At 40.9% G+C, this 144,179-nt stretch overlaps 3 protein-coding genes across 5 annotated transcripts in view; 1 reads left to right on the forward strand and 2 right to left on the reverse strand.

The window, feature by feature from the left end:
- Window positions 1-11,015: 11,015 nt before the first annotated feature.
- Window positions 11,016-38,760, forward strand: SLC18A2 (solute carrier family 18 member A2). 2 transcript variants are annotated; one of them, XM_083866530.1, is made up of 15 exons: window positions 11,016-11,287; window positions 13,040-13,391; window positions 20,410-20,468; window positions 22,516-22,599; window positions 24,954-25,046; window positions 25,452-25,541; window positions 25,646-25,689; window positions 25,764-25,824; window positions 29,133-29,228; window positions 32,064-32,142; window positions 32,404-32,455; window positions 32,868-32,931; window positions 33,998-34,117; window positions 34,687-34,820; window positions 36,631-38,760. In XM_083866530.1, exons 1-15 carry the CDS (start codon window positions 11,167-11,169, stop codon window positions 36,739-36,741), a joined length of 1,560 nt encoding a protein of 519 aa, XP_083722656.1. In that variant the 5' UTR covers window positions 11,016-11,166; the 3' UTR covers window positions 36,742-38,760. The 2 variants fall into 2 exon arrangements, with proteins under 2 accessions (XP_083722656.1, XP_083722657.1); XM_083866531.1 differs by lacking the exon at window positions 11,016-11,287 and adding an exon at window positions 12,129-12,167 and having other exon boundaries at window positions 36,631-38,759.
- Window positions 38,761-39,284: 524 nt separating this feature from the next.
- On the reverse strand, window positions 39,285-91,955 carry PDZD8 (PDZ domain containing 8; the record flags this gene model as incomplete). Its single annotated transcript, XM_083866529.1, has 5 exons — window positions 39,285-43,905; window positions 44,942-45,104; window positions 70,753-70,855; window positions 74,994-75,116; window positions 91,063-91,955. 5 exons carry the CDS (start codon window positions 91,953-91,955, stop codon window positions 41,711-41,713), a joined length of 3,477 nt encoding a protein of 1,158 aa, XP_083722655.1. The 3' UTR covers window positions 39,285-41,710.
- A 7,237-nt stretch (window positions 91,956-99,192) lies between these two features.
- Window positions 99,193-144,179, reverse strand: part of LOC310912314 (uncharacterized protein) — a gene marked incomplete at its 5' end in the record, with an annotated part of 70,842 nt that continues 25,855 nt past the window's right edge. The window contains 3 exons of one of the 2 annotated variants that reach the window (XR_014590646.1): window positions 99,193-104,920; window positions 106,278-106,451; window positions 114,574-114,742. Of the gene's footprint in view, window positions 104,921-106,277; window positions 106,452-114,573; window positions 114,743-127,488; window positions 129,554-144,179 lie in introns of those variants that run through there. The other variant, XR_014590647.1, reaches the window with a different exon arrangement.

The following is a 144,179-nucleotide window of genomic DNA, read 5'->3' on the forward strand; positions in this document are numbered from 1 at the left end:
GGCTTTGGAAAGGCTGTCCCTAAATATTTCATGTATGACTGGTTTTGTTGACACAGGAAAATGGAAGGAAAAATGGTATAAAACTATTTGGGTACACAGGACATTGAGCAGTATAGATTTAATTAGCATAACCAGCTTGATAACCAAGATGCCTTGGCAAGAACAAACAGACTACATGAAGATTGGATCAAGTCTGTCAGACACTAAAAAAAGATTGAATCAAACTTCTACAAACAAGAGATGTTGTAAAATCATTGCAGTAAAAAATTTACTAGCCTTCCTAGAATAGTATATAAGCATTTGGAAATCTCAGTAAAAATGAATTGTGATCATCGAATCAGTCTTCCCGTCTTCTCTCTCAATCATCCATATAAAACTATATAGGTTAAAAAAAGTTATATAAAGCCAGGATTGTATGACAAAGAAGATATCCCATGTCACAGAATCCTGATTTTATGTAAGTTCTCTTCCCTTTTCAGAAAGGCAAAAATGTTATATAGTGAAAATTTAAGACCTTTGAAGTCATGCAGAGAGGAATCCCTTCACACCCTTTGCAGAAATACTCTTCTGCTCAAGGGCTGGTCCCTGGATAAAGATGGAAAGGTTTGAAAGTGTACTGAAGGTTTTTTAATGCATTGTTCAGTAAATTGCATTTTTCGATTTCATGGCTTCTGTGGTTTTATCCATTGTGTTACAATCTGTAACATTAAAGAAAAAAAAAAAAAAACTGTTGCCAAACTAAGCCTTTTTAATGCTTTCAGGGAAAGCTCTGGCTTCAGCTTAGTTTTTACAGTTCATGGCATTTCAGTTTGAGCAAATGCATCTTTTGATTCAGCACTGGCTCTGTCATTTGTAGTTAACTTTTCAACACCAAAGGTGTGAATCGCTCCCTCCCTGGACCCTGTGAGGAGGATTGGTGCTGGTCAGGGGCTCTCAGTGACTGAGCAGAGTCTCACCTGAGAGCTGCTCCAAACTCCAACCTCCAGAAGGGCCCTTGCTGGTCTCTTTTCTCACCTGTGTGAAGGCTGATGGTATTTTGCTCCTTGAGACCACATGCTTCACACCTACACACCTCCCTTTCCACATGCCAGACACAACCAGTGGAGATTCCTTCCCATTGTGTCTGTGAATTCCTGGGGTTTAACCATCTGACACCAAGCCAGCTTTGCTCCTCTGTTGCATTACTTGGATAAAATGGCAAAAATAAAAGCATCTGAGAAAGTACAGGTGTAAAGAGGAATTCTATTGAACTGCTTCCCTCTGGAAGAGCCATGGAAATCCTCTAGCCCATGTACCATTGAGGGCTCCTCTAGGGCTCCTGTGGCTCTGAGAAGCTGTCACTGCCAGCAGGCCTAACGCACCAGGAAAGTTTTGAGCCTTAAAAGTGGAATCTCACATGAAAATATGCAGCAAATTCACTGATGGCAAGAACTTTCTTCACTGCTTGGAGCTTTCTGGCTCATATTTGATCCTCTTTTTCTGAATGCATTTAACGCCGCTCCATGCTCTTACTCGTTGTGTTCCCTTGGAAAATGTCCATAAAGATATAAGGAAAAGCTCAATCAAATATGCTGCAATATAAATGTCCAGTTGCAATGCATACATTACATAGTTTAAGTAGGATTGAAAACAAAACTGCAGAGCTCAGTTTATTAATATATTGAAAACTGCAGAGCTCAGTTTATTATTATATTGTATTCACACCTACGTATAAATACGTGTGTTTATACATCAATGTGACATTACATGTCTGTGCTCATGAACTCCTCCACACACTACACAAAATTATCTATCACATTAAGACTATACAAGACTCACAAAAGCTTGAAACACTGACAGAAAACAGGAGGGAGCAGAGCTAGTTTTGATGGTTTCTGACAACAAATAGTAACCTTTATTTTTCACTTCCATAGCACAGGCCATGCAGCACATCTATGGGCAAGCCCTGCTATAGCTAATGGAAATATATCCATTAACAGCATCAATTTATTCTCCTTTCATTTCAGGGTTCTACAAAGCAAAATAAAATATGAAATAAAGCAGGTTTTATGCTAAGGGAAATGTAATTTTGAATTTGAATGCATTGATCAGGAAAGAATAATTTACTCTATGTTTTGGGGTCATTAGTGTGAGAGATAGTGCAGTGTAGTCCAGCAGAGTCTAAGTTTAGCAGTGATATTTCTCATAGAGCATGAAGCTAATTAGTCCCTCTGAAAATTCCTTTTCAATCCCTTGTGGATTTCTTTCTGAAAAACCTCAGAAAGCCAATACAGACGTTCCTCTTAATGCTATGCATCTCTAGTTAACTCTTTATTTTTCAGTGTAGGACCAGGAGGAGTGTGGCAGTCTTGAGAGTTGTTCACAGTTGTTACACTTATAAATACACTCACTTTCTGGGCTTTAGTACTGCAGCCATTAATAAGGGGGGGGAAAGGGGGGTGGGATGGGGGGGGGGTGGGGGTGTTGTCCTGCTTTGATTTTCTGTTGCTAAAGCCAATGCTGAAGAAAACAGGGTGTGTAAGAACCCCAGGATTTGCACCTTCAGGCTGCAGGCACCACAAGCACATGAACACTGGTGATAAATGCACCACGGATTTCAGTGGATCCTCAGGGAAACCAACAGCTCTACTCACAAAAAAAGTGAATTGCTGTGCACCAGAGTCCTGTTTTCTGCTGCTTCCTTCACTTATGATCCTTCCCTTACCCTGTTTGCTCTCTATCCTGCCCTGCTTCCCGTGTCCATCTCTTACTTCTGCCACCTCAAAGGCTTTTGGAGAACAAACAATATGAAGACATTTCTGCCAAGGGCAGCCCAGACCAGGACTTACCCTCCTGTTGTAAACTCGGTCCCTCACAATGATTTCCTTAGCACTGAGTTGTTTTCCCTTCAGCTGAGCAGCTGCAAAAAATTAGAGGCTCTGAAATCTCTGTGTATTGTTCCCTCTGTGAGTGGTAGGGATCTGCTGGAGCCAAGTTCCCCTCCATATGTGGAAACTGTCCTCCCCAGGAATACTCTTGCTAACTCTGCTTTAGCCAGCCACTGCCAGATTATTTCTAGGCATTAAAAAGATTTTCTTCAACCAAACACATTTAGGATTTTCTAATAGCAATTTAAACCTAATCTGAGAATGTCTGGAAGTGGAAAATGACTTCTACATGCTGAGGATAGTGTTCCATTACCAGTAATTTATTGTCTTTAAGAGCATCACTGGAACATTTATTGACACAACAAAACACAGACATTTCTGGTTTATTGTAAAATCTCATTGTGCTCAGCCATTTGTGACTAAGCACAGCAGTGCAATTTATACTCCCAGGCAGGGCTTCCTATTTTCCCAAGTGTGTTTAGACTCATATGAAGATTGCATGGTCCAAGGGACAACAAAAATCTCCTGTTGAAAACCAGTGTAAAACCACAAGCACTATTGGTGGAAGAAAATCAATTTAGATCTTCAGAAAGGAATTTGGCTGAAGAAATTTACTGCAGCATTTCCAGCTGTCTATGCTGGTATCTAAGAGATTAAGACTGGTTTGTTGAAGCAAAGGGTCTCAGTCATTTTAGACTGTAAATCATGTTGTTCTGTGTTAAAAATTCAACAAGCTCATGTAAGATATAAACTTAATATTTGTCTCTTCATTGACTCTAGAACACATATTTCAGAGAAGTATAGCTTCTAATTAAAAGTTACACAAAAGAGAACTGTTCAAAAAGTTTGGGATTTTTTTAATACTTAAATATTTATAATTATTGCTAAGACATTTTAGATCCAGTCCTGCAAAGTCACATCTTGAAGTCTGGAATTTAGCATGTGGATAACTGTTAGGTCTGTCAGAGGACTAGAGCACAAATCTTCTTTGAATTTCATCCATTAGCAGTGGGTGAGGGAGCAAGTCCATGGATGGTTCTGGGTGTCTAAGGAGGTCCTGACTGAGTCACACATGGCTGAGAGGTACAGCTCATGCACCCCACATTTCACTGACGTTCTACTGCATTATTCAGAACCACCTCAGAACTGAATTTTGCAAGGATTCAGAACTGTTCAATGTCAATTTTAACCTTCAAATATTTTAGAGGCTCTTGTGCATTTTTATTTTGAATATATTTATTTCTTGGCACATTTCACCAATCAACTTGACCTTTATCACCTACCAAATGAAAAATCCATTGATTTCTTAGGTTTGTCTGGGATTGCTCCTACTTGCAGATGTAAGTAGGTGGCAGAAACCTCTTCTTCTGCCTTCCCATCTTTCCTGTAAGACCAGGGTATTTCATGTAAGGCCTTGTCCTGTAAAACTAATGTGATTTTCTCCAGACAAAGCAGTTAACATTTCTCATTGACTGCACTTACATCTAACATATTGCATAAAGGTCTGAAGAGATTTCATTTATGCCAGCAATATAAATAAGGCCATAGAAAAGCTTTTTGTCCCCCAGCTGATATAGTATCTTTGTTCCTGCATTACAGTTGTTTATTTTCTTGCAAGCTCTGAATGTTTCTTTGTGCTCTTATCCCATCATTATTTCATTAGGACCCATGAGGCTGCTGCATCAGCACAGCACATTCAGCCCAGGTGTTGCTAAAATTATAATCTATGGGAAGCAATCACAGCAGCCTGCAGGTCACACCTGCCCAGGGTGGTTGGCTTGTTTTCCATTAAGAATTTTCCACAGGGTTTATTCCAGGATAATACATTTAGATGTAGGTCTGGCAGGCAATTCAAGGATTTTAGAGTGGATTCACTTTTCATGATGGATGGGATTGGCACTTAAATGTTAATTAAGTAAGGCAACTTTTTGAAGCCCCTTGCACTGATGGTTTTATATTTGAGGGACACTACTGTGACATCCTAATTCTTTAAAATGGCATTATTCTTTAAAATACTAAATATTTTATTTTATTGACACTTAACTTGCCCTTTAAAAAGACAAAGTTACAGCTTAGTTTAACATTCTTAAAGCCAACTGCATTAAAACTGTGTTAAAGACCAAGGAACGACCCCATAAGAATTCCCAGGGTGAGTGGGTTGTGCACCATTACCTGAATAACTGATCTTAGACACACCCCTCCCTTTATGTACATGTGTCTGTAAACACAAACTCATACTGCGTGCTTATTGCTAAACATTTTTCTTAATAAAAGGAGTTCAATTTGTGCCTGGAGGGGACTGTGCTTTCTTGCAGAGCCACCTAGAAGACACCAGTCTCAAAAGACATGTAAGCAGTCAATATAAACACAATTCACATGCAATGACTGAATTCCTCTGAGCTCCTGGGATAAGATTTTTCTTGCCAGATGCTTTTTAGTTTCAGACAGATTTCTGAAGAAAATAATTAGGTTTGTAAAACTGAGACTAGCATTTCTTCCCATTGATCATGGAGCTAAGAGTGACCTCAGGGCTGTGTTCACTCCAAAAGGAAAACCAGTTTGGAAAGAAAAGACACAACAAGGTGTTATTAAGCCTAGTTATTTTCCAGCTTTTAATGTGCTTGGCTGAGCCTCTTTTCTTGTCAGATGAAGCATGTCAGAGCCAGATCTCTCCATCACTAACCTGTGGTCAGTAATACCAGAGTACTCAGACAAAGCCTGCCATGGAGAGGCTGGAATAGCTTCCCTGGCCATGGTGCACTCTGATGGTTCTCCTGGACAGCTCATGAGGACATTGAACACACATTAAATCCTCTGCCCCATGCAGCTCTTGGCAGTGTTTGCTCTCAGGAATGAAAAATATTCTGGGTGCTAAAAGCCAGCAGAGAAATGATGATGTTTTGGGGTGTGGGATGGGAGGGCACTGCCTCACCTTCCTCTCATGTCTCCTGGTTCTTGAGGTTAAATTTTCAAGCAAGTCCAAAAGGCGAGGATATACCTGGGATACCAGGAAATTATTGCCATTGATGAAGCATTCATGGTGTCTATTCTGTCATTACTTTAGCTATATGTATATTTGTAGACAAATATTTCCCCATGTATTCCTAAATGCTCTTTTCATGCTGTAACTTCTTTAAGTACTGCAGGTGATGTGTTTTATTCAGGGGGTTTGGAGAAGGAGCAAAGTGGTGTTTTTCTACTCAAACAGGTCCCCAAGTCCAGAACTGTCAAATGTTTTTTTTCTAATATGGATAGCAAAATAGTTAAAATAAAATAAATTAAAATAAAAAAATAATAATAAAATAGAGATTTCTGCTGTAGAATACAATTTCCTAAATTTATTTCTGAAAATTTCAGACCTTCACTGATACCCTCACAATATTGCATTTTTTGATTTGTTTTCAGTGTGAATTGTACAAAGCAAACCTGAAGGAACACCTTCTCACACTGGTACTACTATTTTGGGTCAAGACTAAAATTGTGTGAACAATATTTTAGAATAAGTGCCCTAACTTGAAAAACTTTACTTTTCAACAGGTTAAATTATTTAGTGCATATAGATAGCCTATGCCATTATGTGTAGAGGTCCAGGATTTTGTCCATGACACATAAATATACATATATGGTCTTCCAAAAGCATCCCAACAAAGCATCACTTATTTATGTTCATATTTTCATCTACTCTTCCACCACAGCCTTCCTACCTCTGGAAGAACCTCCAGCATAGTTTCGTGGTGGATGGGAAAGTGTCTGCCCTGTATTCTGACATTAAAATTAATGTTGTGGTTTCTATTCAAAGGGGAACAAGTGATATTTTTCTCCTTTTTAGCAGAGACACAGGAGCTGTTCAATTTCTCTTCTTCTCCCACACCCCTGTTCTCCACCCTGAGCATTTCCAGCTTTAAAAATTACCCCTTCAGAGCATGTCAGACCTGGTTATCACACACACAGTTGCTCAGCCAACTAAATGTTTAGCGTTATTGATGATTTTGTCATTAATTCTCTTAAAACAAAATTTCTGCTTTTTTTCTGTCTCCTCTGAGCATTGCATGCCATAGTGAATAGTTGTGTATATAGAAATACACATTCACACTTTCTGTAGGTTATAATTTCTGCAGATTAAAATATAATGCATACTCTCTGTGCCTGGAGAAGAGGAGATGCATTATTCAGTGGAACTAACTACCACAGTCTCAGTGCAGAGTAATTAGCAGCATGACTGTCGGGCACAGAAGGGGAAAAAAAAGTCTGGAAAGAGCTGCAAAGGATGAAAAAGCTGACTAAGTGTCTTACTTGCTATTAGTAAAGCATAAGCTGCCAGCTATGACTTCCAACTTAAATTGTAAGAATTATTTATAGCAGGAATTTACCCCAGCAGCAATAACTGCAAATGATTAATTCATACAGAAAGCTAAGTTAATTATGAAGTATTGCAAATTAAAACCCTAAGCAGTAAAAATAAATGTAAATCTTAAAAAGAGACAGCTTTAAAAGGGATTGCTTTTCCCAAAGAAGCCAGCAAGGTAGTGCATTTCTCAGACTGGACTGTGAGGACCAGGAGTGTTTCTTTATAAATTTCAACATTTAAGGAACCTGTAGACAAATGACCAAAATTCCACTTCTCCCTGGTGATTACAATGGAATCATAGAATGCTTTTTGTTGGAAAGGATCTTAAAGATCATCTAATTCCAAAGTCCCTGCAATGGGCAGGGACACCTTTCACTTGACCAGATTCCTCCAAGCCTCATCCAACCTGGCCTTTAACACTTACAAGGATGGGAAGTATTTATAAGTCCTGAAAATCTTTATTTCTAAATAAATATATGCTTTTGGAACTAATTTCAGAGTTCATTTATTTTAAAAAAATGTATTAGAAGTTTATTTCATATTAATTTCTTATTAAAATTTAAAAAGTGATGATATTATTAAATATGGATCTAATAAGTCTGTGTATAGCTAAAGAAGCCAAAGGAAATAAAAAGTAGAGGCTTAGCAAAAGAGATGGAGCTGACCAGCATTTTTCAAAGCATGAAAGCATTTTTGAGCATTTTTGCTCCACTGTTGTGTTGAAAGCTAAAATAACAACCGGAAGAAAATACTCCCTGGCTTTTCTTCACTCTTTTGACCAACCTCAATTAAAAATTACAGAATAGTAAAGACTCAAAATCATCAACAGCCGATTTGGCTGCAGTCCTGTTCTTTTTCTGCTTGTTCTTCAGCAGACACAGAGATGACTGATTAAAGACAAATGGGTACTAGTGAAGGAATCATTATTTACCTGAATGCAGCTCACACCTGCAGAGCAGCAAACCTGCCCTGCTCCCTGCCTGGGGGTAACCACAATTCCATCAGCTGGATGGGTAAAGCGAAAGTGTCCATGCATCCACAGGCATCTTCACATGCAAATGAGTGTTTTTGAGTGCTCTTCTGTCTACCCATGCTGATAGCACAGGCATGATCCTGCATTTGTATTGCAGCATAATTTATCAAACAATCAATTAGCTGAAGGCAAGAGAAGCCAGGGCAGTAGGAGAGGGGAGAGATGTAAAACCCCAGCAAAGTGAGCAGATATTGTCAGTGTGTTGTAGCACCACAGCAAGAGAGGGATGAGGAGGAGAGATATGCCAGAAGAAAGGGCTGAGAGAGGAAGCACAGGAGGAAAGGAAGGTCCCCCCTGTCATGTCATTGATGTCAAGAGATAGAAACAAATTTCTTCTTCAGTCATGTCCTTCTTCAGGAATGGTTAGAGAAACTTCTTATTTCTCTCCACATCTGCTTTTTGACAGGTGGCAAAACAACACCATTGCTGTTGATTCTCTCCCCAGTGAACTGTTGGGAATAAAAAATACCCAGGCCCACATTTTCCTGGTAAAATATTGCTATTGACATTCCACTGACGTGCATTCCATATTAATGCTGCTTCTGCTGCTGACCAGAGCTGGTGCTCCCCTCCTCCTACTGCAATCCATGCAAGTTGTCAACTAAATAATGTCAGTTTTTTACTAAGTGCCTTCAGTATCTGACACTCAAAAGGTGAAACATTTCTCCTCAGTTCAGTCCAGTTGATTGTATTTTTCTATTTCCTCTGAATACGGAAGTCCTGTTTTGAAAATTCAGCTTCAAACGTGAATGTGTCCAACTTCTGAAGCTGCTGGTTAAAAAGTTTAAAAACCCCAAACCAATTATAAGCCATCATTCAAGAATCAATAACCTATTAATAGCCTTGTGTGATATTTGTCATGTGCTGGCACAATAGGCTCTGCATAGAAATAATTCATGGTGGACATGTCAAATAAAATCAAAGCTACCTGCATGCAAACAAAAGAGAGCTGAGCTGCCAGCAGATCCTCCCCCACTTTTCATTCTTTTTAGAAAAAAATCAGTGTATAGCAAATAACCCACTGTTCTGAAAATTTACTCCCATTCCCAAGACCTCTTAAACCTCACCCAGAGATGGGTTAAGACCTAAGAGAGCAATTTAGACCATAAACATTTATCTCCTACTATATCAGACATTGGCAAGATTCCAGTGTCTTTTGTTCTCAGTCTGGGTGTTTACAGCACTGAAGGGTTGCTGCCACAGAGGCACCAGCAGAAGTGTGAGCACTTTCCTACAAAACCTGCATCAGCAGTGAGATCACATCACCCCAGAGATGGAAACCACTAAATGGATTAAAATACACAGCAGACAATGGAGCTACAGAAATAAATGTCCTGTGTAGTGATGATGTCATTCTCCTCAGCATGACGTTTGGATCTGGGGCCACTGAGCTCCTGAAGAGACTTCTCTCCCATTCAGTGGGTGAGGCTCTGTGAAGCAAAGATCTGTTCAGAAAGTTCAGCATTTGGTGACCAAAAGAAAGTAGTGTACGTGATATGAAAGACGAGGGTTTTACAAAGGTGGAAACCTTTGCTAGAATGTGTTTTTTGGTCAGTTCAATGTGATTAACCTCTTTTCTTAACATAAATTGAGAAGAAATTGATAAGGCTGAGTCAAACACTTGGAATGCCACAAAGAGAAGACAAAAAAAGAAATTGAGGGGAGATGTTGTCGTGGTCTTCGACAACCTCATAAGGGGAAGCTGAGGGGCAATAATGATCTCCTGTCTCTCATGAGTCACAGGACTCAAGGAAAAGTTTGAAGCTGAGTTAGAGGAGGTTTAGGCTGGATATCAGGAGGAAGTTTTTCTCCAGTGGTTGGGCACTCAGGCTCCCCAGGACAGTGGGCACAGCACTGAGCCTGCCTGAGCTCAAGAAATGTTTGGACAAGGCTCTCGGGCACATGGTGGGATCCTTCGGGTTTCCTGCACAGGCTGGGAGTTGGACTCGATGATCCTGGTGGTCCCTTCCTATGTCCTATGATTCTATGAGATTCCATATTCTAGGCAGTTGTTCCGCGTGGCTCAGCAAAGGCTGGGCTGCTGTGCCCCGGTGTCTGAGCAGCGGCTTTTCCCTGCCCTGCCCTGCTTGGCACATCCCCCTGGGCACACAGAGCTTCCCTGGGCACACAGAGCTTCCCTGGGCACACAGAGCTTCCCTGGGCACACAGCGGTTCCCTGGGCACACAGCGGTTCTGGCACACCCCCTGGGCACACAGAGCTTCCCTGGGCACACAGAGCTTCCCTGGGCACACAGAGGTTCTGGCACACCCCCTGGGCACACAGAGCTTCCCTGGGCACACAGAGCTTCCCTGGGCACACAGAGGTCCCCTGGGCACACAGAGGTTCTGGCACACCCCCTGGGCACACAGAGCTTCCCTGGGCACACAGAGCTTCCCTGGGCACACAGAGGTTCCCTGGGCACACAGAGGTCCCCTGGGCACACAGAGGTTCTGGCACACCCCCTGGGCACACAGAGGTTCCCTGGGCGCACAGTGGTTCCCTGGGCACACAGAGGTTCTGGCACACCCCCTGGGCACACAGAGGTTCCCTGGGCACACAGAGGTCCCCCGGGCACACAGAGGTTCTGGCACACCCCCTGGGCACACAGAGCCGCCCCGGCTGTCCCGGAGCATCCCTGCCTGGGTGGGGCCAGGGAGCGGAGGGCAGAGCAGGGGAGTGCCCCCCTCGCCCCGCGGCGCCGCCCAGCGCTCCCCGGGCTGCCAGGGGCCCAGAGGTGCCGCCCCTCTCCTCTCCTCTCCTCCTCCTCTCTCCGCTCCTCCTCTCCCGCCGGTGCGGTGCCGGTGCCAGCAGCGGCGGCCGGGGAGCGCAGCGCGGAGCGGGGCTGCCGGAGCCGCCCGTGTCCCCGCCTGTCCCCGCTGTCCCCGCTGTCCCCGCGTGTCCGCAGCCGGGCCGGAGCATGGCTTGGGGCGAGCTGGGGCTGCTCCGCTGGCTGCGGGAGAGCCGCCAGTCCCGCAAACTGATCCTGCTGATCGTGTTCATCGCCCTGCTGCTGGACAACATGCTGCTCACCGTGGTCGGTAGGTAACGCGGGCTCGGGCTCCCCTCCCGCCTCTGCCAGGGATATCTCCGGAATGCCCGATTGATGCTCTCAAACCAGCGTTTGCAAACACCGGTTCATTTATTTTCGTTTTTAACCATGAATTGTGTTCCAGGCATTGCAAACGCGCCGCCGTGGACATCAAAGTCTTGCTTTATTTCCATGTTAATTGCAAGATAAGGGATGGTATAAAAAGGTCTTAATAGCTCGGTTTTCCCCTCTTTTTCTTTTTTCCATTTTTCTCCTCCCCCCTTTTTTCTTCTAAAGGCCACTAATGTTTCATAGAATGACAGATAACAGTATTTTTAGCTCATCACAGTTTTTTTCTCCTGTGGTCACACAACTGAAACAAGAGGCTAGATAACATTGGAGATGCCTGTTTCCTTGTGATAGCTCCTGTTTCCCCCACATTGGTCATAAAATGATAGCTTAATAAGAAAACTATCTAAGTCACTTTTGAGAGAAGAACTTCCATGAGTTAGTTTAATAAAATAAGACAAGTTTTGATCAAAGTCTACGATGCAACTTTTAATGGCTTTGGTGGCACGGTGTCAAGGCTCAGAAATCTACTCAAATAAAACAATTGAGTATTTTTCAGTGGTAGACTTAGAACTCTTCACATTCAAATGTTTTTATTAATTGAAAGAAAATGGTCCAGAGAAACCAATGGTTCATGGGTGTGCACAGGGGCACAAATGAATGCACATGGCTCTCCTGGAAGTGATGGGTCTGTGCAGAGCCAGCTCTCAGGTGAGGCTGCAGACTCAGCTTCTCAATCAGACTCCTGAATTTCTTGAAGGAGTTTCAGCTTAGAAGTTGATTCCATGGGATAGACCTTAGTTAAAAAAACTCCATTTTTAGTAAGTTGATTTTGGATTTTTTTTTACATTAATATATTTATTGATTACTTAATCCTTGTAAAATTATGAATATTCTATTTTAATATAGAAGCCCTAGAAATTATGACAGTTTGCAGACTTGAGAGGCTGGGCTTTTTCAGGACGAAATGCAGGATGGGAAAGGGTGATTCTGTCACTTGTATTAAAATGAATGAACCTGACATCTGTTTTTACAAACTCTGAAATCCTAATGTCTGAGATACATATTAATGCAATTAAATTGCAGCTAAGATCCTAAAACATGTAAACACAGTTCCTTCTGGATGAACTTTTCAATGAAAAATTTAAAATAATGAGATATGCAAACATAAGCATATTAGTTCTGATTCCTTGCTACAGGTCTGTTAGCTTTTTGCCTTCTTATGGTTGGTACTTATGAATATTTTTGTGGTTTATTTTAGAAATATTTTTATTGCATTCTTTATATTTTGGTTTGATAATCATTCCAATGTTCTTCTTATTATTCATGCTTTTGCAGCCTAATAAAAGGACTTGTGCAGCCACATGCAACAAAGAGGCTTCAGACATGGGTTTTGATAATTCTAATATTTTGCTTAATAATGTATGTGTAGAGAACCTTATGGAAATCTTATGACAACTGGCAAAAAATAAAGAATAATATAAAGGAACTTTTAGTTTTAAACTGCACTTTTGAGTTATGGGTGTGTTTTTTCCCATGAGCAAACTTCTTTTTCAGTTCTGTGTTTCCACATGTGCTCTGTAGGAAAGCCTTGCATTCCCTGATCAATGGCAAAGCAAGCAAGAGAACTTGGTGACTCCATTTACAAATAACCTGCTAGTAAGATGCCAATGTATTCTATTTGTTTTTCCAGTGCCAATAATTCCCAGTTACCTTTACAGCATCGAACACGAGAGAAATGCCACAGAAATCCAGACCACTAAGCCTAACCTCCCCTCAGCAACCATGGACAGTTTTCAGAGCATCTTTTCCTACTACGACAACTCCACCATGGTCACTGGGAACGAGTCTGACAGGACACAATCAGCAGAGCTGCACCAGACCCCGACAGAGCAGATGGTTGTCAGTGTGACTCCTCCCCCCTCTGACTGCCCCAAGGATGACAAGGAGCTGCTGAATGAAAACGTCAGAGTGGGTCTCTTGTTTGCTTCAAAAGCAACAGTGCAGCTGATGACCAACCCCTTCATAGGGCCTCTGACAAACAGGTATGTTACTGCTGCTGCACCATCACTGAGGATTTCACACTGATGTTTTAGTATTTCAAACATTATTAATTCTCTTTTGGCCCTGGCTTACTGCCTTCTTGCTTTTTCTGGAGGAATATTTTAGTGAAATGCATTTGGTGGACACCTCTAAACACTTACACCCTTTCCAAAGTAGCTACACATCAGCCATCAGTATCACACACTTCTCTTCCAGCTCCTGAGACCTTGGGTCTTGTAGAAACCTTTGCTGAGATGGTGTTGAAATATTTTCCATATAGGAGATATTACAGGAGGCCAAAAGACACTGCAATGTAGTATTCACAAAGATTGGGAATTGTCAATATTCCTGTAGCACCCACATTAGGCAAAGATGGTATTGGAACTGCAGGCAGAGTTCAGATCCCTTCCCTGCTCTCACTGAGGTGAGTAGCCCATGGTGTGATTTGGTGTGTGATGGTTTGGAGTTGTCTGAGGAGAGAATCGGTGGGAAATTTGTGTGGACTTCAGTGAAAGGTGAACAAATGTCCAGCTTTGCTGATGCCATGTTCATCATCAGGTTCAGTGGGTCCCACATCCCCATCAGTACATGACTCTGCCCAGCCTTCTAATTGCCCCCTCCAAATTCTTGCAAATATATGATGCCTTGAACCAAATATGTTTAAATGGGACTTCACAGAAAATTTATTTGAGCCAGGATCAAGCTTATAAACACTGATGTCAATGACTTAAAGCCCCTCTCTAAATCCAAGTACTGCTGATGTTTACATGAAGATTAAAAAGTATATATAATATAATTTAAATTTTTGATGTTAATAATTAATTTGATTTAATAGTTAGCATTTTGTGTAACAGTTCCCCCCAGCTTCAGCCCTCCCAAACAGACTATGAGATCAATCTCTGCAGGAAATAAACTCCAGACTGTATTTAGTTGGGCCACTGATCTGCATATTTCTTATGTAAGCTGCTTTCATAGAGAATTATTCCTTTCAGAAAATAATAGGCAGCAGAAATTTGTACCTGTAGAACACATTTGTTTAAGCAGTCAATGTCCATTCCTAGGTGACAATGTTTGAAATAACCAACACACTCCAATGCCAGACACTTCAGATTTTGAAGCCAAAACTACCTTGTTTAGGTTTTACAGCATATACATATACATATACATATACATATACATACACATATACAGTCTGAGTCTTTCCTTTCAATCTAATAAAAAGTATCCAGCTGAGGGCTAAGCAGCATTTGGACTCACAGTGTTATGTATTCAAAACCTGTGTTTGATCTGTGGAACTGATCTAAACACAAAAGCTTTAAATGAGAGAGACAGTTTCATTTCTTTCTCATTTCTCCTTATCAGCAATACATATCACCTACACAGATACAAGTATGCCTCCACAAAATTACTTTTGCACAAATATTGCTGCAAGTTGAGAAGGATTTTTCTTACCTGTATTGTTTAGTGAAGATGTCACAGCTCCTCCACAGGTAAAGTAACATAACACCAAATAACATTTTTATAGTATTTCTTCAGATGTGCTTCTAGATTTTCCTAGCTGCCTAAATTGTTGCCCTATTGATACTTGCTCTTTTGCTGTTAGCATCACCATTTCCAGAGCCTGCCAAAGCAGGAGAAAGCTGTGTGGTCACATCTCTGCCCTGGGACGTGTGTGATGCATCCCTGGGGTTGGCAATGAGGCAGGAGATGTTCTTGTAGCATCTTCCTTTCCTGTTAGGGGCAGGGTTGGCACCACACCAGTGTGAACTTTAGTGTTGGGAGCTGAGGTTTCCTCCTGGAGTCACCCTACAGGTTTTTTGCTGGGGCAGGGTGTGTGAGTGCAGGCACAGGGGCAGGTTTGCTCACATGCCCGATGAGTGTGAGAAGGAACAAGGAGCACGTTATCCCATCATCCCAATGACAAACTCTTCCCTCACACAGCTGAATTGAGAGCCTTAATGGCAAAGTGGCCCTAAATTAGATTTAGGGCTCGCTGGTTTTCTTTCATGCATTATTTGTATCTTGGTACTGGTATCTGCCTTTCTTCTGAGAAATGTTTAGAGGGAAATATCAGTTAACACATTTATCAATTGACTGTAGAAGTGATTGGATACCTTCCCCCTCTTAAGCTGACAATACAACAACAGTATATATGATCAGCTAAAATTTGTGATTGTATAAATCAAACAGAAATCATCTGGGTTATCATTAGAAAGACTCTTCTTCACCACTGATAAGCTGTTGGGTTACTGTTCAGCTTTTTGCCTTTATTACTTCTACAAAATTCTAGGAAAACATCAAAGCTGAAGGAGAAATGGTTACTTGTTTCAAGATCAGTGTGCGCAGTTGGTTAAGATGCCCCAGTAAGTTTCTTTTTCAAATGAGTACCACACTGAGTACAGTGATTTTTATATTTCAATCGAATATAGCTGTTCAAGAGTAGTTTAGAATTTTAGTCAAGTGCTGGTTTTCACTAGGCACTGGCTTTGGTGCCTGAGTTTGTACAGTCAGCAACAGGATGTTCTACTCATATGAATCTGTGCAAATAATCACTATTTTTTAGGTTTTCTGAAAGTTTTGGGGGCCTGTTTTCCCTTATTTTATAATTACTGAAGTTGCAGATTTTCAAAAACAAATTTCAGAATTGGTTTCATTCAAGGAGTGTGTTCTGCAAAAGAAACATTTCTTATTTGAAGCCCAGCTCTTTTCATGGAACACCAGACACACCTGGCTCAGAGAACAGGTTTGCTATTCCTGGAACAATACAAGTTCCCTCTGCCCTAACAAAGTCCTAGCAGAGCAAACACTGGTGATAGTTTTGCCATAGGAAGTCAACAACACACTTCCCACCGTGGCAGTTTCAGAGCAGAGCTGATAAGATTTTGTGGGTCGGAAGCACATTATGTTTTTCCTGGTGGTGAAATTTGTAAGAAACTATAGACAAAGCACAGCATTTGGCACAAGGCTCTTTGTGAGGAGGATGCACTGTCAGGGGGAGAGTGAAGGCTCTGCCTAAAGCTGTCCAGTGAAGAGATTGGGCAAAAGGCTGTCCTTTACAATTAACTGGTTTATCCAACTGCACTGGAACAGAGCCCAGAGAAGCTGTGGCTGTCCCATCCCTGGAAGTGTCCAAGGCAGGTTGGATGGGGCTCTGAGTATCCTGATCCAGTGGAAGGTGTCCCTGGAAGGATCATCACCATCATTTTGACACCACTCTGGCTACAGCTTTGAACTCCTTTGCATGAGAGAGAAAGAGAGCAGCTGGGAGCACAATGTGTTTGTGCCCAAGAGACACACAGAGAAGGAAGCAGAGGAATAAATAACATTTGTAACTACATATTTACAGTTCAGTTCCTATGTGAGCTTTCATTTCAGGTTTTGGCAGGAGGCTGAAGTGACCAGTTCTGCGGGTCACTCTGTCCCTCTGCCTTCCCCATGCTCCAGCATGGGACCACACTGTCCTGTGGTCCCCACTGACCCTACATTGTTCTTTTTTAACTGCACACATATTAAATGGTTCATTGGTTCAGAAGCTCAAGGAACACATTCTTGCCATAAATCCTCCCCAGTCTTCACTGCCAGTGAAGAAGAGAGCCAGAGTTCCAGCCAGGACACAGCTAGCAAGGGGTGCTCACAGGGGCACCATGGAGCTGTGTAACAGCAAGGTTGGAATCAGTGGATTTGCAGCACTGTAATTGGTAATTAGGCTCTAATAATCCACAGCTGCTCACCTGGTCAATGTAACCTTTACTGTGCTGTTGCACAGAACCAACAATCTGTTGTCTTATTCTGGAGTAATCTTGTTAATGGGTATAAATAATTTCCTGAGAGTCCTACAATCTGGAACCACAGTGACTGAAGTGGAGTTGATTTTCCATTCTCCATCAGTGGCAGCCTTTCCTTTCCCTCCTTCAGGTAGGGAGTCAGACTTTTTCAGGGATCAGAAATACTCATAATAAGCACTTTTAGCTGCGAGTGGCTTTGGTGAGACATGCTGGACTCTGCTTCAAAATTTCTTGAAGGATTTTGACAGGAGTGCCCAAGAAAATTATATGCTTGGCCATAGTAACAAGAAAAAAATAAGAGAGAAGACAGGCTGTAATATTCTTTGGTGTTGCATACATCCAGAGGAACAAAATGCAGAGGTGATTGTGATGGAGGGTGCTATGTCATGGCTGAGGAAAAACTGCATATTCACTGTTTCCACATGGCAAGAACATGAATGGCCCAGGACCAAGGGACAGAATCACTGAATTGGCTGTTACAGGTGGTGCCTCTCCTTTTTATGATTATTTATGTTGTATAGTGAACTTGTTCAGCAAACCCTCCTAGTCTGTGCTCTCTAACATCTGTAGAACAGACCAGGGAATGCAGCTGCAGATGAGACATTTGTGGTAGAACAACTGCCAACTAATTAGTGCTGCAATTTTAGGAGGAGCAGGGTTTGCTAAGAGGCAGGGTTTGTTGAGGTTGCCCAGGAATGGACAACCTGCATATCTAATTAAATGTCGGCTGGATGTGGGCAAGACTGTCCCCTGAGAAAGCCCAACCACAGCTTCTAGAGGTCCAGCAATCCTATGCAGGGGCAGCACTCCAGAATTGTGCATCTTCACATTGTGGGGGATGCTCTGGGCAATATTATCCTCCCAGATAAGATAAGGACTTGTTTAACTCCACCCTCTGCTGTGGCCCCATTTGGCCAAGGAAAACAGAGAATAATATCTGCAACTGCAAAAATTCAGAGCAATGCTTGAACAGTACTAAACTGAGCAATTAGAAGTGACTTCCAAAATGCTTGTTTTCTTCCTGCCTTCAACCACCAGAAAGTTTCCAGGTGTAGGAAGCCTATTGGAAGGGTTGAAATCTCCTTTATTTAGTATGATATCACTGCTCTCTGTTTAACTCATGAATGTTTATGGGAGATCTCACAGCTCATGTGTCTGATGTAAAAATGGAAATGTGAATGTGGGAGCCAATTTGGATGGCATTTCTCTTCATCCAAATAACTGAATATTGTTTCAATGTACTTGTAGCAGAAGCAAATTGCTGTCTCATAGGCCCTGCGTCAAGTCTATGGGTTGCTTGATTTCTGTACTGGAAGCAGAATTCTCCCTCTCAGTGTCCATCCTAGCTATGTCTGGGATGGCCTTGACAGACCCAACCCTACTTTACTTGACAGTGGGAAAAGGCATAAGGACATTCACCTTCTGCTTTTATAACCCATAAAATCTGGTAATGCCCACCACCAGCAGTATCCATACCTGCAGGGATTTTTGTTAGGTTTTTTTTTTTTTTTTCTGTACTCCTATCAGTGCTTTCTTTAATTGAAAAACTCAAATTCAAAGCAATTATGATCAATAATTGCCTGTTCTACCTGGGCCCACTGAGAAGGGAAGTGCTCACTTGGGCTCTGAGGCAGGTGAGAAGTTGGCAAGAGGTAATTTTTTATTTCCTCATGTACATAGAAACACCAGTGGAGACCAGCATCCCATTGTGTAATACCTATTACACATGCAGCAAAGGAAAGGCTGGCTTAGAACAATTCATTCACTTTAAATAAAACAGACAAAAAACGTACTGCTCTTTTATATCTCATGTATGAAGGTGCTGGGAGAATAAAGTTATTATCCTAAGGACACAGGGGAAGTTTGTGATAGGGATTTAATTTGCTTTGGACACACCAATTCAGGTAAGTAGCACGAGTGTCCAGTCTCTGCTGGATACTTACAACATCCACTTACAGATTTCAACTAGGAGAATCTGTGCACTATGCTTTTATCATATTGTAATACAGTGATGATTTAAGGCAAAATACCACATGAAAGCTCAATTTATTTCATTCACAAGAATGAGACAAACAATGAACATTGAGCTCTGCACTTTAAGGAGTTTTCCATTATTGAAGGTCCTTGATTGTAAAAAATAATACAAAAAAAGAGCTTGGAATAATTGTTTTGGTTTGTCTATGTCATGATTATTGTTATTAAAAGGGCCATTATCGGCCCTTCCATTATTTGATTGATCTGCTTTAGCCAATACTGCCCATTTAAATGTACAACACTGTCAAATCATTGGACACTGAAATCATTTGAAAGTACTCCTCTGAAAAACATGATTCATTGTTGAAGAATTTGGCCATTAAATGATATCCTGGCAAATCCGTTTGAGATGAACAATCCTACAAAAAATGAAGCTGTGAACAAAGTGTGCTGGATAGAATATGCACACTGTCTTCAGAGCTACCTAGGTTTTGACTCTAGGGTAGATTTTTAATGGTGTGAAAAATAATACACTGTGATTTTTTTTGTGTGGAATTTTCAGTTTTGTCTGCTCAAAAAATGTATTCACTTCCCAGCCAGGAAGTTCTTTATTTCCTGGAAACTTGAAAATACTTGGAGCAACCAGGCATTTCTACAGGCTGTTTAGAGTCCTAATGAAGAAATGGTCTGATGAAGAAAGCTTTGATCAGCTCCATTCCTACTCCTAAACCCATGGAAAGCAAAAGTATTATTCTCAGGCTCTTTGGGACTCTTCCAGTGCTCCTGAGGCAAAACTCCCAGAAAAGCTGATGACAAATTTTTCCAGTAAAAAAGCCACTGGCTTGACTATGTCTCATTATAATCATTGTCTCATGAGGACGGAAACAGATGAGCATTGAAACACGACTGGAGTATTTCAAAGTTCAGCACACTCAGGGAAATCTTCCCTTGGCATATCTTTGGCAACCTTGTGGAGGCCCAGAGGGGTTTTATTGGGAACAATTAAGGCAGAATGAGAAAAGGGCAATCAGGGCAATCATGAGAAGGATTTCTTCCAGGGATTTCAGATGCAAAGTCTGTTGTGTCAGCTGAAAAGAAATTTGTAATGTAGACAAATATGGCCATGTGGTCCACAACAAATAATTCAAAGCCTACCAAGAAACTACAGGTTGGGTTTGTGTGCTGTGTGAAGTCGTGTAAGACTAACTCAAACCCTCAGTGGGACAACCTCAGAAATGTGAATATTCTTTTTGTTTTCCAGAATAGGCTACCAGATTCCACTGTTTGCTGGCTTCTGCATCATGTTTGTTTCAACAATCAGTAAGTGTCCACATCTGATTTGGTCTGGCCCAGGCACAACTTTTAAATAAATGGTCCATAAAAATTATCTCTAGGAATTCTTCTTGTTGATGTATGGGGACTAATTTCCAATGAAAATTTAAGGGATCAGCTTAAACATCAGCTCCGTGTGGATGGTGGTACTGATGAGATTGAACAAGTGCTCTCTTGGGACTTTGCTCTAAGGAATCTCTTCATTCCACCTCACATCCTTAGCTGGATCTTTCAGGTTTTTCTGATCTGGAGCAGTGCTCAGCCAGTTTTAAATAGCCATGGGAGAGCTGTCTTGCAGGGCCCTGAACAAAGAGATGTCATGGAGGTTTATCAGAAAGATCGTGAGGCTGCAGTAGCTCATGAGCAGGGTATGAGTCAACAGGATCACAACGTTTCCAAACATCTCCGTGGGATGTGCAAACAGGAGCACAGCCTGCAAGTCAGCTGAGATAATTTGTCTGCTCTAATGGCATTGATAAGGCTTCAGCTGCTGTTTTATGTTTGGTTTTGGCCTGACATTTAAAGCTGTGGCCCAGACAGAAAGAGCACAGAGAACATCAAGGTTCTTTAGAAGCCTGTGAGGGGAAAGAACCATTTTTGCCTCAGAAGGCAGATGTAAGACGTATTAGAGCCTATGACAAAGGGGACAAGCAGTTTTCTATTAAAAGAAAGAATAATGAGAGGTCCCCCAGAGGAGATATGGATGCCCCATCCCTGGAAGTGCTCAAGGCCAGGTTGGACAGGGCTTGGAGCAACATGGGATAATGGAAAGTGTCCATGGTCATGGCAGGGGATTGAGCCAGGTGATCTTCAAGGCCTCTTCTAACCCAAAATATTCTGTGATTCTATGATCTTAAAACTGTATCATCAAGGGGACTGAAGAACTAGAGAATATGACCTGGTCCTAGAGCCACTGACAGCTCTGTGTTTTAGGAACATGTTAGATAAATTCTGGTTGAGATATAGATAAAAGTAGTGAGACTAATTCATGGCAGAGGAGAGAACTGCTGATCTGCTGAAATCCCTTTTTGCCTTTATTTTTCTTGATTTTTATGTGTCCACACTGTAGGGATTTTTGTAAGATGTGGTGAAAAGCCCCAAGAGGCACAATCCCACAGGGCACGTGGGAGGAGTGCACATGGATTCCATGCTCAGTTGGTGCATTACACCTTCCTGCAGCTGTAACCTGCCCAGCAAAATTCCTTAGGTGGCCAACAGATGGGAGCTTTATAAAGCTGTTTTATTATATCACTGTAGATTTAATGACACTGACAACAACATGGGCTCTACAAGCAGAGATGCGGTTGGGTTTCTGAGCAACTCCTATTTTCCAGTGTTGTGGATGAGGAATTTAGCCAGGCAGGGGCTCTGTCCCAAAAGTGACTGAGGGAGGGAGTGGCTGAAGGGGAAGCCTTGGGTTAAATCTCTTGGGGAAAGAAAGAGTTGGCACGTCCTCTGGTGCAGTTTCTCTGCTAGCGGGAGGAGAAGGAACTTGCTGGAGGTTTTTGATGGGGGGATCTGGCTTCCCTGCACCTTCAGCCAGCTGTGCTCCACACATCTGGCACAGGGCTGGCAACACAAGGGGAAAACCTCTCTCCACCCACTGATTATTGGAGGAAACATTGGTGAGTGTGTGTTACACCCTGCCTTCCCCAAGTGCCTGGAGCTCCAGACTGGGCAGCCTTAAATGAAGCAGCGTGGAGAGGTGAGGCTGGAAGAAAAAGTCTTATTACTCCTCTTGTGTGCAGCTGAACCAGAGCAGATGTAATCAAATCCTAAGTAATTAGTTAAAACTGCTTGGGCTCTTGCATTCTGTGTTACCTGGAGGCTTAGACACCTGGGATCAATTCAACACTGACACATCTAAATGCAATAAGAGAAAATAATGCAGTTAGCATTGAAAGTGGCACAAGTCACTGTAAACACTTGACTGAATTGTAGGAAGTTTTTGTGATAGTTTCAAGAAATCTAACTTTTTAACCTAGTTAGAGTTAACCTAATTTTAAAAATTACCTCTGTTTTTATTTTTCTGCAGTGTTTGCCTTCTCTGGAAGCTATGCACTACTATTTATTGCCAGGTCCCTTCAAGGAGTGGGTTCCTCATGTTCTTCTGTGGCAGGTAAGAGAAGATATGATAGAGAAAAAGGCAGATCACTTCCAGTCATTTTTTAAATTGAATTTTGTCAGATTCAGTAATTAATACAAAAATATTCAATTGAATCAATTTCATATTTGGTTGGGGTTTTTTTTTCTGTCTCTTTCATATGAAGTAGCTCAAAAGCAAATGTCTTTTAAGACTTCCTTGGTATTTGGGTTGCAGTAAGGTAGAGCACTAAATGAACTGCACTCTCACTGGGATTTCTGCACCTGTGTCTTCAACATTTTAAATTCATTTTTAGCCATTTTAAAGGTCACTGGGAACTTATGTTGGTACTTATTACAGTTAGAACAGCAGCTCTGTCTGTTACGGAAATTTCTGTTACAAAATGTTTTTAAGGGCTTACCATGCTGGCTGCCACTTTGGGCTCAGTGTATCTGTACCACATTTCAAAAAAAAAGTGCCTCATTTTTAAATAGAGTAGGTAAAATGGAGTATGAATTTTCAGCCCAAATTATTTGAGCATTCTTGAGGCTGAGGCTGGAGAAAACATGTTTTGTTCATGCTGAATATTTCAATCTTGGAAAAATTTCCTGCAATGGCAGCAACTGACATTGGTGAAGATTGCAGGCCAAGCTTTCCCAAGGGAAGACGTGCCAGAGTCAGAATTATTGTTCAGCTGTAACTCAGTCCCTGTGCAAGGGGGCACCTTGAGCTACAGGCTCTTAGGTAAGCACAAGACTTTCTGTTTTGTTCTCAGCCAATGTGCACAAAAGAGCAGAAGAGGCCAAGGGACCATCTAGTCCTCTCCTTCCTGAAGGCAGGATCAACTTAATATCAGTCATTCCTCATGCACACTTGACAGGCACGACCTCAGAAGCCTCCAGAACTGCCCTCAGCATCCAGCTCGGTGCTTAAGTACCTTTATGGTCAGGAAGGTTTTTTTTCCTGATGTCTCATCTAAAGGCTCTTTACTGCCATGTGAACTTATTTCTGCTTCCCATCCTTCAGAGAACACAAAGAACAGTTTCCTTTCTTTATCTTCCTGGCTCGCTTTCATATTGCAAGACTGTTATCACCTCTCACATCAGTTTTATCCTCTCTGGTTTTAAGCTGGAAGTCCTGCAGTTGTCCCTCACAGATATAATTCTGAGCCCCTGCTCACCCTCATTGCCACTCTCTGCGTGGTCTCCAGGCAGCTCCAGATTTCTCCCTGTGCTGCACCAAAAGCAGACCCAGCTCTGGGAAGAAGATTTGATTCCTCACAGGGCCACCAGCAGTGAGAGTCTCATCCTGTATCGCACAGGCAAAGGAAGTTTTGGGTACCATTGCTGCCAGTTCTTCACTGCCCTGCATTGGTGTGTGCAATCATTCCTATCTGTGTGTAGAGCTTTTATTGTCTTTGCACTGCCCCCTCCTTCTTTTTTTCCAGAATATTTCCCCAAATCCCACATTCATTGTGAATTCTAGTGCAGTTGCCTAACAGCCCTCCAGCTGTTCATGCAAACAATTTGATGTCATCCACTCTTTTCAATAAACATGGTAATCCACACAGGACCTCTGCTCTTTTGATGCACACGATGGATGGTGTTTACTGAGTGATCAGCCATGCAATGCATTGTTTTCCTTCTCTGTGTAGCTGCAGACCTTATTTACTGAGTCCTATGTAAATCTTGATTTGAAACCAGAATTATTAATTTCTACAAGGACTCTTCTGCAGCATTTACGTCTACAGTGTCTGAGTGCTCCACAAAAAGACAAGCAAATTAGGCTTCATGTTTCCTTTTGTGAAATGAGGGTTCATAATCAAGTGCAGAAATAAGGCATGTGAAGATAAAGGTCAAAAAGATCCTTTAATTTTTTGATGCTGAACTTGAAATACTCATTTACAAAGCAATCAGCTCTGCATAATACCTCATGCCCAGAGCACTGGATACAATTGGAGCTAAGTAGGCACCAGACCTTTGTGCACTCTGAGGATAAATAAATGATGGTGAATATTGTCAAAGCTTTGTTTCTGCTCATTGGAAAACAATCTAAAAACTCTGTGACAAAGAGACTAATAAAGAATCTAACAAATGAGGGCATCACTAAATTACCTGACTAATATTGCACAATAGAACATGGTCTTAGGGACCATGGATGTTACCAAAAACATTTTTGCTTGGAAGTCAATTCTATGGGGAGGGACTATATATATATATATATATTTATATATTAAAGAACTCTTGGTTGTTTCTGTATGTTTAGTTGGTGTGGCAGATGGTGACCATAAACTGTAGCACACAGATGCCTAATTTTGTGATGAGCATTTTTTTTCTTTTCTTTGTCTCCCTTTTCTTTTTTTTTTTTTTTTTTTTTTTTTTTAATTGTAGGGATGGGTTTGCTTGCCACTGTTTATACAGATGATGAAGAGAGAGGCAACGCAATGGGAATTGCACTTGGAGGCCTGGCTATGGGAGTATTAGGTCAGTGAACTGGAGGTTTTGCTGGCAAAAGAAACCATCCCCCAACCATCCCAAAGGATGCTCTTGGGACCCCTGAGAGCAGCAGAAGGGTCTCATTGTGTGTAGTTGGTGTTGTGCAGTCTCCAGACTGGGTTCATGGTGCATGTGAAGAACAGCTTTTCCCACAGCACACATTCCCTGTGTGGGTACACATGTCACACAACAATCTCTGAGATGTTTGGAGTTTATTTACACTGCAGAGTGTTTTGGGGAATGAAGAACATGGTTATTGCCATGACAAACAAACTTTGTGGGGGTTTTCAAACTGGACTTTTGGTCTCTGTGTGCCAGGGTGCCCGAATGCTCACAGGGGCGTTTGTTCAGGGTCAGAGTCTTCACAGCTGTGTCCTTTCCTTTCCTTGGCAGTGGGCCCCCCTTTTGGGAGTGTCATGTACGAGTTTGTGGGGAAGAGTTCTCCTTTCCTGGTGCTGGCAGCCCTGGCTCTGTTTGATGGAGGTCAGTAGATACCCTGAGTCAGTATCGCCCTGAAGGGTGTCCTTTCCTGTTCCTGCCATCCCCCCTCCCTGGAGGAGTGTTACAGCATTGATTTCTTTTCACAGCTGTTCAGTTACTTGTTCTGCAGCCCTCCAGAACACAGGCAGAAGTGAGTATTCAGGTAAAACACTGCAGGAATGGGTGTCACTTTGCCTTTCCTAATCCCAAGCTTTTGTTTTGCAGAGTCAGAAGGGAACACCTTTACTGACCCTTTTGAAGGACCCGTATATCATTATTGCAGCAGGTACCAGACCTTTTTTTTCCTTCTTTAAACCAGCCATTGATGTCATTCCTGGCCTCTTGGCATGCCTTGGGCTGAGCTGCTTTAACAGTGTTGTCCTTTGCTGCTTTACTTTACATAAAGATCTAAGGATGTGTTGGTAATACAGGATGACTGTACCAGTAGAAGCACAATAGGCAGAAAATTTGAAATAAATGTGTCTTCCCTACTGAGAGGCAACTAATGACTTGCAGGTGCTTCCTGAGGCAATGAGATGTGGCCAGGAAACATCCTGTGGGGCAAGTGACTTGGGCCAAGGCTTTCAGAGTGAGGGATTGCCAGCACATCACAGGCAGGCACAGGGAATAACACTGATCTTTGCTTCTGTTTGAAGAGGGCGTGAGTTTGGTCTCTTGAGCATGAATTGTGTTTCAGAAAAGGTCTGGGTGGAATGGTGAATGGTGTTTGGAATTATGTGTATCTTTTTTCTAATGAGCCTTTCTGTCTCAAGAGAAGCTTGCCTTTTTTGCATTGCACATTGTTAAATGTTTATTCTGAAGTCTGTAATTAAGCCTGGCCCTTTTGAATGTTGATAAAATACCTGGAAACACATAATTATATTCAGAGTTCTGTTTCTTTATCCTAACTTGCTTGTTCCAGGCACTTCTGGGAGTTTCCTAATTCTTGCTGATCTTAGGGAATTATCATAACCTTAACTCTGTGACTTGGTCGAGCTGTGACTTAAGTTACACAAATCCTTTTGCTTGAGAAGTTCTTGGAGCATGAAAAAAACACTGAATAGAAGTATTTGAGGGAAAAGTATAGCACAGACAGTACTTGTCATAAGAGATGAGATTTGTCATTCAGCTGATTCAGTAACTTCTCTTACAGCAGGTAAAGCATATAAAGTATGAGCAAGCCCCTCCCATGGATTCTCAATGGGATTTAGGGGAGCACTTGCGGTTTATGCCTCTCAGGACAAAGATTTCCCAGTGCTTTGACAGCAGAAATCATGCTGATGTTCTCCAACCTCACCCTCCTACTGCTTTATTTCCCTCACAGACCAAATTTGGTTTTGTCAGAGCTTAATGCCAAATGCCCTGGTTTGTGTCAGAGGTGATGCTTCACAGTCTGTGCCATCAGTACCCACTGAAATGTCACTGACATCTTTTGTCACTGCTGGTGGGAGCTCAGGGAGTGAAATCAGTGACATTGCTGAAGCCAAACCTCACTGACATGGATTACAGGAAACTCAGTGCTACTGCCTCACAATGTTAGTTTCAAAGATCAGATTCAAAAAGCAGAGCTGAGACAGATGTCATCAGGAGCACACAGGTCCTTGAGAAGGCATGGGACAGCTTTTCACTGAGTGCCTGCTCTTTCACAGGAAAAGCCAGGGATGTCTGTGGCACTCTGCCAAAAGCTGAGGGGGCTCTTGGCTGTGAGAATGGGATTCAGCTGGAGGCTGCAATTTCACACCTTCTGGCCAACACAGGACATTTAATCTAATTCAAGGAAGAAAAGATGTAGGATTCATGCCCTTGACACATGGCACTTTAAAGAAAGTCAGCTCCATGCAAGACTGAGGCAAAAAATAATTTATTTTCTTTTGGGAAAGCTTTGCTGAGGTAGCAGGCTCTTGGACTTGGCCCTGAGATTGCAGAATAGCAGCTCAGGCTCTCACTTTTCTCTTGGGGCACGTTCTACAGATCTGAAGCACCTCTATCACCATATCCCTGAGTACTTTGGTAAAACTCTGCTGATGCTTCCTAGCATAAGGAGGAGTAGGTGTCACAACTGTTGGCAAGCACACCTCTTTCTCCTTCCTTTGTGAGGTTTGTCCAGAATAGAATAAATCCTTTGCTATTTAAGCTCAGTTTAGAATGGTCCTGCTTCTTCTGGCTGCACTTTGTGCAGCCTGAAATGGTTTTTTCCAACATCAAGGAAGCTGTTTGAGCATGGCTGATTTTGGCTTGGAAGAGCCCCAAGGTTTTTAACTGGGGTTCCTTACAGGCACTCTCTGGGAGCTTGCACCCAAGTGGAAAGGTTGGCTTTTGTCTTTAGGGCAAAGCAGTGCTGAACTGTTGCTCCTTGCCTGGGGAAGGGAGTGAGCCAGCTAGCCAGCAAGTTCATTTTAGGAATTGTGGATACACAGTCTAATATATTCTGACAGGTTTGAGCAAAGAATGACATCAGTGCTCATTTGGTTTTGAACCTTATGATGAGGAACTCCTTCTGAGAGAAATAATATTTCTCTGACCTCTGAAAAATTCAGCTTTTTTAAAAAAAGAAAAAAGTAACATTTGTATAGTAAATGACTGAAAAAAGTCTAAAATATTTTCCTGAAATTCATAGATTGTAAATATTAGGAAGAAAGATGGGAACACAAGTTTGAGGCTGTCACTTCCAGCAGGGACTTCCAAAACCCATTTTGTAAGGAATTAGCAGAGGGGACATGTCCTGTTGCCCTGCATTAAGCTTTGAGTGCCTGAGGGTCTTTTGAGTAAGTGTGAAAGGCATCCTGAACCCACAGAAATACCGTGAGGTGTCATAATCCCTCCACTAAAGCTGAAGTGCAGAACTGAGGAGAGATGAACATGACACAAACCCACTGGAGCCTGGGTCTGCAGGCAGTGGTGTAGGGCAGAGCTGAGCTGGCAGCCAAGACTGAATCAGCACTTCCACCACTTGTTATCCTTTGTGTCTGGGTTATTAGAGGTCCAGGAATTCAAAAGGGATCCGTAAGTGTTTGAAATTCATAGGGCTGTGCAAGCTCAAAGCCAAACCCATGTTTGCTGCACAGGCTGGCTGGCTGTAGGATCTCGAGAGAAAATTCCCATTTGTGGGGAACAGACATCCCTGTGGCTGTATCTTGGTATTTTTAGGATCGAGACCTCCACATCCTGTCATGTGATGTAGGCATGAGCTCTCAGATGAGGCACAGGGTCAGAGCCTGAGCCTCTTACACAACAGGGCTCTGGTATTGCCCCAGGAGATCAGGTAAAGACCAAGTGATTGTAGTTTTAGCTAATCATTTGTACAACAGACATCATGAACTTTCCAAATGTCATCAAGCTCACTGCAAACTCTCACATTATGAAATAGCTTAACCTTTATTGTAGAATTTCTGGAGAATAGAAACATATAAAAAGTTAGAGTTCAGTGATTTTACACTGTGTTCTATTTAATGTTAATCATCATCTGACACATGACAAATAGGGCTGTAAAAAGTGCAATATGTTATGTAAAAGCATCCATTCTTTGCATGGTGTTCTGTTTATAGTCAAAAGAAACAATTATCACTATTTTTCCCCTCCTCTTCTTTCTCTAAGGATCAATCTGTTTTGCAAACATGGCTATTGCTATGCTTGAACCTGCTTTACCCATCTGGATGATGGAGACCATGTGTTCAAAGAAATGGCAGCTTGGTAAAGTACAGTATATTGTTTGCATCTCTATATTTTTTTTTCTATTGAATGTCTGGGTTCTGGTCCTATTAAAGGTTATTTGCTTCAGGGGGGTAATTTTGTTTTTTTACAGTCTGTAAAGTGTCAGTGTTAAACCAGCACAGTTACAAACACTGCTATGTAAGAAAAATACAATGGGGTGATGTTATTGCAGTAGATACTCCTGTAATGGGCTACAACTCACATTTCAAGGAAAAATATTGCAGGCAGCCTCAGGACTAAGGTTGATCCAGCTCCACTAGGAATCCCAGCACTACTTTGGCAGTGAATGTTGGCCAGGGCAGCTGCAAGGTGCCTGCTGAGCTACAGAGCCAGCCCTGCAGAGCAAAACCATTTGTTTGGGTTTCCCCTGTAGGGAATCCCTCCTCAGTTCCTAGTCTGAATTTCCCTGAGCAGGCAGGCACAGAGACCTGCAGCAGGTGCACTGTGCTTGGTGCAGAGCATGTTTGTGGCAGCACACCCTCCTTCCAGACTGTTCCTGGTGACATGTGGAAGAAAGATGGGCTTCTGCTTAAAATGTGGCCACAAGGACACCAGGAGCACTTTCCCTTGGTATTTGGCATCCCTTAGTGGTTACTTAATCATCCCTTTCAACAGAAAGCAACGGGGAGCCCCACCTTAGATCTTGTTATGGCTTTTAGCAGGGACACAGTCTTGGGAAATTAAGTCCACAGGCAAGCACAGAACATGCCCCATGTATCCATTTCCACTGCAGAGTAAAGCTGGGGCAGTTACTTTCTCCTTGAGGTGGACAAGAGTAGGAAAAAACCACCAGAAAGTGGATTAAACTGTGTGTGAGAGGTTGATGTGAATCTTCTTAAGTGGGGGATGCTCAGCCTTCATACATCTCTGATTAATTTATTAGTTTGTTCATGAGGGTATTTTTTCATATCAGTGCCTAGTTTGAAAGAAAAATCCTTCATGAAAATGATGTTCAGCTGATATCCCTGCTCTGTGTTAATGCAGGTGTCCCTACACCCTATAGAAAGCACAAACCTTAGTTCTAATTAATGTAATTGAGATCTAGAGTGGCCACAGATGCAGTTCTTAATGTACTGCTCAGCCTGGCAATAACTTCTAGCCTGTAATACAACAGAATGATCATGCAAACTTAGGCATTTTAAACCTCAAAAAGGAAAAAAAACATTGCCTATCTACCTCTCTCACCAATTCCATATTACTGGTGCAATAGAAATGAGATTTACAAATCTCTTTGTTGAACAGAGTTTACAAGATGGAAAATACCCATTTTAAATTAAGACTAATTTAACCCCTTAATGATACAAGTAATTGACTCCATTTCACTTTGTCTGATTTGGCAGCATTAATTAAAATTTTTAAGCCTCTTAAACTGTAAATTGAACTGCAGGGTTTTAAGCAAATTATCTTATGCAATTGGAAATCCAGCTGTTTGAAGCATGATCTGAAGAAGGTATAAAGAACCTTAATTTGACCAATGAATATTACTGTGCATAAACCCTATTTAGAAAATTATGGTTCTGCCTCAGTATACCACAGCTTACAGGCCAACCTGTGCAAGTCTTATTTAACAGGCCTTTGCAGTACTTTTACAGCTGTCAAGGCCTGCTCTGTGTGACCATTTGTTATAACCAGATAGCTCCAAGCACTACTGAAGTAGCTGTGGTTACACAGGCTAAAATTAAATCTTTCCCCAGCACCACTACTGTAACCCACAAGGTTTTTAATCACAGGATATTGCTGTGTTAAAAACTTCCCCTTGATTTTTTTTTTTTCTTATGAATGTATCAGAGAGCTGGGAAGGAAGATGGATAGGCAGGAAATGAGAAAACCTATGTTGCCTTGGTGAGAGATGAGGAGCGCACACACACACAGTTGGATTGTGTACCTGATGCCACGGCTGCTTTCTAAATCTCTGGCTGGGTCCTGCCCTGGGACTTCAGCATAGGGAGAGGATGAATCCTCCAATACAAACTGTAATAACTGCCTTTTAAACCAGAGATGTCACCACACAACAGCATCTACTCCAGATATAGCCACTGCTGTGGGAACCTCAGGGATAGAAAAACACTGTTGTGCCAACAGTGTGCTTTTCCAAGTAGAGGTGGGAAATGAGAGAGACAGAATTTACTCAGGTGTCCTCATCTGCAAGCTATCACAGTTTCTGTTAACTTTATTTTATTTAAACCAACATGTGTTTTTAAAAAGAAAAATTAAAAATATATTGGCTAAATCGTTTCAGTACAATTTTTAAAGGTTTTTCACCCTTACTTTATTGATTCATGCTTGACCAAGGGCCACATCACAGCACTTTAGGCTTGCCTGTAACAGGAAGCTTCATGGCATTCTCAGGCTTAGAGGAGGATTGTCACTTGCAAAGCCACAGCAGCCCTGCTGTCCCCCCTGCTGTCCCCTCCTGCAGGGGGAGTCACCCCTGCCCTGAGCACCCTGGGCTGGCTGCATGTGCTGAGCATATGCTCCATAAGCCCTGCACCTGCAGAGAGTTCTCTCCTTGACTCATCCCAAAGCTTATTGTAGTCAGATATAAACTTTTTGCTCTTTGTTGTTCTGTCCCCTCTCCCAGACCAGTTCTTGTATCTAATGCTGAAAAACTCTTTTCAAAGGCATCATGCTGTTCCTGCATTTCACAGATGACGTCCTTAGATTTCATAGGAAAGCTGCAACAAACCGGATATTTGATTCTTTGGGCTCTATTAGATGTGTCCAGATCAAAATTGCAGTGTCTGGGATTTATTAGTTTCTTCTAACACCTCACTAAAATCCTTGCTGATAAAACATCTCATTCATATTTTTCAGGCGTTGCTTTTCTTCCAGCCAGCATCTCTTATCTCATTGGGACAAATCTTTTTGGGATACTTGCACACAAAATTGGAAGGTATGCTTAATTTAAAACCACTAATCATCTTCCAGTCTCTTCATGTCCCATTTCCAGTGTTTCCCAGGGTATTTTATTGATAGTGGAAATTATTAAGGCTTGTTCTTTAGGAGCAAAAATGCTCTTTTTTTTTAACAATAGCAACAAAAGTTGCTACTTTTGCTGTTTAACTCAGCGCTCCAGACGTGGCTTTGAAACATTCAGGATCAGCTCTAATATCTCATTATCACCCATCTCTGAGTGATGTTTCTTCCTTGATAGGTGGCTTTGTGCTTTGCTGGGGATGCTAATCGTGGGAATAAGTATTTTATGTGTAAGTAGACAATCATGCATCTTTTATATCATGTGAATGTTTGTGTGCTCATCCTCAAACGTGTGCTTCTCCCATGAGAGTTCTATGACATGTTATTAAATAATGGGTGGTTAATAGGTTCCAGATCAGAGTTTTGAGTGCTTTCCAATTTCAGAACTTCAATTATTTTTAGAAATGATGACTCTGAGAGGTGCATGCCCCTCTGTTGAGCTGTCACTCAGCAGTTTTTATAATAGTGTGTCAGTGGTTTAAGGGCACAGTTGTCTGAAATGACAGCTCAGAACAAGAATCAAACTCTCAGATCTGTACAAAGTGGACCATAACTACTTGGAGAATTTATCTCCGAAAAAGAAACTAACCTCATTAGCATGTGCAGTGTGATGTGATTAACTGCCTGAAATTTCCTTTATAGGTACCATTTGCTAAAAACATTTATGGGCTCATAGCACCAACTTTTGGAGTTGGATTTGCCATAGGTAAGAAATTTTGCAATGAGTTCTTAGAATCTGTTGTGCCTGTAAAAGTTATTTGATATGAAATTAGACAGAAAATCAGGTTTGTTGCCATTCTGATCTAATGATGGTGCAGCTGTGGCCCAAAGTGACAGGCAGAGCAAGCAGGATTAAAGGACAGTGCTTTAGGGAGCTTCATCTTGGCTGCTTTAGACAAGCTGGACCCCCCAAGCCTGTCCAGAATTGTTCCATCAACCTAAACAGGCCTTTAAGCCTGTCCTCGAGTGTAAAGGTTGTTTCCAGAAATGAAGCTGTGCACTGCCCCAAACCCACAGTCTTTCCTGTAGTGGAAAAGGATTTTTATAGACATTCCCACGGGAGAAAAAAAAAGGCTTAATTTTTTTTGTACATGAAGAGGAATTCCCAAGCTCACACACAGGTACTCTCAAGTAACATGTGTGAACTTTCCTTACTCTGGGCCATGCAGGCAAGCTGCAGTGGGGACCCTGCCTTGCTTTTCAGCTTGGCTGCTCAGCAAATGTCCTGGGGCATCTTCACACCAGGGATTTGTAGTGGGGAAAGAAGCTTACAACACAAATTCAGATCTCAAGTATCTCAGCAGTTTTGTGAGCTGTCTGTGCTGTTTCTTGCCAGAACTGAGGGTGTGTATCAAAAGACATGATAAAAACACCATTAATAATTTGATTGACTGGGGGCTAATGCTGTCTTTTAGGCCTTCAGTTGGGGTAAGTTCACACCAGATAACTTTCCCCTAATTACTTGGCAGGAAATGTGAGGTGGGAGCTTCGCAGAGACAGCTGGTGGGAGGTGTGGATACACCCTAAGCTCACATCTCTCTTGTCCTCTGGCAGGTGCCACCTGTGCACTGTTTAATGTCCACACACGACCCCAGACATTGCAAAGACCATAAAAAGCAAAGCCCATGCAGACTATTTTTACACAAATCTTTTACTTATTTATGAGCCAGCATCCTTTAGCTGCTTCTGCAGCCCTTCTCAGCACATGGTTCAGCAAGATGTTAAAAGAAGGGGTAGAAAAAGGCAGCATTGTCCTGAAATGTGTTTTGCAGGAATGGTGGACTCCTCCATGATGCCAATCATGGGCTACCTGGTGGATCTGCGCCACGTGTCAGTCTATGGCAGTGTGTACGCAATAGCTGATGTTGCCTTTTGCATGGGGTTTGCCATAGGTAAGTCCAGCCCTTCCCTGCCTGAGAAGCATAGGGATTCAGAAAAGGGGGATCTGCTCCAGTGCCAGGTGTGAATCCCAGTGGTATTTGCAGATTTTATGGGAAGAGGTTCTTATTTTCTGCAAGAAATCGGAGCAGGGGGAATTGTGTTTGGCGTCTGTTCCCCTCCTCTGCAGCAGTGTTGTGCTCTCTCCATTAGCTGTAAGAGGCTTGAAGGTGTCTGAAGGCACTGAACACAGATGGGATGTGCCAGGAAAGAGGTTTAGAACATTGAAAACTAACACCACAGCTGTGTTCCAAGGGTCTGTGAGGGGAGTAACTCCCCACTGACCCCTCTGCCTCATTCAGAGCATGACACAGATGCCCTTAGGAACATCTCTAGTCTCCTCAAGGAATTTGGAGTATGGAGCCAGGAAACTTTTATGATATAATTACAAACATGTATTTACATTCCTCACATCCATTTGTTAGATGGGGGGAGTTTGTATACAAAATTACTGTTGTTTAAAGTGACTGCTGCAAATTTTGTGTCTGAGCAATCTCCAGAAAAGGGTTTTTATCTGTACAAGGTCCCTCTGCTGGTGGTGCCATTGCCAAGGCCATTGGATTCCCATGGCTCATGACAATTATAGGAATTGTGGATATCCTCTTTGCTCCCCTGTGTTTTTTCCTTCGAAGTCCACCTGCCAAAGAGGAGAAAATGGTAAGTGTAACTTGGTTTCTTTTTTTTTATTATTTCTTTTGGTTTTTTTCAGTGAAGCAAATGATAACTTACATTTGCATCTTTGCCTCTAACTTCCTCAAAATGGGACCAGCACAGTCAGGCATCAACTTTGGAATGAACCTTCTTTTTATGTCCAAGATGTATAAAGGCAAACCCTTTATTAGTTAGATGTTGCAAAATCACAAATCTGATTTTTATGAAACAGGGTCCTGCAGACATTCCTCTGCAACAGAATAGACTGTGGTGGAGTCAGGATAAAACTCATTTCTCTTTTCCTTGAAGAGCCAGAACTCTACTGGCCAATTGATCAAATTATTCCTTGGTGTGCCTCAACCTGTTTTGTTTCCATGGTCCTCTACAGTACATTTTGAATCATCTTTTTTCCTCCTTCTCCTTCCTTCATATAGTTCACCTATCCCTACAAACTAGTGGCTTCTCTTTTTTTTTTTTTTTTTTTTTTTTTTTTTTTTTTTTAATATAAATTTGCCAAAGACTTAATGCTCTAGAGCACTCAGTGTTCCCCAGCCACTGTAGGGTGTGTAAGAACAGTGTCACCATCTGTGGGTTTAGACCACCCAGCACTCCATCCTTGCTGTTCCTGAAAAAGCCTGACCTGTGCCCAAACCGTAGCTGCTGGTGGTTTATTTGGGTGAAAAGAAGCTAATTTTGCATGGTCATGGTCTCATTCTGTAGTGGCACATCTCTGGAAGGTAAGGACAGCACCTGCTGCTTGTGCTGCTCCCTTTGTACTGGCAGAAGGTGGAAAATTGAATCTTGCTGAAATAATGGTGTGTGAGGTCAGAGACTTTCTGTTTTGCTTGTATTTGGACTGTAGAATCCCAGAGATCCCAGTTAATCCCTTGTCATGACCTTTGCTGTCTGCACTGGTTTTGTTTGTTTTGGTTTTCTTACATTAAATAAGGCTGAGGAACAAAAGGGGGAAAAAAAGCAGCTGCTGTTTCCTGGCAATATAAAATTTATCACATACTTCCACGGTCCCTGAGTTTCATTTGTAACATCACAACCCCCGAAGGGACAGGATCTCTCCCCATGGCTCCAACACCCTCCAGCATCTGCCACCTCTAATACACCTTTTAAATGCAAAATAACTCCTATTCCTAAAGTGGCTCATGGCTGAAAAATCATGCACCAATTCTTTCAGGTTGGAGGAGAGGCAAAAGGAGTGTCCCAAAATTGTGGTCTTTGCCTAACTATTAACCCCCAAACTTAGCATACACTCAGTGTGAAGAACACTACACAGCTGCTCCAAAACTCCTTGGGAAATTCCAGCCCAGGGAATGCAGTATTTTATCTGGCCCTGACCATGACCACCACTTCTAGCTTGCTGTGGGTGTGAAGGCACAGTATTGGGACCACCACTCTTGGCATTATTCTCAGTTCTGCTGTTCTGGATCTCCATGGAAAGGGGACAAAAGCAGCAAAAGAGAATTGGCTTGTAGCAGTATGATTCCTCTTGACCATTCATCCAGGTCTTTAATAGATGGAAATTAATTATGGGAGGGCTCAACTACTGTATCTGGAGAGCAGGTAGAGTCTTTCAATAATACCTGGGCTGAAACACTGGAAATAGAATTTTTCTAGAGCTGTCTTTAGCACCAAAACTCTGCTCACAGAGACCTGTGGACTCAATTTACTCTAATTGCAATCAGTTTGGGCTCTACCTCGAGGGAGGAGAGGTGAATCCCTGAGTGGTGCATGCAGCATGCTGGATCAGCCCCAGCCTCAGCTGGATGCTAAGCAGAAATACTCACACTCTGTTTTCTTCCAGGCAATACTCATGGATCACAACTGCCCTGTGAAAACAAAAATGTACACCCAGAACAACATCCAATCCTACCCCATAGGTGAAGAAGAGGAGGAATATGAAAGTGATGAATAACAGAAAAGCCATATCACATATTTAGGTGTACAAAAATGCTGTGGTTCATGTGAAACATCTCATCCAGAAATAGGTTTTAGTTGTACTGTACATTTAATAGTGAAATGGTCAGAAAAACCAAAGGTATATTATTTATTGCCCGTGACTATAAAACAGACTGCAAACCGCCTTACAGGGGGGAAAGAGCTTTTATAGACCATTTGTATAGTGTTACTCTGTGTATTTAATTTTATTGAATATTACACTCTATTTTTTATTAAATGTGTAGTATAAATCTGTATAAAATGTGAATTTTAACTATTTGGTTTTTAACGTCACTTCCTTGACAGTATTTCATATTTCATTTGAAGTCATAGGTTACTGTCAAACTTGAGTCTTTCTGATATAATTGGAAATTTTAAAAAGCAACCCTCAAAGAAAACCTATCCAATTTGCATCCTTTTAAGTGACACCCTTGTAAGTGCATTGAGAGGAGCTAGAGGTCAGAGTGTGGACAGCACTATCACTTTTTTCATCAACTTCAGGTCATAATAATGTATTTAGTAAGAGGCACAACTTTTCTGCCAGTTTAAAGTGAGTCCTCCCTGAACCACCAATGTTGAGGAAAATGTTGTTAAACAAATGAATGTATTGCTATTATTGGTATTTAACAAAGTTTTAATCAAACACTTGTGCAATATGACAAACACCACCAGGTAAACAAGCTGGTACGAACATGCACTGTTCCTTTCCCTTAGCAGGGAATGTCACAGCGCGAGGATACCTTTTATATTTTGTATTTTTTGGATCTTTTAACATATTTCAACTTTATTTTGGTTGCCTCTTCAGTGACCAGTTGGGAAAAGCTGCAGTATTACAGTATTTAGTCTTAGCATATACTGAAGGTCAGCTGCTAATGGGAGCAGTTCAAACTACTCTTTTACATGCATTTACATATACATCTAAAAATTCAATTTATTTATTTTTTAAATGAGTTCAAATATACTCTTTGCTTTAAAAAAAAAATGGAAGAAACAGACAGTTGGTTGCCAATCTTTTCTTAGCATTTGGGGACATAGTCCAATACAGGTGGAGTATTGTATTAAGCAGTCCCTGTCTGCACTTAAAAGCATTTTAAAAACAATCCCAATGTCCTTCTCAACCATGGTGTATCATTTCATTTGTAAAATGAAAATCTTTATGTGCCTTCTCTCATGTAATTGCAGATGTTTTATGTACTACAGCATAGATACTATGTTTACATATAGTTTTGTAAAGCATATATACTATGGTCAAAAAATATGAAAAAATATAGTGGATCAAACTTCAAGTATTGCTCTGTCAATAATTACGCATTCAGAACGCATCAAAATAAAGTTATCTGACAGAAGTTCATGCTCTATTGTAATAAAGTGAAAAGAAGAATTAAAAAAGAATGCCCTCCCCTCATGATTTGCCCTATGCAGTGTGCTTTACCAGTGTGGGGAAAGCTGTCAGGTGTCTCAGCTGGTGGGAAAGTGTTTCTCAGAGCTCCTTCAGAAACCAAAATTCTGTTATATGATGAATTCTTCACTGTGACTAAGTAATAATTGTGCAGGTCAGTGACTATTTACATTAGGCTCATTTTTTACTGATTTGCACACTTGAAACTTTGCCTCAAGCGACGTTATTCTACTTAACTTCACTGAAGTCTTTTGATCAACATCAAATTGTTAATATGATCAAATTTCAGACTGAAATACCAATGCAAGAATTCTAAATTATTACAGGACGTGTTCGTTTTTTTGCCAGCTGATCAACCAGTGTATTTCTCGAATTCAAACACAGCAACTGACTTTTTTTTTTAAAGCACAGAAAGGCTTTCTTCATGGCTTGGTTTCGTATTTTTTTGAGCACATCAAAACTAAGGAGGAGTTTGCATTAATCTGCAACATGAGTATGAGAAGACCCAAGGAGAGATTAATGGACCACATTCCTCTTCTGCAGCTGGAGCCAGGTTTCTGCTGGGCCTTAGGGAGCAGCATCTTCCCATGATTTGCTGAGCAGATCAATGCAGTGCAGTGGTTCCCCTGCTCTTGCTCCACTCCTGTTTCACCAGAAGATTAATTAAAATCCACACGGAATTCCACATATTTGGAATCTCTGTCCCAACTTTCCCCTCACTCCCAAATAAAAACTTAGCAGTTGTTTTGGATTTTTTGAGTAACGAGTAACCAAACCTTTTTCAGTGACAGTCAGGAAGAAATTTTACTCAGAAAGTACACAAAAATCTCCCTTCTGTCTTAGACAAATATGGATTTTTATTTTGTATATTTTGATCTCTGTCGATTTGATTGTTATAAAGACACTTTAATCATTTGCTCCCACTACTTATTCCTCCTCTGCAGCTGTAAACTTCCACAGATGCTTTATTTCAAATTTCTCAGCCCAATTGTTCCAGTTATCAGTAGTTTTATATAATGCAAAATGTGTTTTTCCCCTGAAGATCCTTTTAAGTGGTGGCTTTAGATGATAAGCTACTGCAATAAAAGTATTTAAAAAAACATTGACGCAATGCAAGAAAGTTGATAATTTAGCAAAACTATTTTATTAAAGCTTATTCTCATGATAAAATAGTAGCCAACAAAATCATATTAGGCAGGTCTTCTGCAAATGTGTGTAGCTGCCACCTATTCAGATATCATTAAGTCAAGATATTCTTGTTTTCTGTGGTATTCTTTATTTTCAGCTATTTACAGTCAAGCATGAAGCAAAGATTACATCAGGAATGTAGTATTACAATTTCTCCCTCAAGATTCACTGCTTATTGTAAATAATGCCAGATAGGAATTCGTGTTTTCCTTCTTATCACTAAAATACAACTATTTTGCCCTTTTTCCATTCGGTATATTTAAAAATATTGCACTACATTTAATTTACCTCTTACAATCATCATCATTAGCAACATTATGCGAGGAAAACGATATCCAGCTTTTCTTACCCACTGCATTACACGAGTCAATTTAAAACCATGAATCTGTTTTTGAAATCAGTATTTGCATTGTTTTCACAGCTCCTTCATGTGCACCAGGGCTTAAATGAAGCACTTGGATATATTTGAAAACCACTGTAGTAGTCTGTAAGAGCAAACACTGATGGGATTGAATGCAGATCACCACCAATGGTAAGCCGCTGAGAAAATGGAGTGGGGAAGTCTTAATATGCATCTCAAGCAAGTATAGGTTAAATAACTTTTAGACAAGAAGGGAAGCTAATTTTGTGCGATTATTTGCTGAAGCTTAATTTCAGAAGTGTGTCACATGCCTGTTTTAGCATGGATAGTGTTTTCCATACATCAGCTAAGTAGTATCAACTGCCCAGAACTCACAAAAAAGTGCAAGTAGTTGCATGACTGGCAGTAACCTTTTTGTTTAGAAGCACAAGCACGCTGTTCCATGGTAAAAACCTCTGCTTCTTAATTTTGCCCATCACAAACTAAACCAAGGAGCAAGTTTAAAGGAGAGGTACATTACAGATTACCTCAAAAACCAAAGGAGTTATTTTTACCATCTCAAACTCCACTCCCACAAAGGCTTTTTTTTTCTACTACCAGCAATACCAGTGATAATGATACGAGTACCTAGCACAGTACCTAAAATAAAGATGATATTTTACACAAGATTTTTATACACAGAAGATGAAACAAGGACATGTCTACAGGAAATAAATAAGAACGGTGGCCTCAGCCATCACCAGCCTCAGGTGATGGTAAGATCCACAGTTTAAACATAGCACAAGACCAGACAGTTCTTTTCAAAAGCAGCTGACTGAATTTCTTCCTCATCTCTACTGGACTCACAAATTGACTCAAATAAAACATGTTATATACAATATAGGACATTTTGCTGACAAAGGTGATCCTTCTGCTCAGACTCTATTTTCTGTCTGAGAAGCGGAATGCAACTTACCACTACTCTATGATTACTCAAAAGCGTTGAGACAACATTAGTTACTTTGTGTTTTGCACCTTAAGCTTTCCAAAATGATAGTCTGCAGCAAAATATTAATTTCTTTATATTACTTACACCATCATTATACATGCTTTTTCACAGAAGGCAATGAAACCTCCAACTCTTGTGAAGAACAACTTTCCTTTACGAGGCTATCAGATAAAACAACATCAAAAACGTACGATTTTGTTCTGGAAGGCAACAAGCCTCTTACCTTGAATATATTCCCAATAAATTATTATGAGATACCAGTTTATACTTTGATATCTAACAATACTCAGAAGTTCTAAGGAGGATTTTTTAGCATAGCATTACTGTATTTTGTGTTAAATAAAAACTACAAAAAGTTCTTCTATTTAACAAAAACATGGAAAACAAGTGATATGCAACGGTAACTTCAGTAAGTATTAATAACAGACAGAAGGAAAGACCTTTTGTTTGCTTTCATGATATGTTTGGCAAAAAAATACACAACTACCTAGAAGACGTACAATAAAACTGTGATCAACACTTAAAGCCTGGCCCCTCAGTGACTTCTGTGTCAGTCCTCAGCTTAGGCATGCAACAAGCTTATAATGTTTTCATCATACACTGGAAACTGAACATTTTGAATACCCTGCCTGTTTCCCATTGAAAACACTAGCTTAAAAAAAAAAAAAAAAAAAAAAAAAAAAAAAAAAAAAAAGAGAAGGGAAGTGGGGGCAAGTAACACATTAAGGAAACCACACACATTGATGTGAAATGGTAAGGTTACATAATTAGAAAAAATAAAAATAAGTTATTAAAAATAAATTTCCAATATAAACCCCAAAGTGTAGTTTTAACCAGCTAATTTAAGAAAATGATGGTGTCGTAGCTGGAGAAGAACCACTATGAGCAATTAACTGTGGAGAAGCAGGACACGCACATTATACCAGTGTTTTAATTTAATTTGTGTGTGTTTGGAGTTAAGTGCAAAGTATTCTTTTAGTCCATTCCTTCAAAGACTAAATATGTAAATATCAGTCTACTGATTGAGGTGGATCAACTGGTTCTTCTGATATGATGTTCAATGTTGGAGCCTCTGTCAGACTGGCATCTTCACTATCCACTTCTTCTGCTATACTGGATTCCTCGAAATCTTTAGTCACTTTTTTGGATTGCCTCTCAATGAACATGTTCTCCAGGGACTCTATATCCTCAATGCCTGCCCTGTAGTGGATCATCAGCAGCGTGAGGGCTTGCAGTCTCTCACCCGACTTAGCCAGCGCAGCAGAAATCAGGGCTTTTTTCCTCGCGTCGGTCGTCTCCTTTTCTTCCTTAACGAGCGAATTATTGTTTTCCAGCTCTTGGTCTATTTCATTCTGCAGCTTATCCAACATGAACTCCAATTTCTGGAAACGCTCCTCCGTGGGTAAACTTCTGTAGAGATCCCTCCCGATCTCTTTGACGGCGATGAAGACGCTGTCGTCGAGGCCGCCCTCCTTGCGCACCAGCTTGATGCCGGCGCCCGCGGCGCGCTTGGAGGGGCTGCTGGGCCCGCTGAGCTCCGTGTCGCTGCTCTCGTTGTCGGACGTGTTGGGGGTGTGCTTTGGCGACGGCTCGGCCACGTCCGGCCCCTGCTCGGCCAGACGGGTCTTGGGCACTTGCCGCAGGTTCAGCAGGCGGGTGCTCGTGTTGATGATATGCCTGGTCAGACCTGTAGTTCTGTTAACAGACTTGGCCTCGGAATCGACCCGAGAGGAGGAGGCTGCAGGAGCCTCCTGCCCCTCCGCTCTGCTGCTGCCTGCAGTTCGATCGAGCCGCTTTTCAGCTCCTACACAAAAGGGCATCTCAGTTAAACATTTTTCTTGACATTTTTTATGGCAAACGTAAGCACAGAACATGCACTGTGAAGCTGCTTTAGTCCATACTTTCTTTTTGCAGTAATCGCACCATGTTGGATTCTGAAATTGAGTATCTTGAAAGTTATGCTTGTTGTCTGTGAGAACTTGTCCCAAGCAAGGATCGTCTTTCTGAAGGGCACGAGCTTCTTCTTCTAAGTGAGACTCCCTCTCTTTATCCAGATACATGCTTGAATCATCCACTTCACCTTCTTTTAAATACTTGAATTGTAAAGTTACATCACCGTAACAAAATTTTTCATTGAAACCTTTATGGGTTGTCAAACTCCGCAGCGCCGTTCTGGTGACTGCCGCTTTAGGTGTAGGAGCACCCAGTGGAAATCTTCTAACAAATTCCATCGAGGATGTAGCTAGACAATTTAAAGCAATTTCTTCAAGTTTTATGCTTGCATATCCTAAGCAGATAAAACCACCTGCTTTGAAAGGGTCTCTGCACCACAGTGCAACATTAAGGTACTTGTGGTATTTTTCTACTTCAAATAGACAGGAGGATGTTCTCGTCATTGGCCACCGGCCCTGACGGAGTTTATAAGGAATTTCTGGTGACTCCCATGTTCGATGATCATCACTATCTTTGCAGCTACGTGCATTTTCTGTAAGTCCATCTTTTAATGGATCTTGCTTTGGTGCAGTTACTACTTTTGATACTACTGGGTCTTCTATCTGATCACTAACTTTATTTATCTTCTCTGTAGATTTTTCTCCATTATTTGCAGGTGGAGGTGGCCTCTCTGGTTTATCAGAACATACACTTGCAGTTTCTAATGAAGCTTGGCTATCACTAGTAGGCAAAACAGGCTTAATTTGTGGCCTAGGTGGCACAGGAGGCTTAGTACCAGATCCTTGTGACTGTTTACTTGATGGCTGTGATGCATCTGAAACCTCAACAGTTTTAGGTGCTGCCACTTTAGTCCCATCTTTTTGTTGCGTTTTGGATGCGGCCTGATGACTTCCTAAATGCAGTTTTCTATTCAGGATGGGTGATATAGTTCCAAGAGGTTTAGCAGCAGCAAGAATTACTACAGACCGTTTGGGACTCGGAGTTGTTGGCAGATCTTCTTTTTGGTCAGTTGCATCACAAGTTAACTCTTCAAATTCTGAATCAAAATCTCTGGTATCAATATCAGCTGCTAAACTATTCTGGTCATCTTCTGCCTGTGGCAACAAAGCTGTGTCCTCCAATTGTCCAAATCCATCCTGCAGTGTTGAGCCATGCTGATTACACCCAACAGGCCTTTCATAAAAGACTAAAACTCTGTCTCCAGCTTGTCTAATAAGCTTCAACACTTGGACAGTTGATGTGATTTTAACACCTATTAAAAAAAAAAAAGACAAACATTAAGTTCTAATTATGCTAATAATTTAAGTGACCAAAAATAGTCAACAAACACATTGTTGCTCAGTAACAAAGAAAGTCAATTATGACAGAAGAGCTAAACTGAAATGAAACAGATGGATTCTCTCCTTTTTATTAATACAAAATATGGAGCTGGGGAAAAAAATTACATAAATACTCCAGTTTGCTGCTCATAATAATATTGTAATCTTACACAGTAATGTTGATTTGATATGGAAACAGTTTTAAACTTGCTCTTAGTGTAAGTTTGGACTTTTCAGTAGTAGGCATTAAACAAAGGACTCAAAAAAGATGGGTATCTTTAAACACAGTTATAATTGTAACAGAAGCAGGCTAAAATGAAAACAGTTCCAGTATGTTAACGAAATGTGGGCATAATGCTGCATTATCAGTGTGGCTGGAGGGAGCTGAACCATCTTCCTGAGCAGAACTTTCAGAGCCATTTGATGTATCTCCAAATTACATCCAAGCCAAAATATCTTAATGAGTGCACAGTCCAAATACTGTCATGCAGAGGATCACGTAAAAATGACTTTTCCTTTGTTCTAAAGCAATCACTAGTTATCTGTTCAAAGGACCTGAAAACACTTTAAAATTACTGGAGTATTGCAATGGGGATCTATTTAGGCAATACCTTAGCAAAATAACTCATTGTAGATTTTAAGCTCTGGTCTGTAAAACGTCTGTAAAAGGTTAAACTTCCTGCTAGCCAGTCACATTAATGTTTTGGCTGTTTTGTTTTGTTGTTTGTTTGTTCTGTTTTTAATGTTGTTGCCATATGTTTATTCAAGCTTCTTTTGCCTTTTACCTAAGAAGGAGTAAATAAACACGCAAGAAAATAAATCAAGCAATCAAAGACCTTAAGTGACCATAAATAGATAAATGTTAGCTTTTGAGTGCCAAGCACAACTGTAATTATTAAGAAAGGGAGGTTAGCTGAACTGCATACACGACAAGACAACCCTTATCGTGAAAGCTGACATATCACTCACTGCCAATTGCCAGCAGTCTGTCTCCTCTCTGTAGATCAGCAGCTGCAGCAGGTGAGTTTGGAGTCACAGTTTCAATGACAACGTGCCCTGCGTCCTCCTCCTTGGACTGCACAAGGCGCAGCGTGAGCCCGACGCTTTGCAGATTCCCTTTCACAAGTTCTGCCTGCAGAGAAAGAAGTCAAAAGTATCTCAGCTGACTGCAGGGATTCGTGGCTACTAACAGTAATTTAAATAAAAATTAAACAAAATTATACTATTTTAATATTAAAAGCAAGTTATTATTTAAAAACACATTAGGACAACCATTGACTTCACCTAATTGATTAACTGTCTGCCAACTAAGTTTACACCTTTGGAGATAAGTCCTAGTCCTAAATAAAATACTACTATTAAAACCAACTTCATTATCCATTTTATTAGGAGCGCTGTACCATCATTCAAGGTATCACTTTGAAAGTAGCCCATCTGTGTTATAAAACGTAACACTATGAGCAGCTCTCCAGTAGTCTGTGCAAAAGGGTGTTTGGAGTGACAAATCTCTTCTGTTCTTACACATTGCATAAGTATATTCAGAACAAATCTCAATTAACAATAGTCTAAAAAGTTTCTGCAAAGAAGCAAACCCTTTCCCCATACTTATCTTGCAAAATAAATGCAATTTAAATTTTAACTCAAATAACCGCAAATACCCTTTTCAAAACAAAACAAAAAAACCCAAAAGGACAGCTGAGGTGCTAACTCTGCAGCTGACTTTCATATGACAGACCTAGATAGTGATCAATTATTTACAGACCTCAGTGTCTCAGATCTTTGGCAACTTTTTTCCTAATAAAAGCAGTCCTTAATGAATTTAACAATACCATTTTTTCCCCTAAAGCACATTCCTTTTAGATTGTTTCAAGTGACTGTCTACCATCATTCCATCAACACATATTCTATTTGAAAGGAGAACTCGTATGTTTCAGCTTCAAGGATAGAAATTTAATTTGTTTTTTTGATTCCCAAGAAGAGAGAGGCAGACAGTGTAGAAACCTCCACAGGAAATTTTATATTTGGTTTCAGTTTACTGAATTCAGGTAGACAGCGTTCTCCTCTGGCCTTCTGCATTTGCTTTGTTGCTATTCAGATGTGGATGTTTGAACTGTCTGGAGTTGAGCCTCCTCTTTGGAGGATGTGTTCATTTATTTCCAATGGCTTTCCACAGATGGAAGTGGATTGCTTGGCTCAGTCCACGGCTCTTTCCTTGGCTGCACGGGTGTCATTCCTCTCCTATAATCCTAATAGTATTGCATCATGTTTCTTTTTTTAATTGTAGTTCAGTTCTTTATAGAAATAGAAATGCTGTGCTGTTTGGCAGTTTGCTATAGAACAGCACTGAGTTTGAAGAAGCAGATTTGTATTAACTTTCTAAGCTTTCTCACTATTTTCTGCATTTTCCACAGGCACCTACTCTTTTTTCTCAAACTTCTATTGTTAATACCCAGTAATGTATGCAAGAATAACGAGTCTAATATAAGCTTAATTGCAGCTCCAAGACTAAAATGTTATTCCAGGATGAAACAAGTAAATAGTTGCCTACAGAAACAACCCTGATGGAGTTCTCAAGTTGATTTTTGTTCATTTGTTTGTTTAAATGCCATCCTCATTTACACCAAAACTACTGATACATAATTAAATTTCAAAAAATTTAAATAATAAAATATTAAGTGTCAAGAAACAAAGAAGTATTAGAAATGCCTGTGGAAGAAGACAAACTTTTTTTTTTTTAAAGAACTGATTTTCTACTTTAGTCCTTTATTTATATGTAATATAGCTTTAAGCTAGCAATTCACAAATGTTGCAATGTGCTGTAGGGAAACAACATGAACAATTACTGCAATTTCAAACAACACTAATTGAATATTTTAACTGTCAAAAACACAAATGACATGAATTTGCTTTGGCAGCAGGCAAAGCTGCAACAAAAACAACATCCAAAGATCACAATAATATAACTGCACATTCTTATCAAACAATGAGAAAACCATTATTTCTGAGCTTTGCTCAGAGTCCAAGTACTTAAATCTCAGTTTTCCTATGATGGTTCCTTTCTAAGTCTCGCTCTAAGTGATTAAGCTCAAAAAGATATTTCCAAATCATTGTGTTTGAATAGAAGAGGAACCATCATAATGAAGATCAGGAAGTAAACTCGCATTTAAGGAATGCTGACAAACATGAAAATTACAAAGGGCTGAAAAACAAATTATAACCACTTTTCCCCCTAATTTCTGTTAGTGCACTGAAGTAGAAAGCTGTTTAGTGAGAGAATTCCAGGAAAGAAATGGATGCTTAGAAAAAAAATACAAACAACAAAAACCTCAATCTGGTTTTCCTTTTAACACCCTGTTATTCTGGCCATTTAATTATACTGCTTTAGGAAGTCATCTATTTTGACTGCATATAGTTTCTTCTGAAATCGTACATTAGTTCTGTATCTCAAAGGCCAGAACTGGAGTTCATTAGTAAGACAAGATGTTTGAGAGTCACGGACTGTCGAGGGTGGACATCCTGTTAGCTCTGCAGGGCAGCAGAAGAGATGCTGCTGTGAGTTTGTTCACAACATGAGTCAACTCTTGCCCACTCAGGCTCTGAGCAGAGCAGAAAAACACCCAACTACTGAAGGAAGGTGGCCACCACAACCCTGTCACAGGAGTTACCTCAGGCAAACCTACTCCTTTTTTTTTTACAGTTGTTATTTTCTCATCCATTCAAAGAACAGCCCAAAGTGATTGAATTTCTCCAGAAAGTCACAAGTCTTGTCTGAAATAGAATGTCAGAGGAAATAGAATAGGAGGAAGAGCTGGTGTTGCAACATCTGACTTTTTGAAGAAAGGCAGCAATGACCTCTAACCACTGTTGGTACTTGCAATCATGGCAAAGTCCATGATAAACAGATATGGAGAAAGGGCATTATTAGACAGTAAAAAAGAAAAAAATAGTTACCAGAAGTTTTTTTTTTTTAAAGTTTTTGTCGGAACAGACTCTGATGCTCTTGAGTTTCCTTTGAATCCAAGAACTTCTTTGAGCAGAACTACATAGTGGATGACTTAACAGTGAAAATATTCTGTAGTGCAAAGACCAGAAACCCCTGAGGTGAATCCCAGCATTTCACCCTTCCCTCCTCCTTCAGGGAGAGACCACATGAAAGAAATGAGGGACAGCTGGGACCCAAGATATGTAGGTATCTCTGAACATTTGGCTCCCATGCAGGGACACAGCCTGCAGATTACAACAAGTATGACTCACTGATGGCAAGGAGACTTCCAATATTCCAGCAGTATCTGATGGAAAGCTGCTTTTGGAAGGAGAGTGCCTTTGAACGTAACAAGCAAAGTTCATCTTTTTTATTAACTTTGGCACAGTCACAATCTTTCTCATGAAGTAAAGTGGTTTTATTTATCAACCCAAACCAGATGAATAGTTTCCTTATTATTCCTTCTGGAAACTGCAAGGAACACCACGCTATCTCAGGCTAAGATGAATGCAGGTGAAGACCATTTGGAGCCCTCAAACACCTTCCACCCCGACAAGTTCACTCACAAACCCAAACATCTTTGTACACTCAGCACAGCTACTTTATGCCTTTCTGTCTCCCCCTCAAATTAAGACTTGATAATAAATGTGAAGAGCCAAAGACCTATTGGAACAAAAAACCACAAAGAAGATGAAAGTCAGCTAAATGACACAGAGGTTAGAAGAAAATTGCTGATAATGAAAGGACATTTATTATCCAGAAACCTTGCTGCAAGGGAGAAAAACTAACAGCTGTACCCAGGAGAAAGGGAAATTTTAACCAATTAGCTATATCATATTGAAGCACGTTTATTTTAATTTGATCTAATTAATAGGTCTGTTTTACTAGTTATTGCAAGCCTTAGTAGTTATTTAAATAAGGAGCAAGATGAAGCAGATATTAGTACTTCATTGGCAGTGACCGGTGCACATTCAGCGTATTTTACATTGAAATAGTTAAACTATATCACAGAGTTTAGAAAATGTGCCTTTTTTAAAAAAAAGCAAGCAATCCTCAGACTATTTATTTAATACTTGTTGAGATTAAGACACAACAAAACAGAAATTACTATCCTGGAGAGAAAAGAAAAAAAGAAGTAATTTCCTCAGTGTTTTATTATTAAGAACCCCCAAAACCCAACAATAAAACAAGAGGACACAAGACGTCCATTAACTTTAAAATTAATAGAACATTTTGATGTGGAGCTGTGAACACTTGACTTTTACAGGACAAAGTCCACAAGCATTGATTCCACAACACAGGCTTTAGTTTGTTTATATGCAACCAGTGTATGAGGCACTGCAGAGCACAACCCCACTGCTACTTTCAGTTCAATATTGGATGTATGTTCTGGAAACAACACGCAGGAGAAAATTATCTTGTGTCTCACAGCCTTTCCTTGCCTCAGCCTAGCTGTTCTGAAAGCCCAGCAGTTGAATGTCAGTGAAAATCAATTTTTCCAAACCTTTTCAAACATACCAGTACTGAACTCCACCACTCCACAGTGATTAATCAGAAGTTTATAGCTTGCTAGTATCATTTAAATGGCCAATTATTTACACCAGTGTCAAAACACAATGCAGTTTTAATCTTCAAATGCTTCATGAAATTATTACTCTGAAATAATTTACAAATATAATGGGATGATAAATAAACATCCCTTTTACAGGCAACAGACAAATGTGATGCCATCTCACCCCCTATTCATTCCAAATCTGTATATATGAAGGTAGATTATTATAGAGGTAAGAATGGGTAAGAATCCCACCAGTAACATTGTAATCTCATAAACAGAGTCTAAGTAAACATTAGATACAGCACTTCCATTCAGAATTTCTAAGACAAGACAATAATAAATTATGTCCATTAATAAATGCAGAGATTCTAACATCTAGGAAAATGTATATGACAATCTCTTACTCTTAGGTGCATACAAAAACAGAAAATCACAAAATTAAGCCATAGCAGGATAATGAGAGCATAAGATTTTTGCTTTTAAACCAAACTGCTTATTTTCAGGAACTAAAAAAGAAGTTGTTGTTTCTGTAAGCTTAATTTTACACTGTAAAATAATTTCTAATATTCTAATTTTGCTTAACTATTTGCAAGTATTAACATCATAAATCTTTACTAGAATTTAGTAAGCATGTCACATTCTTTTGAATAAATGCTAAGAAAAGCTTGCTCACCCACGCACAAATAAGCAATTTTACTTACTTTACATCAACTAGAAGAATACTGTTTTTCCAAATTGTTCATATTCCCCAGCAGAGGGATGGAACACACTCTATGTAGCAGAAACTGAACCCATGTCAGTGCTGTATGACAGATAAAAATTATTTTTTTTGGCCAAACCATCAGAGTTGCCAAAGGGGATCTTAGATATTCTTGCAAGGTATAGCCTAATGTGTTTTGAGGAAAAAGAAGTGAAAATGTCTGTGAATATGTAAAGTATTACATTCTCCCACACAATCCTGCCCACTGAGAGGAGAGGAAGGAATATTTCACGTCAAACCCCCCCAAAACATTAAAGCCCAAAACTGGGAAGCAGTTTCTTCTCTTCGGAAGACTCAGTTATTTGTATTATTGAAAAAAGGTTTTTTGGCAAACATCCTGAAAACATTGACTTTAGTATTATAGCTTTTTTCAACCTTATTACTGAATACATTATTATATATGACCTGCACGGCAAAGAGACTGTGAGATTATTTACGGGGGAGAGGAGGCAGTAAAAGAAAATGAGTATCACCAAACTCATGATTTACTCCCTAGAAATACTGGACACAAAGGAAATAAAATAATTTTCTTTTAATGTTCTGAGAGGATTTCAATCTATGCTTTAGAAAAGGAGTAGATGCTTTGCTTCTCCTTGTGACACAGCCCTGAAACTTGAAGAGAGAGCTTGTGCCACTGTAGCACAAGTCTTTTCCAAACCTCTTCTCCAGCCCTCCTGTCCAGGGCCAGGACGTGTTCTGATGTAAACCTTGACTAAGGAATCCATGATGACAGAAACACTTTCATTTCCCAGGCATAGAGAAAATTCACAATTACAGAAAGAGAAACGTTTTCTGAGCATTCAAGAGCTAACCCTGTTCTTGGGATGCTTAAATAGCTCAGTAATCAATAAAGTATGCCCTAATTATCAGTTATACACTGTGTTCACTCTCATGTCTTACACATGCACAGGTACAATGCTGCAGATTTGTGGATGTGCCTCCGTCTCCAGATTTAACCTGTGCATTTCCTTTAGAAGGTTCAGAAATGTTGAAACATGCTGATAGAAGGTTTAAGTAAAATAAAAAAAACTGCAGTAATATTTCTAGAATAACTAGACTATACAGTTCAACAAACAGTAAAAAGGAAGGAAATAATCTCTGCAATCAAATTAAGTCTGCACAGAAAATTGACTTAAGTTATTTTCCTCCCTACTAGAAATAGGCATTAATTACAAATCGCTCATTAGAAAAAGACTGATGGTAATTTAATGTAAAAGATAATACACTGGCTACTTAAAACATCAGTGTACATTACAGCTAGAAGCAATATGCCATTCTAAGAAACCAACATATACTAGAAAACACATTTACAAACTTGGAAATTAATTTACTGATCTGTGATTTTTTATTTCAAATAATTAATAAAAGACTGCTTGAATAAAAATCTGATTTAATTTTTTCCATAATTTAATCTAAATCCTAAATCTAAAATTGCTACTGTTCCACAAATTGTATACTTCTATGACAATAACTAACATACTCTTCCTTGCTATGTGCTCCTTCCTCCATACCAAAGATCTTTACACTTCTTTAGCATCGTTCAAGTGGAAATTTTAATGTATTTTTCTATCGTTCCCAGATTTACATTGATTCAGTGAATTTCAACAAACATTTGAATTTGTCCCCCCCATTTTTTTAATATTTTGACAAAACATATTAGACAAATATGTTGAATGAATATGCATTTCTTCCAGATATACAGAATGGTAGGTGAAGGGGGGACTGGACTAGAACTTTCAAAAAGTAATCAAAAGGAAACTATCTGCAGCTTATAAAAAAAAATCCTGTTGACCAGCAATCCCAATTATTGTTTTTGCACCATCCCTTTCACAGTCATAACTGAGCAATGGCCAAAAAGATATTCTTATGCCCATTATGTCTTAAAGACGAAATTTGATAATACTATTAAAAACTTAACATGCAAAACCAAAACAAGTTTGGAAAAGCTACTAAAATGGACTTTTACTGTAAGGAGATATCACCAGAAAAAATAAAATTTCGAACACATTTTCCTAATTTCTCTTTCTCTTCTGTGCCACTTATTGGATAGTTAAACCTTTCTTACTTCTATCCAATGTTCACTGTAGTATTTATGATGGATTTCTCAACCAGGCTGATCCCTCAAATTTTAGACAGTTTTAACTAATTTTTTTTTTTTTTTTTTTTTTTGCTTAACCTGGTGTTCTACTTTACTGCAGCTCTTACTCTGTGCTGAAACCCCGTGAGCCAGGAGGGCTTTTCTGTACTCACAGCTGTCCTGAGCAGACCTTGCTTAATCCCCTAAGAAAAGTCAACTTTTCACACTGCACACCTTTCTCTCCAAAACCTCTGGACAACACACTCTGTCCTGAAAACAATTTTCATCAGTAAAACAAAGCAATCAGCCAACAGTCAAAATCATCTTGAGACTAAATATTCACACAATTCTTCTAGTACAAATATCAGAAAATTTCCAGGGCAATATCAGAAAATAAGTTCTTCAGCTTCTTTCCTTTGATTGAACATTGTCCATTGTCCATTGTCCATTTTGCAATTTCTGCATTTTTGCCATATATTTGTATTCCATACCCTATCAGCTGGAGCAGCTTTACAGGGCTGGCTACACCTTGGTGTCTCATTGAATGTCACTGAATGAATAGTCACCAGCTGTTTTGTGGAATATAAGGAAAAACAGATTTTTGATGCTATAAAACAGTGAAAAAAAGGAAGTGGGATGCTCTATCTTTCACTGTTATAATCTTTGCAGCCTTGTGGAACTGTGGTCTGTGCATGGGGAGACAGAACGATCTCAGATGAAAACAGCATTTTTCCCATTTGGTTTGTTTTACTTTTAGGATGAAGTGTATTTATGGAAAAAGGTCTTGATATTTTCTTACTAGTCATCTTAAATAGCGAGCCAGTGGGACTCATTTTCTGTTCTACACGGTAACTTGTAAAACCCCAAAAAATACAAGTTACAAAATATGACGGTAATTTCATTCTGAAATGAGTTACACATTAGACCTAGATCATATTTATAAGTAATTCATTAAGGTCACAATACTGCAAATGTTATGCACATGTCTAACTTCACCATCATGAGCTATTTGTCTGAAAATAAATGCAACAATTCATCATAGGAAAATTAAACATCTGCATATCTCCCTGATGAGCACTGAAAACATTTGACATCAGCAAAATCCAGAAGAGGCTTGTTACTGAACAGAATGAGGAGCTGTATCTAATTTTTCCAAATATGTCTGACACATTGCAGGTACTCTTTGGCTAAGCCACCCCTAAAAACACGCACGGTGAAGCAGGTTACACGACATGCAAAAAGCAAACTGTTTAGCAATTATCGTGAATTGCTGGGGCATTCTTACAGCAATTACAGGACTTGAATGGAGGAGTTAAGACAAACAAGGCAGCAGAAAACCTGCATTTAACTCTGAAGTGTCAAAAGCAGGTAAAATAAAGGCCTTCAGTTTTAGGTGGAACTCTTCTTTGCAGAGCAATTTAGCACAAACACCAGCGTAGCTCTTCTCTTAGTGCTCTTACTCACTGACATCCTTTTAGTGTTTATTAAACCCAACTTTGATGATTTCCTTTGGCTCTGAAGAAATGGAAAAGATAATTATTTTTTTTCCTAATGTTATTCCACCATAGCAGCCTTTGATAGAGAAAAGGCTTTCTCCAATATTGCTTAAACATTACTTGGTTATCATATAAATATTTTGTGCAAAACTCAGGTAGTCTAATAAGAAATACTGAAATAAGGTAACTAAGCTCATTAATAATACCTGCGTGACATCAAACCAATAAAAACGTTACCTTGTTATGAATCACTGCATTGCAAATAACAGATAAAGGAGATTGATGAGAGTCTGTGAGTTTATGCCCTGTGAATACGTGCACATGAGAGAGGTCAACCTAGGGGTTTGTTCATTTCCGAGATGGAAGCAAAAGAACTGGTAAAAACATTCAAGTGTATGCATTAAAAGTAAACACTCTAAACCAGTAATTACCTATATATATCTTGGAAGTATCTAATCAGTGGTGATAAGACAGCTAGTATTAATCTTCCTGCAAGAAACTCAAAATATTGGACTATCAGGTAAAGTTTTTTATGATGGAAATAACACAGTGAAGAGTTTTCTCCACACAGAGAAACTGCTTGGCAATTTTGACTATCAGACCCAGCAGCACTAACTACCTGAATTCTTACATGGATATTGCCACCAAAACTAAAAATATGAAAAGTTATTATCCACTGTGATTACAATAATACCCATCACAGATGCTAGTCTCCATGGAAATAAGATATACAATATAATTTCTATGCACTAAAAAGTAGTGACTCTTAAATATCAATAATGGACTTAAAAGTCACATTTTAAAGGGCTTAGAAGTTACTTTTCTGACAGAAAAGCTACACTCTTACAAGCAAAGCTTTAAGACTGCAAGTAATACAAATTACACTCTTATCAGTAACACAGCCAAAGCAACAGACCTCACACACACCTAGAACCTCCATAATTATACAATTTGAAATATCATAGAACTTTAAAGAACAATTTGTTATTTCTGCAAAAACTGCAGAACCACACTATTTTCTTGGCAAGTGGTACATTTCTCATCAACATTAATAGCTAGATGGCTATTAAAGCAAAGCACAAGCCTGAACAATATCCTCTGTGACCCACTGAGTGTTCAGACTCCCACATTCCCACTGAACTAGCTAAAGTCCAAAGGAACTAAAGCAGATGTAGTAAAATGACTCGTGATCTTAACAGCTCTTCAGAGATTAAATAGAAGACCCATCTGTATCAAAATGAAGTTCCTGTTGCATACAAGACCCAGCCCCACCCTTTGCCCAGTAAAACCAGACCAACATTTCTCTGAAATTCTACTTTACCATGGCCAGAAGAAATGAGGATTTATATTTAACTTATTCCAAATAATTGCTGCAAGAAGGCCAAGGTTTTGTATATAATAATCTTTCTGTACCTAGAAAGGCAGCCAAACCACACTGAGCTGTTTTCAATTAAATTCTGGACAAAACACTGCAGTATAAACACACAACTATACAACCAGTAAAGGTTTCCATGACCATACATCTATTTCTGGTTATTTTGTTGAACACATCACATCAAATCAATTTATTTATGGTTATAGGGCACAAGTCGCTGGCAGGCAGTGAAACAGCAGCTCAATGTCATACCTAATTAGTAGCACCAAGACAACAGCACACCTAGAAAACAGATTTTCCTTCTGTTACCCTCGACCACCACTTGTAAAAATTGCCACAACTATTAAACTGAAAATATCTTTACATCAACTCAAATACCAACAATTCGCTTTGCAAAAGAAATCAATACCCAGCTCTATCTCCTCTGCACTTGAAAAATAATCCAGACTTTTTTTTAATACACATTAAGATCAATTCCCAATAGATTGAAAGAATGATTTAGAAACAGAACATTAGCTGTAAATTGGAATCCACATACCCGCCAGCTTTGCAACTGAGCTTCTAAAAACGCTTCATGAAAATCCAAACATCTGAACTTTTCACAAAAGGGATCTTTGTCTGCCGTGTTCTCCCACGCAATCGACGTGACCATAACTGCCTAATAAAAAGTAGATTTCCTTTCCCTATAGTCAGCTATATGAATGACAAGGAAACAATTTGTGTAACTATGTCTTCTCCAGAAATGAATTTTTAGATCTCAAACCACTAACACTAAAGCACGTAAAAGAGCTAAAAAGAAATATTCTTCCAGAAACAGCATACTAGGAGTAAACCCAAAAAAAGTTACAAGAGAAGCAGAACACTACCCATAGTGGAAGTAAAAGTTCATTCCATTTGACCTTTTTTTTTTTTTTCAGTATCTTCTGGCTCAGGGAAGTAATATATACCAGGTCCTCATCTCCCTTTTGTAAGGTAAGTGAAAGAATGAATAGGAAATTATGTCAAGCTTAAAAACTTCTTTTACTTCAGCACTCACTATAACTTCATACATTCTGGCTTTATGCTCTATTATTTTTAAATTAGCAACATATTTTATTGATAGTTGGTGAAATATATATATGAAAAATACCCATAGGATTTCATAAAGCAGTATCTTTCTACTTCCCTTTTTCCCTTCTCTCTTCTGTCACCAGAAACATAGCTTGCTTGGGACTGTGACCAATTACCTCTTCCAAAAAATTCAGAACTCACTCATTAAATTAAAAATTGAACAAAGGATTAGTCAATACCATACAAGGGTTGAGAAATAAATCTAACTTTAAAAAAACCCTCATACTGAAGAAGGTAGGAATACTTCAGCTTTACTTAATAATTCCAATGACTTTTATTATAAAAGAAGAAGAAAATTGCATCCAAAAAGTTGATGAAAATCTGTGAAGTAATTTGAATCCCTGGTTCAGACCATGGTAATACACTTTTTTGATCATCACTGTAAGGGCATAGGTGAAACAGCCTGAAAAAGGCATTGTTCATAAATGGCACATTCTATACTAAGTATTCAACAGTCCGAGGTTTCTCTTTTCAAGTGATACTTTTAAAAATACTTCTTTTGAAAACCTACAGGCTTAAGACATTAGGACTCTAGAAAAAAACAATGTGCAAAGTGATGAATGATGAAATACCTCACAATAAAAAGAAGAGCAAACCCAACAAAATTCCCCGTAGCAAAGCTTCAGGATACAAAATTACAAATTTAATCATCAGCCTTGCTCCCAATGTTATACAGCCACTTTCCTCACACCAGAGTCCAATATTTTTATAACTTCTACAACACACTAAAAAAAATCTACCAGCAAAATTATATTCAGTCAGGGTTTAGGGCGAAAAAATAAAGGGATAAAAAGACTGTGGGAAGGGAAAGGAGATTGGAGATTGAAAAAAAAAAAAAAATCAGATCTGGACTGGAAAATTGCAGTTTGTAAATCCACGGCTGCACTATGATGGTAAAACACTTCTAATTTTCTGATTCCCATGACCTCTGATTAATAAAACTTAATTAATTCACATCAACTACCAAGAAACCAAAGGATTTAACTTAAAATTGATAATTTTCAATTATTTGTATTCAGTGTTACATTTTGGCAAGACATCCATGCATATATTACAATATATTAAGAAATGAATTGTCTTTTTTGCATGAAAAAGGAAAAGAAAAAAAAAAGACAACTTGGGAGCTAAGAAAGTAAAACTATCAATGCTTCATTTTTTTACTTAGGTGTTATGCCAAAAGAAAATCATAATGAATAAATATGTGCGTTCATCATGCACAGCTTGCCTGTTTTCATGAACTCCTGAAATCCACAAAACCAGCCTCTGACTTACATACTTTCATTCATTTGACCAAGAGCATTGCAAAGTCATTAAACCTCAGGTAAATCCACACTATTAAGTCAGACAAACATCAAAATTAACTGTAATTTAGATGCTTTCAGCAGAAGCATAATTGATTTTTTGCCATTTTCATACAAGGACACACGCCTAAGTTGAAACAGTATTTTGCACAGAAAGCATTCCAAAGTTAAAAATGGCATGCAAGGATCATAATCTGAATATAATGATAACATCAACTAATGAATTGTTAATAATTATTGAAAGAGCTATGGTTTTATTACACAGAGACGGAAGTGCTTGCTACCATGGAGAATATCAGCTTTCTTTGCAGGCCCTCCTCCAGGGCAGCTGCCAGGGCTGTGGTCACAGGAGTGAACCCAGCCCTGCTGGGGACAAGTGGCAATGGTGGCAAGATGCACCACCCCAAAGGTGAGTGGAGAGGGACAGGGTGGTCCCACAGCAGCACCCTTGGACACCCACGGCAGCAGGAGCCTCCTGACAGCCAGGCTGCCCTGCTGAGGAGGTGTCCCTGCTGTGGGGGGACCTGACAGCCAGGCTGCCCTGCTGGGGAGGTGTCCCTGCTGTGGGGGGACCTGACAGCCAGGCTGCCCTGCTGGGAAGGTGTCCCTGCTGTGGGGGGACCTGACAGCCAGGCTGCCCTGCTGGGGAGGTGTCCCTGCTGTGGGGGGACCCGACAGCTCACTCACCCTATAGAAACCCTGAACTTTTCACCTGGGCTTGCTGCAGCTCTCTGCAGAGCACCCATCAGGTTTCATGCCCCAACATCCTTTCATTTTCCTTTCCTGCTTCTTCCTCCGCCACCAGAAACACAGCTTGCCTGGGACTGTGGCCAATTACCTTCCCCAAAGAATTCACAACTCACTAATTTAATTGAAAATTGAATAAAGAATTTGTCAGCACCATAAAATGCCTGAGAAATAAATACAACTTATAAAAACTCATACTAATAGCAAAGCTCTGAGGACACAGGGCAAAGGAGCCTAATGAAGACAAGAGCCAAGCTAGGCCAACTTCTTGGTTTAAGTCTCTGCCTGGGTAAACAACTTTTTTTCCAACAGAAGTTCAAGCTCTATTTTACAAATAACTGTGCTTTCTTAGAAAAAAAACAAACAAAACAAACCCAAAACATTATACAGACACTCAGAAGTATCAAAAACTGAGACATAGCTAAATTAATACAAAGATGAGACTTTTCTAATAAGCACTGAGACACTTCAAAAAAGTCATGCCTGCAGATTTCAGTGACACTCACTGAGTTGACATACCAATCTTAAAGCAGCATGGCTAAAATATGATTTTCTGAAATTCTTAAATAACAAAAAATTGCACTACTAACAATAACCAAATAAAAATAAATCTGTATACTAGATAAGACCCCTAGCCAAAATTCACACATTACAGAGTATTCAAGATAAATGGGAGCAATACTCAAAAAATGGAACTGAAGATATGCTGGGAAAGAAGTGAAGGGACAGAAACTCAAAAAAGCTTATCTGCATCTACAGTGCAATTCTGCACATTTTGCATATCAGCTACATTCTCTCTCTTACAGAAGGCATTGCTTTAAAGTATTTCTGACCAACTGATAGTCACTGGCTGCCTGCTCATTCAGAACTCTCAAGTGCTATTCCTTAATAAATGCAAGATACCTACAGATTCATAAAAAGAAGACTGTACACTTCAAGTTCATGACTTATTTGCAAAATTTTCACTTTTCGGTAATGACAAATTAACCACTGCTCTCCTATTCTGGGTTTATGCTGCTGCCTCAAGAGAAATTCCACTTAAAAAAAAAAATCAGTCTGTTCTATTGACAGTAGAAATTTATACTCCTGCACTTTGCATCTGTCAATATATAATACTTTAAGCTTACCTAGTAATCTGTAGAACTGCTAGACACCAGTCATCAGGAAAGCACAGAGCAAGAAAAAAAGAATCCAGCTTTGAAAAGGAAGGAGAATCTCTTTCAAAAGCTGGTTGGTAACATTAGTACCCAGTAAAACGCAAAAATAAAAAATAAGAAAGAGTGCCAAGTTTCAATGTCAAAGATTTATTTTGGATATAGACAGAAGAGAAGAAAAAGAAAGGAATTTGCTCACATCTCTCCCATTCTACCTCAGCTTTGCTGAAAAGGAGGCCCAGGAAAAAAATCTGTCAAGACCCACACAGCATTTTTCCCTACACTGTTCCTCCTGCAGCCACAGCAGCATTCCTTGAGTCCTTTCTATTGCAGATTTAAAATATGTACCTCAGCATTTGAAGAGTTATACACCAGGTTGAGGATTTGGCAAAAATCAAAAAAGAACCCTTTGCTCCACTAAATTATTTCTGAATGTGCAGAGAAGTTTGTATTGTGTCCAGGACACATTTCCAGTGCCTTTATAGGTTACTACTTCCATCTGTTAGAACAAATTCAGAAATAAAATTAATCTATACAGAAGTAATTTTTTTCTTTTTAGTGAGAATGAGGTTCTTAATTTTTTCGTAAATCTCAATTTATTTTCACTACAATTACTAGATATGAGAAAATATTGCTTTAATGACCCATCATAAAATCTGTTCCTCCTAGCAGCTATTTTTAAAGCTCGAGAATTAATTAAAACTCTTGGTTACCTCAGTCATATCCAACCAAGACTTTTGGTTCCTCATCCACTTCTACACATCAGTTGGCAAGAATCTGAATGCCTCTGCTCACAACAGCAGCAATAGTTTGCAACATTTTTAGAATAGTTCCTATTTCAGATTCTCTTCCAAAAGCGAAAGCTTCAAGAACTCCAGTGGAAATACAAATGTTTATCAAGATTGGCAAAAAATTTGTTTAAGAAAATGAAATTATTTTCTCAAATATTGTTTTGCACTGAATAAAAATCCAACATAAGATGTTCCCATGTTTTGGCTAAACACCCATTGTAGTCAAAATGAAGAAGTTTAATGTTACTTTCTCCAGCATGTCTGTACCTCAGATGTAATCTTGATGCAATTTAATTAAGAGTTTTTAGGCTGTCTCCAGCCTGGACTGCCTGGACACAAAGCAAGTTTATTCCATCTGAAGCCATCTCTACAGATATATTCTCAGGCTAGTCTGAAGATTAGTCTTTTTGTGAATTATTTTTATTTAACTAGTTGAAATCATATAGCTCTGCTGCCCTCCCCTACCTGCATAACAGCACAGTCTGTCACGTACTATTTAGCCAAAGTGAAAATACAATTTGAAGAAAAAAGACTTTTTTATCAATGAGTCTGGCTGTGCTCAGGAAGAGGGTCTGAGCAGGGACCAGATTACTTCCAGAGGTCCTTTCCTCTCTAAATTACTGACTTGACTCAAACAGATACCTTGTCCAAATACCATTTTAATCTTTTAGATTGCACACATATATATTTATAAAGAAATGCTTAGAATCAAGCCAAATTTTCTGCTGAACGTTTCTGATAGTACAATCACATATTTCCTGGTTGTTTCTGCCAATAATATACATTAATCAGGCACTTTAAAAGTTCCACATTAGCCAAATATTCACAGCTACTCTGCTCCCATGAGCTGACTTTGCTGGTTGTGTTACTCTTCTCCTACTTCCTCTGCTCTCTGTTTATGCGGCAGACCTGGTGCAGGTATTATCACTGCACATGGTATCTTGCACCAAGCTGACAGTCACTGTTTGCCCTTCCTTACTGCTGTGCACAGCCACAGCTCTTCAGTTCAGCCGTGTGCTCTTGAGGCAGAGCTCCCTCCCCATGGTCCCCACCTCCCGTGCTTTGATTTGCATTAGGAAGTGCTGGTGCTCCCGGGACACACCAAGTGCATTCCCTGCAGAGGAAGCTGCACCAGTGTGTCAGCAGTGCTAATCCCGATGTGAGTATTCCAGGAGGACAGAGCAGAAGCAGAGCCCAGCAAGACCTCCAGGACTGTGGTATGGAAGTGCTGCCCTCAGCCCTGAGGCTGCAGTGGCTCTACCAGGGGCAGCCTAAGCACCCACTGTCCACTCTGCTTGCAAAATGCACATTTGTTTTCCAAACTTTAATTTATATGTACATGTCCATAGAGAGAACTCGATCTAGAGTCTATACATCAGTCTTGAATCCAAAAGTAGAGTAATTGCCATATTGGTGTGTTTCACAGTCCTCAAGAACAGACTATAGAGCTCAAACAGAATTGGACTCCACATTTCACAGAAATACCATGTCACTGAACAGCAGTTTGTGACTTTTAGCAAGTTATTTGTTGTACACTTAACTAGTCCAATGAAATCCTACTGTAAATGTGCATCTGATTTAAACCAGTAGAAATCACTGGTTTGAAACAGGGAGATTTACAGTGGAGATGAACCACATGTTTGTTTACATTAGAACACTGTAATCCTATGCTTCCTCCCCGTGTACCTCACAATGTTAGGTAAAGTGATTGTTTTTAGTTTACAAGCTGCTATACAGACTATTCCTGATATATTCCCACGGATGTGTGATTTAACTACTGTGGAACCTAGAAACAGATTTCTGCAATTACTCTGTAAACATCAACTTCGTTATTTCTTGACTGCTGATGAACTTCAAGTGAGTTAATTCCAGTTTCTCAAGGGTCACTTACTATATTTGCAAGTATCTATATTTTTTAATGAATAGTCAATTTGTTATCAGACTTCCATATATGTTTAACTGAAGTAGAGCAACTGATGTTTTTCATTATATATATATATTTATTAAGTGCATGTACTTATATATATATATGCATAACTTATACATATTTATAAAATATATGCTTTTAGATGGCTTTTATAATTAAAAAAAAACCCAACAAACAAAACACATAAAAAATATTTCTACGTATTTGCCTCAGGTTTCTTAGGAATTAAGTTTCTTTTCTTTCATTCAGCCAAGGAAAATCTAAAGGTTCAATTAACATCAAATGGATCTGAGGGTGCACAGACGTTATATTTGTTCCAAATTAAGCAGCTAAAAATAGAAAGGGATGACATAAGTATAGATCTGAATAGACTGACTTTTGGTTAAAGTATCTGTGAAGACACTCATAGTTCATAAATTCTATTTATCTCACCCAAACTCTGACAGAGACAGCCTTTTACCAGACTGCATTAAGGGAAATGCTCCATTTTCTAATGATGATTTACTGCTGATCACTTCTGATCTGCATGTGGCCTTTGCAGAGCATGACTCTGCTCCCTCTAACCTTAATACACCAGGTGACCTTTTAGTCATTTCATTTGTATGACGGGAATTGGCAATTCCAATCCCCAAGGCTTTTCCAGGACAATTGCTGTGCTGCCCACTCACATTATTCTCTTACTGCTCTCTACTGCCATTACAGAGCTCTGGAAGAACATGCACTGCACTTGCCTCATGAAATGTTTGCTTATACATTTTTTTAAATTACGGAGACTATCTTTCAGATGCTTGGTCACCATTAAGAATCACTTATCTCGCACTCATAATTTTCTTAACATTCACTTTTGCCTACAAAGTGAGATTCCACTCCTGCTTTTCTACAGACATAACATAGCCACAGTAACCGGTAATGCAGTAACCAGTGAAAATTACAACAACAATATAAATACACCACTGTTCTCATTCGCTCCGTGTGGCCTCCATGTGTTGAGCTCCACCAGACCTAGAAGAGACTTGTAACACTGAGACAAGCACCTAATTTCTGGTTCAGCTTGTGACTGAAGAGGGAGAAAGAAAGGAGATAAACAGTCGATTTGAGATAATGTTCAGTTAAATAATTACATTCAAGGAAGGCAAGATGTGATACATGCAACAACACTGCATTACCTTGAGTCCAAGAATCTGAACTACTTAGAGCATTTGACTTCATAAAAAGAGCTACAATACATTAGAGTGCACCCAGAATAAGGAATTCTTCCCACAAAATTAAAATCTTTCTTTGCAGTCACTCAATACATTTTATGCCTGTATTTTGACACTTGAACCACAAAATTTAAAATTAGTAGACATTAACTAACTATTTGTGTTGTATGAAAATTAATTTCTATCCTACTGAGGAGCATCAGATACCTACGTTAAAGAATGGTAGTTTTACTAGTTAAATAATTAATACAAATAATTGTTTTATAGTTATTAATTAAAGATATTTTTTTAAAAAATCCATTCCAAATTTCTTCCTGGGATGGAACCTGATGATGCTTTTGTTTAAGCTAATGTAATTGTTAAATTAGCCAGTATAAACAAAAAAATAGGAACCAGAACCAAGCAGCTAAGATTTTTTGTATGGTCTTCTCAGTAGTTATTAATGCACTCCAAAGTCTATAAATGGATGAGATGTTTAAACTCAGAAGTAAGGATAATATCAGATTCCTGAAGGGCAGAAGTTAAACATCAGCTGTTCTGTGACAACTACAAGCACTTGCCTATCCTTTGACAGTCTGCAGAAACCCCAATGTAATTTTCTCTTCTTTAACTGCAAGATGAACTTCCAGATGATGAACTGCTTGTGGCAGTAATGTTCAGACAAGCTCCTACTGACCAACTCACAGTCAGAAAAGAACAATTCTGCAACTCTTTCCTGTTAAACCTGTGCACATTTCACACAGATTTTGGAAGATGACTGGTTTTAGGAGAGTTTGTGAGCACCAAGTGCCAGTACCTTGCTATTTCTTAACAAGTATTTTTACTCACAGCCACAGGCCTCTTTCCCACAACTTTTTACCTACTCTGGGCTTTCTCCCTGGAAAACGTTGCTGTTCAGTAATTACACATTCAAGCACAGATTCCACTCCTTCATTATTTTGGAGACAACTGTTCACCAACAGAATGAAAACAGCTGCCAACCTGCCCAACTTGAGGAGGTCCTTGATTTGGTAGGGAAACATTGTAACATCACTAAAATCCACAAAGATGAGTAAATTAGCTCTAATCTACTTACTACCACTTTAGTAAATACAGATCCCAGTCTCTCAATCTGAAAAGAGAAACCTATGTTAGGAAAAGGCTACCTCTTATAAGGTTATCAGAGATAATATATTTTAAAAGTAAACTGGAGGGCTGAAGAGGAAAACAAACTACAAACCAATGAGAATAGAAACAGCTTACTTTTCCAAAGGTGGCTGTAGATATCTGTGTTTAAGTAACTCCCTCCCCTTCCACTTCAGCCATGTGAGGCAGCCTCCAACCCAAGCTGCCAGCTCATCTGGCCATGCAACTTTGCAATAGGATGTAAGGAAATAATTGAAAACGTCATTCCAGAAATACTGAATTACCCAGAAACCACTTTGTGTACTCTGGTCAATAAAACACTGTTATCTCTCTTACAATAAACCATACTGTTTATACAAACAAAGTTAGCTTTCATGCATCAGCCATCTATTTATTTAGCAAGATCAGCTATCACTGTAAATCAATTTCTTCACAAATGAGCAAGACAGCTGCTGTAAAACCTACTTAGAACTCTTTACTGCATTCAGTATTTGGACATGTTGCAGAGCAGGCAACAAGAATAGGGGGAAAAAAGAGTCACCAGCACCACATCCTGGTGACACTTTGAAACAGTCTTCACTTTTACAAGCATTTCTAAGGAAAAGTATAATTTACTGTTTACTTAACAGTTACATCTCCTTAAATATAAACCAGTACATTAAAAGTATGACCAGAAAAGCTTACAACTGACAGTCAAACTGGGTACTATAAGGATAATACATAAAACAGTCAACTGAAAGGTAACTCATAGAATCTCTACTACAGGTTGGCTTTGATATGCATAAAAACACAGCAAAAATGAGTATTCTTTTCATATCAGCTCTGTAAAAAGCTCTAAAAGAACAGATCAAATTCCTGAATAAGCCTGAAGTTTCATATAACTTTTGCCCTAGAATAGTCATACAGAAAATTCTTACTAAGGACAATTCACCCAACATAACCAACTAAAAGGCTGGAGCCTGTTTCATGACTCTGTGACCAATCAGGAGGTCACTGCCATGTTTTCAGATGGCAACTCCTTGCAAAATACCAGCTTGGAAGACCTCAGCTGGATAGACAGTATCACCAATGGCATCTGCAATACAACTTGGCTACAGAATCTAATGGAGATTTCAACTGGAATTAGGTGGCTTCAAACCAAACTTATTTCACTATACAAAGTATCTGTTTCTAGAATAACTCCTCCTAAATCCAAGGATCATGAATTAGCTTGTTGGCAGCTCTCAAAGCGAGAGCTGGGGATGAGGAAGTGCAAGAACACAGAGAGCACTAAGCACTGCTCAGCACAGCTTCTTCTCACTCAAGTTATTTTATCCATTAATCTTTTCATCTACTATTTTAAATGTGAGACTCAGAGAGTCAGATTTGCTGCAAGCAGTTGATGTCTGCAGCACTCCAGGGAAAACCCCAGTGTCAAATTTGGACACAGGGAGGAAAAGGTGCAGGGAAGGGAAGCCCCAGACTTGGATGGATGTGCTACATTTAGTCCTGTCTGCTGCCAACTGCCAGAGTGTGACAAGTTCCACTTTCTGCCTGCCCCAGTGAGGGTGTTCATGCCCAGGATGCAGCACAGGACAGCTTCTGATGAGCAGGTAAGGAATACCAGGTCAGGCTGTGACTGGAATAATGGCACTGGGTTCTAAAGAACTATCTGAATATACACTGAAATAAACCCCTCTGTCAATGGGGTTTTGGTGGGGTGTTTTTTAATGTTCATATTCAACAGTCTCAAAGCAATAAAGAACTACAGTGCATTTTCACAGAAGGCTGTTCATTAAATCACAGTAAAGCTTTCTGAAGCCCCAAGCCAAAAAGCTTAAATGTTTAGGATGAGACTCAAAAAATCCTGATGGCCTTCAAGTTTATTTGAAAGACAGATTACAGAATATTATGTAAGGCACAAATCTCAGAACTATTCCCCATTGTATTTACAAATATTACCAAGTTTTACAAGACCATGAATTTTCATAAAAAGTGACATTTTCAAAAAGCTTTTCTTGCTTTAATCCTCCTTCTTTCTTTTGATAGGATTAAATGCTGAAATGGCAGGCTGTTAAATAAGCACAGTGAAATGCCAACTGTGAGGCATTTAACTCCATGTATTCACAAATTAACATTTCACAGTTGCTTTAAATTTTGACATTATAGTTTAGTACCTTCAGGCAACTCATTTCAGAAAGTGCTGGATTTGATTTACATTATTTTTCATTTTAGATTCATGTATTATGGTACTGGAATACCTTGAAGTTCCCCTTAATCCCTGATAAAGGACATTTAGTTTTATGAAAAGCTGAGAAATATTACTCTTTTTTTCATAGTGCAAGATTGAAAGATGGTGCTATAGGTCCTCCCCTTGAGTTACTCCAGTGCTGACCACAATGTTCAGAATGAACTGGAGAAAACATCAAGCAGCATTCATAAAAAAGCACTGGGATGCTTATCTTAATTCTTTAATTCTTTCCATTATTAGATTACTTCAGGAGATATTTGTGTGCTTCTGAGACAAATGCTGCAAGAGTGAATCCTATGGGACACCAGACATGCTATTTTAAATGGAAATTTTTACTTTGCGGAATATGAAATGCAGTTTCAGTATTGCTTAAGTTAATATTTATAAAAGGGGTTTTTAAAAAATCGTAATGAAAAACCCTACCAACAATAAAAAAGCCCCACTACTTACTGCCTGTAGAAATAAACTGGAGAAATATGAACTTATGGCTATTCTTACAGTACCACCTCAGACAACATGGTTGACACCAGAATTTAAAGGTGTTCCCTCATATTTTTCTTGGGTTATATAACTTACTTTAAGATCAATAATAGTTCTCTCGTGCTCCTGTATTTTTCACAAAAAAAGACTTTAAATGAAAACTTGGAAGAGACATTTTTGGTGTGCAGTTGAGAACTTCTCCCCATTACTTCACATTCTTTAAACCAGTAAAAAGCACAAACTATTTACAATTTACATTTGTTTTCTGGATATAAGACTATCAGAAGATACCAGTATCTTTGCAACAGTTTCTACAACTTCTAGAAAACTACTTTATCAGAAAAATCAGTATTTAGATAAAAGAAACATGACTACAAAGATTTTCAAAGCAGTTCATAAGAAACAAGATTCTCACTTCAATACAGCTGCACTTTTGAGTCATTCTGTAAAGAGATGGATCCAGAGAAAAGCACCAGCATCTACAGAGCAGTCAAGGCACTGCAGTCAAAGCACGGGGCACTTACAAAGCTACCTCAGGTCTCTGCTACTCATACTTCAAAGTTCATCTCCATGTCCATTCTCCTGCCAGTTCTAAAGAAGGCAGGCTATATTTTCCTTTTATACATTCAAGAAACTTTGTTTTTTGTTGGAAAATCATGCTGTTCTTTCACAACACTACACAGGAAGTGCTGGCACTGGTAAAGTCACAGCACGAGGGTGGAGAGGGCCCAGGGTTCACTCTGAACAGATGTGCTCCAAGAGAAAACAAGAACAGTTCTTTTTGTTTGTAGAAATCAACCTGGTACTGCTGACTGGCAGTCCAGTGGACATAATCATCCACATTTATGGTATAGCCTGCACTTCATATCTACAAGCATGTACCTCATTATTTAGAGATATCTCATTATTTAACCATAGAACACCTGTCTGGTAATCCAATGCTGCTAATGCTAATTACTGCATCCTAGCCATACATCATTTTTACATAGCAATGCACTGATTAATGCTAATTCCAGCAGCATGTACTACTAATTAAGGTATTTAAGGATGTTTACATGTTTCACATGGGAATGTGCCAAATCACTCTCTGAAGTCTTACTCGTGTTTCAGATTTGGCAAACATAAGCCTGAGACACCTTTGTATTGTAACAGACACTTCAATAATGCTCCAGAGATATTCAATAACACAGCATCTTTTTTCAAAATCAATTGTGACATCTACTATGTTCCATAAATTCTCGGATCAGATTAAAGTCTTGCCAAAATTCATTACAAAGTATTAAACCTGTCCAATCTTTTATCACTACTACTGACACAATAAAAAGAATGAAAATGTCAGGAAGTTTAGAAAGTTATGAGAATTTTCCTCAGAAACATTGTAGAACGTAGTCATACTTTGTGAGGCCTGTATAAATTAGACCCTGTTAAATCAGAGCTTTGTCTGCTATTTCTCCTTCATGGTTTCCAAAGTTGTTATTCATTCTAACTTCATCTTGAGTAAGTATCGCACATGTGAGCATTAAAATAAGGATTTAATATTAGAAAGATATTAAGTATTGTTATCAGCTGCCTCATGGTTAATACTGCATTAGGGCTAATAATCACAACTAAGGACAGAAGTAAACTTTTTGTTTGGAAAAACAACACAATTTTTTCATTATAACTTACTATTTAACTACTCAGTTAATATTTTTGAAAAGAACAAACTAAGTTTCAGTGCTAAATGTGTAAGCAACACTTCCAATTTTGTTGTTTAAAAATACTCTTACTTTCTTACCACTCAGTGAGAAGTCCTAACATTTTGTAATTTAGCTTGCAAATTTACCTGGATTGCCTAAGGAAAAGAGATTTCCATGATTTCACTGATTCCACTATATTTCAACAACTGTTGAATATAAATTGAGAACCAAAATGCAGTTCTGCAAGTTGCTAATTTTCAGTTTCCATATTGTCCCACACATAAAGACTTTCAAAAGCAGGATCTTTAAGCCAGGCCACCATTCTAGGGGCCTCAGGTTCAAGGTGGTTGGGCACTGAATTCTCCAGTGCCAGCTGAGCTCGAGATGCAGCAATGCAAACTAAGGAGTCTCTGCTGCCTGGCAGTGTTTGAACACAACAAAGGATTGCACCACAGATGCACAGAAAACCTGCTGTACATTGCAGGCCAGATTTCCAAAAACATTTTTTAAAAACTGCCATCTCATGTAAAAACCTGCCATTTAACTTTAGATACTGACACAGAAGATGAGTTTTTGAGAGTCTCTCCCGGAGTAGTTTTCCACAGTTTTAAAAGAAGCCATTCCACCCTCACTCGTTTACTCCTACTGCCATCTGCTGTCACAAACACATCAGTGACAGCGTCTGCAGAGAGCTTTTCCTTTCCTCTTCTGTTGTTACAGTATCAAAGAACCTGTTCTAAACACTGCTACTCAACCTCTAAAAATAATCACATGCTAATTTGTCTAGAGGAGTGCACTGGTAAATCAATGCATTGCCATCGTCACTGCCAGAGCATCAACCCTGCACATCTGTGCATGTTTTCATACACAGCTGTTACTCAGCCATACACTCTTTTTGGCAGTAAGCTGAAAACAAGTATCACAGCATTTGTTACAAGGATTTTAGACCCAATGCAAAGTGGAATTTAATGGTAGAAAACCGAATGAGATGTTGAAATTCTGATTCTTGCTGCACCAGTGGAAAATGATGCTGGTCTCCAAACAAAACTCCAGTCAGATGTAACAAAGGCACAGGTTTAAGTTAGTGGCACTCAGCAGAAGGTAAAATGCAGGACAGGCATTTTTGTTCCAGTGATTTCTTTACATGAAACCAACTGTTAACATGAAGTCTTTTTAAAGCTTTGGGGGGTTTTCTTCAATAAGCACACTACCTATTGCTCAGCACAAGCCCAATTCAATTTGATTACTAACACAATATCCCTCTAATGTAAAACTGCAAGGCTCTTTCATACATCACACCTCGTCTTTGAAGAAATAGAAAAAGGCCATTCTCACCCACACACACACACACAGAAAAGGCAGGCAATCTGCAGGCTGCATGCTGCTAAACTCCTGTTATCAAGTGCAATAATTAGTAAAACACTACCCTACAATACTGGCCAGGCAAATACAGGTGAACCTTACTCAGTGCTTTCTAAACAGTGTCCCACCCAAATATAACAGGACTATAAAATGTATATTTTCCACTATTTGTTTTAATGCAGCTGGACACTGACAGTATATTCAAACCAGGTACAGTTTCAAGCACAGCTGTGAGAACTGAACACAGTATTATCCATATATAGTAATTTGACAGTGGAGTAAAAAATAAATAACTGGTCTGCTATGTTTTGGGTTGTTTTTTTTATGTTATATCACCCATTTGATTGCCTAAAGACACAATTTCTAGACAATATATCAAGAGCATAAGACAAAGTGCAATATGCGAAGATGACACCCTTTTTTTTACCGTTTTAATAGAACTTCTTGATTTTTCTTCCCAAACATTACTGCTCAGCTCCATTGTGCAATGAACATTTGTTTCTCTTTCATAGGATCCAAACATCAGTAACCTGAAATAGAAAAGCCTATGGTAAGAACTGTAATACCATTACATATATCCCAGATACCACATTAAACTTCCTATTCTTCATCTATACACTATTACCAATGTGTATATGTAGAAATCCAGAGAGAACAGATTGCACAGGCACAGCATTACAAAGGAAAGACACTGCCACCCTCTAGTGGAAGAACTCCAAAAATATAACACAATTTTTAGCTAAGCTCAGCTTTTTGACTTTTTTTCCTACAGTGGGGTTTTTGTTTGTTTGTTTCTGGTGGATTTGTTTTGTTTTGTTTTTTTGTGTTGATTGGTTTGTTTTTAAATAAAGTGTTCAATTGGTATTTTTTCCATAAAGGGCTTTTGTTTTATTTTAAGAATAGCAACAATAGCTACCAGAGTCTTCCACTTTAGTCCTAAACATCACAATTTGAAGCTCTTCTTGGTTTAAGAGAGTGCTGCTGTAGATTAAGTCAGTTTACTACTGTTTATATTTGTATTTCACTAAACTGAGATCCTCTTATGTATAATTTTTGTAACATTTCTAACAAAGAGTGGTTCTTCATGCATGGTACCCTACTCCAGCAGGCTACAAAGCTTTTCAGACAAGTATTAGAAGAAAAAAAATCCCCAGACTATAAACTTGAGGCCATAGAACAGCAATTTCACAGTAGCTGGAAGCAGATAAATATTTTGGAATAAAAACTTCAAACAAACCTTACTCATTCAAAAGAGCTGTTAAGATCATAATTCCCCCTAAACCTTCTATATACGTTTGACAAGAACAGTTTCTAAGCTTTCACCCCAAATATCTTGTTTGTGATTGTGATTTGTTATACAACTCTTTAGATGATACAGAGAAAAGCTGTCAGAAAAACACGTCAATTTTCTCTGTTTACCTTGACACTGTTAAATAATGTTTCTAGGTTAAATATTTATAATCAAAAAGTGCCTCATCTTTCAGATGTGGAGATTTGTAGTAAACATACTTTAAAAATTAAGTAAAGCTATTGAGGATAACTTTCACTAATATTTAGAACTGGTAAAATTAAGAAACCCAAGGGTAAACACCTCTCTGCCTGTGACAGCTCCCAAACTTGCTTCTGCTCACTTAGACACACTCTTAGGAAACTTCTCTGGGATATTCATGACCCCTCTAAAATATCAGCACAGGATCTATTCCAGTGCACTGGATAGAAAAACAAGCACATGAGATAGCTCAAAACAGGAATAAAACAGTTTTTAGCCAGAACTGCAACATAAATCAGAAGCAAAACAAAGAGCCAGATTGAGATTTCACCTTACAGAGGGTTAGCGGCACCTGCTGACCTGGTGTAAGGTGAACAAACACATCCCAAGACAGCCAAAGTAAACATTTTAATTTTAAAGAGCTCTTCATGCTGGAGTTTGGAGTGAAATTTCCAATTTCAGAAAGACAAAGGTGAAATTTTAACTTCTGTTATACTAAGAAATCTTTTGTTTGAACAGTACCTCCACTAATGTGCAAATAAAGGTGCTGTACCCTGTAAGACAGCACATAAAAACTGGCATTATTATGCATTACTGTATATTAAAGAGGTATCTATATCCTGCAGATTGAAAAGTGCCCACTTTATGGCACAATTTCAGAAGTGTATTCCTTTCTAATAAAATCAGAGTTTATGAGCTTTCTTACTTTCTTCACAGCGTTTCTTTAAAAAAGAAGAAACAAAATCAAAATTTAACACAATGTTGCTTTGTTTTTTTCCTTTTTCATAAAAGTTTTAAGATAATGACACACAACAGCATTTTTGCAACAATTACATTCTTTAAGGGTATTGCACTTTTTGAAAACTTGAGGTTTTCGTACAGGTCAGATAAAGATTGGCACGACGTATTCCTTATTATTTCTTCACACCAAAGTTCCCAACCTTTCATCAATTTATGAGAAAATATAATTTTTCTTTCAACAGCACAACAGCAGAAAATTGCTATGGTCAAACCTGCAATTAGAAAAGAAGTGTGAAAAGTGCAAGTACTTGGTCATGTGAAGAATATAATTTAATGTTTAATTTAATTAAACAAGCCATTTATAACATAGAAAAAGTTTTCTGAACATTTTACCACTATAGTTTCACCACTGATGTCCAGATGTAAATGGGAGAAGCAGCAGAACTATTATCTGACTAGAGAGAAGAATTCTACTTCCAAATCCTGTAAAGAAGTCCAAAGATCATCTACTGTACTGAGAAAATATAAAACCTTCTGGGGCACTGAGCAAAACTGTAAACCACAGAAATTAAAGAGATCTTTCATTCTGGAATGAGAATGAAAGAATAAAAAATGAATGAAAATGAAAATTAAAAAAGATTTAATTTATTTTGGGAGTTTTATAGAAAACTTTTGGGCTTTTTGCAGGGTCCTGAAACAAAACACTAAAGAAGAATGTTTAGGTCCATGTAAAACAAAAAAAAAAAACCTTTTGGGGTCCCTATGGCAGATGGAAGTGCAGAAGCCCTGGACACAGCACATAGAGCTGCACTGGGAATTGGCCCAGCCAACCTTCACACCAGCTCACAGAGGGCTGGTGGAAAAGGGAAATTTGATCACTGTTACTTTTGTAAGTATTTACGGTTCTTTCACTACCCAAATTCTCTGTTTCTTTTTTTCTCTCAGTCTCTTCAGATGCAAAGTAAGAATATTTACTCTCTGAGGGGCTCTATGGGCAGCAGTTTAGTTCAAAAAAAGAATGGGACAACTGGAAGATCTGAGGAATTACTGTGGGTCCAACAGTCACATCTTGGCTGAGAAGCGTCTGTTGAGAAAATTTTCAAGTGTGTGTTGAAAAATTCCAAGGTGCATAAAACAGTTGGATTATGTCAGACCTGACAAGTCAGCAAACTACATCCTCTCCCAGCCATCTGATAAGCATCTGTGACAGCTGAAAATACCGAGAGCTCAGAATGATGTCAGACTGAGCAATCCGAGTTCTTAGTGCAAAGAAACTCAAGAGCTGATGCTGCACAGTGTTTCCGATTCAGGAAATACAACATTTAAAAGGTTACTTTGCAAACCAAGAACAACTGCACACAGTGCAAGATGGTCATTTTGGCCCTCAGGATAAAAACAAATGCACCACTGGGCTGAAATTGGAGAACTGCTATGAAGAGAGATCAGAGTTCCCTTAGCCAGTACAGTCAAAGGGGAAATGCTCCTGGTGGCCAAGGAATACAAACAGTTATTTACTATCCTCGGATCATCCACAGAAAATGTCACAAAGACAGGGAGACAGGTAAGCAGAAATTTTATCACAAAAATATAACCACTGCTGCCACCACAGAACCCTTAGAAGCAGAAGAATAGTCTCAGGAAATCCTGACTACTGATAAACCACATCAGTGCAGCAAATACAGCTCAAATGGTTGTACAGTGCTGCAGAATGAAAGTGCAAAGAGGAGTTGATATGGGAATAGAAGCAGTGAAAAGAACAGGTTAAAAAAAGAGTGTTTCTGCAAAGCAGTTTAGTTCATAAAGAGTACAACTGCACATGACTAGATCAAAGCCTCAGCACTACTTGGATAAGATCTAACATAAACCAAGAGGTCTGACAAAAAAACCCAACAAATCAAGAGCCCACACACCTTTTCTCCAGCTTTGAAGAGAATAATATTCTCTTCAATGAACAAAGGAAATAGATTTTATTTCTTCCTTTCCACTACTTTGTTCAAGACCAAGACAACAATAATGCCTTATAAAAGTGATTATTTGGATTTATGTAAGACTGAGTGAAACAATTATTTCCTTTTGCTTACATAATACAGTAATATAATTACAACATTTATATTGTCCTGGAATGAGACTCATAATTTGCTGAGGCAGAAAAGCAAACTAAGCAAATAAGAGGAGGCAGAGACTAGCTTGTAACCAGGCAAAATTCAGAAAGGCAAAGGCTTGTCCCCACACAAACCAGAAGTGCCTCAGAAAATAACTGCAACACTCATTTGTCAATTTTTACTTCAAGGAAAGTACATTTCTTGGTTAGAGTGCAATCATAACACCAAAGCTGCCACCTTGTGATTCAGGACTGGCCTACAACTATAATTACTACAAACTGAGGAAACACTGGTCCTTGCTTAGTCAAGAATGAGCCAAAGTGCACAAAAATGTACCTTGAACATTCAATTAATGTGACTTTCAGTCGACCTTCTGTCAATAGAATATCTTGTATAGAGAGATCTCGATCTTCATATTCATCAGATGGCAATACTTGAATTGGAAAAAATGGCTTGAATCTGAAAAATACAGAAGAAACTTCTCTTAATTCAAATTACACAATGTGAACACTCAAAAATATAAAAAAAGTAACAGGATGATAATGAATCTTTAACACTCTTTAAAAAGAGAAATACTGCCATTCCTATATATCCGTTGGTCAAAATGAATGAGTAGGAGCTACTAAAGCTTTTGAATGCAGCAGACTGGACAATACAAACAAAAATTGCTTCACAGGAATAGAGAGTTACATCTACTAGTTACATCTACTAGCACAGATAATTCTGAGAAAGTGGGAAGCTGGTAAAAATCACACAGTATGTTATGACTGCAAACATGATTTAACACAGGAGTCTTATTGCAGTAAATATCTTACCAGATCTTTTAAATTTTATCTGCATAAACATCACAGCACAGAAAGATGAAAATATGCTACAAACCTAAAACTTAAATTTTTCATGACAGTGCCATTGGTGCACCCTAATCAACAGCTCACTTTAGTTACAGGGATTGGCTCTTCCTACACTTTGTAAAAAACTTTAAGTTGCTCTTCTTAGTCAGTCTTCTTGAATAAAAATAAAGATACAGGTATTCTAAACATTTGCCCTTGAGCTTTATTTCCCTCACTGCAGCATGTGATTCACAGGAAAAGCAGTTCATGTTCCAGATAATGTGCATAAAACACCAACTATCTCACTACATAATCCTCTCTCTTTGATTAGAAAATGCTGAGTTATAAATACCAATCTGGTTTTTAAGTGATAGTGCTCTGGTGTCAGACACAGCCCTGATCTGAGGGAGGGGAGGAGGGGGAGAGGCTGCACAGCTGCAGCCCCAGCCCATGGCTCACACACACAGTGCTCAATCCCAACAGCGAGGGTCACAACCCTGCACCAAGAACCGTATCACAGCATCTCTACTAAAGTTTTGGGGAAAAAAATCTTTTACAGGGTATTTGTTCTTTCTGTCTTTATTTATTGCTCTCATTTCCTAGCACTGCCTTGTGCCTTGGTTTCCATCCTCTGTCACTGATGCAGCCTCCCAGCAATTATTTGTGTGGAGATTTACAAATCACAGGAGAGGAGCAGCACAGCCTGCAGGATGTCTCTGCCATTTCATGAGAAAGAACTCTTTCATAAGTTCTGTTTGCTCAACCATCAGAGGCATCTGCTTGTCACATTCAGAGATCACAATATGTTCAGGAAACAGTCACATGGAGCTGAACTGAAGAGTTTCAGAAACACAAATAAATAATGAAGCCATCCTTTAACTGTCAGCACACACTTTGGGAGGGAGCTCCATGCTCTGATTCAAGACACTTCGGTGCTGAATGAGCAACAGCCTCGTACAGAGCCATGAGAAAGACATTTCTTTTGTTCTCTTTGTGAATAAACACAACTCAACACTCCAGCTATTTTCCTGAAATCCAATTCAACTTCTAACTTTAATTTGTTTCCAAGTTTCTCCCTCATTAACTCCTTCATGAAGAAAACCATTTTGAAATATGTCACATAAAAATACTCGGTTTTAAATACTTTTTCTTTTAAGTCTTGTGCATGAAAAATAAGAGGCTATTAAATCACTCTGGCCACAGTTTAGGAGTATACCACAAACAACTAACTCAAAATATGCCTTGTTCAAATACCAACTGATCTGGTATTTTACTCATAATTTTCCTTTATAGTTCTTGAATTACTAAAGTAACAGCAAGCATCACAAGGGTAGGGGAAAAACCACCAAGATGACCCCACTGCTCTGATTGTACAAAACTTCACACCACAACATGGCCTGGCCACCTCCCCACTCAGGTCCACCTCATGTTTCTCAATTTAAGCACAAGGAAGGGTGCCCTGTTCCTGTTAGGAATTATTTAATCCCCTCAAAATACAGACTTAGCTCTGATTTTGCAGAAAAGGAAGAATTAGGCAAGCACACTGGAAAATAATGCCAGGTTTTGAGTGAACAGGTACTTGAGGATTTTTAGCTACTTTCCAATTAGTACCAGCAACTGCCAATATGCCTTCTCCCAAATCTATTATAAAGGTAGTTTTCCATGGGAGCATCAAACTCACAACAGCCATTCTGAGCTTCAGTGACTTACTGAAACAAAATTTCTGGCAGGGAAAAAAGACAAAGGAAGAGGATTCAGTAGGTTACAATTAGCTCTCCCAATTTCTGCAAATACCGTGAGTAAAAGTGTTGGTATTTCGAAGGCTTTTCGCTTACGTGTGCACACATCCTGCAGGCCATTTACAAGAACACAAACTTGGACAAATCTGTTCTAAATGCTAAAAGTAAACCAGAAAAGCAAAATATCAAACTGAAACATTCCAGTAAGGATGCAGACATATCTATCTACACATTCAAAGTAAAACCATCATCCTTAAGTGACTTCAGAACAAAGTGTTAGTACAGCACACAATGCAAACCTTTGCTGCAGCACAGAATAATGAAACAAGCCCCAAAAAATATTTTTTTCTGCTAGATTAAGACAATGTTTACTGTAATTTTGATTTCTATTTTCAAAATCCTTTTCTAAAAATGTACACAACAATGAATTAAAGAGGAATTAATTCTAAAATATCAATATAGTTATATACAATAATATATAAAGCACTTAACAGTGTATAGGGGACTTTGTGCAGCACTACTTATATTTTCTACAAATATGGGATTAAAATGCAGCCTCAACATGTTTAATTTACCACAAGCGCTTATGTTTACATTCTTATCACCGCAACTAATTTGCAAAATCATTAGCAAAAAAAAAAAAAAAAGAACACATCACCTATTTCCATTGGCACTACCAACATATAAAGAGATGAATATCCCACATTAAATGCTTTTTTAATGTTTTATTGCTGCTCTGAAGCCTTCTAAATTGATATCATAGCATTTATCTATTTAATTTACAGAGTTTGCACATTTCCAAAATTAAACATCGGACAAATTACAATTTCCTGTAGATTTCAGTTACATTTTAGAGAACTGAACTGTTGTCAGAACATTTAAGTGCAAGACAACACTATTTATTTGGAAAGACTTCCCCACTGGGAGGTGGTGAACTAACACAGACCCAGATGGGCACTGCTGGCAACAGGGTGGGACTGTTGTTTGTGTTGTAAAATCACACACAGGAAATCCAAGCTCCCGGCAGGGTCAGGCCCCACCGCCTCTCCCATCTTCTCCCCATGGCAGGAAAAGCCTGGACCTTCCCCACTCTTTAAAAGCAGGGCACATGTTCTTAGAGAGTCATCATCCCTGTCCTTCTGTTCTTACAGAGCCATCATCCCTGCCCTTCTGTTTGGCAGGACTGCAGCAGGCCAGCAATGGATGCTCTCTCTGCAGAAAGTCTTTACAAGTGCCTCATACTAAATACTTTTAGTGTCTTTTCGACTTGTTTTTAAATTACCAGAGTCCCTCAACAAACTCATCCTATTTGTCCAAAGGTCTGAAATTCAGACAGCACACTATTAAGAAAATGCTAGCTAAAGCCTAGCATTAATACGAAGAGGAATATCCATCAATCAAACTTCATGTGACATTTTAGCAAGTGAAAAAAACCCAACCCTACAGAAACAGTATTTAAAAGAAGCTGTAGTGCAACGAGTGTTTCTTTAAAAATATTGCAAGATACAAACAGCAAAAATTCCTCCTTCACACGAGGAATCAGTCAGATGATTATACTGAAAGGAATTAAGATAAAGTTACTGAATTAATATATAGGATTAAAGGTAGACACTAAAATAGCACAACACTAAGCTCTTCCACACACAAAGCACAGCAAAACTGTTTCCAGGCACTGCAGGCAGTGTCTCCTTGACGTGAAGGACTTCTACAGACTCCATTCACGCCAGACCTCAGAGTCACTTCAGTGGCTCATTTGCTCTTCAGTGACTCATTCCCTCTCGTCACCACCTCCCCAAAGCCTAGATCAAAAGTGTATCCAGAAAAAACCCGAGCACATCAAGCTTATTCCCATCATTCTGAGTGCTTCCAGCCCCTGAATAGGGAGAATTCTCCCTTCCAGTTGCCAGTTCTGGAAGCAGAACTCATGTACTCAGAACAAGTCTGGATTTGGTGATTTAATTTTAAAGATGTCTGACCTACATTCCCTTTAATTTAAATTCACTGTTCTGTGATGACTGTTTTGTGGCCCTTTATCCAACTTTTAACAGAAAAGAGGACAGAAGTCTTTTATACCTTAATTTAATTAACCTAATCCCAAATAACCTGCTATCCTAACAATATTTTTAGTTGCAAGAGGAAACCTATTGAGGATTACAAAAAATATTGATTTTCTGGTATGATAAGCATATGTTTCTATGTCTGCTCATTGCATCAGTTAAGAATATCCAGAATTCCAGTAAAAAAACCCCAAAACAATAAAGTGTTCACAGCTAAACAGAGACAGGAATAAAAATTCAAAAGCCCTCAGTATTCCACAACCTACTGGGAGAAGTAGAAAGCCTTATGGTTTCATTTATAAGTGGGAGGTGGGATCTTGTAGAGCCTTAGCTACTAAGTAGTGAGAATATTTTCCTATTAGAAGTTCACAAAATAACTTCTCAATAAGTTATACAAAAAGTTTTCAATTATTCATTGGTTTTATAAAGGAAGTTTGGTATCTAAAACAGTGTTTAAAATTACTGAACCTCAGTTTAGGACCACATTAAATACTCGTATGATATGAATCCCAGCACTACTCTATTGACATAAAGATTAAACATTTTCAGGTTTAGGAATTTTTAAGTTATATTAACTGAACATCTGAATTTTAATAAAAAGCAAAAAGATTTTAAACCTCAGAAGAGTCAAACAAACAAAAATGCAAGCACCTTTGGCATAAAGATACTTTGAATGCATTGCAAGTCTCAGTTTTCCTCTAAAATGTTAAGGAAAATTCTATCGCAATCTAAAGAGAGACTGTGTTTAGATTTCAATTTTGCAAGTGCTACTGAATGTGAAGATTGTAGTATTTAAAGTATTGTTGAAAGACTTAACTGCTGGATTTATTTTTAGTTTGGGGATTAATCAAAAGGTTCAACTAACTCTCAACAGAATTGAGTTATTTTTAGATTGTGTTTTTCACCTGAGTCACAAAAACACAAGTCAGGCACTTGTAAAGTGTGTAAATTTCAAAGAGTGATTTGGACCAGATACTTTAAGATATAAAGAAGTCCTCTATTCTAACCCTGCATGTAATTTAATATGAAGTTTTACTTCTACAAAAATTCTAAAATATTAAAATCCACTCCTAAAAAGACATGATCACCTTAATAAGATTTTAAAAGTACTTATCAGCTAACATTTACACTTGCCAGGTATTATAATGTAAACAGCTTATATCATTCTTCACACTGAAGATACAAAAATGAGGCTCATCCTTATTTTGAACAAAAAAAAAGTAGCAGTACTGGTTTCTTTGTAAGTTTTGTTATAGATTTTACAAAAGCAATTCTCCAGCTTCCACTAATTTCTGCTAATGAACTGTATTAGTATTCACACTCGAGGGATTTTAACAATTCAAATTACAGTAGATTTCTATAACAAATAAGACTAATTTTAGCTTTATTCACAGCCATGACAATCTGACTTACAAGCTGCCTGAAAAAACATTGTAATAAGGAAGTGTTTATTTTCTAGGAAGTTTTATTGTAAACTGCCAATCAGATCTAGTAATCCACCCACTGTCTTACAGGATATTCTGCCACACACATGTAGGAGGCTCATACACACAAGCTCTCAATATATGAACAGTCCCCTCTTTTTTTTTAAAACCAAGATCTCAAAAAAAAAGGAAAAAAAAAAAGGGGAATGATTTTACTATTCTCTTTTTCTCTTCAAAGAAGTTTCACACATTTCCAGTTTCTTAAAATAACCTTCTTTCTTCTCCATAACTCTTAGGTATATCTTGAGTCATACATCTGAGACAAGACACTTCTCAAACTTCAATTTGTTTTTGACTTCCACAAGAACAAACAAAAGAATAAACATAAAGAGTCTAGTAGTTTCTTAAAAAAAAAATCATAGATTTTTTTCTGCTTATATGACATGGACAGTCTTAACGATATGGATTTACTGCCTGTATTGGAATAGCTACAGGTAAAAAATAAATCTTACCAAAACTTTTTTCTTATCAGCACAAACCAGATCACCTTGACCAGGTGCACACTTCTTTGCATTTTAGGAACACTACCTTCCCAAATTCTAAATTCAAAAAAAACCTGAAACAGCTTTGTTAGCTCAATGTAGTCAATGCCTGTTTGATCCCTGAGTTTTCAGGTTCTCTTGATTCAAATTAAGGAATAAAAATCCTGGTGTAATTCAGACAGGATGAAGACAAAATTTCCCTGTCCAATCAAAGAGCTGGAATTGTTGTGGCTTTGCTCCAAATGGGACAGAAAATACAGAATGTGCTCATGTTCACATACAGCTGAAAGAGAAGTAGATGTGGTTTAGCAACCAGCTTTTAGGCATTCAAGGAAAACAGCAGCAAGAAAAAGAAACAAAAAATAAAAAGCATATACATAAAAAAGCAAATAAAACCCAAGCCACACCAAAACTCCACCTTCAGCCAGCTGGATGACAAATTGGTCCCAGTGACTGATGCTAGGCAAACATTTGCTTTTGCTCACTTCAGCAGAATGTTCTCCCATAAGGAAGTCTCGAGTCTCTACAAACGTCACCTGTCTGCAATCCCGGTTAGAGCAGAAAGATAATAATGTTCTGTGAGAAGTCTAAGCTCTGAACACGACTTACTGAAGACTTTTAATCCTCTGCTCTAAACCCCACCCTATATCCATGTGAAAAAAGTGACATCTCTTAGGCTGCTTAGACAGAAAACAACTGTCTCGCTGCTGAAAGCAGTCTCTGACAGCTGTAAACCAAAAGAGAAAAAAAAATCGTTTTATCTGTTGTGAATTCTAGGCAAGAGAGCTTCCCAAGGTTTATCTTCACCCCTCCACTTAGTTTTAAAAATGCTCCAGCTGTGGAAGCTTCTCCTCAGTCTACATTTACGCAGTCACTCCTGACAAGACAGAAGATGCTCCAATTCACAGGCTGGGAGCTCAGGCTCAGTAGCAGCATTTCCAAAGCTGAGATGACTGAGAGCTCACCCTGAAGCTGTGAGCAGCTGCCATGTGAGAGCTCAGGGACTGCAGTGGTGGGGAGGGCACAGATGGACCCAGGGACACACCACGGCCATGTACTTGCCAGCTGTCCCCCAAGCAAAGATGACACCACAGCAAAGTCACAGCATTTTATTAATAGACCCACATACTGTAAACAGGATCAAGTAACATAGATGCTCAGTCTGGGCACGACCTGTGGCACCACTGCTGACAATCAAACACAGGAAGGGTTTCTGAGGTTAATAACAGGAAGGATTCCTGCACTTTCCAAATCCTGCACAACTCAGTTACACTTAGGACTAATGATTACATTTGATAGAAGCAGTTGCTCAGATTATGAATTTGGATACTTTCTCTAATTTGCCCTTCATTCAGAGGAACAGAGGAAAAGAAAAAAAACATCTGAGTTTTTGTAGTATTGTTTTAGAACAATACCAGTGCCTAACATTGCTGTTCCCACCCCACCTCTCTTTCTACTTCACTAGGCTCTTTGCTTGGAAACATTAGGGCTGTTTTGTTTCTTCTCAAGTTTTCTTAGCAAGTATGCAGTTATTCTTAAGAAATACCCCAAAAACAAACCAACAAAAGAACCATACAACTGCTGAAGTTTTTGGAGTCATTTCCCCTGGTTAATTAATTAGTAACTATTCACCAAGCCAGATCATTCAGAGGTGATCCAAACACCACCAGGAGCCCAGTACCACTTCACTGCAAGAATGGGATCTTCCATTTCTACTCTTCCCATTTGAGCTCAGCCAAACAGGAAAAATGGTTTAAACCATTTACTACACAGGTGACATTCATGAAAAAGTCCATTTTAATTTTTACTATTCAGTGTGTTTCCTTTAAGATGCTACATATAAAGCATATGTGACAGGATATTTTTCACAGGTTTAAGCATAATTTAAAGTATTTTACATATGTGGTAGTAGTTACTATCAGTATAACTATCTTCATTCCACTGGCAAACACTATATACTTAATACTTGTACTTAATGCCATTACAAAAGTAAATTTTAACATTTGTACATATTTCCTTGTGAGTGAGCATTTTTCATAGCAATGCTGCCATTGACACTGATGCAGGAAAATATCCTGCTTAGCATTAGCTCTCAGTTAAGAAAGTCAGGAACAAAATATATGTGTTATGATCTTCATTAGATATCATCAGATAATTTTTAAAAGACAGAAAGTAAGAAATAATTTTTCTGAATTTATGTCTCAAAGGGTCCTTCAAAGTGTAAGTTTTTCACCTAAAGCAACAAAAAATTACCAAAAAATTAATTCCCAAGTGATAAACCTAATTTAATTTTATGCTAGTCATATCTGGCAATTAATTACTGTCTTTGAGTGTGTGTAACAGTCTGATTAACTACCATCATCTGATCACTGTAATACACTCTATTTCAGACAGAGCTTTATGACATCTGGTAAACCTTCAAAAATGTGTGAACTGTATTGCTGGAGTAGAATTCCTCATGAAGTGGCTTTAACGTAGAGGGCTGGGGACACTGCTCCTCACAGGCCATTCTGCTGAACTCCAGCAGCACTGAACAAGGAATTAAGATGTTGGGAAGTTAAATTGTACACAAATTATCTATTCATGTAACCTACCTATGCAGGTTGTTAATTTCTCTCCATACTCAGTTTACAAAATAAAACTTATTAATCCCAGAAGAAGTCTTAAATTTAGTCTTTTACTATATGCTAAAGAAAAAATATCAGGAATACACAAATGTTGAAACAGTTTTACATCAAACAAGTGTGAACATGAGCTGTAAACACAGGAACATACTGGGTGACTTCAGGCCATCTCTGCAGGAATGCAGAATAAGCAGTTTCCCACAGAAAGCCAGAACATGAAAGGACATATTCCAATAGTGAATCCAGCAGCTTGAGGCTGAGCTTCACCAGCACTACACTTGCTCTACCCCACTAAAATCTACTGTCCTTACCCAGAGCTTTCTGATCATTTGCCAATGAAAGATTAACTGTTTCCATGCATTTAATATATATAAATAGGTCTAACAAAAAAGACTCCTATATTTTTACATCCAATGAGCTATTGAGAGCTGTATTAGCTACACCTTTACAGGTAAATTCTGTGTCTTTGTTCTCCAAATTAATCTCCTTCAGGAAAAGCCAGTGTTCAGTTCTGTGTGACAAGTGAGGAACATTAATTGTGCTATCTATGCACAGAGTATAAAAATCACAGCCTGCAGAAGGTTCAGAAGAGCCCAGTTCCAGAGTCTGAACACTCTGCTCCAGCAGACAGGCTCAGAACCAAACCCAGACCTTTGTTAGAGGCCTACAGCTCAGTAAAGTGATTAACTCCCATATCATCTATATTTTGAAATAAGTTACCTTTCAAAAAATAAACACTACTACTGCTTACTTCATATCTTATCTAAATGCTTTGAAAGCAACATAAATTAGGACAACTGAACAAAAAAGATCCGTATTTGTGTTCACTGAGCAACACGATCAGTTCAAGATCAGAGTCCAGATGAACAGAAATGTGGTCTCAATGCTGGTGCAGGCAAACCCCCATCAAACACTAAATAAATCTTAACAGACTTTTCAGAGTCTTTATTCACTATCCACATGACAGTTCATTGTAGGACTAAGATCAAGTAACCTCTAATACAAACCAGCAAAGGATTAAATGAGGTAATTTTTCTTTACATTCTTGTTGTACAGTGTTTTATATACTGTTGCAAGGAAGAAAAGCTGAAGGAGGTCCTATTTTCATCTCAGCTCAATTATGCTGGTTGGATTTCTATCTGCAGCAAAGGCAGATATCAACCACTGAAACATATTCCTTTATCCTGCATCTTCATCCATCTCTCCCTCCAGCTGAGATTTTCCCCTTGTCCCATACCTCTGGTCTCCCAGTTTTTCACCAATCCATCTCAAGTCAGTGATGTGTTAGTTCCTCACACTTGTAGGTAAGAACAGAAAATGTAAGATTTGTTGACTAAGCACAGAAAAAGGCTCACTCTTAAGCTGAAAAGAATGTCACCTGCATACTGAGAAATGTCTGGTATGTAGCTGGTCACTCATTAATTCTGACTTTACTATGAACAAGTTTCAAACTGGCATTCTTTCAGAATTCAGTCTTTCCAGTGTGAAAACTCATGAAGTGCTGGAGCTGGGGAAGATGAATAAAAATGTTTCAAGACTCTTAGAACCAATGGATATGAACTTGCTGGCTACGTAAGATTTACATACAGACATGGTACCACATAATTTCATACAATCTTAAGAAACTTGTACTTAGTGACCCTCCAGAAATTATGTATGCCTGAGATGGAGCCCTCCCAAAATAAAACAGTAAAAAGCTCTGCATTAAAAAAAAGCTTCCTTCTACATGCAGCACACTTGGGGGAAAAAAAAATGCTGTTCTGAGGTTTAGTTGTGTTTATTGTGTGTCAGGTTGCCTACAGACCCATTTATCTGTTCCTGTAAGACTAAGGAAAACTACTTGTCAATGCAGTATTAAGATAAACTTCCAAGCATGAAACTACTGATTACAGACACATCTACTGAGTGAAATTATCACCACTTTGCCATTAGCAGCGTAGAAACTGCCCTGGCATCATTCAGGGCAGTATCTCTGAGACAGTCTGAAAGTCACAGTGCTGCTTTACCATCAATTTTTGCAGGGCAGAAAAGGACTCAGATCCTGGAGGCTTTTTTAATGCTTTTGTACAGTAGATGAGTTTTGTACCTAAAGCAGGCATGGTGATAAAAACCCCAACAAACCAACCACCCTTTCCTTTCAGCAGCAGTAGGAATGAGAACTTCAAGCAGGAGTCTTACAGATTTAACTAATGAGAGATTCAGATCAGCTACAGTAGAAATCCACTCAAAAAGAAAACCCCTCCCTTTGCAGCAGCTACAGAGAAAGGTCTCTGAAGCAAAGACATGATCACAGTCCCAAGATCTGATTATTTCTGGTACTCCTGCCTCATCACATAAATAATACATACTTGTTTTAATTTTATACATTTTCCAATACCTCCATTTCCTCATGATGAAGTAATTTCTATTGTAAGACACGTTTCAAATCAATAGCTTTTTACATTATTTCTCGGCTTAAGTTTTGCCAAAAATAGAAAACTACTATGTAACTCTCAAATTACGTTCTATAATGGTAAATAAAAGCAGGCTTGTCTAATTGTTCTTCCCAGAGAAATTCAATATAGCCCCAGCTTCCAAATAAAGCATAAAACTATTTAACATGACTAAATATATTGCAAATGATCAGTTCTAAGGATAGTTCATGTTGGAAGTGGGCAGAGGTCATCTAAACACCCAATACAGAAATGGTAGAAGCAATGTTTTGTTATAAAGTCACAGTTATAAAGCAAAAAAGAAGTTATTCCCCTCTGTAGTAGCTTGCATTAAAATAAAACAAACAGAGCCTGTCAAAGCAGGCTAGTACCAATACAAAATAATTAGGTTTTTTAATGTAAAAAGCTAAGAAACAAAGTCTTCCTAAAATATACAGAACTGACCCACTGCTTAGGCAACACCTGGTCGGCTCAGAATCTGAATGGATGAACTTGTGATATATAATTTAAGAAAAAAAATTAATTCAAGAAAGAAAAAAAAAAATTAAAAAAAGAGGCAGCTGTCAGCGTTTCTTTTTTTTTTTTTTTTTACATCATTGCTTAAGAAACACCAGGAAGTTAAATTCTGGCAGAAGGATTTTACATATACACAACAGGCTCTGTCTCTTCATTATGGCAAAGTGTGTTTTTATTGCCTAGAAGGAACTCAAAACCCAAACCTCTCCAAAATCTAAAAGCAAGATCAGGAGCTGTGCAAAAGAGCAAAAATACACCCAACTATTAAGAACAGGCTGGACACAGCATAATCAGTGTACTGATAAACCTGAGCTGAGGGGGGCACAGCAAGGCTGTCACCATAAGCAACTTAACAAAAGGTTAATGAGCAAGGTAGAACTCATTGGAGAACTAACACAGATGAACCCACGACTACTGCAACAGCACCATCAGGCAAGGAGACACACACCTGAAACAGTCCTTACTCTGTGCCCCTTAATCCTAAACATACAACAGCAATGCAAAGAGCTGCAGCTTAGGGTGAACCACTTTAACAGCCACTATTAAAAGGACACGATAAAGCTAAAACCAACATGAACAGTGCCTACAGCATTAAAGAACTGTTTGAGTGTAAACAATGAAACACCAAAGGCTCAGGCCACAAGATAAACTCCACTTTGTGCTGATAGTATTCACTGCCCTGCTCTACTAAAAGAAACCTACATGAAAACAAGGTTGTATTAGATCTTCCTCACACCTGAACAAGACACTGCTCTGACATACCAAAATGTTTGCCCAAAAGCTGTTTGCATTTCTATTATAAAGCAACAAATACATTGATGTTAACTACAAAAGTTTAACTGTTGCTGTTATCAATAGAATTGCATAAACCCTTTATCAATGATGACAAAAAAAAAGAAAACCCCAGCCTACATTCACTGGATTTTACCAGCAGCCTTACATCCAGGGATTCATTCAAATTCTACCACACAAGATAGCAATTCCCATTCAATGGCAGAGCAGCTACAAAATAGGGTGTTTTGCCAGACACAAACACATTTATTAGAGACAGAGAAAAGTGATTACATGCTATTAGAGTAAAACACAAATTACTGCTTATTAGTTTAGACATAAAGTGCAACCCTTCTTTTTCAATTAGTAGACAATTGCTTTTATGGAGAAAAAATGTGTATAAAATGCTAGACAAACTTTAAATGCACTTTCTAGGCTACCCAGCCTTTCCCTATAGACTCTTAGGAGTGCAGCAGGAATGCAGGATGCCTTCTCCTACTTTCAAGGTACAGTTATGCAGATCACACAAAGTCTGTAGAAATGGATGATGCAAAATATGACCTTACTCATCACTGATGTGCTGCATAAATTTTGTACCTAACTAGAAAGAACACAAAGTACTTGTGTAGTAATTTGGCTGTAGCAACGGACAGCACACACATGAATATACATTTTTTAAATACAGTATTTTGTAACTAAATAACGGAGGAAGCCAGGATCTGTAACACAAACTTAGTTACAGGATGTTCAAAATCAACTACTGGTAAAAGTTCTCTTCATGTGCCATTCACCACCCAGTAATAACCTCTAGAAGTTGCCTAATACAAAAGACAAAGAAAATGACATTTTTATATGCTAATTAACCCCTTGAAACAAGATAAAACTCTTTAGTGGGGTTCAGTGTAGAAGCAAACAGAGTAGCAAAGTGTCCCTTTTAATCAGATGAAGAGAATTCCTCCCACTCCAACTTCTTTTATTTACAATGTTGTAATCACTGCTATTCACAGTTTTACTTACAAAGTTACTTGAGCAAGAGTAGGAAGACATTTGAACTACACATTGATGCCAATACTATGTATTTAAGGACATATAGGCAATAGGGAAAAACTTGGGAGAGAATAATCACATTCCGTGTAGATGGGAAACTTTTAAGCTTTAAGTAAGGTAAGAGGTTATTAAGCAGTTGTGAAACTCCTGACTTTCTCCTATTTATTCTTTGCTAAGAAATATATTAGCATATAAGATATGCTAAATCCCAAATCCAATGTAATCTTATAGTTCTGTTTAAAGCCCCAGATTTGCATCTTATCAGCAAGGGACTTGATTTTCCAAACCAGCTTTCAGTAACACCTGAACTCTCAGCTCTGCCACTATCTAAGAGTGTATTGTTACTACTCAGCTGTTATCCAGTCTGGGGATTCACCTGCCTGAACTCAGCTGGGACACGCTGGGAAAGGATTTGTAGTTTTAGTCTTTGCTCCACAAAACCCTGGGCCACTGTGAACAGCTAAAGGTTCCCACCTGAAGCTTTAAAGGCCATGTTATGGACAGCTGGAATACCAATGACCCAACCTTCCTTCCTAAGGACAATTCCATTAATGTGCACTGAGCTTTGTGTCCTGCCTTAGTGCCCCCTTCACAACGCGGGGTTGGAATGATACCTTCAGTACATGCAATAAAATGTAAAGGTCAAAAGCAGCACAGCAGAGCTGGACACTGCTTCACTGAACACAGCAGGCCACCAACCCACTACCTAGTGTGAAAGTCAGCGATGATACTGCATTTTCCTCTCAAATATTCATAGGTTCTCAACTCCTTTAACCAAAGAGAACATTCTAAGTTAACTACTAATTCTTCTTATAATTATTTATGCTTCATATATCACTCTTAGTGTCAGTTACCGTCTCTCATCACACTTCTCATTTCTGTCTCAGGCTCAGTGGTCTCCTTGTTTCCTTATTTGCCTTTTCAGTCCCTCACACATGTCTCATTCATTCTTTATGGTGGCAGAAAGTTTGAGAAACACGTGGAAAATTGACTATCTCCAACTAAATGATGAGAACACCTCACTGTCCACATGCATCTCTCAGAGGCAAAGTGAAGGTGTCTGTCTTCATCTGCTGAAGGGGAGGAGCACATCGTCACAGGCTGCACAGGAACCCTAAAAACTTGTCTAGGGAGTGCAAAGTTCATTTGTTATTTCTAGGTGTGCTGGGAGTGCTGACTCTGCACCATGACTGGGCTACCCCAACCTCTCCTTCAGGCTCCTCTCCACGGTTTACAGCTTCACTCTTTCCAAAACAGTAAGGGAATGGAAGCAAACTTGCCATGACAGCTTCCCTGCTGTCCAGGGATTCTCTCTTCTGGAAAGCAATTCAGTGCTTCAAAATCTGAAAGAACCACTACATTACTCAAAAAACCACTACTTACTGCCCTGTCAGGGCTATCCAAATCTCGGATATTTTTAAAATCCACTTTCATGAGAACATTTATAGATTCAATTGCAGGGGAAGCAGCTGAAAAGGCTTCAAAAATTACACCACTACAAAGCTAATTACATTTCAAAATTCAAACAGGCATTTTCTGTTACTCATCTCTCACAAATTTCAGGGAAAAGGCTTATTGCAGAAGAATGTGGTAAACAAACCTAAAATCCTTACTTAACACGTAAAAGCTACAAAGAACAAACAAAATAGAAAGGCAATATGGTATCCTACGAGTGGTAAGACACAACAGAAACACAGTACCTGAGCATAGTACATTCAATATCAGAGGATTGAAACAAAGCAAATATGCCTCTTGCCATTCTGCTAGCTAAGTATCAGTGCACATTGTTATATTCACTACACAATGCAGTCTGTACTGCAGTGTGTGCATTTGTAAAAGAAAACATACTATAACACAAAAAACCCCCAAAACCCAAAAGGTCCCTCAAAGTTTTACTTACCACAGCAGTGGCAATAGCTCCCTTATCAACTTTCACACTTCCCCCAAAATTACTGAGGCAATTAACCAGACCAGAAAAGAAATAGACTGCCTAATGTTCCTTAGACAGTGAACTCTACCCTTTCTTATATTAAGTAATAATCATCTCACCTCTGGAGGTAAGCATCAGCCACAAGTCCTGCCCTGGTGGCTCAGAAGCTTGGGAGGACACCCCAAACGCACACTCTCCATGGAGCCATCCTCCTACCTCTTCCAAAGAGGGATATCATGGTCCTACTGTCACATAGCTGTCAAGATCCCCAAACTTTTCATACGTATTAATTCTGCCACTTAATTACACCCAGATGAGGGTATGTAACCACCTCACCGTGCAATGGCTTCTTCACCTGTTGTAAATGGAAAATGATTCTTTCATGGAAAGCTTCTGCCAGCAGACAAGCAATGTGCTAAATACCCATTAAGATCAAAACAGCAATTCTGCTGCACACCACCCAAAGTAACGCTGAGGACGCAGGACAACTCACCTGATTTTATAATTGGGTAAGGTGTGCTTGCGCTTAATGACTTTCTTGAACTGGTTCACTATGATGGAAGTGAGCTGAGGCATGGGCCTCCCTTCAAACTGAGACTTCACCTCAAAGACTATCACGGGGTCGTCCATAAAAGAGAAGAACCAGTGCGTGAAGGGCAGGCGCGTGAAGACCAGCTTCAGCTTCCCCATCACCCGGGAGATCTTCACGAAGAGGTAGGCCGACTTGCCGAACACCAGGTCGGCATCGATGGCCAGGTGGAAGCCACCATTGTACTCCAGGTCCACCTCAAAGCCCAGCTCCTCGGGACAGCCCTCCTCATTGCAGGCCACCGGCCGGATCAGCTTCACCGACTTGAAGACGGGCAGGACATCGCCCAGAGACACCTCCCTGAGGCTGAGCCCCTCCAGCACCTTCCCTGTCATCTTGGCCTGGAGCAGCTCCTCGAACTCCACCTTGATCTTCTTGACGACCCAGTCCCTGACCAGGGCAGTGTCCCTGAGCTCCCTGAAGAGGAAGAGGAAGATGGCATTGAGGAAGTGGCACGTCTCCTCGCGGGAGGAGGGGGCTGGAGGGGGCTCCGGCTGCGGCGGCGGCTGTTGCTGTTGCTGGGGGCCGGGCTGGGCGCCCGGGGCGGCGGCGGGCGCGGAGGCCGGGGCCGGGCTGGGGACTGGCTCCGCGGAGGCCGGGCCGCCGGCCGGCTCCGCGCCCTGCAGGTATTCCCTGAGGCCGTGCTCGGCCGCCACGCGGGAGTAGACGATGCCGCCGTAGGCTCCGTCCGCCCCGGGGGGTTCGGGCTTCTTCCAGTAGACGAGCAGGAGCTGGAGCAGGAGCGTGAGGCAGCAGCCGGCCAGCGCCGAGAGCAGGATCACGTACAGCAGCGGCATCCTCGGGCCTCCGCGCTGCCCCGGGCGCGCCGCCCTCACCGCGCCGCCGCCATCGCGGGGGTCGCGCCCGCGCCCCACCGGCGTTTAACGGCCGCGGCCGCCAGGGGCCGCCTCATCCGGGTCCCCCCCGCCGCCGGCCGCGGGGAGGGGCGGGGCGGGGGCGGCGGCAGCCAACCAGCGGCGCCGGCACCGCCCTTCTCGCGCTTCGATTGGCGGGGCCGGCGGGTTACGTCATGGCGCCGCGCGCTGCCGTGGCGTCACTGCGCGGCGGGCGCGGGCGCGTGCCCGGCGGGGGAGCGGCGTGGGCGGGGCGGCGGCGCGCGGAGGGGTCACCCGCGGCCGTGAGGGGCCGCGCGCGCTCCCGAGAGCGGGCCCGGGGCGCGCTCCCCAGACTCGCTCCCGAGAGCCGGTCCCAAGGCGCGCTCTCTGGGAACCCTCCCGGGGACCCCTCTCCCGGGACGCGCTGCTCGTACCCGCTCCCGAGACTTGCTCCCGGGCACAGTCCCGAGACCTCCCCACGTACCGGGCGCAGTCCCCACACCCGCTCCCGGGCGCGCTCCCGAGGTGCCGAGGCCGGCGGGCCGTGCCCGGTGTCCGGGGCGGGGCAGGCGGGGGGGCACGGCCGGGGAAGGTGGCCGGTGTCGGTGGCACTGGGTGGCCCCAGCAGCACCGGGGGGCGGTGGCAGAAAGAGGAAGTTGAACATCTTCAAACATGGGCGGATGGACGGGGATTGTTCGGTGAAGTTGCTCCGGAGAGGGGAGATGAGATAAAGTCTGCGTGGGCCTTGTGTGACTTCCTAGAAACCTCCTTGTTTCCTGCTGATGAGAGATGCTTTTAGCACATTAAAAAAAAAACCCAACAAAAACCTTCCTAGATGACATTTTACCCAGCTCTGCTATTATTGGTGATAAGATACAAATCTGTTTCCGTCCCCTTCAGCTATCTACTTGTGCTTAAAAGTTGTTGAATACATGAGGTAAAAAACCCCAACCAAACCTGTGGAGAAAAGGAACATGAAGAGAAGAAAGCTGAGAGCTTTGCATGATATTTCAGCCTCTGATGGGGATGAGATCTCTGCTGTCCTGTGGGTAGGACAACCAAGGACAGAGGTTTCTTTAGGACACACTGGCTTCGATGGGAAGGGAAGGGAAGGGAAGGGAAGGGAAGGGAAGGGAAGGGAAGGGAAGGGAAGGGAAGGGAAGGGAAGGGAAGGGAAGGGAAGGGAAGGGAAGGGAAGGGAAGGGAAGGGAAGGGAAGGGAAGGGAAGGGAAGGGAAGGGAAGGGAAGGGAAGGGAAGGGAAGGGAAGGGAAGGGAAGGAGGAATTTCACTGTCCAGGCTGCTCAGAGCCCTTCCAGGGAGGTGACAGGTTGGTCTGTGCAGGAGGCACAGCCAGGGACAGCCGTTCTAACAGGACCAAGAAGGATGGACATTACAGCCCTGCTTTAAAATCAGTGAAGGAGGATAGAAAGAAGAAGCGTGACACAGGCAGGGCTAGAGCATGCAGGAAAAACATGACTCTTTAGAAAGGGTCATCTTGAACATTTTGAGAGGTTAACTGAAGAGCCATTCAAATTCGGCTTACAGAATTGTCATAGAAAATAGCCATATTTTTACTGGAAAATATAAACATACATCCAGAAGAAACTGCTGTTATTCTAATCCAGCAAACTCATTTAAAGGCCAGATCAAAGCTGTATATACTGCTGGAGGATGTATTGTGTCAGCTGTACACTGTTTTTCCAGGTGCTTCCCTTTGTCAGGGGTAGTCTTTTCTTTCAGTTTTGAAATAAAAATTTTATGATTTCTGAAAGGCAGCTACAATTGAGAGTTACTTAAATGATTAAGCTTGTTTTTACACCTTTTTTTATGTTTAGCTAAATGCCTAGCTAAAAGTTCTTAGATTATGTTATATTTTAATAGAATAAAAGAAAACTCATGCTCACTTTGTTGGTTGTTTTTTTCCCCAACCTCCAGAACCGCTTAAAAATGCAAACAAGAGAAGAAGAAAATGTGAAATTTTATTACCAAGAAGATAAAAGCTCTCTTCCCCATCCCCCTTCATAAAGTGTGTGGGGTGGGAGGATTGAAAAGCTCTTAATGATGTAGTGCTGTGGTTTGAAACTAGAGATTCAGAGTATGAATTTTTTATAGGTCTTGTGACTGAGTGTTGAAATGCCTGGGTGTTTAACAGAGCACTTCTATAGAAATACCAGAGAGGTCATTAGTCCAACATTTGAGCTGCTCTGTTACGGGCCTTTACCGTGTTTAATACAGGCATACTGGTAATAATGGAAAGGTTTGGGATTTGCAACTAAATGGCTTTTCAGATAAGGACTAAGCTGTTCAAAAAGGCAATAGCAGCCTTGCTTTTGGGTCAGGAGGAACAGGAGGAGGATACAAAAAAAAAAAAAAAAAAAAAGGCAGATGTCTCAATTGAGTATTTTCTTCTGTTAGAAGAGCAGAATAGGGAATTTGGCACATTCCGTGCACCTGATGGCAGCTTAAGAGCCTCTGAAATGTTCAGCTCTGTAATCGCTTTTCTCCTTCCCCAGGAACATTTTCAACAGGAGCTGTGTTATCTTAAAAGACACGTTATGAAGCAAGAATCAGACATGTTTTAGCATTTCCAATGAGAATGGGAGAATGGAGGGAAACAGCAAATGTGTTAACGTGAATACAAAATGATTGTGCAAAAATGTTATGTAACATAGGATTGAAATAAAAGGTAGAGGAGAAAAAGAAGATTCATCTTAATACCATCTAAAATGAGCCTTTAAGAACATATTTTACTTTTACTTCCATTTGGAAGGTCTTATTTGCATTTTATGGAAGTCTAGATAAATAGAAAGGTTTGTGTAGTCTCACCAATTTCAGCCCAGTTGCACAGAGCTTTGTAAAACTGTGTAGAATGTACTCAATTGTTTATTCTTTGAATAGCTGGAAATTATTAAATGGGACTCAAGACATGCAAAATAAAAAGGCCTATATTTATACTGATCGTTTAAAAAAGTACTAGGAAATAGTTTGTCAAAAGGGGTACTTTACCTTTACTTAAACAAGGAAAATACTCTTTTCATTTGCAAATCAATTTAGTACGTGATGGCAGCAAATTGCTAAGCATAGAGCTCCAAAATTTATTTCAATATTTTTTGGGAGATTTCATCAATAATAGTGCACAAAGATTGCAAAATGTGTAGAGTTCCATAGTTGATAATGGAGAGCAAGTAGCATAAATTCACAGAAGGGATGTGTCTGAGGCAATTGTCCTGTTCTGAGCAAAGAGTGGTGGTGCCTTGGGAACATTTGTGTCAATTCATGTCACTCATGCCTGATCCAAGGATCACTGGGCTTTAGGAGCATTTTCAGTAACTCCAGACAGCAGGACTAGGCAAAGTTGCACACTTTAAAGTTCATGTTGTGGCACCAAGGAAAGAAACATCCACATTACAGTCTTGGAAAGGCAATTACAGATGGGGTGGTTTGTTTTTTTTTTTTTTCAGAGCTGCAAAGTAGTCTAAATAGATTGTTTTTCAAAGCAGGACGTTTTGTAATGAGTGCTTTTAGTAATTTTCTTCATCACTGGACTGGAATTGTTGCCTTCTTTTGTAATGTCTGTTAGCAAAATGATTTAATTCTTTCCTGGGCCTCCTATTGTTTTTGTATTACATCTCTTAGAAACCAAAATTAGATTATCATTCTCATGGTGCTGCATGAAACAGGATTTAGAAAGTGATTAGGTAAATTCATGAGGAAAAAACAATCCATTGAAGGCTATTAAACACAAAGATTGCTGAAGTTACACTGTGACAGACAGCTGGCGGGTGTCTTTTCCTTTTGACTGTCCTCAGGCATCTACAAATTCAGACAGGATATGCTGCAGAGAGAGCAGCTGGTCTGCTCCAGTGCTGAAGATACGTTAAAAAAAAAGTATATATAGGAAACACAGTGATCAGTACTGCTTCCAGTCCTTGTTCTGAACTCTGCACAGTGTTACATTAATGTCAGGCAATTCTGTATTTTATTGGTATAAACCTCATTGACAAGCCTGGGACTTCAGGTGAGATTTTCTTTGATGCTAAATTCCTACTTTTGTTGTTGTTGTTGTTGTTGTTGTTGTTGTTGTTGTTGTTGTTTTAATTCTGCCTTTGAAGGGGCAGGTTGCACTATGAGTCTTCTCCCAAAGCTGGCAGAAAGAGCTCACCCTGTTTCTAACTGGTCCCTGGGGAGATTTGTTCGACTCACCTGGAGGAATTTGTCTCATGCCTCCTCTGAGCCCTTTCCTTGTCCAGAGGAGAATCCATTGCTTGGGGCTCCATATTAATTTCTAAATCTCTCAAGTACATTTCACTATTATAATCTAAGTTCCCCCACTCTGAATTTTGTGGGAAAAAATAGTTTGGGTGACTCAATCATATTTAGGCTGTGTTAGTGCTACAGAGAACCAGCAGCATTTCGTCAGCCAGAATAAATCATTGGCTCCATTGCGTTAATGCATCCATTTATCCCACTAAAAAATATGACGCATGCATCCCCCAACTTCGAGGTATTTTTAAGGATGACAACTGAGAATTTTAGGAAGTTTTATTCAAGATGGGAATGCATATTTGCGTATTGATATTTGGTGGATCCTACCTGAGATACCCAACCTTTGGTTTTCAGAGATAACGAGAAACTACAGAATTTACTTTGGAATTCTGAATATTGAGTGCAGCAGGAGGAAAAAACCAAAGTAATTGGCTGAGTAAAGATGCAAATGCCCCAGATTAACCCTTACTTCTGAAAAAGAGGATGTTTTTAACTGTGTCTAAATTTGCCGGTCTGGTATAATCTGTCTCACAACAGGGATACTGTCATTTATGAACAGCTTTGCAATCTTACCTGCAGCAAGTACAACACTTGAGTTGTTTGGTAAGAGTGGCTTAGAGCCCAACCACTTTGGATCAGAACATGCTAAACCAAAAAAAAAGACAGTGAGGGGTTTGCATTAAAGATTTATTTTGGCCCATATACAAACCCTGTATTTTCACTGAAGCTTATCATTAATTATCTTTTAAAATATGTTCTGCTTGTTTAATCAAGAGCTTAACATTTTGGATGTAAAGATGCTTTGGATACTTACTTCAAGAGGCTCATCGTACTCAAGCTTAAAGTATCATGGTTCTTGATTAGGGATTCTGTTACTATCTTACACAGACTCTGGCTTTTATTATATCATGAAACAAGATACTCCACTTAGGAACTGTAGCTCTCAGATAACTTTTCCAAGATTAAAAAAATATAAATTCAAAATAGCTATTTTAATTGTAAATATAACAAATTCAGGTTTTTGATATTACCAGTATGCGAGGCAAACTGAAGATTTCCCTGTCTGCTGTTACATCCTAAGTCCAGAAACTGTTACTTAATTCGCGGATGCGAGTGAGACTTGTCACACGTATTTCACTTTTTCCTGCATTTACTTTGCTGACTTGTGGTATTCATGTAAATGCCAGCTTGCTTAAGCTTTAGAAAGTGATATGTTTTGGACAGTTATTATCACATTTGTCATGTAATGTTCACTCCAGTACCTTTTCCTTACATTCTTTGAAGCACATTCACCATCCCTACTCCGAATTGCAGGCGCCCTCCCCAAGGCCCTCTTGCATGCTCCCAAATTATCTTTTTCAGCATGGAGATTGTTTTAGCTACTTCCCCTAATCCATTTCAAGTATAATTACACTATGGTCAATGTTTTAGATGTTCCATAACCTCACATTATTTTTTTTTTTAATGCTTGGCTCATTTCCTGGATTAGTCCAAAGCAGCCTCTGGCTGATGGAGAGGCTTCAGGAAACTGCATTAAAAAGCAATTTTGGTTTGCACAGGGATTCACTGGCTAAAGGGTTAATACACACTTCAGGGATGAATGTGAGGTTTGAGATGAGGGTCCCTGTGAGGCTTTGTGCCTCACTTGCCCTTCATTAAAAGTGTAATTCCCTGCATCAGTCCACAGGTAGTTGGTCGTGTCCGGCAGCCACCGGTCGTGGACCATCTGCTGTGTCCTGTCAGCCTCCAGATAAGCTCGGCCAAACCAGGCCACGGCGAGAAGCTCCTTCCCCCTCCTTCCCTCCTGCTGCTGGAGGTGATCACCCTGTGGAAAGGTCAGAGCTGCACACGTGGCCGGGCTGCAGCTGCTGCAGTGCAGAGAGAGACTCTTCATCAGCCTCTGTGTTCAATCCTTTATCAGCCCCTATATCTGACCTTTTATCCCTTTATCAGTCTCTATATCTGACCCTTTATCAGCCTCTATATCTGACCCTTTACCCCTTTACAGCCTCTATGTCCATTTCTTCATCAGCCTCTATGTCTGACCCTTTATCAGCCTCTATATGTGACCCTTTTTCCCGTTATCAGCCTCTATGTCTGACCTTTTATGCCCTTATCAGCCCCTGTGTCCTCCCCTTTATCAGCCGCTGTGTCCTGCAGCAGGGAGGATGAAAGGGCCGTGCCAGGAGCAGTGGGAAAAAACCACCTGGCACTGCCACAGTCCCAGCCCGAGTTCACGTCCCGGTCTCGGGAGGGCGATTACTTGTGCAAAGACTCTGTAATCCAATTTCAGCAGCTCCAGCCCTGGGATCAGTGACACGCCGTGGCAGGTCCTGGATCCTGTTCACACCCCCCGTGGATTCTGTCGCTGTCTTGGCTGGAAAAAGGAGTGAAGTAAGGGAACAGGAGATTTGAGAGAACCTGCTCCAGTTCTTCAAGATGGAGGGAATATCTCAGAAATTTTAGCTTATATTGAAGTTTTCCCAGAAAAGGAATATTCTGGGATTCCTGCACTATCCACCTGAGCATCTCTGTTTGCTGCTAAGTTTCATACAAGGTCTCAAGCCATCAAACCAAAAAATAAAAAAAGAAAATTATTGATCAGATCATGTACTTTGGTGTAAATTCAGTGGGCTGACATGACTGTATCCTGTCCCCCTGACATTCCTTGGATTTCTGAAGCACCTTCACAGAGCTGTACATAAAGCTGTCCTTCTCAGCATCTGTAAACATGTTCGTGGGGCTGAACCAGTCACTAATACCTGAAGAGATCCTTTCATCTCCCCTCCTGTTTGGTCCCCTCAATCCAGCAGTTTAAACTAAAATGAATATAACTAGTTTCAAGCATATTTACATATTCTCATTTCTGTTTCTTCCTACTAACAGGTTTTCACAACAGTCTTCCCCTCCCTGTATTGGTGCTTCTGTATTCAGAGAATGAAAATATGCATGTGGCCTCCCAAAGCTAATCTATGCACACGTAGTTTTATTCCCTTCACAACATATTTCTGCACAAACTCAAGTAGATTTTCTCAGAAGACATCCCAAAAGGCCATGTTTAATGACAAATAATAATCATTGCAACTATATCTGAACTATAATTCTAATATATGTACATGTGTTTGTATTTTAATACATATACATATCAATTGAGGCTACATATTTGTAATAACATGAGCTACTTTGTTTAACTTTTTAAGACAGATAGCTATATTATTGAAATCTCTGTAAATACCATTAGTAACACATTTCAGCTGAGAAAGCATAGCATTACAATTCCCGCCATTCTCCCTTTAGACTTTATTTAATAGTCTGGTTTCATACTACTCTGTCTGTGCTGCTTCTGTTCAGAGCAAGGCAAACATTGGCCAAATTTACATTCACCCAGAAACACAACCTCACATTTCTAACTCAAGGAGTGATACATTGGAGAGGACAGAAGCAATTCATCATGTCACAAATGTTTTGCAAGCTGGAAAACTGTGTTATCTCTGTAGTAACAGTGAGATCTGGCTTTATCCTTTGATAGTGAGCTCAGGCCATAATTTTAACACTATTTTAAACACTTTTTTTGTGCATAAGACATTGTAGGGGAATGGGCTAAGTGAACCACCTACACAAAGGAAGTAACAAAAATAAGTAAGAAAAATAGTAGGGAAAGATTGGGAAGGTTGTTCTAAATTTTGGATTATCAGTAAAAATAGATGGAAATCTCTGGCAGAAATGCAATTTAAAACAAGGATCTTCATGTTCCCTTCCAAACTTCTGACAAGGTAAAAAATCCAAATCCCTCTTAACTGAGGAACAATTTCCCATATTTTGAACAAACTGTACTCCTGTAGCTTCAGTAGGCCAGAAGGCAAAGCTCAGGGATATCCATACAGCTTTGGATCTGTTCAATTTCAACTCTCTTTTCCTGGGCACTCAGTGATGCTGAGGATGCCGGATTGAGTGAGAAGGTGAAATTCCAGTCTGCAGGCTAAAACAAGGGAGAAACCTGTTTGTTGTCCTCAGCACCACAGCAAATTAGCATTTCCTCCCACTACCAGCCTACAACTTTTCAGTTATTCCGCTAATTTAAGAAGCATGTCTCTAAAACCACAGCTGCCTGAAATGCAGCCTATACACTTCTGTTTGAATTTACTTATTGAGCTCTACATCTCACAAATGGAAAAACTGAAGCAAATATTTTCAATATGAAATTTAAAACTTCTCTGAAATAAGCCTTAAAGAAGCTTGGGTTCCTGAATAATTTCTGCTAAAATTTGTCATCCGTGCAAGGTTATTTAATCCAAATCAATATTAAAATAAAAAAAAGCCAGGAAGATGAAAACTGTCATCTAAAAAGTGAAACTGAAGTTCTGTGAGGGCTGTATTTCCAAATAATGTTATTTTTATTGGAATGGGTAAAGCTTAGAATATGGTAATAAAAATGTGGAGGTTTTTTTGGCAAGATTTTCATTTAACTGCTTTTGATCAGCAACATTTTCTCAAAAGCTTTTGAAAAGAGCAGCCCATGTAACTACATGAGTAGCAGCAATACATTTTCTGCCATTTCTTTACTGTGACCCGATCAGCTCAGCTTAAAGACAAATAAAATCTTTCATTTAGTCAATGCAGTTTTTGTTTGAATGCCATGTGTTGAAACTACTCAGATTTTACTGAGGGAGCTCCAAATACATGCACTGCCAGCCATATGAATGATAACCCTTATTTTTATAATAGGATTGCTGCATTTATCACCCCAATTACAATGATCCTAAGCACTGATCCTAAGCCCTTCTGCTTGAAAAAAGGCAGAATGTATTAAACAAGGGATATCTGCAAAGGCAAGAAATTGTTAATGGAGTGCTGAAATTGTACATCTACAAATTTTTAAGAGTTGAAAAACTGAGCAATGCTCCTCTCCAGTGCTGTTTAGTTCCACAGCCCGTGTACTCCCACCACCTTGTACAAGTGGGAGGACTGTCAGCTTCTGGTAGTCTGAGAGAAGAATGTTACCTATGAGGAATATAATCAATGCACATCACGTTCAGTGGCTACAATAAAGGTCTCCGTAGCAACATTAAGAACAGTTATTTTTAAATGCTCTTAGTCTTATGTTCATGGGTTTTTTAAAAATACATCTATTAACTGCTTCCACTGCTTTGAGCTAATCATCCAGCAAAACTCCTTTGCTGAGATTTGAAAGGTTGATCCCTGCCTTGTTTTTCTGCAGATCACTCCAGGTTTGCTTTCCCCTGCAATCAGTTAATATCCACTAAGTATCACATCATTATTTATCAACAGGCAGCTGGTCTGAAAAATCAACCTGTCAGAGCTTTCTCTCCTCTGAGAAGAGTCAGAAGAGCTGTGGGAATAAAAAGAATTTAAAAAGGAAAATTTTAGCAGGTTATGGCAGCCAATCCACCAAAATGGTAGAAAAAAAAGAGACCAGGGAGGCTCATCGTGTCTGGGAGTGAGGCTCAGGGGAGCAGGGGTAGAGGGTAAGGTGGGGAGGAGGACAAAGAGGAAGCTGGAAAGCTCCTCAAAGCCCTGTGAGCTGTGGCAGGTGCTGCAGCAGAGGAGCTGCTGTGGGAGCAGAGCTTGGTTAAGAGAAGAAGAACAACAGAAAACAGCTGGGTTTATCTCAAGGATCCAAAATGGCTGTTTCTGGAGGAGGAGCAGGAAGAGCGTTTAATATTTTTCTGAGAAATAAAACAGCATGTGAGCTTTTCTTGAGTTTTCTTGCTCCTTTGGACCAGTGTTCCCAGAGCTTCACCTCACTCCTGATTCCAGCACAAAGACTGAGTTAAGGCAAGCATGGATTTCCAGACTTCCTTGTACCCAGTGCTTTCCTTTGTTATCTCAGAGTAGTCCTATTGCTTTCCCCTGATCCCTCAACCCTACAGAGACGTCAAACCGGTTTGAGAGGGAATGCAGATTTCAGGTAAAATAGGTAAAAAAAGGCTGAGCCCTGTGCTTAGAGTGGTACTGGGGCTTCATTTCTGAAAAAACCAGAAAGCTCTTCCTTTTCCCTGTTAACTTCTTAAGAGCAAGGAGCAATAATAAGAATAATTTATACACTGCTGTACACAGGAGTGATACAGGAGTGATAAAGACATGTATTGCAAGCCTTGGACTTCATTAATTATATATAAATATGCATACTTGGTAAAAAAACAACCCTCCTAATTTGTTAATAGACTTCTGAGATACTAATCTTTGCTTCATCAGCTTAAAAGCTTAAAACATAGTCTGGCAATACTGTTCGTACCATGCAGAAATTATCTGCTTTGGAGGGAGCATAAACCAGGGAGCATGAGAGTGTAGTCATATTATCCACTCTATAATGTACACAGGGTTCTGGTCCATCTCTGGAGCAGCTTGGGCACAAAGGATGTCAAAGACAGGGGAAGGGAATCACAGGTAAACATGTAAAAATTGCATGTTGAGAAGGATGGCAGGAAAAAAAAACTTAGTGGGGATTTAACAGCAGAGCTTGTCAAGAACAGGGTGTGCACAAGGGTAGGTAAAAGGAGTGGATAGGGAAAAGGATTGAATTTTGTCCCATTCTAAAGCTCTTCAAGGGACACCAGAGGTCTTTAACAAGGACAGATAGCATTTGTGCAACAGAATTGCCTGGGCTGGGCAGAGCTGCTTTATTTGGGTGTTCCTCTCCCTTCTATTAGGATGGGAACACAAATTTCTTCAGCTAATTCAGCTCTGTTCCTAATGGCAATTGTCTGGGATGTTCTCCTTCTTCAGGACTATATCCTCCTCCACTCCTGCTGTTTTGCTGGGAAAGCCTGGGAGAGAGCCTGTTGGTGGCAATTTGGCTGACCCACCCATATCTCTAGGAAAAGGGCAGCAGTCAGCAGCTCTGTGAATTCTTAATGCAATCAGTGCAGCTCCTGGCTGGGAAGGAGCCGAAGATTTAGGACCAACTGCAAGGTCTGTTCAGGATCTGTGCCAAGGAGCAGCTGGACAGGCTGCTGGCTGCAGCCTGTTACACCACCATGGTTCATAAGCGAGGTAATTGTCTGTGTTTGATTTTACACAGGAGATTTGTGGGCATCAAGACTTCCTCCGCACCAGTTGCTCCGCACGTCTGATGCTGTAACTTGATCTCGCCGCCTTGCTCCTTGTCAGAAGGGCACCATCAAGGACGTTTTCAAAATCTGTGCCTAGTTATTTGTGAAACCCTCTCAGAACAATGAAAATACTGCTTTTTCACAAGGCCAAGTTCTTGTTTGATCCCTACAGTTACCCTCATCAGTGTGACTCTTCCCACAGTAATTTTCTTTTTCATGTCTTCTCTTCATGTGCATTTACTGGGGGTAATTTTTAATTTGACACAAGATAGGTGCCATTAAGAGCAAGCACAGGTTCAAATTTAGGGGAAGAGGAGGTCACACAGATGCAATGAAGATTTAAAAGCAAGTTATTGCTGTCCTTTTCACACCATTGATTTTCCCCTTTTGCTTTCCTCCCTTTTTACATTTAGTTGAGTTAGCAGTAACAATCTGTAGGTGGTGTACATTTTGTACTTCATTTCATTGTTGTTTTTGGGGGTTTTTTTGACACAAGTGTTACCTACAGAAATAGTTTTTAGTCAGAAATCATCAGCACAGTCCTGTCTTCCCTCCTTGCTCATAATTCTGGCTCAATATTTTGTTTCTGTGTTATTCTGTGCCTGGGCTCAATATGCCCAGCTATCAGGGTGACTTTGCTTTGAATCTGCCCCATCCCAACATTTAAGGAGGGTATTTTAATGGTTTGGATACCAGCCCTGGAGAGAACAGCCCTGTGAAACAGCAACACCAGAATTCCTGCCTGGATTCTCACCACAGACAGCAGCCAAGTTGCTTCATCATCTTCAGAAGGTGTTTAGTCACCTGAATCCTATGAGATGGAGCTTAGGTCTTCAAGCCCTGAAGTCACACGTGTAAGATCAGGATGAATGTGCTTGCAAAACTTACATGCTGGTTAGATAAGTTGGACGTGTAGACACATCTGGGGCAGCTGGAATAAATATCTCTAACCATTATCCACACCAGTGAGTTGATTTAGCTCTTGTTGGAGGCCAGGGCTGCAGGAAACTGCAATAGGTGCTATGGGAGGAACACCGGGGCAGTGAGGGTGCTGTGGTTGCTCTCACTACATTTTCTCTCTCTGTGGCTTTGTGACTCATTTTTCACACTTCTTCATTTTCCCATTTACCAACAATACAAAGTACCCTTTTCTAACAGAGAGGCATTTAGAAGCACTGGGTTTGGGTAAACAGTATAAAAATGATTCTTGGTATCTGTGAAGAGTTCTGGTTCACAGCTTTTCTGAGGAGTATTTGTCTTGATGCCAGCACACCTCTTTTCCTATTGCTTACACAAGAGCCAACTGCTCATAGTTTGAGCAATACCCCTGATGTATTCAGTGCTTCTCTAGTCCAGAATTCATGATGGATGACGAGAATTTGAAATATCTGATCCTCTTCTCCTGAATATTTAATGCTCAATAAATCACATGCATTTCTTTTTCATCTGGGAAGAAAACTTTCAGTGCCTTTTCTGTGCTTGCCTTGGTTCATTCTGCTTCAGCCACACTTGTTTGCTGATTTAGCTCATCCAAGGAAAGGAGGTCCTGCGTGGGTCTGGCAAATAGTGTGTGTGTTCCTGTGTGCTGTGATGAAATAGCAGGTGGAGAACTTGAGAAACAAGTTATTTGGAAATGCAATTAATGTGTCAAGGAGTAACTTGTAAGATTTTGCTGGACATGTAGACCCAAACAGGCTATTGCTTAAAAGGTGCTGTAGACTAACACAGCTGAGTGGAAAGAAAAGCGAATAGAGAATGGTCATAATAAAATTAAGTAGATTTTTATGTTGTAAACAAACGAGGGGATCCTCTGTCTTATATTACATATACTAGAGATTTGTGATTTTTTTTTAATTTCTTTTTTTTTTTCACTAAATGTTAAATATAATATTTCAGGACATTAATTAAATGCTTCAGGAGTTAACCACGCAGAGACTCATAGGTGCACCACTCAGATTTCCTGTGGCATTAAAAGCCTAATCAGCACAATAAAAAAGTATATTATAAACTTTGACAAGATCTTCTTGTCTTGAAGAGACAAAATATAGTCCAAAGCTTCATCCTCATAGGTCTTCTGGGACATGAGGCTCTGAAACTTTATTCTTTTCGAGTACCAAAAGATGCAGAGCCAGCCTATGCTTTCTCCAAAGCAGACCAGCATCTGCACATCAGTGTGTAAAACAGAACGGCAAAAGAGTATGAGATCGTTAGATCTCGCCAAGGTTTGCCTAGTCAGGCTTCCTGTAACATGATACTAAATCCAGCAGCAGAGGAATACTGGAAAACCTAAGTGCAGTGCCTTCCTTTGCAGGCAATAATATGCTATTATATCTTGTCAGCTCTACTTATTGATGTTAAAAGAAGAGCTTTGCTGTTGTGTATATATACTCATGCAATCATTACAATGGAGAAGATTTTCAGTTTCTTCCATTTTTGCCCCCAGACTGAGCCCCCGTTGAGGTAGAATCAGCACCAGGAGGCCTGAACTCACACATAAAATATGCAGCATTGATGGCTTTTTTCCTCATCTAATGATAAATGACAAATGATAATGATAATGATAAAACTGCTACCTTTAACAGTTACAACTCTCATTTATTAAAAATTTTGAAGACCATGAATACATTTCTTACCATGCAGTTGTGGTACCTCATCTATAGATAATCCACAATCTAGTAGAAAGGTCCAAAGAAAACAGCTGAGAGAAAATAAAAGACAGCCAGCCAACATCACAATCATGTGCATTCAGAGATCCTGAGGGAGGTGCACTTACAACCAGCATTGAATCCAGTCATTGAATCCACTCCCTTTGGGGGAGCCACTTTTTTGTGGTGCCACCACCACCACCACTGAAGTAATTGACTTCCTGGCTGTATCAATACTGAGACTTCTCTGACAGATGCACAATATTTCTGAGCATAACTTAATAAAGATTTTTGTACCTCTCTCTGTATTTCTCTTGTGTCTTCCCTGGGAGCTGGGCTGGTCCCTTTCCATGGGATGTGGGACAGCCTTAGGGCCAGTGCAGTATCTGCTCCACAAGGTGTGTCCTCATACACTGTTAGCATTTCCATTAGTAAAGTGAGAGATCATTCCAGCTCAGGGTTGAAGAAATACTGTGGGGGAAAAAAAGGCAGAACAGGCCTTGTTAATGGGCTTGGACAATGCTATAACATTCTTCATTTTGGGGAGGCAGGAGAGGGAGTCTGATGGGATGAGGGAAGTAGGAAAGAAAAAAACCTTTGTTCTCCTCCAGCAAAACTTAAAGCTGAAGGAATTCCACCTTTATTTCTTGCTACCAGAATTAAAAAAACAAAAAGGCACAGCCAGCAGTTGCTGTCTGTGCAAATGGAACAAATGGAACTTCTCCCTCTTCCACACAGACTAAGGATTAAATCTTTATGCTCTCTATCTCCAGCAGCAGGTAGCTGTCATGAATCCCTCCCTGTGGTAGTGCTGGTGACCTCAGGTCTTGGAGAGAGACCAGGGCAGCCCAGCAGACCCACACCACACTCCCACACAGGGCAGCACTACATGACCACTCCACAGCTGGTTTTCTTTTCAGCCTGCAGCCACTCTCCACACATATTCCCTCTTCTGCAGGTGGGTTGCCTAAGGACCCTATGCCTGCCAGGGATTTTTGGGAATATTAATAATAATAGTGACAAAATATACTCCAACCACCCCTTTTAATGTTTCATTTCTTACTGAGCTGCCAAACCTCCAAATCTCAAACTTCTGAGAAAGCAAATCTTACTATTTGCTCTGAATTCAGCCAAGTTTAATCCTATTACATTCTGTTAACTCCTGCTAGACTTACAGTGCCTCATAAAGACTCTGCTGGAGACCAATACTGTCACTTACTCATTTCTTCCTTTTTTACAACCACTCTGCTCTGTCACCCACCTGGCACCAATGACATAAAGCTTTCCAATTTTAACTCCTGCCTTGCAGCCTGATGTTTTTCTGAGATGTGATTCTGATATCTGGTAATCTGTTCACTCTCTCCTATCTTAGAGGATGTTTCACATCCCATGAGAGGGGGTTACTCAGGGAGTAGCTCAGATCTCCTGTGGATTCAGGCACTGCTAAATTTCTCCTTCTGTTTCCTTAGCAGGAATTAATCTTCTCCATAATGATGGACTTGCTCTATTGAGAAGGTTAAGCAAAGGTGCTAATTATACTGCTGCAGTAAATTCCTTGGGTTTGGTTTGGAAACTCATCCCAAAATTTTCTTAAAGGATCAGAATCTGAAGTTACTATGAATGATTGTAAGTACAAGCTGAGTATAAACAGTTGTATGTCAATAATAGGGGCTTGCTGCCATCTGGGTCCTATTTGGAGCCTTAGCATCTTTTAAGCACTGGTAAACAAACATTACGAGAAATGGAAGCAGGAGAGAAATAAGAGTCATCCTGACAAGGGCGAAACAAAAAGTGACATGACAGAAATGTCAGCCATCATCATGATGTCCTTAAACAACCACCCTGAACAGATAAGTAGGATGCTTTATCAGGCTATCTCAGATAAAGCATCAGCAGGATCTGATCAGGCTGGCTTATGTGCCTCTGCTTTTTAGTTTCAATACATGTGTTTTTAGACTCAATTGTCACTCCTTGAAGCATCCGTATTCTAAATGTAAGCAATGAATAGTGAGCAGGGCTTTACTCCAGCCCTTTCCACAAATGTGAATTAAAGGTTTAGATCTCTGTGCAAAACTTGTTGCTCAAGTGCCTAAATATAAAACCCTGGCTCAAGCACAAATCAAGTACACCAGAGCCATAAACCAGGCAAGAGCATTACCAAAGCCCAGGGCTCAAAAATGAGTGAGCTCCTGCAGTGTAATGAATTACTTACTGAGCATCAGTGGAGCCAGATGTTCTTGGCCTGTCTCATATTTGAGGAAAAATGTGTTCATTTAAATGTCAGCAAAAGAAGATTTAAGATAATGCATTTTTGCTGCGTGTTTGTGAGAGTCTAGAAGAATGCCTGTGGTGGAACCCCCAGCCTCGAGGAACACACAGTGACTCTCCAGCCAACAGTAACTTGATTATCTCCCCCAACTCTGAACTGAACCACAGCAGTCCCTTCAGATTAGAACTGAGCAAGAGGCACAGGGCTGCCAGAGAAGGTGTAAATTTAACGTCTTAAATTGCAAGTCTGGTCAAGTAAGAAACAATGTTTTACTGAGGATTTCCTTTATGGAGTCCCAGCATCAGCACTTCACTAAAGAAAAGCCTATTGTCTCTGAGGGAGAGCTGAGCATTTCCTAGTGCACAGTTAGTGAAAAACAGTCTGTGACTGGCTCACTCTGGGCTGGTCAGTATTTTTCTAACACACCAAGAAAGAGAACCAAGGTCTTCTCAAGTTCCCCAACTCATCCAAACCAGCTGATGCACTCCTTGGTGGCCTGCTTCATATCCCCCATGAGGAGTCACTCTGCAACCCTGGCTCAGCAAGAAGTGAGGCACAGTGGCTGCAATGCAAGACAGTCCCTGTCTGCTCATTCAAGGTCAGGGGGCCACTTGGATACTCAAAGTATTCCCTTTGCTGTATTTAACACATTGTGGGTTGGAACATGATAACATGATGAGGAAAAAAGCAATCATGATGTAGAAAAAAATCACTCATGATGTAGGGTTGCCAAGTTGGACTTGGAATACCTGGATCTAGTGGCCATCTAAATCTTGGGAAATAGGGCTGTGAAAGTTTTAATAGGGGTCTGCACTGTATTTCATACACGTTTCCTTTTAAAAAAGCATTGATAGCAGATCCTTCACTCATCATACAGAAACCACGACATCTGCATGACTCTGCCAAGTGCAGAAAGCCCCTTTGTTTAGACAGTATTGCCAGAAGATGCCTAAGAAGCCAAGGAGATGAATAGGAACCTTCTGAGAGCCAAAAAGCCCTTGGAAGAAACTGATTAAACAAACTGACAACCTGCATAGACACACCAAGTTTACTTTACTTTACCTTTCACTCCAAAACTTTAACTCCAAAATAGCTGATCGAGTGAATTAAGCTTATTCTGAAGGTCAATGTCTATGGAGGGAACGTTGTGTGGGTCAGAGCAAAAGAGTGGCGCCTAGTACAAGATCTGTGTTGATATATGTATATATATGTGTGCGTATGTGTGTGTGTGTACATACATATATATACATATATATATATATATATATTCCTCATTCCCTGGATGATGGCACTTATAAAATCTACAAACTTTTTTTTTTTTTTGACATGCACAACACTTTTAGGAGACATGCAAATAGCGGTAAATCCAGCCCAAGCTGTTACATCCCAAAATTACTGTGGCTGTCTCAGTTTGTGGCCACTGGATGTCACTACTGATCCATTTCAGAGGACCAGCAGATTTTTGCGAGTGCGAAACAAATACCCTCTTAATTTGGAGAAAATGAAACATTATTTTACTTATTATTATTGTTTATAAGAACTTGACAGACCATTTTCCTAAGTCAGCATAGCACGCCTGTCTCTTTCATTGTAACTGTGAAGGAGCACAGGCACAGACTCTGTTTCCTTGTGTTGCCAAATTCTAATCAGGGAAGAAATCTTGCGATCCAGAAGGAAGAACTGCAGATTTTGAGTGATGGTGCTGTGTCAAGACTTCTTGGAGCAGAAGCACCTCCATTCAGACTGTGCTCATGAGCTGGGGGGTGCCAGGAGCCTGGCAGGGGAGGGTGCTGGGACCCTGCTCCATACTTTCCTGGAGCTGGTGCTAAATGCCAGCTCAGCACCACTCTCATTCCCTGCCTCCTTTGTGGAAACAGGGCAGAGTTGCTTATTTTCTTGGGAACAAAAGGCTGGTCCCAAGTATTATGATTTTTAATAAATTTATAATAGCAACAAACATCTGCCAGGTCACTAAAGATGAGCTCTCTGTAGATCCACCCCAGTGTGTTGGACACTTGCATGGACGTGAAGTGAGAGCTGGGTCTGCTTCTGAAGCCTTGTAGTAAAGGAGGTAGCAGAGATCAGAGGACAAAAGTATTCTGTTCTCTGATATAATTGCTCTACCCTTCTGGCATCCCCACAGACCAGAGGAGAGGCACTCTGACAGGAGAAGATGAAATGGGGCTCTGGGGAAGGAAGAGAGAAGATGACATCAATATTTGGATGAGAAGATAGAGTTTTATGGCAATGAAAGGCAGGTTAAGGAGATTATGGAACAATCACATCAAAAACATCATGAAACAAGGAATCAGCCTTGCCTCCCTGAGACCTCTGTGCAGATCATATACATTTACCCACTCAGTGCAGTGCTCTGGGAGATCTGCCACAACCACTGGAGTGCTCTTCTAAACATTCTGTGAGTCCACCCTGCACTACCTGAGTCCCACCTCGTGCCAAGGTTGCTCAGAACTTCCCAGGAAAAGGTCTTATTTGCCATTCAGTATAGCCTCACAAAACATTCATCATTCAAGCTGAAAGCTCCTGTTAGATTTTCCTGCCTCGAGCTGAAAAACAAGGGAATAAAGCCATTAATCTATTTCTAAGAAAGCAAATTGAAAGAGAAATCATATACTCAGCAGAGACTTCTAGAGATTAATAATTTGACTCTTCCAAGATTTATCCCTTTTAGGCAGAAAAGGATCCCCAAGCCACTTAAAAACTGGGTGACAGCCTGGGAGGAGAAAGGAGAACAGGACCAGGCAGCTAAAGGGATGGAGATTTTATAGACAAGGGTAAATTAAGTTGATATAGGCAACCCAAAATTACTGCCTTTGAGCTCCTCCTTACCACCTGGAAGTGTTTTGAATGCATTTTTGGAGTACTTTCCCCTTATGACCCAGTTTGTGCTGGGGTGTTGTTTGGGGTGATTCAGGTATTTTGGAGCTGCAGGGTTCCTGAGCCCCATCACAAGCTCTTGAGGAGCAGAGTGTGGCCTTACAGCTTCATCATCCAAGCCACAAGCTTGGTCCAGTGTGAATTACATCAGTTTGCTGAATTCCTGCAGTGACATAAGCAGATAAAGATAGTGGTGACCAACACCCAGTTATCTCATGGCTCTAACAGGGCTGAGCTCTCCCCATCACCAGCCCACTGACCTCATTGGAAACCTGAGGAACTCCTCAGATTTATGCTGGGAGGCTCATTTTGATTTAATCAGTCTGGCATTTTGCCAGTGTAAAAGTTTCCTCTCTGAGATTTTTCCATCCTGTTTCATTGAGAGCTAATGGATAAGCCAAGGAGGTCTTCAGGAGCTCCTCTTTTTCCTCCTGTTTCCTTATGTGCAGACCCATATTAATGCCATGGGGAAATAGCACCATGTGCAGAGTTGTATTGATGTAATGGGAAATGAAATAAATCCATGTAACAGCACAGAGGGGGCACAGAGCAAGTACTTCACCAAATCAGCTGACTTATTTCAGGAAAAGAAGCTGCAGAACCATGCCCATGGGATCCACCCTTTCAATCTGCTAGTGGAAAATCTACTTAAATATTTAAGTCAGGGTACCCAGTGAATTACACTCACTCTACCAATGTGACTGGGAATTTGGCTGGAGGTAGGAGGAAAAGCAAAAGAAATAAACCAAATAAAAAAAAAACAAACCATAATCAGAAGAAACAAAATGGCTTTTTGGACAGATTTGCTCCATCCTTTTTTACCTTGGATTTCTATATGTATGCTGGGAGATCCAAGCAGGCAGCAAAGCTCAGCCATGGCATCTCAGTCCCAATATACTGCAATGCCTGCAGGGCATTTTAAGGTTTTTAGTATATAAGTAAACAAGGTGAATGGATGTTTGAAATCAAAGCTAGTGGCCTCTACACCACGCCAGGACATCTTTCAACTCCATTTCACTACCATTGGTTTCAGCACAATTACTTGCAGAATAAGAATCTGCTCAGCCTGAGGGAGAGAACCTGATCCCTTGTTTTCAGCTGAAAATGTAAACTTTGGGACAAGGATAATTTCCATTTTGCAGAGGCTGATTTTGGCTCTGTCTTCAACCATTCTGTAAAGCAGCGTATTACAGGAAAGCCATTTAGTAGTCCAAACCAAGATACTGAATATCAACTTTAAATCACCTTTTGGAATCATAGAATTATAGAATTGGTTAGGTTGGAAGTACCTTTAAGATCCCTGTGTCCAACCATTAATCCAGCACTGCCAATGCCACCATGAAACCCTGTCCCTGAGCAACTACATCTACTGGATTTTAAAATACCTGCAAGGCTGGTGACTCCACCACTTCCCTGGGCAGCCTGTGCCAGTGTTTCCCCACCAGCTCATCTTTGAGCATATGGTAACAACCTTCCCTCAGCATTGAAGATTTCCTTCCTGAAGAATGTCCAGCCTTCCTGAACTCCTTTGCCCTTCAGCTCTCCTTCCAAGGGACTCCATGAATCAGGCTCCTAAAGAGGCCAAAGTCTTCCCTCCAGATGACAGCAATTCTGTGAATCCTTCTCCTTCCTTCTCTGAGAATCAAAATCTCTATGATTCTGTGATCTCTGTGCCCCAGGCAGCCTCCAACATTCCCCACCAGTTCTTCTCTGTTCACAAACGGCAAGTTCAGTGGATGCCTTTCCTGGCTGCCTCCCTCACCAGCTGTGTCAGGAAGTTCTCTCCTGCACACTCCTGCCACCTTTTCCAGGGAGAAGTTCTAATTCCTGCCTGACAATTCTCAGGTGCCTCCATGGTTTCTAACATATCAATAACCCTCGTGTCTCTGGTGCTGACGAATCTCCATCCCTTCTTTCACTAAGAGAGCAGACCAAAGGACCTCACTAGCATCCTCTCGCTCAAATTTTGGGGTGCTGGCCCCAGGCTGCCTCTAGCAAGCCTGGGCTTATCCTTTCCCCCTTCAAATCTAGTTTAAAGCTGTCTCAATGAGCCCTGCTCATTCCTGTGCAAATATCCTTTTCCCATTTTGACACAGGTGTACCCCATCTGTTGCCATTCAGCTTGGTGTCATGTAAACTGACCCATGATCAAGAACCCCAAAATGTTGCTGATGACACCAGGCTTGGAGCCAGCTATTGATCTGCTGGCTCTTCCTGTTTCTTCCCTCAGCATTCCCTGCAACTGGAAAGAGAGGAGAGCCTGCCTGTGCTCCTGATCCCTTAACCTGTTGTCCCAAGCCCTGGATGCCTCTCTTGATTTTGCTTGAAATTCTTGTTATGAATTTGTCCTTTCCTATCTGAAAAATCAGTAATGGATAGAAATCCAACACCCATAGCAGGGCAGAAAGATTTCTCTTCACATCTTTAATCTGGACTCTAGGAAGGCAGCAGACATCCCTAAGAAATGACCCTGTTTGGCTTAGAAGGCCTTCTGAGCCCTTCAAGAGGGAGCCTCCTCTGACTCTGAACCCTTTTCATTAACTTCATTTCACAGTCACACTAGGTATTAGGCTAGAAAGCTTCATTTTTCCCAACAAGAAAACAAAGAAGGAAGGAGCTGGCCAGAGCTTTCTGAGACACGTTGGCAGGATCCTTCCTTCCCCTCTCCACTGACTGGCAGATGAACTCCCTGAATGCCTCAGCACCCGCTGCACGCTCCTCCCTCCTTTCCTGGAAGTGTTGCTTTGTCCTGTGGATACTCAAATGCATATGATAATATATAAGGAGTTCTTACTAGCTCTTTTTATGATCACTGTGAAAGATGTCAGATGATTATCTGAGGCCTCCCCGCCAAACCCATCGCTTCAGGGGGACACATGGAGGCTGGCAAGAAAGGGAAATCCTATGGCCAAAAGCTCTTGGAGAGAGCAATTTCTCCTCCCACTTGCAGAGGCCATACTTAAATATTTGTGGTATCATAAATATGCTCTTTAGTGTGTGCACACTAATAGATCTCTGGAACACAGCTGGGTTTGGACTCTTGGGCTTGTGAAAAGCAAGGTAAGAAGTGTCCAGTGTGTGTGTGGTGGGGGGTGTTGGGTGAGTGTCTGCTGGGCTCAGGGTCATTCTGTTTGACCCCAACCTGGTACTAAAGGAACTGCCACCATTACAGCTGTGAGATTTTGAAAATAAGAGGTTTTTATCACTAACCTAGATGACTATAGCATAAACATTACATATAGCGAGGAAAAGTTACTACCATGGGAAGAAAACTTGGCAAAACAGACCTCTAGTGCTTTATAGGTTATATAGCCACTCGTGCAGGCATGAAATGGATATTAGAACATATAAAATTGGTTATATAAACATAGCTGACAATATTCTGCTTACTCTCCATACTGTGATTTTATGCTAAAGGGGGTCACTTACCTAACATGGTGCTAAAGCCTCAATCTGAAGTCTTAATTCCCTTCTTCAGCCACATTAAAAAACCTCCTTTGGGAACAAAACTTCTCTTTTCCCCCCTGCACTTGCTTTCCCATGCTGTTTTCTCATGGCTTCAGAGGAGTCTCTTCAGTCTCAGAAGCTGAGATCCTTCCTAAGAAAAGCAAAGTTAAAGACATCCTGAAGGCTTCACCTGTAGCAGGTTGGTGTAACAAGACAGCAATCCCTCAGGGGCAGAGGGGTTGATTTGAACAATTTCCTTCATGTCACAAGGAAAGTTTAAATAGATTTCTGTGCCCTGAACATGAGACCAGTAAGAAGTGATTTCTGCTTAAGTAGGTGTTAGGAGGTAGGAAAGAGTGTTGTAATAACAACCTGTCTCATAAGCCAAGGAAGTGAGATGTTGAATCTGTACCCAAACAAAGAGTGAACCTGAGTCACAGGAACACTTTGTATTTATAGGGCAGCTTTCACTGGAGAATTTCAGACTGTTCCGGAGTGTTTTACCTGCTTGGAGAGCTGGGGTAAACACATGAACTTACACCAGTGCAGCTTTCCTTGGTGATGTCATGGAGCCAAACAGTCAAGGAACACAGAGCCTGGGACTGTTTCAGTATGAGTAACAGGACAGAATTTGGCCCCATGTGCTTAACTTTCACATCTCTTTTCCCTCATAAATTAACCTTTCATTCCACTTTATAGATGGGTAACTGATGGACAGAGATCCCAGGGAGTTTGTCTAAAGTCACAAATTGAAGAAGGTAATGAAAAAGGACCTAAAAGTTTTGGCTTTGTGCTCTAACCCCAAGGAAAACTTAATTTGGTACTAGCAGCTGCTTGATCTTTAGGGCTTCTGCATGAGCAGGGAGTAGTTTGGTTAATGAAATAATATCCCAGGCACATATGAAGAGCAATTACTTGCTCTCATATAAACTCTCATACATTCATCTAGAAAAAATGCTCATGACTCAGTCATCTGGGATGGCTGAGGCTGCTCACCCTCCAGCACGAGGCGTGGGCATTGCAGTGGTAACGTTAAACACGGAGACACGTGACCCCAGTTACTCACAAGGAGAAGAATTATGATCTCAGATACAGTGATATAAATCCAAAGTCCTTCCCCCCTGCAGTAATTGGCATCATACTGTATTTTCTCTAACATACAGGAAGTCAGAATGCAGCCTGTAATCCCGGTTTGTCTGCAGAGCTTTGTTCAGGGAGAGGCTTTGCTCTCCTGCAATGGATGTTAACTGATGGAGAAAAATAAGGCTGGAAAATGTACAAGAAAGAAAAATGTGCCAAGCTTCCCTGTAGCAAGAGCAACGAATTACTACCTAGTTTTAACAGTGTGTTAATAATTATTTCACCTTTTTAATCAGGTTTTATCCATTTTTAATAAACAATAAAAATGAACTGGTATATAGAAAGACTGTCTAGTTGACCTGTATCTCAGTTTCATCTTTTTTGCTCTGGCTATCACAAACACTGAGGAAGGAAAGTGTTGACTGTCAGGAAAGGTGAAGAAAATTACAAACTTACAAATTTAAAGGTGGACTTTGACGACAATAAACACAGATCTAGTATTAGGGACATTGGAAGTTCAGAGAAAAGATTAATTAATGCAATGACCACAGTGAACTGTTCCTGTGGAACGTGGGCAATTGTATGAAACTCTTTCCATTAGTGCAGAACAAAGGACTTAGGGCTTGAAGAGTGGGGACACTGGATTCAGCACAACAGCAGATCACATAGAAAAATCTGAGATTTTGATAATTGTCATATTCTCAACTTTATGGTTTCAGTAATTTGGAACTGACAGATGAGAACTTTACCCCTTGGGACTACAGAAAACCTGGCAAGAAATGAACAGGGAAAGGATTCAGTTTGAAACATTATAGGCACCTAGCAAGCTTCCAGCACATCAGGCAACCCAGAGTTTTTACAAATATGTGTTCTTTTTACATTTTCTAAGACCACAGAAGCAGTTCAAACATATGTTAAATTATATTATTGGCAAATTGTACCAGCAGCATAGAAAGGGACACACAGGAGTTACTCCTTAAAAACTCTGGATGTGCAGGAGGAAGGATGGGATGCCGCCACAAAGCATCCTGCCTGCCCCTGCTGCTGGCACTGGGAGGAGCACAACATGCAGCTCCAGTGCATGTAACAGCATTTTATGGGCACATATTGACATTTTTGGCCGGTCAACTGGTTCAGATTCCTTCCTGAAAAGTCTTGGCACACACATCTTGTTGATATAATTTCTAAGTATGCAGAGGACATGCTTGTGCACCAGTAAAGCTACAGATCTTGTGGACTTAGGAAAGCTGATACCTGTATTACATGCATGAATGCAGAGCATGTATATTTACACATGCATAAAGGGTAGATGTATTTTACATATGTGGCAGCATGTGTGTAATGGAGTGTAACACGAGGTCCAGGGGTATCATTAGGAGACACTTGAGTGAAGGTGGTGAGGAAACTGTTTGCACTGGCACAGCTGAAACACTGGAGCCTTCTGCCTCTTTGCAGAGAGAGGCATGGTAACAACTTGAAATGTTTTTGTGGCAGATCCAAGAATAGTAAAGCCTTTCCCATCATCAAGTGCAGTCAAAGTGATGGTTTGCAGTCGCTCGGTGTGTGTAATTAACAACTCTCCATATCTGCATCAGTCAAAACTCCTGCTGTGGAACTTCCATGTTCCTGGTAACCCTGACAGAGAAGTGGCCCCAAATAGTCCCCAACCCAAGGCAGCTGAGTGGGGAAGCTGCTCTGTGATGCTTCATAATCACAATTGTGTCCTGGTCTGGCTTGGGCACCCTGTATGTGCAAAAGCATAGAGCAAAAAACAAAGTCCTTTAATTAAGTATCCTTTATTACTAAAGTAATGAGTGTTTTTGGAGCAGTTTTATACCATTTCAGTTCAGGGGTGATTTTTTACTGAAATAGTTCCTCAGCCCATCCCTGCACATCTGCAGTGTGTGCAGTGTGATCAGCAGAGAAGGTGCTGTACACCAAAGCAGCAGCACCCACCTCCCACAATAAACCCATCTTCCCTCTGAAGAGGCAGTTCTGCTTTTCTCATGGAGAGACATAAGAGCTGCCCCCCAAAGTGCTGCTCTTCCTCTGGCCTGGGACCCCAGTGGGAAGTAATTACTGGTCCTTTGGCTAACCAGCAGAATCCAGGTCTCTGGTCCAGGGAGAAGAAGGCATGGCATATTTGTGAGATGAAGGAGAATGTGAGGGGGAAACATCTAAAGGACCCTGAGAAATTAAAAGTTATCCTGTCAACACCGAGAGTGTGCTGAGAGTGGTGTTTTGGCAGCTGGGAAAAAGTCACACAATATAGGACCAGACTTCACAAACACAAGAGGTTCTGGTCCTTGAGAAGCTCTAAAGAAAAGGATTCTAGCCAGTGTTGCATGAAAAGGGAGCATTGTCTGCAGAGGTGACATACCTCCCTTACTTTTGTTTAGGGACCTTGAGTCTCCTCATCATTAACACAGTCCCTTACAGGCTCTAATGGGAGCACAGGGCTGTTTTCCAGCAGCACCATCCCAGACCTCTGCCAGGACCAAAGTTCTTCAAGGCTCTGGTAAAGCTAAATCTCTAAAATGGCATAAAGATCTCTCTGCAGCCCTATTTTCCCAAGTGTTGATACTGATCTAGCTACTCTCTTCTGAAAGCTTGCTAAAACACTTCTGTGAGGGTTGTAGGGCTGCAGCAGGGCACTTTGCACTGCATTTTCCTCATTCTTGGAGAATAGAGAAATCTTTAATGGGGTATTTATTTAGTGTGCCAGAGCCAACAGGTGTAGGTAATTTGGAACTGCAAAGGACAAATCACCACGTGTAATGTTAAGACAGTTACTCCAGGGAGGAGAGAGAGAGGGGGGAAGTGCTCTATATTAGCATAACTATCTCCTCACACATCCTCTCTCTTCTTTGCATAATATCCCAGTCTTGTGGGCCCCTGCCAGCAAAATAAAACAATGATCCCAGCCCTGTGGGCCTGTCATTATTGATTTTTAACATACTTAAGCTAGTTGTGTTAAATGTGTCCTTCCATTGCAAGAAGGAATTACTGGGCATACAGTGGTGTAAGACTGCAGAGTTATTATCATGCTATGGGAGTTACATATAAAGGCATCTTCAAAATGCCTTTTTTTAGGCATTTTGACCACTTCATGGAAAGCCATCTGGAAATAAAAGTAGCTGGCCTAATGTATGTAATGAATTTAATGTGCCGTTCTTCCACATTAAGGATAAATCTAATAGGATGATTGAGTGAGGCCAAACTTCTCCAGGAAATTCCTTTATAATACATGATTGAATTATTGTTTTTCTATTAGGGCAGCCAAAACATTCAGCGTTCTTGACAATGCAGGATGTGTGCCGTAACTTTTTTGCCACTAAGCTAGGCATACTGTATCTGGACATAAGCCCAGCTTTTTGAGTATTTCCAGTTGAATGATTTATTTATTTTCCAAAGAAAGGCTACATAAGTCATACAGAACTCAGTAGACTTCTTTCTGGGTCAGACGGCAGAACTTGGTGCCTGGCTGCCAAATGAACAAAATTTCAGGAATCTGGAGGCGTTTTACTGCAAAGCTGAGATTTTCCTAATGGATACCTAAAACTTGTGCTCATGAAACTACTGAAGCTTTTTTCAATAGAAATTGTGGAAATCTTTATTTCAGGTCTGCATTCAAGCCCCTAAGTATCCTGATTTTCAAAAATGTTGGCCTTCCAGCTGCAACTGTGTAATCTAAGAGAAGCTGACCATAGCACATGTGAAAATTTGATTATTAATTTATTAGCCTAAATCTGATTCTAGAAGCCTGACTTCAAATGCTTTTTAAAACCTAGGACCAGATTCAATGATCTTTTGGGTCCTTTGCAACCTAAATAATTCTACGATTCTGTAATTTGAATGTGGAATGCTTGGTCTTTATTTTTTTCTGGGAAGATATTGTGTATTTGGGACACCCACTTGCCCTCCCAGGGGTGACAGCCATGAAATGTGTATCATTATCAGTGCACATGATGAGAATGTCTGTGACTCTAGGACATCCTGAAACCCCAAACATAAGTGTATGGTTATATACAAAAGGAGACAGGGAGAAGAACTCTGTATTTTTTCAAACTACAGCTTGGGAAAAGGTGGTGTTTATTAGTGTAGCCTCCTAGCCTTGTCTAAAAGATCTCATTGCTCATTTCCTGTAGCAACAGAGCTTCTTCCTTTCAGTCTTCTTAATAGGAGAGGGCAATTATTTTTCCTCTGTGGATAAAATACTTGACACCCCCCCTCTTCCCAAGTAGTCTCAGGTCAAATCAGTCATATAGTTGCAGCTGGAAACTATTTTTGGCCTAGGTTTACAGCTCTGTAGAGGATATCCAGATACTTCACCAAATATTTAAGGCACTCAGCCAGGGTGTGGGAGATGGCAGGTTGAAATCTCTATGGAGAAGGGGATATGAATCCACCCCCCAGGAGGTAACTATCACCAGCATCTTGCTGTGTAGGAATGATGAGCGAGAGAGAATGATTCAAGCAACCAGCTACTTGTCTCACTTGAGGCTTTCTTCAATTCTTGGGCTGCAGAGAAGATGGGAAGGGGTGTCAAACCAAACAGAGGCCTCAGTTTTACCTCGCAGGCTACATCAACCCACTTTTACATTCAACCATCATCTATCTCAGCCGTGCGGAGGTGAGGCTGGGCTCACTTTCACCCCTACCCATCTCCCAGAGAAACCAGTGTTTGCTGTGCTGGATTTCTTTTTAATCCTCCTTAAACTGAAACTCAGAGATTATCTGCCACCGAGCCAGGATCCTTACTCATCCTGGCAGAGATCAGGTTCTGACGTCTGGGACATCAAATAAAAACAAGGAGGGGAGTAATAATTGTTGGCCATGTTAGTAACAGAGAGTGAAAGACACCCCAAGTGAGTAAAACTGGAGTGACCCAGTACCTGCTCTGTGCACGGAAAACGCTGGACCTGTCCTGGTGACATTTCTCTACATGTGCCCCACAGCCCTCCTCCTCAAGTGTATCTTGAGTTAAAGAGCTCCCCAGGTTAACCCATAGGTTTTGTGCAGGATTCCTAAGCTAGCTGAGTGTTTATCATCATCCTTGAGGAATCTCGCCTGTGGAGGTTTGATTAATTTTTTTCATACACATATAAACAGATTCAAGATGTTCTTGCTCAGCCAGAGGATAAAGGTTTCTCCTGCTATCTCAGTCCTCCATCAGAAAAACAGCCAGTCCCACTGTGCCAAGATTCTCCCAAAGGCATTATTGCCGTCATCTGCGTTTACTAACACAGGCGTGCAGGCATCCTGAAAAACATGGACAGTGTCCTTTCCCAGCATGAGTTCTGGATTCTGGATACTCCCAGTTTGAACTGCTTCTTGCATGTACCTAGAGCCAGGGGTGCCCCCAGAGAAGGCCTGGAGATCCCATCCACATTGAGAAGTAACAGTGGTCAGCTTTGAGCAATGGCCCATCCTCTCCAAAGCAGAAGCATTAAACCTGTGATTCCAGTTTGGACAAGTGCAGAGCATGACCTAAACCTTCTTAGTTCCCTCAAGAGTCTTCCCTTTCCCTCCTAAGCTGCCAAATCATGCTGCCAGATATTGCTCAACTGCTGATGTGGGTTTGCACTGCGTGTGCCACGTGTGAGTGGATGTTAAAAACAGTCATTATCATTATAGAATCCACATTTGCTATAAAAAAGTCACTACAAAATCACTGAAACCTCATCAGAGGATTGACCCACATGCATCCACAGAGACATCCCTAGGATGCTCAGACCCCCTTGTCCTTTCCTCCAAGGCAGAGGGCAGGCTGTGTGTCCAGCACAAATCCAACCCAACTCTGAGCAGTCTCTAAGTGATTTCAGTTATCTTAAATGAAGAAAAGATTATTTGGTTTAGGATTCAAAATAGTGAAAAATTTTCACCATTCCACCCTTTCTTGCCAAACCCCAAATATTTAAATTGAATTCAAATGGACCAAAAAACACCCCACCAAAACTGAACATTTTGATTATCTGGGACCTCAGCCTTCTTACTGAGAAATAAGGTTACAGAAAGTGGAAAAAAAGTACATTTTAGAAAGTCCTTGACCCCAGTGCTATAGCCTTGCCCTTGTGTCAGTGTCCTAACAGGGTGAAAGGCTCTTCTGACCAATTCTGTTTGATTCTTTGTGGGAGTTGCCTGCCTATTCAGTCTAGTATAATCTGCCAACACTATCTCATTTACAGTCTAATCATCAGCACAACTGTATTCCAAGCTGGCAACATGAACATCCAGGTTCAGGGTCTCTGCTTTCTTCCCCCCTTTTATTTTTCCTCCTAATTTGCATGTATGCACATCCACATTTCAGATATACCCAGTGATATCAGGTTTTGAATTCCCCCACCATTTGCTATCTCAGAGAATTGTGCAAACTAGAATTCTTAGTTCTGGAAGACCAGAACTTGTCAAAGCTTTCCTCTGCACCACTTTCTACTGACATGTTTTCATGTGAACAAAATAAAATTCCAGGGATTCCCTGTAACATGTTTCCAGCTTTCCAGGGCAGTATGGGGAAGGAGCTTGTTCACTGATTGCTACAGCTACACAATGTCATAAAATGTCATTATTAATACATTTGCTTTATTAGGCAGAATAATAGGAATTATTTCCTCATAAATTTTTACAGTAACTCCTCCCTGCACAGGGCTCTGGTTGACGAGAATTGTAGGTCTAATTGTTGGAACATGTGCTTTAATGTGTTTTAATGTCATGTTTTCCTTTAATTGTATTATATTGTAAGCCTCCTCTAGAAATAACACTATTAAAGTTCCCTTTCAAAACAAAGATCAATCAAAGAGACAAGCAATTATTTCATTATCCTTAAGAAGCTCATAACATAATGAAAGGAATGTTAAAAATAAACTAAATGGGTGTAGTTGATTGAAAGAATAGATCAGTCCTAGTGACTTTTCTCAGAGAGTAAAAATTTATCCAGGATTAGATTTTCACAGCTTTGAGTGTATTACGGATTCTCTGTTTGTAATAATTAAATAGGGAAGACTTTATTCAGTAATAAACTAAGAATGAAATTAGAGGCAGTTGTATCTGAGGAGAAGCAAATGCTCAGGATGAAAAGCAAACTGCAGTTCTGAGGGCAGATGAGATTAGGTGATGTTTGGGTTGACTGAGTCCTCTCCAGCCTGGCTTGGAGGAGACTCCACGTGTGAGTCCACACCATCCCTGCTGGGGAGCCCTGGAACCCTCTCGAAGGGAATTTTGCAAAGCTTTATGGGCCTTCTTTGATTTTCTTCTTTCAACTTTTTGTAATATTAGAACCTTTCAGAAGCTCAGATACTGATGGGAGAAGCAGTGTAGAGGGACATCAGAGAAAAACTTTTTGGAACAGAAAAGCTTTCCAAGGAAACTCTAAGAAGAAAAAGCTGTGCAGGTAAGATATCGGTTAAGGGAGGAGCTTGTCTGTCTTATCAGTCCTCTATCCAAATCTGACTTCTCTGGCCTTCAGTCTAAAATAGACACACCTGGTAACCACGAGGCAGCCTGGCTGCAGAAGGTGAGGGAAGCTTTGGGACATTTGTCATGTGTAGCACTGGAGCCAGATGGACTCTGCAGCATGGAAGACAAAGCTTGAAAGAACCAGAAAAAACAAATTTCTCCTTTCACAGGAAGAGCAAAATGCCTTGTTTCCTGTCTGTTTTCCTCAGTGGAGGGGGAAAACCAGATGGAGGATAAGGGATCTCAGTTCAGCACCACGGGGCAGGGCAGGTGAGCATCCCTGCACTCCCCTGTGCTCCCTGCCCAGCAGCCATCCACCAGGGGAGCCATCAGAACTGGTTTTCATGGGGTCACTCTGAGCAAGCTGTTCTGGGAGCAGCTCTTTGGACATCAGCTCTTCCTACACAGCCATTTTTACCAACATAACTCTTCCAGGAGAATCTGTTTTTACTCCTTGCAGCAGAACTGGGCTGGCAGTGCCTTCCTGTTGTTGGTTGGACCTGAGCTTGAAGCTGGAAATAGTCCAGTCAATGCTGCTTACATTGAAAAGTATTAAATAAATTCCTGCTCAGAGTTCTTTTAGCTTCCATTGTTCCCATTTTCCTGAGGGAGGAGGGGAGTGAGGGCTGCTGTAGATGGCCATGGCACCAGGTGTGGGAGCAGGTGACATCTCAGGTTCCAGGGCATCCTTTATCATACTGACAGCAATGATAAGGGTTTCAATGTAATTAAACTGGGTCCCAACTTCCAGAAAGAAAATCCCTCTTGGCTTCCCTGCATCCCAGCATGGCACCATTGTTGGTTTAACCAGTTTCTCAGTCTATATAACCAGTTCATCCTGCCTGAGGTGTACGCATCAGTATTTATTAGAGTAGACTCTCATGTCTTGTGTTTGCTGAAGAAAAGTGTCTGCTTAACACTCTTCATCCTTTCTTTTGCTGTTTCTTTCTCTGTGGGGGGTGGCCTTGCTGTGGCAATTTCTTTCACATGTTGAGACTGTTGTTTTTCTAGCACAAAACACTATACATTTCAAAAGCTTAGTAGGAAAGATATATTTCTAAGTCATGTTTCTTGCCAGAGGAGTAGTGAACACTAAATGTTGGCTGTATACAGTGGTAGACTTGGGATTTGGTAGTTAACCAGTAAAAATATTAAAACAGGCAAAGTCTGTCATCATGTAAGAGACAGCTTTCAACTTTACTAAATGTCTTTCTACTTGCAGAGTTAATGGAAACCAGTCACAATGATAAAATCTGTGATTGTCTTAAATAGAACGAATTCTTGGTTCCTTGTGGTAGAAAGAAGACTGGAATTTAAATTCTTGGGCTTTCCCTCCTCATTTTTAATTCCTTTCATTTGATTAAAAGAAAGTTTTTTAAATGAACAGGCTAATGCAGGAAGAAAAGAGAAACATACATCTTAGCAAGATAAAACCCCAACCCTTAAAAAAATACCCAAACTGTGCAATTATGAGAAATACAACAGCCCCAAAACATGTGGACCCAGAGCAGATAGAGAAGGTAAACAAAACCTTGGGCAAAAATGGGCAAATGCAGGAATGTTACTGGAGAAAGCCTGATAAAAACATGACAGGAGAAACCACCATGCAAACCACTTGCAGCTCAGGAAAAAGAGCAACAACGCGGCAGAGATGGGAGCCACAGATAACAACGTGTGGAAAACTTCTGAGAGAAATCAGGGAGAGAAATAAGGACAAGGAGAAACCTAAGAGATTCAGATGTGCTGAAATGCCAACAGAGTAGAGAAAATCGTGAGGGAAAGAAATTGTGAGAACGTGGAGTTGAGAAGCTGTGATAGCTCTGGAGAACCTCCCTGGTCAGTGAACATTACGAAAAGAGGAAAAACACCCCACATCTTCTGCCTCACCTTGAGCATCTCTGCCCAAAGGAGGAGGTTGTACTATGACATAGTGCTGCTGTTGCAGCCTTGCTGCAGGTCAGGTCTGGAAGAAAATCTCAGTTCTTGCTCTCACTTTGTGAGGGAAGCTGTTCTTTCAGCTCTTTTAGCCTGATGCAGCACAATCCAGGCTCAGTCCCCTGCTCAGGCTCTGAGACAGCAGCAGTGGCCCAAATAACAAATAGCAGAGGATAGTCTAAGTCTCACAGCATAAAAATGAATGGACTGACTCTTATTAGCCTAGCAAAAATAATATTGCCCCCTGCATGGAAGCCAAAATGCAAAATCAGCTGGTGTTTAGTGCAGATTTTTGTCTGCCCCTGGAATAGTCTTTTAGGGTGATGAAAGGGGAAGTAATATTTTCTAGCCTATGAAAACTTCTATTGTAAAAGTGGTCTAATCTGGTCTGTGCTAGAATGAAGCCATGACTGGCTGATGTTTTACATTAACAACAGGGAAAGGCTCTCATCACAGCACACATTAGCCCAGTGACCTTGTGACCTTGACACCTGCCTGTTCAGACCTGCTGGTGAGGTCACCTCTCCCATATCTCAAGTGAGTCACCACAAGATTCCTCTGTCTTAATTTGATGTACTGGAGGCTTTTTGTAGTGGAACTCGACTGATCCCGAGTCTAACCCAAGTCAATTACAAAACAGGCTGGAATGAATCTCTGAGAGCTGTGCCAGTGTGGTTTAACAACAAGGTAATTAACAGGTTATCAACTAGGGGCATTTTTTAATTTGTGGAGAAATACAATCTCCAGTGAGTGACACTGTGAGAAACTCCAGGGGATGATTCTTGCCACCCTGAAGCAGGTACCTACAGCAGGTAAGTCAAGGGTGCATGGTGGCTTCTGTCTTGCTCCATGGACCAGAACAGCAACCTCAGGATTTGTTTAGCTTTAAACATCCACCTTGCACATGGCTCATGTTCAATTAGAAGAATCCACCCAAAGGGCTTTGACATGTTTGGGTCAGGCCCCACAAGGGCATGTGCATTTGGAAATAAAATGTGCTGGGGAAAAAAAAATCAGTTAAGCTCTTTTATTTGGAGGAATATCTATATTGCTGCTTCTCCAAATTTAAAACTTTTTCTTTCAGTCAGGGTAGGGGAACCATATTGGTTCTAACAGTACCTGAGGAAGCTTTCTCACTCCAGGCTAGAATTGCTATCAAAATGAAGAAAACACCCCAACCACAAGAACTGAAAGGCACTGCAGTGATAATTGTTCCTGTTGGAAGAATCTGAGCTCCATTTGGGAGGCCAAAAGAACACCTGAAAGCCAAAGACACAAGCCTGCCAAAATGGCATTCACCAAACCTGTGATTCCTTTGTCTCTCCTCTTCCTGATGCTCTCCTCCATTGAACTGAGCTGGATCTTAGCATTGTTAATGTTAAAATGTTAAAATATGCTGGTTACCTGTGCAAAAGTATAAGTTGACTTGAAAAAAATACCTCAGCAAGTGCTCAAATGTAGCAGGCACACATTTATGCTGCAACATAGCTCTTAGATGATTCCTCTTAAATGTTTAAACTTAGTAATTCCAGGCAATTTTGAGCAATATTGATAGTTTTACTAGTTTTTAGTAGTAATGGACAGTCCATAATTACTGAAAATGTAATATTTTTACACCTGTGTTCTTTTATGATAGTGTTACTCCTGTGCAAAATTAAATGTCAGCAAGAGGAGAGTTATTCTAAAGTGCAATTTAAAATAAATATATTATTACACTGAGGAGGTAATATGGTGATTTAATATGGTGACTAGTCACACCTGAATAACTAAAGAGTTTGTTTTTACAGGGAAGCACTAAGTTTACTAAAGTGAGGGAAAAGTATTTTATTACAAATAGATTATCTTGGTGCTTTCACCCAGTTTGGTGCAAACTCATGTAGAAGCTGGAATTTGACAGAAATGTAGCTGGGGAAGAAGTTTTTTTAAAGAAGTGAAGGAAAACCAAGTGAAAAGTTATCAAAGTGAGGTCACTAAACACAAAGTGCTGTAGAAGAGCTCAGCCAAGGACCTTCCTCCACAGCCACACTGAATCCACATCCATGGATTTTGTCCACCAAATCCATGTCCAGCTGCACTAAATCCAATCCGTGTCCATGGGTCCGTGCTGTGCACTAAAACCCCACAGGGTCCCACAGGAATTACTGCAGCAGCAGGATCAGGGGCACCCCAGCCCTCTTTGGGGTGAGACAGGCAGCTCCTCAGGGCCAGAGCATCTCCACCACTGGCAGCAGTCATTGGACTACTGGCTAAAAGCCACCCTCCACCCACTGTGATTTGTAGGGCTGGAGAATTTATGACAGCTCAGTTTTGAAATCCTGTACAACCCAGGAACACCAAGTGCTGAATGAATGCAACAAAATGTTTTATTTTTTCATCTAGAAATTTCTAGAAGAAAACTAATTTGCCGACACTGTAAATTCAAAAAAAACCCCATCTGTTTTGTAAGTACGTGGTTAATTGGAGTTAATTGCAATGCTGAAGTTCTTGTTCTGAGTGGGAAAGGTTCTGTTTTACTTGTGGGTCCTCTTAGGACTGGAAGGCAAGTTCTTCCATGGATACGTCCACTGTGTCCTCTATGAGGAGAGAGGTGTGAGAGGCTGCACAACTGAACCACGGATAAAAATGTGCCATTTCTGTCATCCTCCATTTTTTCCTTGTTTTTCCTACTTCAACAGTGTGAAAACTGTGCAGGAGGTTTTGGGGAACCTCAGCCCAATAACAGCAGAAAAATTCTGTGTGTCTTTCAGGGTGAAAGAACAGTGTTCATCTTCATTCTATAGAAAACTGTTCTGCTCTCTCCTGAAATGGCCTCTGTAATTTTTTGGTAACTCCCTTATTCTCCATCAATGCAGTTTCCCTTTGCTGATTTCTTGCATCAGACTATTCACTAGATAGGAGGATGTAAAAGAGAACTAAAAAATAAAGAAAAAATAAGGATCTGTTCCCAAAGACAGTGAAAACAATGGGAGTCAAAGAAACTGGCATTGACAAAAGATTTTATTTCCCTCAGGAGAGTAAGAATGATCCTAGCCAAAATTTTATGAGACAAAGATTGCAGTAATAAGTCCAACACAGCACAACATAAACTGGCATCCCATTTAGGTTCTTCCTTCGTTGCTAACAGTGGCACACATCTCAGATTATGCTTGCTGAGGGAGGTAAAAATTGTCATTATTGTAATTACTGCACACGGCACAGTCTTTAATCTTGCTATGGGATTTTAAGCTGACTACTGTACATATTGCTTCTGACTGCTAAAAGCTGAGGGTAACCCCTCAAAAAAGATAAAATCTCTCTTTTTTTTTCAACCTTGGAAATTACAAACAGAAGAGCCTGTGATGTAGAGACACACACAGAGGGAAATGATCTGAGAGAGGCTTTAATAAGCTAAATAGGTTCATCCTAATGTAGATTCATGTCTTCATTAATTTAGTGGATGACTTTCAGAAGAGTGAGTTTCTCTTCCTCTGGAGTAGGCAAAATGCAGCTAAACTCACCCCCTGCTGATTTGCTATGGGTAAAATCATCTAGAAATCACTTAATCTGAAAGCAAAAATCCTCTTAGGTATTTTTCCAAATACTTCCTTGAATAGGCTGAGCATAGGAAATCGTGTGTGGAAGATCCTGGTTTAGCTGAGAGCTTTCCTGCAGCACAGTCCCAGCCCTGCATCTCCTCACCTCAGCTGCTCACAATGGTTCTCCCTCCCCTGGCTTTGGGAAGAAGCCCTGGCTGTCTGTGCTCCAGGGAATTACAGCTGGAGCTCACGTTCAGCAAATCAGGTGAGAGGCTGGTGAGGGGCTTGGAACACAAACCCTGTGAGGAACAGCTGAGGGAGCTGGGGGTGTTTAGCCTGGAGGAAAGGAGACTCAGAGGTGACCTTGTCACTCTCTACAACTCCCTGAAAGGTGGCTGTGGTCAGATGGGGGTTGGTCTCTTTCTCCAGGCAGCAGCTGGCAGAATGAGAGGACACAGTCTCCAGGTGCACCAAGGGAAATACAGGTTGGATATTAGGGAAAAGTTTTTTACAGAAAGGGTGAAAAAGTACTGGAATTGTCTGCCTGAGGAGGTGGTGGAGTCACCATCCCTGGATGTGTTTAAGGAAAGCCTGGATGTGGCACTCAGTGCCATGGTTTAGTTGAGGTGTTGGGGCTGGGTTGAACTCAATGATCTTGAAGGTCTCTTCCAACCTACACATTCTGTGATTCTGTGAAATCTCATGAGAGGGAGCTGCCACATAGGGTCACATTAAAAAAAAAAGCAGCACTCAAGAAGCAGCGTGTCTCAGACACCCCAGCACTGCTCCTGAGGAGCTGACTGAGTGCAAGAACATCTGTTTCCATCCCAGCTGCTCCACTGTGCCCATCCTGCAATAGCAATCCCCAGGTGCCAGCTGCTCCTGTGACATGCAGAACAGACAGAGAGGAAGGGAACAAGAGCTCCAGCCCAATCCATCACCCCAGCATCCTGTGTATAGTACAGGATGCGCTGAACCTGTGGAAGAAGATTCAGAGTTGTACAAAAGTTGGTTTAAAAAACAAACAAACAAACAAACAAAACATATTCTAGTATGGCAATAATACACATTGGCTAAGGGAAATTTAATGCAAAATAACAGTTGGCTTGGATGTTTTTATTCTTCTTCTGGAACCATTCAAATTTGGGGAACTGGCTGCCTCTGCACTGTAATAGCTTTAGGGTGGCTGTTGGGTTTGTTGAGAGGTTGTGGTCAGGAAGGATTTGTTTGCAGGTGCTGTGCCATAGGTCTGAGTGGAATTCTCTGAATGGGAGGCTTCATACTCCTTATGGCACTTTGAGCATAGAAAGCACACTAAACCACATGAATTCACTTAAATAAACAGGTCCTGGATCTCAGTGGTAATCTAAGTGCTACAAGCTCTGTTGCTTAACAGCAGCCTAACTGACATACTTACTTTTGGGAAGCTGGATTTCAGAAATTGATTTCAACTTCTCAAGTACCAAATACTGCTTTTGCAATTAAACACTCTTCTTTTTTGTTTCTTTCTTTTTTTTTTTTTTTTTCCTTCTCCCAAGGCTTTTTAAAATATCCCCTGATTAAAAAGTGTCGCAATTCAGTATTGATTACCCATGCAGCTTGTAAACTGATACTTTTATTATTTTGTTTTGTGGTTTTAACAGGATGCTGGACATCTACATTTAGAGGCTCACTAAAAACCTACAATTTTTTGTTTGATTTCCAGGATCTTTTTTTCTGATTTCTTATTCACTGAAAATGACCAAAACTATTTTAGCTGCAGTACTTGCCTACAGTGAGATAAAGATATTTTTCTGTGCAATGCATGATGGTCTTTGCTATGTGACAGTAAGGGAAAGATCTTTGCTGGGATCTGATACGGGAATCTGCATGAGATGATTTATGCTTTGTTCTCATTTGATTGAGTTAAAAACTTTTTACCCTTTAGTGGCTCATTTGTGTTTGGAATCCCTGCCTCTGCTGGCAGCTAAGTTGGTGCCATGGATTAACTGTTGAATTAGTATCAGGCTTCAGTTGTGAAGAATGAAACTTTCTTTCTCCCCTCACAGTCTTTAAGTGGTGCTGCTGGTCCAAATCTATTAATGGTTTTGCTGCCATCCTCCAGCAATGTGGGAAAAGAAAAGACAAAGACTATTCATGTCAACAAGAAATCAGGAGGGGGGAACAAAACCAAACCAAACCAGGCTTTCATAATCAAAGAAATGTCTCTGTCCTTTTACAGTGTAAAGCAGAATAAAAAAATGAAATATATTTAGGATTCCCCAACAATAAATATTTCTGCAGTGTGAAAAACAGCATCAATAACACGGAGATAACTGACATGCCATTTTAACTGCAGATTTCAGCTGAAAAGTTTTGAGAACTCACAAAAAAATCTCCCAGTCTGAGGCATACAGAGCTTGTGTTCACACTGCCCCATGATGGATGCCTAATGGTTTCCTCCAGACAACCAACCTTAAAATATCTTAGATCTTATTGTGTTGTTGGTGTTTATAGTTCCTACTGTAGTCAAGCCTAAGAGCCGTGGGCCACAACTGTGCTGGGAATGGCAGAAAGAGAGAAAAAACAGTGTCCCCCAGATCCTGCAGCCTAAGCAACACCTCATCTGCCACCTGTTCTTCCCTCCAGCTGATGGTTTGTGTTTTCTACAGCCTGACTCTTCAGTGAAACCTCTCTGGGACAAGAGCAACTTGTTGCTGACACATCTGTGTGTCCCTGGCTTTTTAAGGGTTGTTGAATGAGTAAACAGCAATACACTGAGTAGAGCTTTATATGTGCCTGTTTGGGTTTTTGGGATTTTGGGGGTTTAGATGTGTTTTCTTTTTCTCAGAGAGGGAATAGACTCCAATGACTTTTGGAATATTTACACTCAGCTGAGTTTTTTTAGAATCCACAAAATACAAGCCATAATAACCAATAAATTATATCTTCTGTGCTGTTGTGTAATTCCATTGTAATTCTCTGGAATTCTATTGAAATTCTTCTTGGAGATACCTCTGTCCTTCACTGGATCTGGCCAAGGAATTGAATGTGGGCTGGTGAGGAGCGTTAATGCAGTGATGGAACATGTCCATTCACTCCATTGTGATTCCAGGCAGCCAGTTTCTTTTTCCATGTCTCTCTTAAAGGCTGTGGCACTTGAATCAACCAGCACTAGAGTCAAGCAGGGCACTGGAAGCCAATTCACATTCTGCTACCTGATTTGTGAAAAATATTCCCATAGAACCATAGGATCATCAAGGAAGGGACCTTCAAATCATCCCGAGTCCAAACATCCACCCAGCACTGCCACTGCATCCCCTAAACCACAAAGCCTCCCCAGTGCCCCTGGAGCTGCTGGTTATGAGCAGGAGGTTGAACCTCACCTGGAAGTGGATGTGTTCACCCTGTTCCCACCACCCTGCTTTCATCTGGCTGCTCCAGGCAGTGGCTGCTTGGTCCAAAAACTCTCCCCTGCTCCCTGAGCAGCACTGATGACTCCACTGCCATGGTTAGGAGCACCAGCACCCCTCTGCCCTCAGCACAGCTTCCCCCAGCACAGCTGCAGTGCAATACACTCCTTTAAAAATGTGATGCAGTCACATCTTAACCAAGTACTTGAAAAATCAAGGCAGAGAAAGCCCTTTGCTAACTCCAGCCTGAGGCCAGTGCTTGCTTTTGGTTCTGTGAGCTGTGTGGCACATTAGTCCCTATGGATGATCCGCATGAAGCCCCATCCCTGCTCCTGGTGTGGCCAGCCCCAGCCCTGAGCTCTCCTCTGCCTCATCCATGCGGCAAACTCCAGCCTAAGTTGCTCTCTCCAGATTTTTGCTGCCTGATTCTGCCCCTGCCCATTCTGTCTTTTACTGAAGCTGCCTGTGAGTCGCTCAAACCCACAGAGCCTGTTTCGTTTCTTCACTCAAGCCTGTCATGATCAATTATTTCAGCTCCTTTGAGTTTTCTGTGGAACGTGTGCCAGTTTTATTTCCAAGAATGCAACATCACCAACATTTTTCAATTATTCAGATAGGTTTTAGGCTGTCATCATGTCCATCTCCCTGAATTACTCAACACCAGAGGTAGGCCTCTGGTCCTGCTGACACTAATGTGATGACATTGACTCTGCAGAGGTTACTTCCAATTTCAGCAGGAAGGAGAGAGCAGGGTCCATCCATGATCCCTCTCCTGCCATGTGGAGCAATGCTGAGCTGCTCACTGCATCTGGTTTCAAAATAAAACCCTCTACAACAGACAAATATGTTAAACCTTTGAAAGACTTATCCCCAGGTTTCAACAACATTCTCTTCAGAAACGAGCACTTAATGGAGTTCATTTAAGGTTGTTGAAGCCACAACTTGCTGTCAGCACTATTTACCACTTCAGTGGCTCAGTCAGAGCCTCAGCTGTTGTGAGCCAGCTCAGTGCTAATAACGGAGTCCTCCTGATTTACATCAGCTGAAAATCTGACCGAGCTTCTGCCAGGCTGACAGCCTTCCTCTGCTGGGTTCCAGTAGCTGTTTACACGCTCACTCGCTGCAGACAGTAGTAAAAGCAGTTTTTCTTCTGACACTCCTGCCTGTGCCCTATTTTTACTGTAAAACCAAACAAGTGTGGCAGATGCTGCAGTGTGGTGTCCTCTGCTGACTGGGCACTTCAGCGGGGCAGACACCAGGACTGGCTTTCACGGCCCTGGAATGCAGCTGGAGCAGCTCATCAGTGGGGGCCTTGTATTCCTCTCTCAAGGGCTGCATTCAGGGTCTCTTCTCCCCAGTCCTCTGGGAGCTGATAGAAGCAAATCTCCATCTCACTGCCATCCCTGCTCCTGCACTCCTTGGCTTTTCTCATCTGGGCTGAGAGGAGGGACCTTCGTTTTTTCAATCATTGCTTTTTAATTCTTTTTTCCAGGAAGAACAGCTCAGTTCCTTTACATCCATTGGGCTTCTTGCTTGCTGCTGCTGTAATTTCCACTCCTGCTCCCAAATTAAAGAGCCAAAGATCTTGCCAAAGCCATGGAGCTGGTTCATTTTCAGTCATGCAGGTTAAAATTATCAACATTTTTTTACTTCAAGCCTTTTATCACCTTCCAGGGTTCTGCCCTGGCTAATGCTGTGTCTGAAGCCTGTAAAAAAACTGTATCATCAACTTACAGAGCCAAAGCCATGCAAAATGGCAGCCATCTGCTTCATAGTAAACTGGCAGGGCCCAGTCAGCTGAGGAGTGGATGATTGTAAGGAATAAAATCACAATGCCTTCTGTCATTATTTTAACAGTAACATCAATTTTATTATCTTTGCCCCTAGTTTGCTGAAGAAATTTGCTGAGAGCCGTCATGGGAGGCTTTGACCCTCTGAGTTATTAGGCTGATAAAATGTCAGTCTCCATCTCCTGCAGAAGCCCAGCTTTTCTAACAGTGGGGAACTAGTGCCTGTAGGCAGATCCAGACATACTCTCTGGGAAGGTACCCAGGGAATGTGAATTTCCTGGGAGCTGATCCCCATTATTTAGTAGGTGGAGAATGGTGGCATCACCCGGTGGATCGTGCTGAGGGGCTGGGCTGGGGCTGAGGGCACTGAGCTCAGGGACACCACACCACAGGCCCTGGGGGAACACTGAGCTCTCATCTGGGAGAGAGCTAAAATCCGGCCTGGGGGCCAACTCAGCTCTTGGGGTGGAGAAACCAGGAAGCTCAGGGGTGGGGAGGTTTGTTCATCCACTACATGGCCCCAAACCAAAAAGCTGAGAGGGAATTTCTGCCAATACCAAAGCGTTTTTAAGAGAAAAGAGTGAAATCCACAAACTCTTGTGATCAGCTTAATAACAAGACCATTGCATTTGTGGCTGTGCCCTAATTTCCCTTCTGAATGGTGCATTTTTACCATTTTAAAAGATACCTTTCTCAAAAAGCCCCACCCTATTTTAAAAACAAAAATCTAAGACTTTCTCTTAATTGCATAGTTCCCTCAGATGGAGCTTTAAAGGGAAGTGTTGTATGTGACATGAAAAAAGTGTGACAGCCAACAACAATAAATCTTGCTTAGAAGAGCTGCTACCACCACAACATTTGTGATTTCTGAATTTAATTTTAATGTACAGATCTCACATTTTTGTGTCAGTTTTTAAGGGCATATCAGGATATTGTGCTCCAGTACTGTATGTTAATGAATTCCTGCCTCCCTCCAGGAAAAATGGAATATTTCTTCTCTGTGATTTCACGCACTCTTCTGCCAAGTCAAAGCAGAAAGGAAAAACTGTGTACAATGTTTTATTAGGCCAAATGTCAATTTGTTTTTCTGAAATCTTTACCAATCTCCCTGGCATTTAATATTAAAACAGAAAAAAAAAAAAAAAAGGCAGAAAAATAAGAAGGCTTTAGTTTCAGTCAGCAGTGCCTGAGACATCCAACAGGCCATGGTACATGGAGCTACATTTCCTCTCATAGAGAAAAGGGGGGCAGTGAAAGATGCCTAAGAAGGTGAACAGCATCTGGGTAAAAAGGAAAGATATAGATTCACAATGTATATTTGAGCCTTTTAAGCTAGATTTAATAATTTCTGCTGAATCTGGCTAAAGACAGTGCACCTCCCATTTGGTCAGATCTTGATCTTTCCCTCGAAAGATGAGTTTTTTCCATGTATAAAAGGATTTCAGCTTCTACCTCACTTGGAAACCTCCCCACATTTCCAGCTCACTAGACAGCACAGCATGACTGTAAGCTGAACCTTTTTACATATTAGCATTGTTTGGTGCTTGATGTTTGAAACAAATCAGCACAGGCACCTTGGTGAGCCCAGCTGAGTCAGGTATTTCATTTGGCATAAGAGCTCAAGAGTTTGTAAACTCCATTTCCAATGCAGGGGCCACTGCTTGATCACTCCACTGAGAGATGTTCCCTCTCTTGAACCCCAGCCTCCCACAGCAGCTCTCTCCTGGCCATGGGCAAACTGCATCCTGGCACCCCCTGAACGAAGTCTGGGCTTCACAAGCACCACTTCTGCCCTTTGCACATCCTTGCAGAAGCCCAGTGCACACATCCAGACCCTGCCTGCCTGACAAGGGTGCAGGGCTGCTCTGGGAATGTCCCGATGCCTCTGGGTTTCAGCTCCAAGGAAAACACTGACTGACTGTCCTGGTAGAGAGACAGAAACGGGTTTGCTTTTTTTGCTTCCCAAGGGCTGTGGAGAGACTTGGATAAGCAATGCTCCTAAGTATTTAACACAAGAACTGGTATCTAATCCAGATTTGGTTTAGGCAGGGACAGCTCTATGCCCACAGTTACCTGTTAGCAGGATTTGTGTCATATTAAGAGATGCCCAGCAAGGCTCAGAAGCATCAGCTGCAGATTTAAGTGACTTCTTTGAGTTGTAAGTCTTTTGTATTTTCAGTTACACTGCTTTTAAGCAGGAGTAAGAGCCCGGATTTACTTAAAAGGTCTTTACTGCAGAGGCTCAGTGTGTTAGCAGCCTCTGGGATCACCTTTGTCCACTGGGTATTACAAAGGGATTCCATTTGGGACCTTAGCCCATGTCAGGGGTGTGTGGGAAACAGAATTTGTCCTATTTCACTTTGAGCATGACCCAGGCTTTTTGCTTAATGCCATGCCCAGACTGGATTCTTCCCAAAACACCACTGGGCATGAGATGTTCTGAAAATATGCTCCATTACCTTCCAGACCTGAGTGCTATATTCCTGTTGGGACTGTGAATTGCTACTGCTGGAACAGTTCGTTACTGTGCCCCTGGAAAATGGGGTGTTGGTGCTTTGCCTCTTGGTGTTGACATTCCCTGCTATTGAGAGGGCACTGAGGCATCTCAGTGACAACACAACAGAACAGAAAACAGTGCAAAATAGTGAATCCATTCACTTGCCCAAGAGTTGTTCTTCCTGATGCACAGGAACATTTTTTTCCATTGAGCTCCAGTTAAAAGTCTGCAGGACTCTTGCACTGAAATCCCAAAGAAACCTGATGTCATGGATCATCTAATTAATTTTTTTCCAGGGCTGTAAAAGCAATAACTCATCAGAGGGAGGTTAGAGATATTTGAAAGTAAGAGATTCACCCTGTTTCTCCATCCCTGCTGCCTCACCCTTCCTTCTGCCCATCTAAATGTGAGAAAGGTGCCAGGGCCCTACAGAGCTTGTCTAAAATCAGCCTACAGCCTGCAGGGAGGGCAGGGCAGACACCTCTGTGCAGCTGAGCACTTCCCTTGATAGCACAGACCCAGCCTCACTGGAGAAGGAAGTTTTTCAGAGAGCTAGAAGGAATATACATCCATGACAAGACAAGCAAGAATTCACAACTTTTCCTTTGAAACAGCACAAAAATGTGTCCAAAGGATGGAGTTGCTCCTTTGCCTAATGCTCTACCTTTCTGAAATTATTTCACCCAAAAGTGCAACTTCCAACAAAGAGCTTTTTGCCCAGCTCAGATCTTTTCCATGTGGTGTGGTCTGTGCAGGATCCATTAATACTTGAGCCCTCCTGGCTATTAGCCCAATGAAGTGATATGGCTAGGATAAAAGAAAATGGTGAATTTACATTTCCCGCTTCTGGCATTCTCACTCTCTTCTATATTTTTAGTAATAATCCTGTTTACAGAAGAGAGGTTCCTAGGGAGATACTGTATGTTAGACAAAAAGAATAGCCATAGGCAAAAAGTTGAGTTGAAATATATTTCAGCAGATATTTATATTCTAGTTAACTCAAAATTTTCTCGTAAAATGTCTGCTTTTCTCTGCTCAGGGGAGGAAGGGATCATTTGAGGAAAAAAATAATTTAATAATTTCAGCCTTTTATTTTTCTGCTAAAAATACCCCTGGATTTGGCCAAAGGCAAAATATATTTTCAACAGAGCATCAGTGACCTCTCCAATACATGGATATGTAATAAAAGGATGGCATATGGCCCAAACAGTGTGCAATCAAAGAGATCTTTAGGCATTTTTAAAGCCCTGGCTATCACAGGAGATAGTGTTGATTCAAGTTCCCTTTCATCTTTTTTTTTTTTTTTTCCTATGCTTTCAGAACCCAGCTAAAGTATTATTACAGATGATTCAGAGAAGCTGGAAAGGTACATCTCATTGGGTCCTGGCAATGAACCCTTTATCACCCCAAGAAGAGCTTTTGTGGAATGTCACATTCCTACAGGAGATTAAGAACCACCAGGCAGGAGATGGGGTTAAGCCCCTGTCTTCTCCTGGAGACTTCAAGGCTTGCATGGAAACTTGTGGTTTTCATTCTGCTTTCTGCAACAACGCCAGCCTGGGGTCTGAGTGCAACACACGGACCTCTCCAAGGTCTGGAAACGTGAGGATCCTGTGTTTGGGTTGGGTCTCCTCCTGCTGAAAACATGTCATTGCCTTCGGTGGATTGTGATCAATGTGTGTTTAATCAACCACAGGGAAGCGTGCAGCTATTCAGTACCTTTCACCAAAGGCTCTGAAAGTATTTCACAAATAAATAGCTGAGTTTTTATAACAATTTCTCATTCCAGGTTTTCTAGATAGTAGGAAAGCTGATGTCCAAGTGGCTTTCCCACAATCACACATCAAAACTGCACCAACTTGTGAACAGAACTAATGCATCCCAATTCCAGCTCTGGTTTCATTTTCAAACAAGGCTTGTTATTTCTGCACTTCTTATTTATCCAAAATTGCCATTACTGCTGGCCAGAGATAGACATGATCATTTACACCAATGTCCCACTTTTTTAACTTGAAACTTCTTCCCCTCTTTAACATGAATAAATGAAATGGATAAATTTGAGCAATCAGAAGAGGAGGTGTGCAAGGAAAAGTAGCAATAAGTTCAAACACCAGCTGCATGTCCCAAATTGATGCTGACTGCTCCTGACCTGGCACATCACTTCTGGAGGTGATGGCTGCTGCCATGCTGATCATAAAGCTGAGAAGAGTGGCAGGAAGGGTGGAAAGCAAGAGCCTGTTTCTGGAAAAGCTGGAGACAAATCCAGTCCTGGTCAAAGCAGATGTAATTTGTGATGAGAGGAGCAAAGCTGAGCACTTTCACAGCAAAAGTAATTTTGTTGTTGTTCTCTGGGTTCTGAATTCCTGTCCTGCCATGTAAGAATGATGTCCAAGGCCAAATAGTTATTAATAATACTCATTAGTTAATAACAACAGTAGTGCTATTGGAAAATTTCAAGTCCCATACTCACAACTTGCTGCCAAGGTAGTCACTTCCCAAACTGACTTCTAAAATTAGAAACAAACAGGCCCCTTCTAAAGGCAATAAACAGCATTTTAATTGGACTAAAAGCTATAAATCTGTCAGCAGCCAGTTACCCTGGCTCCCCTGTGTGACCAGCAGCTCTGAATGCCCTTCTGGGTCTGTTCCAGAGGGCTGTGATGCCATCTGATGTCATCACAACAAAGGTGTGACCAGGCAGGGCAGTATGGCCTGGTGGCTGGCAGGGCCCAGAGTGTGCTGGGTGTGCTGGACAGAGGTGACACCATCCCCAGGGCAGAGGGGCAGCCTCGTGCTGCACAGCTCTCACTGTGGCCTGGGGATACGTGCACATGGACATGGACTGACACCTCGAGTATCTCTCATGTCAGGGACACATGAAATGCATATTACAATTCATTCTCCTTAGCTGAACCAGTACATTTTCATCTGTTTGTTGTGTGATGGAAGGCTTTTAAAGGAATTCTCACACATTTCAAGAAGATGCCAAGTGTCTGCCTTGTGGCCCATTGAGAGGAGTGATGCCCTCCTAGCATCTCCCTTGACAAGAACGTGCTTATAGGAAAAGAAACCAAATAAATACACAAATCTGATGGGATGAGGAAACAAGCCTTTTCTGATTGAGCAATACTGGAAAAAAAAATCATGATACAGTCTCCAGAACACTAGAAATAATCAACAGTATCTACAGACCTATGCTACTGTTTGCACTTTGCTTATATTTTATTGCTGTAATTTTCATTCTTGAAAGAAAAATAAAATATTTCACTAAACATAAGTGAGAATTTTACTCTAAACTCCATTTGCCTGAGGCTCTCATAGAGTGCAGGAGGAAACAACCCTTTCCCTGCTTCCCAGCAGAACAGCATCACCTGTCACAAGGCTGTCACCTGGGGGTGACTGGGTGTGAGCTGTGCCATTCACACCCAGCAAAGCTGATCCTCAGCTGCAGATGTGCTCAATGCCAGGCTCCAAAGGAAAATAATAATAAATTTCAGCAGTCTGCCTGTGAAAACAACTGATTCTCTGGGCCCTTGAAATGCCCTGTATTTATAAACAAAAGAGGGGTTTAGTTTTTCTTGCCCTAGAAAAACACAGTGGAACATTTCACCACCGTTTTCTTTCACTTTAATTAGCAAGCCAAGAGGGAATGTCAAAGAGCAATTGTACAAAATATATACTGTGTATACTGTGCTGATTAGAGATTTCTGTAACGTGGAGAAGGGACCTTGAAGTTCACATTAAATCTCTCTCCCCCTCTAATGAGATATGGCTTATCCAACCCAGAAAGATACAATTAACTCAGGAAAGAATGCAGCCACTTTCTCAGGGGAAAAAAAAAAAACCAAGAAGGGAGGGAAGGAAGGATTCATGTTAAAAGGTGAAGAATGAAGGGCTGATCCTGAAGATCCTGAGTGTCTATCTGAGTCAAAAGAAACATCCTGAGCAGCTCCAGACCTTTAAATAAGCCTAGAGTTTAACAAGGCCCAGTCCTGGTCTTGAACACTTGTGGGTTCCAGCCTGAATCACCTCTCTATCTGCCCAGAAGTGCTGGGACCATTTGCTTCCCCTTGCCCAGGTGATGGTTCTTTGGGGATTGGAACCAAGGGATTTTTAAGGTCCCTTCAACCCAAAACTTTCCATGATTCTATGACCAGCCAGCCTCAGCTGCACCTCGGCCACCCCACTTCCCACAGGGAATGGATGTTCCTGGGGGCTGCCCACCTCACACCCCAGCCCAGGTTTATTGCTCATTTGTATTACTTCAGGCTGTTTGGGGTTTTTTTCCCCACATAATAATTTGTCATTATTTTCACTTGAAGAGGCACGGCATCCCGCTTTTCCCTTTGTCCCTGGCGATGGGCAGAGTCCCGGTCCAGAACGGGTCCTCCTCCAAACCCCTCCTCAGCGGACAGCGGGGTCACAGGGAAAAAAACCCCAGCAACAACCCAGGAGCACAAATTGGACCCAGAAGGGCAGATGCGGAGCGAGCAGGAAGCGCTGGCCCGAGGCGAAATGAAACAGCTGTTGCCATTGTTCTGTCTCTGCGCGCTCCGCGGCCGGGCCGCGCCGGCAGCTGCTCGCAATTACCGCACATGAAAGGGGGGCACGGGATTAGGCCAGTGACGAAAAAACCGGGGGACCGAGAGATTTATCACCCAGCGGCCCGGCAGCCCCGCTCGGCAGGGTGGCGGCCCCGGGACCTGCCCGGCCCGGCCTGGGGATGCTGTGCCCGGGGATGGTCCGGGGATGCTCCAGGGATGCTGTGCCGGGGATGCTGTGCCCGGGGGATGCCGTGCCCGGGGGATGCAGTGCCCGGGGGATGCTGTGCCCGGGGGATGCTGTGCCGGGGATGCTGGGCCCGGGGATGCTCCAGGGATGTTGTGCCCGGGGGATGCTGTGCCCGGGGATGCTCCAGGGATGCTGTGCCCGGGGATGCCGTGCCCGGGGGATGCCGTGCCCGGGGATGCTCCAGGGATGCTGTGCCCGGGGGATGCCGTGCCCGGGGGATGCTGTGCCGGGGGATGCTGTGCCTGGGGGATGCTGTGCCCGGGGATGCTCCAGGGATGCCGTGCCGGGGATGGTGTGCCCGGGGGATGCTGTGCCCGGGGATGCTGTGCCCGGGGATGCTGTGCCCGAGGATGCTCCAGGGATGCTGTGCCCGGGGGATGCTGTGCCCGGGGGATGCCGTGACCGGGGATGCTGTGCCCGGGGATGCTGTGCCCGGGGATGCTCCAGGGATGCTGTGCCCGGGGGATGCCGTGCCCGGGGGATGCTGTGCCCGGGGGATGCTGTGCCCGGGGATGCTGTGCCCGGGGGATGCTGTGCCCGGGGATGCTGTGCCCGGGGATGCTGTGCCCGGGGGATGCTGTGCCCGGGGATGGTGTGCCCGGGGATGCCGTGTCCGGGGGATGCTGTGCCCGGGGATGCTGTGCCCGGGGATGCTCCAGGGATGGTGTGCCCGGGGGATGCTGTGCCCGGGGGAGCTGTGCCCGGGGGAGCTGTGCCCGGGGGAGCTGTGCCCGGGGCATGGCTCGCACGGACCAACGACAGAGGAGCCACAGCCAGGGATGTGCCCTCGGGAAGCGCAGAGCCGCCCGCCGGCATCTGCATCCTTAATTCTTGCCGTGATCCCCCCCAAAGGGATCCCACCGGGACCGGGGAGCCACCAGGCTGAGCCACCCGGCAGATTCCATCGCCTCTCACCGTACAGGCAGGAAAACAGCAAGAGAACGAGAAACGAGTTTAACATTCCTTGTGAAATTACTTCAGCTCTCCCCCATGATCAGAGTTGTGAAAAATGAAAATGAAATAAATTAAGCAAAACAAACTCTCACAGCTTTCTTTTTGCAAGGGGTGATGAGCATAAGAGAGGTTTTTTGGAAGGTGGAGCATGTGTTTGCCATCTTCGCTGCTGATATGGAAACCATATGCTTAAATACCCTACCAAACATACACAATATAACACTCTTTTTTATTAAAGGTGGTTTTATAAAAGCTATCCACCTTCCATCCACTGCTGACTCCCAAAGAGGTCACATATTCTTCATTACAACTATCAATACGTATTTGGGATAAATTAAGCTCCAAATAGACTGTTTCTGATTATTACTGCCAAGGGAGCAAGAGGCCGTCTTATTTTCCCTCACTGATAAATTAAAAGAACTGTAATGGGTGATTTCTGCAACCTGTAAAAGGGCAACACCATCTGTGACTCATTTAGTGTCGCTTTAAAGAAAATTTATTTTATTAATTTGGGCAGAGTATAAAGAAAATATACTTTAAAAAAAAGCTCCACTGCTAAGGAGAAAGAAGCAGCAGCAGATTTGCCCCATCCCTGGAAGTGTTTGCCCCATCCCTGGAAGTGTTCAAAGTCAGGCTGGATGGAGCTCTGATCAACTGGATCTAGTGAAAGATGTCCCTGTCCATGTGATGGGGGTCAGAACTAAGTAATCTTTAAGGTCACTTCCAACCCAGGCTAGTCTATGATTCTAGAAGAAAACCCCAACTCAGAAAAAAATGTTTTGCAAATGAAAATTGCCTAAAGTGTTATTAGAAGTGCAGAAGCTCCTGCCTCGCTCTTAACTTTGATGTTTTCTTGCCCTGGCAAATAGATCTCAACATGAGATGACTTTAACTAAGTTTCATATCATTGATGAAGAAATAGATGAGAAGCAAAACATGAAAAAAGCAGAGCTGAGACTGAGGCTGCCCCATTGCTCCTCTCTTTTGGAGTCAAAAGGAAGCACCAGCCATCCCCTGGTGTGATCCTCACAAAGACCCATATAAGATTATTTCCTTCAGGTTGTGCAGCCAGGAGCAGCACCATTTTGTCAAATGGGGTTTTAGTTTATGCAGCACCCAAAAACACCAACAAAGAAGAGTAGGGAGAGAATGTAGAGGGAGAGAGAATGGCAATTTCCCATTCTTCAAACCAGAGGGAATGGTAGCAACAACGATGTGACCACCTTTGCCTGGATTGACAAGCAGGAAGTGGAGAAAAGATCAAAAGCAAGTGGAAATCAAAAGGATTAAGCTATTGAAATTCTTCTGTTTTGCCACAGGCTGTCACCCTAGCTCCACATATCACTCAGCCAGACAGGAGCACTCTGTGCAAAGCAAAGAGAAATAGCTCTAGAAGTCTGGAATCTTGCTCCTCTTGAAATTTAACTGGCCTGCAGGTTGCCCACAACCTTAACTCACCTGCTTGTAATTCAGAGAGTAACATTGAATAGTAATTAAAATAAATAATTACAAAATAATAAAATAAATTTTATGAGGGATGGCAAATTCTGTGGAGCCTGGCTTGTCAAGAGGGGTCTGCCTCAGCTCTGGAGTGCCAAATGATGTCTTTTCTGCTACAAGGTTTGCACATGGACAAAGTTATTGCTTGCTCTTCAATCAGGGTAAGTTGCTTTGGGCTGCTCAACCCCTCTGCAAAGATTGGGCATTTTACCCCTGTACTGCTCCAAGGCTCAGGGCCCAGCACAGTTATGGACCTCTGAGCATCTGGATCTTCCTAACAATCTGTAACTTATCCAACTGCATTTTTTGTCACCACCAACATCAGCCCTGGGACAATCCCACAGGAAGTTGTCCATCTTGCACACCCAGTGTGTACCACCTGTTCCTCTGCTAAACACTTTGTGAGTCAGTAGGGTTGGATCCCTGAAGGTGCTCAGGTTGGTCACTGCTCTTTCTACATTTTGGACAAACTCCACTTTCCTGGTGGAAAGATGATAAGGTTAGTGCTATTTTCATGACTTGCTGTGGAAAATATGGAGGGACCTCCAAGTTGTAAGTTAGAAAAGAGGAAAATGTGTGAGTTTTTTCTGGGCATCTGAGAAACCTGACAGGAGGCTGGAGCCACGTGGGGGTTGGCCTTTCCTCCCAGGCAACCAGTGACAAAAAGACACTGTCTTAA

The sequence above is a fragment of the Zosterops lateralis genome (genome assembly GCF_965231275.1).
Source record: "Zosterops lateralis genome assembly, chromosome: 8".
Lineage (NCBI taxonomy): Eukaryota > Metazoa > Chordata > Aves > Passeriformes > Zosteropidae > Zosterops > Zosterops lateralis.

What these genes read in the sequence shown, in the direction of transcription:
- SLC18A2 (XM_083866530.1), top strand. Translation starts at nt 11,167, where the DNA reads ATGGCTTGGGGCGAGCTGGGGCTGCTCCGCTGGCTGCGGGAGAGCCGC. An exon ending in ATAGGGCCTCTGACAAACAG is followed by an intron (nt 13,392 to 20,409) that starts GTATGTTACTGC and finishes TTTGTTTTCCAG; the next exon opens with AATAGGCTACCAGATTCCAC. An exon ending in CCTCCAGAACACAGGCAGAA is followed by an intron (nt 25,690 to 25,763) that starts GTGAGTATTCAG and finishes TTTGTTTTGCAG; the next exon opens with AGTCAGAAGGGAACACCTTT.